General features: G+C 39.4%; 3 protein-coding genes across 6 annotated transcripts in view; 1 reads left to right on the top strand and 2 right to left on the bottom strand.

Annotated features, from left to right (window-relative positions):
• Nucleotides 1–21520, bottom strand: part of trak1a (trafficking protein, kinesin binding 1a) — a 34922-nt gene extending 13402 nt beyond the window's left edge. For 2 of the 4 annotated variants that reach the window (XM_053326741.1, XM_053326744.1), the window contains exons 1-4: nucleotides 15917–15975; nucleotides 12588–12782; nucleotides 936–1012; nucleotides 1–49 (exon numbers count right to left, since the gene is read on the bottom strand). The exon at nucleotides 1–49 is cut by the window's left edge and continues 68 nt beyond it. In XM_053326741.1, coding sequence (XP_053182716.1) covers nucleotides 1–49; nucleotides 936–1012; nucleotides 12588–12782; nucleotides 15917–15920 — 325 coding nt within the window. In that variant the 5' untranslated portion in view covers nucleotides 15921–15975. Of the gene's footprint in view, nucleotides 50–935; nucleotides 1013–12587; nucleotides 12783–15043; nucleotides 15111–15916; nucleotides 15976–21329 lie in introns of those variants that run through there. The other 2 variants (XM_053326743.1, XM_053326742.1) reach the window with 2 other exon arrangements.
• Nucleotides 21521–35338: 13818 nt separating this feature from the next.
• On the top strand, nucleotides 35339–111089 carry ulk4 (unc-51 like kinase 4). The gene is made up of 36 exons (XM_053327622.1): nucleotides 35339–35476; nucleotides 35799–35898; nucleotides 36188–36327; nucleotides 36419–36581; nucleotides 36986–37087; nucleotides 37371–37454; nucleotides 37670–37745; nucleotides 38316–38465; nucleotides 39258–39586; nucleotides 40642–40711; nucleotides 40982–41048; nucleotides 41469–41561; nucleotides 41849–41909; nucleotides 42053–42264; nucleotides 42790–42836; nucleotides 43390–43468; nucleotides 48723–48830; nucleotides 54204–54287; nucleotides 65669–65830; nucleotides 66326–66511; nucleotides 68218–68345; nucleotides 74538–74671; nucleotides 74861–74982; nucleotides 75304–75360; nucleotides 75718–75769; nucleotides 76379–76473; nucleotides 79343–79394; nucleotides 79847–80021; nucleotides 81680–81772; nucleotides 86758–86806; nucleotides 89145–89250; nucleotides 95765–95928; nucleotides 97559–97660; nucleotides 100381–100575; nucleotides 105675–105763; nucleotides 110955–111089. Exons 1-36 carry the CDS (start codon nucleotides 35339–35341, stop codon nucleotides 111013–111015), a joined length of 4125 nt encoding a protein of 1374 aa, XP_053183597.1. The 3' UTR covers nucleotides 111016–111089.
• Nucleotides 111090–113030: 1941 nt separating this feature from the next.
• ctnnb1 (catenin (cadherin-associated protein), beta 1) lies at nucleotides 113031–128269 on the bottom strand. The gene is made up of 17 exons (XM_053326594.1): nucleotides 128123–128269; nucleotides 121225–121275; nucleotides 120294–120518; nucleotides 119921–120174; nucleotides 119599–119837; nucleotides 118708–118909; nucleotides 118407–118551; nucleotides 118130–118233; nucleotides 117382–117516; nucleotides 117016–117219; nucleotides 116562–116720; nucleotides 116312–116431; nucleotides 115772–115922; nucleotides 115335–115456; nucleotides 115166–115226; nucleotides 114129–114379; nucleotides 113031–113823 (listed from the first exon to the last, which is right to left on the bottom strand). Exons 2-16 carry the CDS (start codon nucleotides 121235–121237, stop codon nucleotides 114165–114167), a joined length of 2349 nt encoding a protein of 782 aa, XP_053182569.1. The 5' UTR covers nucleotides 121238–121275; nucleotides 128123–128269; the 3' UTR covers nucleotides 113031–113823; nucleotides 114129–114164.
• Between the last annotated feature and the right edge of the window lie 15910 nt (nucleotides 128270–144179).

The raw sequence follows: 144179 nt of genomic DNA, 5'->3' as shown, positions 1-144179 counted from the left end.
TCAGCAGTGACTGTCCAATGCGGGCTGCTAATTCCAAGTCACGCTCTTTCTGCACCGAGACAAAGTTTTCATACAGCATATTAGTTGAAAACACATGGCAATTTAATTAAAAGAGTGCTAACTTGTCCTCTAGGAATGGTATGGTATGTGAAGGACATACAAGTTAAAAACCCAACTGCTAGTATATACTGTAGTAAATATCCCAACTAGGAGGGAAATGAGGAGAACACAATGTCCACACTGTACTGAGCAACAACTATTATTGTAAGTTTGAAAAGGACACTTAATCCGTGTAGTGCTGACAACAGCACAAATCTGGAGTGTGAACCCACTGGAGCAGAAAACTCCCACATCTGACCTGTAATCAAAAGCTCATTAAGAACCTGTTCAGATGACTACCAGATACTGCTGTTATTCACCAACTCAATCAACAATAGGACAATATGGCTACTAGATTCAGCTTAGTGTTTAAAAACTCTGATTAGTGAATATTAACACACTGTCAACCAAAGGAAGTAAACTGTTTACAGTAATGTGAGTCAGTATAATGATTTTTCACATATTTGGTTTGTTGGTGGTAGGACATCTCTGAATGCCATGTTTAGTCAATAGTTGGATGGCTGGCTATTGAGTTTCATTTAATAACGACACCATCCTATTGTCACAGTTTAATTTATACACAAAAATCCAGCTGAGTTCTTTACTTGCTAAGTGCTGCATGATATTCAGCTGGCCGCTGAGCAGCTGATGTGGATCATTTTGATTTGAATATCAGGACTTGGAAACAGGTTTTATGATGTGGTTCTATAAAACCTCCTTTGTGATGAGCCTCATAAAAGGATCCTGTGTTTAGACTAGCAGACTGCATAACATTTGACCAAACGTAGGCTACCTCACACTCTGTATTTACTGTATTCTGCAATTTATTATTTCACCTCTTCAAGCAGTCGGGTGACAGCGTCAATGTCGCTGTAGGTCTTTGTCATCTGGCCCACTCTGTCCGCACACAGCACTGCACAGAGAGAAAGACAAAGAACAAGTTTTAAGTATCAATATTAAATTATTCTTTACAGTATTTAACACTCCATGATTGTACAACAGATCCTCCTGTTAAAAAAGTCAATTAACTTTATCAACCAAGCCAACTTTGGTTTGAGTTTTTGACCGAGACTGATGTTTTTTTATTCAATTCTAAATCTTATAATGCATCATATTAATTACTGTATTTTATTATTCATTTTATGATTGTTTATCTTTTATTATTAGTCAGTTACCAAACAACAGTGCTACGTGTCAGATTGCATATTCTACATAACGTGATTGACGTATAAATAATGCTCAATCTTCTTTCCTCTTCACTCTTTTCTTGTTCCAAGTTCATTAATCATATTATATTCCTAAGAAGCACTGCACACACCTACATATTACACTCACACACACCTTAACACTGACCCATATAAAGTACCTCTATCTATCAACCATCCCAGTGATTCAGAAAAGATAAGTTAATGACCACAGACACAGAGGGGCCACGCCTACTAACTGCTATTGCTATTGTGTACAGTATCATCCTCCTCAAGCAGAGCTCTGACTATCAGTGTAAAGTCAAAAATAACACCTTTTATTTTGTCGGCTTCTTAAGATAAACTGGTTGTTTGGGATATTTCAAGGTATGAGGATATTTACTGTTAGAACATCTTGTGAGCCAGTTTCAACACTTTCAGCTGGAGACAGGAAGTGTGTGATATCACACTGTCTGCAGGTGTAATACCAAACATATCATAATGTGTCATGTAGCAGTAGGTGGCACAGCGGCATAATATGATACACTCACTTACAACACAGAACAATTGAACTATTTTAGGTTTCACTGAGAGGGGAGAGAGAGAGAAAAGGGGGGACAAGTATCATTTCAGGCTCAGAGGCCTCCCAGGATGCAAAACAGAGTTAGTCAATGCAAACAATATATTTCCATATCCGCATATAGACATTGACACAGGGCATCAGCTGGTTCTGTTTTAGCTGAATAGGATATGTAATGTCATGCATTTGACTAAATATGGTGCTCTTTTCTACCTGGATGAGGTTGAATGAGCCAGCATGACATGGAGGGGCTTCACATTAACCTTTTGTGATAAAACAGTGCTGTGCTATAGAGATTCTACTTGAAAGCAAACTAGTCAAAGTTCAAAAGTTAAAATCATACAGGTCTTCATTCCCACACTGCAGACGTGCAATCATGATCATGAAAACGCCAAATATTCACAAACCCACACCCACACAAATAACAGTGCAGTCTCTCCTGGGTGAGTTGTTATAGCAAAGAGTAACTAAGGGAACAATCAGCATTATGGTCAACAGGATACACTGTACTGTATGTGCATACTCACACGCAAAAACTGCATCATAGCAATGTTATCTGGCCTGTAATGAGGAGATTGTATGGCTGATAGCACAAGGAGGAGCCTGTTTACATGCCGTGCCCTGTACATGTACATGTTTTGTCTTTTGAAGAACTCAGATATGGAAATGATTTATAAGTAACACTCCACCCAAGTCAGACAATTATATTACAGAGCCTAAGCAATGACAATTAGGATCACTTCTCTCAGCACTATGATAGGTTGAGATCAGATATAGCATTAAGGTTCAGAGGGAGGCACTGTTGTTGAAACATGACAAGAAATAACATGTTTAGTGAAACTTGGCTTACTGACACTTAACAGTATTTTTTAACACAAAGGTTTTTTGGGGGAAGTTTTGCCTGGTTTGAATGGAGGGTCTAAGGATAAAAGAATGTTGTATGCACTTCAGAATGTAAAAGGTGCCTGAGTCTAATTTGTGTTGATTTGACTAAAAAAATACAGGGATTTCCTGCTTTTTTTTATGAGACCAGGAAACCAGGTAAATGTTAGACTGATTTACTTTATTAATCCACTTGGGTCATAAATGGGCTGTGAACACAAAGGCACAGACGCAGGTTAATGAAAGCCACTGTAATCTGGGTCACATAAAACTTAATATATAACCTAATATTGCAAGGTGATTCACCTGCTCTGTCTCCATTTCTTTTCTATGTCAGACAGAGGTTAAAGGAGTCAAATGATTAGGCTAAATATTGTTTAAAAAACCCTCAGAACATATTTCTGAAGTGGTGACTCCAAATTCTGAGTTGTAATGTGATTAAATCTTAATATGAAGCCATTAGCAGACTCCTCCTGTCTCCTCTGCAGCAGGGGGCCTGATGGAGCCAGAAGTCTGGAGTTACAGACGGCCTAATAACCCTGGCTGCTACTGGGCAACAGACAACATACAGGTTCAAGGACAACAAAACAAACACCAAGACGACAGATACAAAGGAGTGACTATTATTCAAATCAATGCTCCAAAGCACTGCTGAACTGTAATGGAAGTAAGTTCATATCATTGAGTAAGCCTCCAATTTCCTTGTTGGACTAAGGTCTTAATTACATCCATAAAAAAGCTTGTTTATACCACAGTAAAACCTGATAATAACACGCTGAGCCTTATGCTTCTGCCCAAGAAAATATTATTGTACATATATATCCTGACAAATTTCTCTTCATTTCACTTCTATTTTGTGGTTTGTGGCCTCACTGACACATTTTACTGTCCACTGAGGAAGAGTCCCTTGTTCAGGCATGGCACTCTACCTTTAGTCTATTTACATATCAGTCACATTATGTGTTCTTCTACCTCATCATCAACCATTATCTCTCTGTCATCCATCTGTCTAATCATATCTGTGAAGAAATTCAGGATGGTCCCTTATCCCTGAAATAAAACCCAAAGTAATAAAACAACAAGCCAACAAGAGAAATGTCAACTGAGAATATTTGTACATTTTTAAACAAATTATGAAACCGCAACATGATGGAACTGAATACACAATGACAGCCGGGGTGAGGAGCCAAGCCCATATTTGAACATGCCAACCCAGCAGGCAGATCAACCACGCTGTGTTGGGATTAGATACAAACACTAATATGAAGGAGTGCACCTGCAGGAGCGAGCCACAGGAGACAAGATGCCATTTCAAAGCACCTATAAAGCAGAAATTCACATCACCAGAGAACAAATTAAGACAGAAGAGCCACACTACAACAGAGCCTAGTAAGAACCAAGAGGAAAGGCAAAAAGTGTGCCCTTGTTTGCAAAGATGACTGCAGACTACCTTCCCACAAAACTTGTTGCTCTTCATCCATCTCCTCCTCATCCTGCTCCTCTGTAGTTCCATCACTGGCAGGACATACATATTCCTCCTCCTCTTCCTCTTCCTCTTCCTCTCCTTCTTCTTCTTCTTCCTCCTTCTGCTCTGTGCTTCCTTGATTTGGCAGACAAACATATTCCTCGTCTTCCTCCGGCTGGTTCGAGTACACCAGTCCATCCTCAGAACCAGCAGATGTAAGCAGCGCCATCCTCCACTCCTGCCCTGAGGCTAACTGCTAAACTGTAAAACCTGCAGGTACAACACCATGGCTCCCTACTGTACCTGCCTTTTGTAGGTGCGTGTAGGTGTTTTAATCTATGAATCAATACCTAATCTGTGTGTGCCTAGATGTAAAAGTACACATCGCACAAAGTGTTTGTTCCAAAGAGGAGATGAGCTGTATAGAGCAGATCTCTCTAAACACTCCATTGGGTACAACGAGCAAAGTCTGTGTGTGTAAATCTATCAAATAAAAAGTAACGTCTGCTGTCTGAGTCTCTTAAAGTGTGTGTATCATTTGTTCTGTGGCAACTGAGACACCCAGATAACCAGACTCCTCCTCCTCTCCTCTGTGACTGGGCAGTGAATGGCCTACTCTATTTTAACACAAATGAGGGGCAGACAGGCGCACACACACACACACACACGCACAAAGACACAAACCCAGACACAGACACACTTTCCATCATCAGCTTTAAGGCCATAAAAGTGGGTTAAAATAGACTTAATACAACAGATGAGAGCATTTAAAATGGTCTGCAATATTAATCTTTATCCCTTTAATTCTCAACCTTTCAACTCCTTTCAAGTGTTCAAAAGGTTGAAATAGTTCAGGCTGAGACCTACAGGAACAAAATCAAACTGACAGAGACCTGTTTCTTCAGTCAGTCCTTTACCTAACCCCCTCTCTGGTGAAAGTAACATGGTACAGTCCTGTTCAGCCTTCTATGGTGACAAAAGGGCAGAGCAAACAACAACAGACATGCACCTGTTTCCAGGGTGGGGCCAGGCACAGTGAAATCTACACAGGTGAATGTTTTTGTACGTTTAACGTGTGGACTGTGGCTTCGAGTGAGATCCCTGACATATCAGCTTACTGTGAGCCGGAGGGAGGCATTTGAGCAAATGAATAAAGGGACTTTCAAACCCCAGTTTAATAAGAGGCGTACTGTAAAGTGAAGATAATGGACAAACATCTAAAGAATGTAAACATGCTCTCGCTCCCTTAACGTAAATGTAATGAAAAGCAGACTATTACTTTTGCCTGAGTCTGAATAAGATCTAAAACACTGAGGGATGGAAAGACATGAAACAGAGCTCCAGCAGGAACTATTTCTGGACCAGAAGCAGTTACAGAGGCAGGGCTTTGAGACAACGCACGTTGTACATCTTTGAATAATTACTTGAATAATTGACTACATAAAAAAATGACTGCCTGCACTCTCCATGAAGTGGGTGGAACAGGAGCTATATGATAGCAAAGGGATTTTACTCATTAAACCTGCCTCTTTCCTAAACTGCAGACATGCTTGCTGAAACTTGCTATAAGAAGAAAGCACTTCACTAAAATCAATTAAATAGGTAACAAGTTCAGTGATTTGCAATCTGAAAAAAGTGGTCTGATTTTACAAGACTGTCAAGAGATAAATCTTTAACCATAAAAAAACACTTTGAAAACACATTTCAAAAGAACGCCCGGCACAAAAAGAAAGGTGCTGTCAACTAAATACAGAACTGGTTCAGGTTCACCAGACTGTGCAGCATGTTCAAATATGTGTTTCTGGGGGAAAGACACAAAAAGTCCAATGCCAAATTGCTAAGCCATCTCTAGCAGTTGCTTCCTTAATGGCAAATCTAAAAAGTATAGACAGTGAAAAGGAAGTTTTATAGATAGTGAGGAAAGTAGTTTGTTATTCCTAGTTAGTTAACTTATCATTTGAAAGACTTCCTTATGGCTTGATAATCTATCACTAAGGTAACCACCTGATTGTGACCTCTATTACATCACTGACAGGGTTCATTTGATGTTGTGCGGTTTGGCATCAACAGAATGTCTACTGATATTGCTTTGCCATAAAATACAGTAATTAGCCGGCCTGGGTACACGTCCATGTAAATGTTGCTACGGTGATGGATGAAGATTACCGATGACTAGCATATATAAACAGTATTTTTTTAGTATCAAGTTTCCATAATACTGTATACCTTCACACTTTCCATCTTTTTTCATTAATAAAAGACAAATAGAGTAACTGTACAGTATATACAGCATGTCAGTGGCCATGTTAGATGTTTATCTGAGCTGAGCTAGTAAAACTCGGAAGACCGGATACTTCATAAATGAATATGTGCCACATCAAAGCAGGCCAGATTTCTGCTCATTACTGACTGCTCAACTGTTATAATTACTGTAATTGGTCTAGAAAACTGATGGCAGCTCAGTACCGTCCAGCACGCTTGAGTAACTTCACTCAATAGTTCTGTGAATGCAATAGTACAGGCAACAAAAGAGTCCAGCACAAACGCCACTCAGTGCTCCTGAGCCTCTCCCATTGCTTTTCTGGTCACATTCACTCTTTACACTCCAACTGTTTGTCCTCCTCCCCACCCTCTCTAATGTTCCCACCGCCACCCCCCCCCCCATCCTCTCCACTTTCACTTCAATAGTCTATTTTCAAGAGTTAAGTTTCAAGGAAAATTACAAAATTGAACATGGAATTAGTACACAAACACCTGAGCAAATGACATGTATGAAACACACTAGAAGACTTTCGCTATTGTTTCATATTGAAGTATTGCAGTCACCTGTCATTGTCTCCTTTGACACTACATTACCAACAAAACAGCAGAACAGAACAGAACTACTTTTTGTCCTACCTGCTGATTAAGTTAAATACTTTTCTAAAACACAACAGGTTATTTCCTAATGATATTTCAACAGACTTTCAACATTCATTAGAATTGGTTTGCAGTGGTTTCTATCAGTAAAACCAGGTTAAAACTTGAACACTGACATCATGTGGCAATGTCATATTTGACAGTTCTAATGAGTGGAAAAAGAGCTCAGAAGCAGAGCTCAGAAGCACATCTTTTGTACCAGACAACTACTGTACATCTGTACTGGAATTCTCCTTCTTTCTCAGCCAAAGTCCTTTATCCTCTGTCCTCTATCTACCTAGTCATTTGATTTGAAGGCTTAAAAAAGTCCTACATAATATCTGGCAGGCTGCAATCGACAGGATTGGCTAAGAGCGACATACAAATCATTGGGCTAAATATAAGCCAACCCACTTCCACATCCCTCCCTTGTATATCTCAGAATAACACCAAACCAGCTGCTTTCTATTTCTGCTTCCATACTCTGCAGGAAGATTTATCAAAGACACCATACACCCCTTGTCATCTGTTATTTGATCATTTCAGCATCAAGCAAAATCTTCTGAAAATGCCTTCAAGGGAGTGTTTGTCTCCAAAAAGTCAAATCAACAAAGACTGAAAATCAAATCTGGGCGAGCTGCCACAGCTGAATAACATTGCAGTCGTTTAAGCTGCACAGCTCACATTGAAGGAGGGTGCTGAGCTGCCTCAAACTTATGTAACAGTTTCCACTGAGCATCCCTGACACACATGCATAGTAGTGTGTATAACCAACAGATCACTGCTTTCACAAAAATGTACTCGTGTTCAGCCAAATGGAAAGTAATTACAGCAGGTGATGGCTGTGTTGAATGAAATGAATTAAATAGCACATAAATGTCACCACCATAAGCAACTGTCTTTACAAGACAAGAGAGGAGAGACACAGACACGGGTTGAAAGATGCCCAGAGAGAGGAGGAAAGAGCCAGAGGCAGTGCCAAAAGGCTGGCAATAAACCAACCTCTGCTGTAACACATATCACATGACCATCAATCCACCACATGTCAGGGCTGTGTGTTTGGATCAATCTGTAGAATCATTACCACACAGGTTACATACTGTAGCTACTGTAAAACAATACCACAAACTGGGGTACATTACATAAATTTACATCACTGCACCAAATTCTATAATATATACACAAAAGTAAATGGGCAATTTTACAGCTCCTTGTTTCTTTTTGCTTGCCATGACCTTAGCATCTGTGTTTTTTGCCAGTTCCAAATCTTTATAAAAAGTTATTTATATGTTAAGAATATTGCAAATGGCCTGATATGGAAATTATTTCACAGCTTTTAACATTCTCTTGGCTGAAATAGCTTCCTTTAGCTCAGTTACTTTTTCATTAAGATGATCTACCTGCCTACCTAAATTGAGTTTTTGCTCCCTGTCACAACTGTAAATCTCTCCAGGTTGGCATAGGAGCTTGTCTAGCCTCCCTGTTTCCCAACTGTAATAAAAAACAATCAAAAGATTCAGACAAAAGGGGAAACACTAACAGTACACCCACAATTAGTCATATAAGCTACTCCTCGGCCTTTATTTAGAAGCCACACAGCACCTGTTACAACACCTGCTTCATCCAGCAGCCGCTGTTTGCTGTAGCTACAGCTTTAACATGGCTGTTTGTGCTGTCTTTTAATCCACTTTTATTCTATTATGTTGTTGAATATAGATCAATCCACTTTAATCCAGAAACAACTTCTCTTCACTCTAACCTCTGTCTGTCCATCTGGCATCAGAGGACATGTTACAAAACTTAGCCAGTGGTTATCCAACAGTGTTACAGCACATTGGCACCGTCCTTAAAGCAAATCATTTATTTGTCTCAGTTTCTTGCCAGAGTTACATCATACATACATCAAAATCTGATTAACTTGCAACAAACTGTTCTCTCATTGTGCTACTGTAGTTTATAGACAGTTCTTGTCTTGTTTTGGTACTATATTGTTACACTACAACCGTCCATCCTGTAAATATTTCTCTAGATTGCATAATCATATACAGTATATATGACACAACCTCAATGACAGTTTGCAATGAAATCCATGTAGTATTGATTGCATATAATAGCAGGCCAGTTGGTTTTAGTCTACTACCCAACAAAAAGTAGTGTAGTTTTTATAAAATCCATCTCTTATCACCTGCACCAGTCCAGTTAGTAGTTTGTGTGGACCATTCAACTACATACCATTGCATGAAATGGTCTTACCATCAGTACACTCTTCATAGTACCAGTCCAGTTCATAGTAGTCTGCCTTGACAAACCTCTGGCCTCGTCTCTTCATCCTCACCACTCTGACACACAGCTGTATTGTTTCCGATATTCCAGCATTCTTAGCTGTAACATCTCTGGTAAATCCAATGTCCCAACATGCTCAGAGATTACCAGCTTTCAACTAGGGTCTTGAAGCCAAGGATAGTGTCCGTTGGTCAATCAGTCGGTGCCCACTTCTGCTATCCCAGCATGCTTAGCAGTTACCAGCTGGCACACAGTTTTCATTGTTGGTGACAGTCTGTCCACTATCATCGTATGTCCTTTTTGTTCCACACTCATTAGTGGCAAACCGTCAGTGTATTATGCTCCATATTTGTTGTGGAGCAGGTGACATTTCTGCATGTCATCTCCCGGAACAGTTACTTGCGTCATCAGTTGTAATTAGTGTAAGAACATGGTCATTTTATTTCCCTTTTGTCCATCGTTTAGATCTTCACAGTTTCAGCAATATGTGCCAGCTGAGATTTGCAATTTTCCCTCAATCTGTGCCGTCTGTTTTTTGATCTTTCAGTTTTCCACTCAGTCACTCCAAACCTTCAGCAAACATGTCAGCTCCTGTCCTCTCATGCCCCCATCCGTTTATATCTTCTGATCAATTTCTCTTCCTCTGCTCCTGCCGCTCTGTCCTCTGCCCGAGTTTCGTCTTCACAGGGCCATATTACGAAAGTCGTCTTCTCTTTTGTAACATTCCTTGCTCAATGACAGCTCTGGTTCTCCACATGGACCACCGCATCTCTCACAATGACTCAATAAATAGAAAGATACAGACACTGAGAGCGAGCAGCACCAGCAGCAGCAGCAGTCACGGGTTTTGCAGCAGAAATGATGAGAACCATGACACAGTAGTGTGGGCAGAGCTTGAGAGTGTTCACAGCCAATCAGAGGGAGCAGTATCAGCTGCTCGCTCCCGCCCTCCATTTGTGTGTCAGCATCTCCCCCTCCTCTCCTCTACTTTGTCCTTCTGTGTGGTTGCTATAGTACCAGGCTCAGACTCCAAGGCCTGAGGATGAGCAGCATGTAAAAGCAGGAGAGTGTAGCGTTGGCAGAGGTGACGTGGATAACTGAATGAACACAATGGGTGTGCGGGGATTGGTTATTTTAGCTGTGGAGTGATGAAAGAAGCACAGTGCATGGGAGGCAAAAAGCTGATGTGTCATCATGGTAGAAAAAAAGAATGCAAATAAGGTTCATTTCAATGACAATAGGAACCAAATCCAATGTCAAGCAGCTTGGAAGAGCACAACGAGACTGATGCAATGCATGTTATGGAACGTAGAACTCTGTATATTCTGATATTAGCAGGATGGAGCTAAAAGACGGCCAGGACTAGCTAACAGGCTACCTTCAAACTGTCAAAACCGATTTTTACAGCAAGTTTGCTTTAACAGCACATGTTTATGATGATGTGTGAAAAACTAAATCCTGCTAATAAAGCAAATTTCACACAATAACTGTCTATAGTGAGGTTACATCAGCCTCCAGTTACAGATTCAGTTACAGTTGTAAGTGCTCGCAGTAGCTAAAAATTATAAAATACTAGCCTTGAAAACAATAGCATGTGTGTGTATACCTATCTAAATGCAAAATAAAATAACCCATGACAAGAAAGATATAATATATTCCACAAAAGATATAAAAATATATTTTAAAGAAAGACTTGTCAATCTATCTATGTCAATTGCACAAAAAACCCTTTCACATGGTTGATAATCTTTATCACCATGTACATGACAGATCAAATGTCTGTCCACCAGACACCCCGTCTCCTCTGTTATACTCTGACTGCTGAGACATGTGGGTGTGATGTCATCACAACATGCAGTTGCTCCCTATTGGTCAGTTGCCTCCATGTCATCATCTCCTTGAACATATCAGCCTCATGCAGCAGGTTACATATACTATATAATGAATGAACCACTACAGTATGTTGTGCATATTACTCTGTTCTTAAAAAAAAAAAAGAAAAGCCAAACTAATGAAGCTCATGATAAAGATGAAACATATTTTCTCTGCCAGAATGAAACCAATATGACCCATCAGCACTCATACACCATGGCCCCTTGGGTGTCGATACCCGGCCATCTGTTTGAGGCAATAATGAGGAGCAACATGACTCCAATAGGGTTGAGGAGGAGGAGTAGGAGGAGGAGGAAGGGGTGGGGGGACTGTACTGTATATGGCAAATTAATTCCATGAACGGGGGAAAAAAAAACAATGTGGACTGTTTAGGAAAACACCTCCTGCTGAACATCTCATAATATGTCTTATGTAATGTGACCTTGTCGTACCCTGTTAGCCTGAACGGCTATCACAGAAATGTCAAGGCCAATGTGACCATGTCTGCATGGGGCAACGAGGTGAAGTTACACTTCTCAGTAGAGGTTATTTATAGAGGTGCTTGAATTATTTTTAGAACAATTTTTTTTAACCCTGATTCACTATTCGTGAACCAATAACTGAATAATTGAACCAATAACTGAATAATTGATGGTAAATCTACTTTACGTTCCCTTGGTTTGCCATGTGCAGTGTATGCACGTGTGTTTATTTATTGTATGTGGGGGTGTGTGTATGTGTGTGTTATACAGCTGGCAGACACGACAAGTACAAGGCAGCACTTAGTCTGATAAGACGAGCACCGCTGACACGTGCATATAAAAACAACTGAGTGCAAGAAAGAGCACAACATCAAGCAACAGAGAGAGAGAGAGAGAGAGAGAGAGAGAGAGAGAGAGATAGACCCATGTTTGTTGTGGCAACCATGACCAGCTGCTGTGACCAGACTGTTTCCGCATATCTGAAGGTCAGTATACATTTTAAATCTCAGCCTTTAATCCTCATTGTTACTCTCTGATTAAAGCTACTGAAGGTTAAATCTAGAAACCTAATTTTCTATCCTTAGTTTTTGACATAGGGTTGATATTAACACTCTTAACATATTGATGTCTACCAGGGGGAAATAATGGCTCTTCATTTGAGACACGGTAATAATTGAGAAGGGGGGCTTGTTACAAATGATGTTGTCTCACAAAACAATTGAGCACAGAGATTTGGGGAGTGGACAGAAAAATAGCACTTAAAAAAAAAGAGAAAATCAAAAAGTCAACAATCATCACCATCATATTTAGAAGAAAATTGAATACCATACTGATCAACTTACAGAAGTATTTGAGGGTCTCCTCTATCTGCTCAGTAGTCAGGTCGAGGGCAGAGTCAGGCTCCACCAGTGGCGTGTGCAGCCAATCATCTTGGTCGTAGCCGAAGATGGTGTCGGCCCTCAGCTTGTAGACTGGCAGCTGCTCCTCCAAAAGGCTGATAATCTCAAGCTCCGGCAAATCAGTACTGTTACACACATCTACACAGACACAAAGAGATAGTGTTTTTTTTGGTAGGCAATAACATTAATAAGTAAACGTAATATAAACATCCTTCATACATAAACAGTCTTTAGCAGGGACAGAAGTCTGGTCATGACACTGTGACAAAGTGTCAGTAAGTGTTCTGGGTATTTTTTTATTTTAGAGCCTGGACAACCTCTCTTTATTTGAAAAGTAACTCAACACAATGTTTGCAGTCTGTTAGAACTGAAGGTATAGTCTGCCCTCTAGTGGTCAACTGAGGAACTAACCCACTGCTTCATGAATATGCTCTCAAAAATGAAGCCTTGGGTCATTTCAGTCAATCAGTTAATTAAATCCAATCTTATTTGGAGTGGAGCTGTACTGTGCAACTCTGCTCATGTTAGATGGACCAAGTTGACTCATACTTTAACTCACAAGTCAAAACCCAAAGGATGTTACGAAACAGCTATGCAAACCTGACAGCACGTGCCTTTGTCTCTTGTATACATGTGAGGGAACGGATGTAGCTTGTATGGTGTCTGATTGTTTTAGGGAAGATTTCACTGTATTTACTTCTCTAATATTTATGCAGACTTCTGATAGAGAGTCAGTATTTAGCATGGTGGCCAAACCGGTCAAAAAGTCTACAGCAGCCTTGTGCTAAAAACCAATGAGTCAACCATTTTTGTTCTGCTGTGGAAAAACTAAATAATCTTACCTAAGCATTCAGCTATGTGCCTCTCTGTTCACAAATCTGTTTAGTGTGCTATTAAAACAGCACCCTTTGAGAACTCTTCAGAGTATATTCTCTCTGTTCAGACAGAGAATTAAGATTTTTTTTATAATCACATTTTCTTTTACAAAAATGTGGAATAAAGAAGCTCTTGGATTGACAGAATTAGCATGTACACAGAATAAATGAGAATAAACGTACAGTCAAAAAATAAAGTCCTTTGTTTCTCTCTATTTCTGGCTGTGTCGCTCTCTGCTGTCTGTCTCCCTCTGTCCATGTGTCTCTAACAATGCTGTCTCTCACAGTTTGCTAATCCAGACTGAATGACTGACTGTGCTGAAAAAGGGACACACACATACACGGACACACACACACACACACACACAGCAGCTGGGGAATCATTCAGCAAGCATAGCCAATGAAGATTCAACACTGAATTACAAGACCAACCAATTCCACTTGTATTCGAAATGGGACTTTTTACTGTTGAGTTAGTATTTCTTAGTTTTGCCACCATACAACAGTGTGATGACGTCTCAGTCTCTCTTATACATAAACGCTCAGCTGGTATGGCAGAAAACCAACAGCTCTGGTAAGCTTTCTTTTTGTCATTATGTCTACATTGTATTATACTTCAATTGTGTAATAAGTATGGAATCAATGGTGCATTTTGTACACTACTCCAATGTCAAATCCAAAAGCAGTAACTCTCCTTTTTTCTTTTTCTTTTTTTATAAATAAGTGTCTCTATAAAGCCTGAAGCTATGTAAAATGTAATATCAACGTTCTGAAGGTGAGCTCTCCTAAATGAACACATAAGATTTGAGCAAACCTGATCCTGCTGCTCAGAATGACTAAACCCCCCCCCCCCCCCCCCCCCCCCCCGCTCCCCCAGTATTGATATTAAATATGGCTAATGTGCCCTAACCCCTAATGATGAGTTCTGATAGGATGTGGAGGAGGATAATAATAGCACAAGCATTCTGTGCTGTGTGTTCTGACAAAAGGTCAATAGAGACACCAAAACGTGTGTGTATGTGGTGTGTGTGATCTTTTTTTCAGGTTTAAAATTATCTCTTACTGTCAAATCAACTGAAGTACTTTGCATTAGAGTATTTGTGTTCACTTGAAAAAGGTTTTATTCAGGTTTCTCAAGTGGAAAATGCTGTCACTAAGTTTCAAAGATGACAAAAAACATTTCCTGTGACTGTTCAAAGTGCAGAGTAAAACAGAGCACTGTTGACTTGGGAAGATTTCTTGACACACTGCTGCGGATGGTGTTGTCTATGTTGCCGCTTTCTGGTTTTTAAAACAGAGCACCAATAACCAGCAACTATAGATCATCTTTATTAACAGCAGCATTAATCTATTAAATAGGACCACCTGAAAGCTTTTAACTTTTAATTTATGATTAGGCTCAATAGGCAAAGCTGATATATGACCAAAAAGAAGGTCCAAGTCCAAGTGTAATTATAAGCCGAATTTCAAATATAAATATAGACTGCTGGAACAAAGAACACAACCTGCAGGGTCATACAGTACCAACATTAGCAGCAGCACACCAGGGGAAGAGAGTTCAAGTTCAAATGTAAGAATAGTCCACTGTCACGCTGTCAGTCCGAGCAATAAACATGTGTGACTGACAGACACACAGCAAAAAAAAACAAAAAATCAATACCAGGTTGAAGGCTACAGACACACTGCGAATCATGGACGACAACACAGAGCCATTGAACAATCAAGACCGTGCAGAAGTGCCAGTGTTCAAACAAGTGTCTTCTACAAACGGACTCACACAAGCACAAGCACTGCATGTGTAGTATAGTGAACTGTGGGATCACTGAACTGGGATCTAAATTAGGTTACTGAAGAGAGAAGGGCATACAATCCTACAAACTGGATTCAAATCCACCACACATGGGTGTCGGTTTAAGACTATAGAATCCCACGGACATGACTTCTCTAAACACAATCAAACCACTTTTAATCCATGTTAATGTTGCCCCTCTTATGTCCAACATGGCTGCCCCTACTGTAAAGTTTAAGAGCCAAGTTGACCTTTCTAAGATTAATTCAACTAATTTCAGCCTTTAACCTTTAAAGAATGCTTCGACTGCTGCAGACAATTCCCAGTGTAATGTCAGAGCCGTTAAAAATAAATAAATAAATAAATAAATAACTAGACTTGATCTTGACAATACAAATATATTTAAACTTGTAACGGCAAATCCCTGAGGCTTTCTCAACTGTACAAGTTTTTAAAGAGAGGAAACAGCTGAGTGACTCACTGACAAGAAACAAAACAAACAAAAGGAAAGAGAAGACACGGAGATACAGACAATGAGAAAAACTCTATCCAGATGCCGGACTCATCAGAAACCTTGCTAAAAACTGGCAGAAGGACAGTATACTCACTCATGGTGCCCGAAGCCCGAAAACTATCAGCCCCTTCTGCACTCCGCCAATTACATTTTCCACTGGTCCGTGAGAGGGCAAGGTCGCAAGAAATAACATAGAGAAGAGAGAGGGAAAGAGTGTTGGGAGGGTGAGAGACAGGAAGCACGAGAGAGAGCGAGAGAACGAGAGAGAGCGAGAGAGGGAGAGGGAGAGGGAGAGGGAGAAGGAGAGGGTCTTGAAAGTTAGAGGACGGCGCTGGGCGAGAGAGACAGAAAGAGACAGAGAGGAAAAGAGAGGAGGGAGGAGTGAAGAGGAGAGACCCGAGCCAAACTGGTTCGTCATGCCTGACATGCCAATGATGGTATCCACATGGACCGCCCCACGCTCCCTCACTCCCTCCCTCCCTCCCTCCCTTCCTCCCCCCTCCCTTCCTACTAGCTGTACTAACTGCACTCCCTCTCTTTCTTCCTATCCGGCTCAAATATAAACACACTACAGCTAACAGCAGGCCTGAAGCTGTTCCTGCTGTTTTTACTGTTTGACTTTCTAGACACCCAGCAGACAGTTCCTCATGTTAAACCCATACACACAGAGAGACACATACCTGATAAAAGACATTCTGTTGTATTTACTTTTTAAACATTCCTATCCAGAAGAGGAAAGGAGAGACATTAAAAGTTTCATTTTTCTATCCTGAGGTGATGAAGACACAGACTGAGCCTTAGGAAGTGTAACTTAACACTGTAGTGATGACAGAGAGAATATGTAAGTGTGAATGAAACACTGTGCAACAGGTTAGGAAACAGATTTAGTCCTTTTACAGTGATAATCGTGGCCTGTATGACGTGAGCTGATCTGCACCCAAGAAACTGCCAAAAATATCACTGAGTGTACTTTTCCAGTGTAATCCTGCAGATCCCAGCGTGTGTGGCACAGAATGGCACTGATTTGTTCACATGTTCAGATTTGTCCTGCTACACTAGTCAGTTTTTAATTAAACCTGAGTGGTTTGGGTGTTTCACAAGTAGCAGAAAGACATACGGTAGCAGAAAGTAACAAATGATCAAACGGTTTTATTTTAGAAACTCATAGAAACTCTGATAAAAACAATCCAGATGAACAATCTGACTGAGAAACTCTGGAAAACTGGGATGTGATCATAGTAGAGCACAAAAATTAGCCATACTCTAAATTTTCCAAATTCAGTCACTTGGTTGATTTTTGGTGGGAGGACATTATCTTCCATGTGCCCCTTTCATCTACAAACACATTTCTCAATTGAAACACAGTATTATACTTTCTAATTTTTACTTTTTTGGGAAGGAGTAGTTGCATACCGCTTTCTAGACAGTCTGCCTTTTTTTTCCAGTTAAAAAGTATAATCCACTTGCACTTAGTTTCCCTATTGTAGCCTGGCCTATCAAACACTGCAATGCTTTTGTCATGCAGCTCCAGCACAGGCTTGTCCAGAATTAGCCTGGGCTGCATTTGAAAGCTGCCGCTGGTGGCAGAGGGTTCGTACATGAAATACAGGAGAGTACGACAGCGTGGTCAAATATCACTGGCAGCCTACACGATCATCAAGGTGTTCAAATGTCACTGGGTTGCTGTGTGTGTGTGTGTATACCAAGGTGTTACTGTTGTATTAAAAGTATCACTACCAGTCTACCAGTAAATTTTGATCAACACAGTCAGAAAAATGAGACCATTTTCTTTCAATATGCCTGGCATTCTGTTGCACAATATATGTCTCTTCACATCGTCTCTTCCTACGTTACAAAACTCACCAACTAAGCACATCTTTGCTTTTTGGTCAACTGACACTCCGCCTAAACTTTGGCCTGGACTCTGCATCTTGGAACTATTGGCACATACTCCAAGAGATAAGTACATGTGGCTTGAGAGGGAGTAGAGAGAGTTTGACCATTTGACCCCTGACAGAGATACCGATCTAAATATCAGCTTCGGATTACACAAATAAGTTCTGATGAGTTGGATCTGCAGATGTGTCAATGCTCCATAATGTTGTTGCATATATACTAGTAAGTAAAGAGTCTAACAATACAAAAAGAGAGTAAATGAGTGAAATATCTTTGTTGGAAGATCATATGAAATACTTCAAACCATCATAGTTTTTTCATGTTGTCAGTAAAAGACAAAGTCAAAAGAGCAACAAACAACCAAAATACTGTAGTGAGGTAGTTAGGACATGACAGAACATGCAGCCATATCAGTAGGTAAACATCCAACGTTACCGCACTGCCACCTGAAAAATGAGCCCAGATAGCAAACAGAGAAAACAAGCAGCTTCTAGATCCTAATTTAGACTAAAGAAGAATCAGGTTCAATTTGTCACAAGCACCATTATATTCAGACGCAAAAGACAGTTAACCCATGTCAAGATTATCATTCAGTCTCATACTGCAGCCATGAAAGCAGCCAGCCAGTCTCTTTACTGTTCCTCTTTTAATGATTTAAGACTGTTTATGTACAGAAACACTGTATCTATGGCAACACTGTAAGTTTATGTGCATTGGTTACATTTGAGTGGTGAACCTCAGTCAGAATCCTACAAAGTGACCACCTCCAATTAAGCTGAATACACTGACTGACTGACTGGTTGGCTGCAATAGTTCACTGCTACACTTTATAGAAGCACCAGCAGGTCAGCCCGGTTTCAACCCCATGTCACTTGGCTCTCTTCTCTATTGTGTGTATGTATGCGTGCGTGTGTGATAATGCAAACAGTGAGCACGAACCAAGCTCTCATCCAAACATTACAGCACAATGGATGTTCTTGCACGCCATGATTGAATTAGAGTCAGGCAGCAAACTCAGCAGTTTGGATTCTACTCTGTTCGTCCACTTACATAACGTTGTCTCAGTCTCACTCAAGCTCTCTGTCCGCTGTCTTTTTTGTTGTTGTTGCTCTGTCTCCTTTCTGTCTGCCTGCCTGTTCCCCGATCTGGCTCTGTACTCACCAAGTATCCCAGAATTTCGCTGTTACTCAACTCTTTGCATCACCGCTGGCTGGTAACCACGGAGAATTAACCTCACACCCAGGAACTGCTCTATTCAGCTCTTTGTGCTCATTCATCCACTGGACTTAGTGAACACACACACACACACACACACACACACACACACACACACACACACACACACACACACACACACACACACACACACACACACACACACACACACACACACACACACACACACACACTTTGCTTGTCTAGGCGGCAGAGAGATTGAGAGAGTGAAAGAGAGAAAAAACAGAGATAGGAAGTAAAATGCTTAAATGTAAGATAATATGTATTTAATTTTGAATGGCAAGTTAGTTTGTTATAGTAATTCTAAGATGCCAGTAGATGGCAGCACTTCCTCAACTGTGCTGTTCTTAAGACAAACAGATGACAGTAGGTATTACCAGCATGTCATTTCACCATATCAATTTACAAAACAAAAATGTTGCACTCCTAAGTGTTGCACTATGGGGGTTGTTGCACCAACATGTAACCAGTCAGTTTCTTGTAAGGACAAGCATGAGTCTGTGTGGCCAATAACAAAGTTTGGAATCAAGGATTCATTGTTTTATATATTATAGCCTTCAAATGAGCTGTACAAGGCTATTGTAATTGACTTCACAATGCACGGTTCCTTAGCAGCATGTGAAAGGAAATATCCATGATAAAGTCAAGGCCACGTCCTAGTCCAGGGATTTACTGCAGATAGGGCCTCAGGTAGGTGGAAACTGAACAAGTGATCCCTTAGCAATGAGGAAATTGCAAATCTAAAAGAAGATTTAGCAGACAAATATTCAGCAACTACTTCACCTGAATAAAACTCAAAGTGTCAAAGTGCTGAAAATGAAGCTGAAATCAGAAAAAGGTATCATAGAAAGCTCTGGGATGTCAAGTCAGGCTTTACCAAAATTGTTATGGAGAAAAAGGCTGCAGAAGTGTATTAAGATGAGGTTCTGCCACCCTGACTATAGTGAAGTGATCAACTATTCAAAAGTACCATCTGTGTAAATCTTCAATATGGCTGTCCTCAACTTCACTGATGTTAGTGGAGTTTAAAAAAAAAAAAAAAAAAAAAAAAAAAAATCACAGAAGAAATCTAATCTGCCAATTTAATCACACGCTCTACTGTTACATATAACTGTATTTAGAGAAATACTTGAACAGTCCATCATAGGATATATGAGTAACACACATATCACAAAAAAAATGTGTGAGCAAATTCTCTCCACAGCTGATAGATCTCCATGGTGGCTCAGTGATTCGTCTAATGCTGTCATGTGTGTTTTCTCTAATTGAGTGTTTAAGGTGAGAAACTCGATAAAAAAAACTGCCCATATCTTTACGTATTGCTTCCTGGCTGTTAATGAGTAGAGGATGAGGAGACATGGCTGTTTAAGATAATGACAGGAACTGAGGTCATGGTAAAGGATGGGAAGGTTTGTGCTTGGGAGGACCTTTTCCTTTACCATGTGTGTGTATAAGCAACTCCCATAGTCTTAATCAGTGCTGGACTGAATATTTAGTCTGGTGCTGTATAAGTGCTTGGCAACTCTTATGGCCTTGCTGAAATGGCTCTTGGCCAGGCTGTATTCAGTTCACTTTTCCTCTCTCTGGGCCAAGTCTTTCCTGTTCCTCAGGGTCCTAAGCTCCTTATAAAATAGGGGCTTAGCACTATTGCATTGCATTGAAGAGTCTTCTTTGGAGGTTTCATCACAAGAGACATAGGAAGAGACTGTCTGCGGTCCAAGCCTCTATGGCACACTCCAGTCCTGTGCTTCTGTCAATCATTTTTTTTTAGGTTTCTAGGGTTAACTTCTGTATGATTGTCACTGCAAAAGAATATTTAGAATCAATATCCATTAATATTTTATGTTATTTGACTCATATTTGACTCACATAGGCTCTTCCAGACTGTGAAAAGAAAGGAGATGGGGCACAACATAAACTAAACTCTGACCACTGGAGACAAGACATTAGTGTCCCTCTGCTCCATGGGAGAGATGCATGAAGGGGTGATAACAAAGGAAAAAAAAAGAGAAGGGGGGATGAGTGAGAGACTTGACAGAGACTGTCCACTGGGAGCTCTTCTCTCTTTCACATGCTGGCTACAGAGCTGATGTCCCCTGGAGCTGCTTTACTGACAGGATGTGACATTAGAAAAGGGTCATAGAGAGAGGGACAGTTTCTCACAGTACATCTTCTTCAAACTACAATGTTCCTCTTAGCTTATTCCCAAACCATTTCAGACTGCAGGCCTCTATTGCTATATAATACAGTAATACAGCAACATTTTGACAGTTGAATATACAGTATATATGCATCTAATGCTGATTAAACACTGCCAGATTGATCTCAGTATATTTTGTCTACCCATGGTTATTAACGTGTGTGTGTTACATTACCAGTAATAGTCTCTGCATCTCTGTAGGTGGCCGTAAACTCCTGGAGTGCAGCCGGCAGACTCGCCTCACTGACATACTCCTCCTCCTCCTTGATGACCAATTGGAGCCCTGGGTCGTGGAGCTGAGCTATATGATCAGACAGCTGTTTAGGGGGCGGGGCAGAGGAGCAGGACCAGGTGTGGTGAGGCGGAGTCTTCGGGTCCAGCTTGGCACTGGGTGGTTACTGATTTAAGGCAGGACCAGCCATGGACAAACCCTGGACCTACCGACACAGGCACGGAGTAAAGTCAAACTAGATTTGTCTGGGGTGCATTATTGGACCGTATAGCGGACTCAAGCGATCAGGACACGTCTCGACAGCAGAGGACAGCCGAACCAGAACTCCTCGCATGAATGTCTAGAGGTTATTCACAGCACACCTGGAAGAGAAAGGAGAGGAAGAACACATATAAACCACAATATATTCAAATATGCATACCTACATACAGTATGATACAAATATACAGAAAACACATTTTAAGTGAGACACCCCTCCCTCTTTTTCATCACTCCCAGTGGGTCGAGCAGTAGTATTTATAGACAAAGTGTGACACTCATCTACATGATGGCTGACTGGTTCATAAGCGTTGATAATTATAGACATGACTTCACTTTACACTGCCTCATCACTTTATTTTGTGTATAATCTACAGTTCACATAAAGACGGTCCTGTCATAAATAACCCCATTGAGAAGTGAAAGGCATTTTTGGGGGGAAATAATGGTGGATAATGGATTGGATGGTCAACGTTTAGGGTGTTTCGATGGTGTTCTCACAGCCGTTTGGTTTTGTAGACATCAGGGTGCCGCTAATAAACTCTTTACCTCAGTGTATTTTTAAATATAATGTAATAGCACAGAGAGGATGCAATAAGAAACAAGTAGATAAAGCAGCGTAAAGCATGTGAACATCATTTGGAGGCAGAAGATTGATTAAACGTGACGATTAAAGGGCAGTAAAGATTGTACTGATAGTGTAACATGTTGACTGTAAAAAAGCCATATTGGAGAATCCAGAGAGAGTAAAGAGTTTTAGGAGTAGTAGCAGGACATCCCATATTTAAGTCATCCAGTAAAAGAACAACTAATAAGTTGCAGTATTAATGACAGAAGCAGCTTGGCCTCATGAGCTAAAAAAAAGTGGACAAAAGAACAATAAAATCATATCAGTCAGGATGCTGCGAGCCCAATACTGAAAAGGTTTCTATTAATAGTCAACTCTTCAACAAACACACACACACACACACACAGATTTGCTGCTTGTTATGTACATTTCCAGTCACGCTCTATCATCATTAAAAATACAGCTGTTTTTTTTTCTTGTTTTTTTTTGCACCACACCTTCCGTTTCACAACTGCCTTTTTCTTTCATTTCCTAAACATATTCTTCCCTTTTTTTTCTCTCATCTATCTATCTATCTATCTATCTATCTATCTATCTATCTATCTATCCATCCATCTATCTAATTCTTACTGTAACATCTCTCGTTTCCCACCCAGGCCTTTCTTGGACATACTGAGTCAGATTCCTGGTGCAACTGAGGGAGGCAGAATTTAGGTCATACTGTTTCCATTATTAAAAAGGAGTACAACACATCCAAATGCCCAAACACTGTTGCTAATGACAACAAAACATACAGTCCATGCAAAACATATGGTGGTCTGAATGACATGATTCTTTTCTACTGTAGGTCAGAACTTCATATTTCCGATGATGAGCGGCAACATTTCAAGAGCTGGTACCGGACTGGAGAAGCCTTACTGTAAATGACATTTTTCTTTATAACACCCCTGAATGAAATGTAGCTTGTTGTGACTGTGTGCAGATTCAGACTTTTATCCAGAAATGGTCAGCAAGTCAGCACACAGTAGTTCTGGTCTGTATTTCTAGACCTACTTCATTGTTTCTATTAATATATATTAAACCATGTTATTGACTAAACATTCCTGCATTCCCAAGTGAACATTCAACAGTAGCAGGATCTATTATGTAATGGCCATAACATTGCTACCCTGTACCAGCGGGGCTCAGAAGAACAGGGCTGGGTTGAATTTAGAGGAAGTGGAACATTTCAATGGGCTGATGGGGCCCAAGAACAAAGTTTCTCTCTTGGGGACAAGGTGTGGTTTTCTACTTTCTTTCAGCTAAATTTTCTTGATGCTACAATTTAAATAAAAAGATTTTCCATGCAGTGACTCACATTATTTGTCCAGATGTTTTACTTTGTTTGTTTCTCAGACAAAAACTCGACACTTTCGGTCCAGGCTAATGTGGCTAATGTAATCTTTCAATTGTGATGGGATGTAGAGGTTATACTGGTGGGCAAGCGAAAGACCTGGGTACAAGACCCTGTACTGGAAAGCATCCTCTTCCTGCTGATACTGAATCAATTCTACCTCCAAGGTAAGTGTAAAGAAATTCTCTCTTTAGTTCTTGTGAAGGAAATTTGTTATTGTTATTTTTCATTTTTATAGACAAATAATTCATAATAAATCAGAAAGAATGAATGGATCAAATCATAAGGATAGTAATCACAAGGTGCAGTCACAGTTGTTCCCATAGACTGCAAAAAATACAATATGTCAGTTAGTGTCAAGACAATGTGTATGTATCCATCCTTCACCCAGAGTCTAGGAAAAGAACGTCACACATGATTTCTCAAAGTAATCTATCAATCACTACCTCATTACTGTGCTTCTATTACAACACAAACCACACATGTTTATTGTCAGCTCATCAGGAAACAGAGCTGCACCACCCAGACTTCTGTCAGTAACAACACTAACAACTCTTTCCATCCACAGCTAAGGTTAACTGAAGACTGAAGAGTCCAGCCAGTGGACTCAGAGTGTTTTGCTGCTGCAACTTGATCTCCTAAAGACCTTTAGATCATAAGTGTCATTAGGGCTGGGCGATATGGCCTTTTACTAATATCCCGATATTTTTAAGCCGTTTCACGATACACGATATATATCTCGATATTTTGCCTTAGCCTTGAATTAACACTTTGATGCATACAATCATGCCAGTATGATGATTCTACGTTTCTACATTAAAACATTGTTCATACTACATATGCTGATTTTAAACATTCATGCCAAAAGCATAAACAACTAAACAAATTCATCAAAACTGTATTTATTAAAGAGTTATTAAGCAGTGGCACAAACATGTCATTTCAAAACAAATAAAGTGTCTTTTATGCATGATGTAACTAATATGACACATCAAAATAACACTAAATTAAAGTGCACATTTTGTGCATAATGCCACAAAGATGTTTTAAAAGAAAAATATGCACTTTAGCGCAGGGTGTCACTGAGATGACATTTCAAAACAACACTAAATAAAAGTGCACTTTTTTTACATAATGCCAGTACAATATTTAAACAAATGAATACAATAAAGTGCCTTTTTCTGCATCATGTCACTATTAAACATTTCAAACAACACTAAATAAAAGTGCACATTTTGTGCATAATGCCACTAGGATATAAAGGTAGAGCTGTCTCTGCTAGGTAGATTATATCAAGTGTGTCGATGATCTTTCTGAATCCGGGCTTTTAACCACACTCACTGGGGCCATGTCTATCTCTGTGTGGTGGGTTACTGCGGACGTTAGCTCCTGCTGTTTTTGACTATTTTAGTCGTATTGCTGTTCTGGAAAAAGAAGACGCCAGACTCAGTTGCGTCAGTGCTGGTTGCTTCGGCACTTTCTTCAATATGTCACTGGCCGGAGATGTGCTCTTGCAGAGTTTCAAGCACACATGGTGATATAACTTTGTTGTACTACCAGCTTTTGTGGTGACGCTTTTATGACATACTTTACATATTACGGTTTGTTGTTCAACGTCCTCCCTCTTGTACCCAAACCACCGCCAGATGATGGATCCTGAATTGTTTTTTTTTGGGAATTAAATCTCCCTCCTCCACTTGTCCATATCACCTGCTGCTCCCGCGACCTGAGATCGCTGCTACTGCTGCTACATGCTGCCGGGCATATGACGTTGCACGCACAACAGAATGTGATGTACGTACCTAGGTGCGCTTGTTTTATCTCTCTGTGCGGAGAGATGAGAGAGTGAGAGAAACCTGTAGTTCAACGGGCCGCGACTAAAAACAAATTGAATGTATACTCGAATATTCACGATATAGTCATTTTCTACATCCCACAGAGAACAAGCCGCGATACATCGAGTATACTCGATATATCGCCCAGCCCTAAGTGTCATCATCTAAGACCGCAGACACAACACATACCTGGCATCTGAAACAGACCGAGAGCTTGAATGCTGAAATGTGTTGCACTGTCAGACCTCTGCAAAAACGACAACAACCCACACACCCAACCACAAATACAGCGTGTGTGAAATTAAGGACATCCTGATCTCACACACACACACACACACACACACACACACACACACACACACACACACACACACAAAGAGTGACAACCCTCTGTGGCAGATGTGGCTGCAACAACACTCACAATGGTACAAAGTATGTTCTCTTTTCTGATATGCAGGTCATCAGTGGAGCTACAGTGCTGATGAATCTACTGAGAAAAGTGAATCGATTTAACTATATAATGGTGTTTATTAGAGTATTATTGTAAAGAAAAGTGTAAAGGAAGAGTTGACAAGTTTGAAAATCTGACATTATAATTTTTACATTTTTAAATGTCATGTTTTGGTGCTCATAACTGTCCTTTCAGGTATTTTTCAGTAGAACTGCTCAGCTAATCTTATTGACTCTACTATCCAGGACTATGATTAACCTCGAGTTGACTGATTTTCATTGGCTGTTGTACAAAAGCCAATTCTTACAACACGGAAAAGGCCGAACTTGAATAAAGCTTCTAGTTTAGTGACCGACGTGTGTTTGTTAGTACGCACACAATCTATCAACTTTTAATTAAAAAGGCCTACACACAACTGCCAAAGAACTGCAAGAAATGAAACTTTACAGGGGCTTCACTCAGACTAAGGTTGGGCACACAGTATCTCTGCACCTAAGTGTCAGCCTGTGTTTTTAGCCAGTTTGCTTAAATGCTTTAAAGCCTCAGCTGTGAGCCATTGGGTACTACGACAGTCAATACATCCATTCACAATGCATGCATCCTCTTAGCAGCAGCTGAATACTGAGGTTTGTCCTTGCTAGAGGGGGTTTCCTTACTTTAAACAGCTGATAATGTAGAGCACTTGTGTCTGTGTGTGTCGTTGCTAATGGAAACATAGGATGACAGGCAGATGGATAACCATTTCCAGTGGTCATCTGTCTGTGGGCAGGAGAGCGCACTCACATGCCCTGACTGGCTGGCTATAGGCAGCTGCTCTAACAGAGGAAACGTTGTGTATGCCCTAAACAGTTTCCTTTGAATGTTCTTTGTCATGAAGCACTCAGGGGGGATGACGCTTGACAAAAGGTCAGGAAGTTCAAATCATCTTAAAAGACACATTACAGAAATGCTGCTTTTGTCCTTAAAAACAGGTCTAAGACTTAGTGACAGATGGATAGGTGTCTTAGTCCTGCTCATTCATTATCCATGTACTTCCTTCATATCATCACCATGGTGACAAGACCAACATGTAAAAACCTCCAGCCATAAATCCACCAGGTTATTTACACGCTGACATGAATCAGGAGAGTAGGGTTAACACTGGTTGCTGCAGAAAACTGCACTGTCAACATTATCTTGTGTACAGAGCTGGCTCAGTTACACAGTAGCCGTGTATAGTACCGGTGTGGACCACATGAATGGGGAATAACTGTTTCTGGTACAAATGTTACAATGACTTTTGACTCTCAGCCTGAACTTTATTGGTCAAAACCTGACCTCATAGGTTCAGCCTGGGATCAAATGTATCTTTAATTTCCCTTTGGCTTGATCAGATTAAATTAAATTTTGACTCACTATTCTTTATCAAGTGCCTCCAATCTTCAATTCAGTCCACCATCTTCCACTTGAAACTGTATCAAACCTTGTGCCATGTGCACCAATAAGCCCTCCACAAAGACGGCATCAGCTTGCAGGATCATTTGATCAAACTATGAAACAGTATAATGTGACACTGAATTCTTTGCACTACAACTGAATTGAAATTTTAGTCATTTGGACAATTTCAAAGATAAACTAGACTGAATGTGGATGAATTAAGTGATTCGGACTGAAATTGATTATTGGGGAAGTGCATGAGTATCTTTGCACCACATTAAATCATCCTCTTTCTTTATGTAGATCTGAAAGGTATGAACTCTGTGGAGAAAGCCGGAGTCACAGTTGTTGCACCGTGAATAAGCCAGTATACTGATAAGAGGATCAATCAGTGGATATTAAGCCAAAATATAGTATCTGATAACATATAACATAACTTACAGCACCTGTTATCATAGACAACACAACTGTTTCTGTGGATTTAATATGTTTTTAACCTTTCAATTCAATTTTGTAAAATGTTTATTGAGGCTGTAAATGAAGTTGAGTCCAGGCTGCAGCTGTTCCTGTCAGCCACTTTATGATCAATGGATGTGATCAATATTTCAATATCCTCTTTTTTAACTAGAACAACCATTAACTATTTGAATTTCTACTCAAGAGCAAAAATGAGATGTATAAGAGATGGAAGTCATTCAATTATATTGGTGAAACGGAGGTGATAAAAGTATATTTCACTATAATTCACTCTTACATTTTAACATGTTTTAATATATAATTTGAGTAAAATAAATCTATTTTGATAAGTGTTCTAGTAAGATTGAATAAAATAAGAATATATTGCCTTGTTTCAGACATTTGTTTATCAAACTAAACAAAAGATGAATTTTAATAGAATAATTATAATAGCTATTAAAGCTTCTGGTACTTTTATTTTATGATGGTTTTTTCATAACTGTTGTTTTTAGAAATGGTGCTGTACAATACTTTGAGCTCTGTTATTATTGTTTTGTCCCACTGCTCATAGAGAGTCAAAAATACAAGACAGACCAGTGAAGTAAAGACAAACAGCTTAGAGAGAAGATGCATGCTGCTTCTCCACTCAAGCGTGACCGTTCAGTTAACATTAACTGTCTCCAGAGTCCAGACTTCACTAGAAACACTATTCTGTGCAGCCTGCAGTGGGCCCCTTGACACACAACAGCACCCAAGCCCTCCCATGACATTTTATCCTAATTAAAACACAAATCAAATTGTTGGTCTTTATTTGTATTTTCTACAGTGAAGACGCAATGTTAAGAAAAAAAAAGAAAAAGAAAGAAGCTGTGTATTAAATGTCCTCCCTACCCCCAGCAGCCCTCCACAGGTGCTTTCACTTTCACTAATTAGACTTCCTCTCAAGACTGTGTGGGCGTGTACACACTGAGCTTGATTGACATCTCTCTCTCGCTCTTTCTAATCAGCTGTAATAACTCAGCTCATACACACCTGTGCTAGTGAGCGGGGTCTTTCACATTTCTGTTTTAAATTCTGAGGGACTGACTTGATCACATGTCACAGCAGTGGATGTGTTTATCGATATAAAGCTGGTGCACATGTACATAAGTAGAGACAGGCATCACTAAGACAACTAAACTGCTCCCTACAATACAAACTAGTTCAACTTGAAATATCTACTATTGGTTAAAGGGGGTATTTATATATGAATATTTCGATATGTTTGTGGGCATGCACAAACAAGCTGGTGTCAAAATAAGGAGGAAACAGAGGTAACACAGCAAATGGAGCCTGAAGTTTTGGAACTTTGACCATGTTCAAAATAGACATCAGACATCACAGCAGTATAAAAATAACAGGAGAATGGACTTGGTCTCTGCTATCAGGTTGTGATGTTAACAACCTATGAGAGGTCACGCCAACAACATATAACAGCAATGTGACACCAAATCCAAAGTTTTCAGGAACGTCCTTCTTCTTAAGTCCCAAGTCAGATATACTGGAGCTTCCAGAAATGTCAACCACTGTTTACAAGTCAGAAAATCATAAGTATGTTTATACTGCTTATTTCCACTGTAAGTGAAAAGGAACAGGAGTAAAGGAGTAAATATCTTCTGTCTCTGGATGCACATTACTCCATCCTTTTCCTTCTTCCTTATGTCTTTTTAGCCTCTACTTGACTAAACCCTTCAATCCACACAGAAAAAAAAGTCCTTTATGTTCTTACAGACTTATGATGTAGTCAAAGAAGATCTGATACCATTACTCACAGACACACTCGCTCAGTGTCAGTCTCAACTGCCTTCACAAAAAAGGAAAGACAAAGAGGAAGGGAGAAGTCGAGCAGAGATGAGAAGGAGGAAGCTGTTTTTGGATTCAAAAGACCAACAAGTCACATGATCAAGTCAGTGGAAGTTGAGACATCCTTTCTAAAAATCCCTGAATCCCCTACATGTTATGACACAGTCTTGGGTAAAGAGTCAGAAAATGAATGTGCATGATTCACTAGTACCTCCCTCCAGCTGTGCTACTTTAGCATTAGCACTTCATCACTTTTTGTTATTTTACGTGAACTATCTTACCAGTAACAACACTCACACAACCTTTACTGGCTAAAACAGATCATTTAAAAAAAAAAAGCATACCTTTGAGATTTTGTATGATTGATTTATATCTTCAGCTTGTAGTTTTAAATATGCAACAGAGGCAAAAATCTTGAGGACAAAGTCAAAGTCACTGACTATTTTTAGTGTTCATGTTCTTATTAGTGTGGAATCGATATCAATGTTCCAACATATCAGTCTAGTCATAGTGTAAAGTCAGGATCAGCCAAAACAGCTACAGACAATACCAAAGACAACCCAATGATAAAACCTATCACTGCAACACTGTGATAACACACATAAACACACTCATGCTCACTCTTTCTTCTTGCAGTTTATATTGTGTTAACTATCTTTTCAACTCATATTTTGGCGATTTTGAAAAAACGACTCTGTAACTCAGCTAGCCATGCATCCATAAAGTACCTTCTCATTGATAGCGGGCTGTAAAATGTCTTTGAAGGGACTATGAGGGCATAATTGATAAAAAGCAACCTTTGACTTTTTCTTGCCTTTCAAAGCATTTTCTTCTAGCAGACAAGGTCATCTAGCATGCCTACATTAAAAAGTGTGTGTGCTGGCAGAGTTAGGAAATACCACACACTGTTGTCACTTATTCACCATTGATGAAAATGTGAATAACAAATATCAGAAAAAAAATGAACATGTTTTGTTGAGTGGTTGACGAGGAGACTCATTTTCCTGTGTTATAAATTAGACAATAAGTATAGCCATGATTACTGATTTGCTACCTACAACTTGTTGAATGTGTGTGTGTGTGTGTATGTGTGTGTGTGTGTGTGTATAGGGAGAGAGAGAGAGAGGGAGAGAAAGAGACAGACAGGCAGAGAGGTCAGATAAGAGTTAAACCCCCCCCCCCCTTGGCCCATCTGTCGGTCACTCTGTCCCTCTGACTTTCCCACTGTGTGTTTAGGTCCAGCTCCTGGTTGTATGAACTTTCTTGTTAGACTCTGTGGTGACAGTGAGATCTGCTGTGCTTCTAGCAGCTAGACAGTGTGCAGACGTTCCAAGGATCATGTGCTATTGGCAAAACTTCCTGGGACCTTATTTAGCCTCTCAGGACTGGCAGAGAATCCCTCCTCCTCCTCCTCCTCCTCCTCAGTGCTGTAGCTGAGATAAACTAAAAGTCTAAATAACCTTTCAAGGCTTCATTGACATCGTCTCTGCACTTAATAAAAAACAGATGTAGAGGTGGGGAGAATATTAATACATCACTATGTGTACAGCTTGAGCTAATTTGATCTGATTGTTTTTTACCTTAATAATGATATATGATGGGCACAATTATGGTGGCCCAGAGGGTGCAAAACAACAATTCAGGAAACAAAACATTTGCTTATTCAACATGCTGAAGGGGGGAAGGGGGGAGAGGGGGGAAGGGGGGAAGGGGGGTGGGGGTGTTTGCTTTTACCTGACATCAGATGTTTACAAAGTGTCTGTGTTTTATGAAATGTTGTTGTGTTTCCTGATATAATGCTGTGTTTTGCACCTCAGGACCACCATACACACCCACCATGGCACTTGAAAATACTGATGACACATGATTATAGATATACGATCCAATTGGCTGAAGAGGAGGACTAAAAGGAGTAATAATCTAATCTAATCCCTTGATATGAATGGCATGGGGTTGGTTCACAATCCCAGAGAGGTGGCTGTGATAATCTGTTCGTCTGCTTATGGGGGCTGAGGGGATTGATCACAGGATATCCTCAGGCCAATTTAAAAGAGTGAGGGCACGTTTTACTGTGATTGGATTAAAGACTACTTAAAACCTGAGATAAATCTTATTAAAAAGGTGCCCACAAGCCGCTGTAACTAACTCTGAGGGCTTTCCTGTGTGAGTCAGTGATAGTAGAAAGCTGTTGGAAATAGTTGAGAAATGACATGTGAAGCAAAGTTATGTACAGTGTGTGAAAGTTTAAGCTAAACCTGCTCTTATCATTAGCAACCCTTTCCCGTTAAAGAGTAACCAACCCGTGTGGCACTCTGCACCTGCTCCTGTATCAAGCTTATCATCGTCAAACTTTAAATCTCAGAGCTTTTACAAACTCACAAAAGATTACTTACCGCTTTTGAAAACAGCGCAGACCTCCTCCAAGAGACAGATTATGCCGGTTTTTTTCTCTTTTTGGGCGACTAAAATGAGCTTGGTAGTACTCAGCAGTCCACTTCGAGCGACTCTTTTCACTGGTAACGTTAGCTATCTGCCGGTGTAGCCTTACAACTAGTTTGATGAGCAGACCGGGCTTAGGAAGAGTAGTAACGGGGAAAAAGCACGCAGAGTGTACAGGAGACTATGGAAATTAAAATGTAACCCAAAGGCAGCCCTGTGACTGCTCACAAAAACTTCAGGAACCTCTTTTGGCTTCTTTTACAGGGCGGCTCAACAAAAGCTGCGGTGTGGAGTCAATGCAGATAAAAGATGTCCGTATTTCCGCTCTGGATAATTTCACAATAAACAGCTTTCTTTTACATTTTAAGTCAAATGATCTGACGTCAGTTTATTCTGAAATTTCAGCCAAAACCTTTTTTACTTGCACACCATGGAAACATAAAGAACAGAAAACCTATTCGTCTTACATAATAACCCCAGTATCATATACACAATGTATGAAATTGGCCGGAAAACTAAAACATACTTATAAATATTATGCCGTTCCACTAGCTGCCACTAAATTCTACATACTGCATCTTTAAGTCTGTAGAGTATGATGTGCAGGTCAGGACATCAAAGCAGCACAACATTTTATTAACTTTAACAAATATTGTGCCTTCTTTGAATTGAAAATTGCAGTAGGTCATATTGTGATTTTGGTAAAATTTCAATTTTTCAGTTCTAGTAATTGACTGACCTATGTACGTTTAGCATTAAGGAAATATTGATACTTAAAAAGTATGATTTCAAACTGAAAAACATACTACACTAACATTTTTCAGTTTCCACTTGAAATCCTGACATCATCTGTGTCAGCCAGTGTCAATGTTATATTGCAAACCACCACACAAACCACAAAGCAAAAGACACTAAATGACAACAGGACGACTGTGGATATGCTTTACAGGACAACTCCTGAAGGAAATATATTAATTTTCATGTCATTTGTTAAAAAAACCCAAAAAAACACATGTACCTTGATACATAGACCTATATCAATATTATAATGATATTGTGATATGAGATTAGCTATTGCCTTAGATTTTGGATATCATAATATCATGATGTCGCAAAATGTTTTAAGGGTCATTCCAACAGACCTGTTTCCCTCGCTGATGTTGTAAGCAGTAAATGTGGAAAACATTTAAACAGAACGTAATGTTTGCTTTTATTTTGTAGAAAGAAACGCGTTAACAGGAAACTTCACTCTCAACATCGTCGAGTCTTTACATGCTGTGGAGCTCATCAATATACAGTGTAAAACGCTGAGGATTTCCTCGATTCTGTTATTCATCTCTTTATCTGTATGCACTTTTATTGTGTTCTTAAACCTGAACTTCACTTTATTTGTTTTTTGCTTTAAACTTGATTAGTTATGCATTTTTCGTAATTTTATATGACTGTGTGCCGATTTGAATTAGATTAGCCTACTTCTTGTTGAATAATGGCCACCTAGTGCTCACAGGAAAAATGATGATACACCTAAGTCTGTGCCAATTATGAACTGCTTTGGTCACAAAAAGGTCAAAAACACGTTAAAAGTGGCTGTTCGCCTGTTATTATGAAATGAAAAAAAAATCCGACGTCAACACTACAATATTTCTCACGGCTGCATAAAAGCTATTCATGGGTGACGTCACGAGTACCTTGTGTCCTGCGGGTCACATTCAATGAATGACATCATCTCTCTATCTCCCCCTATCTCTCTCTCTCTCTCTCTCTCTCTCTCTCTCTCTCTCTCTCTCTCGCGCATCAGTTTAGCAGCACTTCAGAGTACTGTAGAAAAAAGGTGCAGTAACGTGTTTGGTGATGTGCTGTTGTCAGTTGAATTGGTTGCAGTGCAAAAGGGTGGAAATAGGCTAATAGTAGACCTTAATAGTAGGCCTAACTGGTATGAATATAAAACTACATTTTGAAGGAGAAATAAAGTCCAAGAGCCTCTAAAATGTAAATAAAATGAGATTTTTTGATCAATGTGTGAAAAATGATGCATTAACCTGCCACATAAGCAACAGTCACAAGCCAAACAACATACATTCACACACTTTGATTGTGATTGTTTCAGTACGTTCAGTACACGCCGCAGAGCGCTGTCTGTTGTGTTCACTCCTGTATCCTAGCAACGAAGGAACGAACCATTTGGAGGTGGCCCGGACAAACCCCTCAAAACCCCCTCTACAATTAAAAAAAATATGTTGGGCTCGAATCATGTGTGTTATTGTAACATTTTTAAAACGGGTTAAAATACACTGGTGTGAACATATGTACTATTTTTGCCGACAAATTAGCGCGGGCTTAATTTCATCATGAAAGTTTTTGAATTCCCTCGTGCAGTTGGAATTGAGCGGCCCGTCACACTTCCGGTAACAAACAGCGGGTTGTTGAACAGATAAGTTGTCAGGTAGGTTGACAGTAATAAGTGTAAGAAATTGCAAATACGCCACCAATAGTTACTTATTTATAGTCGTGTCTATAGTCGCGTTTTCATATAATTGAGTAACTTTTGAGCTGTTGCAGTGAACTTCTGTTATGTTAAAAGCGAACTTTTGAATTGACGTTTATAGCAGCAGACCTGTGTTAAATAAACCAACCGTTACCTGTAAACAGTCACCTTTTCACTAATAATGTTTTATTCAGTACCTAGGAGTTAATTTATTATTTTAATATGTGCAACTTTTATATAATCATGTTACATTTTAGAGGTGTGTTTAGCTGACTAAAAGTTAGAGCTTTACTTTAGCTGTTTTTTCTCTCCAATCAGGTCGTCAGAGTTAAACAGTAATTCACAGATATTGAGTTTAAATCAGCTTGTAGTCTTTTTTTTAAACGTAACAGGTAACTATTGTAAATGTACGTATACGAGTATCTTAAATGTAAAACACAATGCAGAGTGTATTGTGTTGCCAAAGAAACAAAATGATGGCAACATTATTTATTGTACAGCTTTGTTATACTTTATAATGTAAACCAATCAAGATAAGGTCAAACAACAAACTCAAATAGGTTTCAGTTAATGATTGTTGTATTGTCTATAATTAGTAACTGTCCGTTTCAAAATATAGTGTGCCATCTGCCCCAAGTGAATATCATTACAATGGTCATAACATTCTGTATATTTGTTTTTATTTATGACATTTTTCTGCCCCTTATTATCATGTAATGTAATGTAAAAATGTAATCATCTTTTCTTTTAATTGTCTTACAATGCCTAAAGATTATAATATCTTGCCTTCTTGTTCTTTTCCACATTAGATGGAGAACTTCATCCTGTATGAGGAGCTGGGAGCAGGCAGCAGTTCAGTTGTCTATAAAGGAAGAAGGAAGGGCAATCTCAATTATGTAGCCATCATCTGCGCTGACAAAGCCAAAAGGCCTGAGATCACTAACCATGTACGATTATGCTTTACACTAAATTAAAAATGATTAGCAAATCAGTTAGATCTTTATTTTCATAGAGGCCTGAAAGTTCCTTTCAATATAAGAGTGGTTTAAAGTGTATGGACCTGCATAGTGACTAATATTGTCTTACCTACATGTGTTACCATCAGCAGAAAGAATTTCACAAAGATTTTCAGAAATCTCAGTGCACAATTGTTTGCCAGATGACCTCAATATCACAAGGATACTACATATTAATTGCATGTTTTAATTTTAATTTTTTAGATTTAGCTTTTGAGCCTTGCAATAAAGAGCACACTTGTTTCCCTGTTAGGTCCGTCTCTGCCATGATCTGGATCATCCAAACATTGTATCCTTCTGTGAGTGGTATGAGACCAGTAACCACCTCTGGTTGGTAGTGGAGCTCTGTACAGGTCAGTATGTGTGACTCATACTTCTGTTTAGCAGCCATGTACTATTAGATGTCATCACTTACTTCCTTTTTTCAGCCATAAGTAGATGGGAAATGACAAATACATCTCATGGTAACCTAAAACTTATTGGCACTCTTTGGTTCCACAAAATAACATCTTATTTTCATTTATGGGATTAATCACAGATAACTACTTTCTAAACCGGCATCTGTGCAATGAAATGGTCCTGTACTTTGATTCAGATCTAAAAAGTCTTGCTCTATATATATTTCATCTGTCTCTGTGTTAGGTGGTTCTCTGGAGTCTGTGATTGGTCAGGATGGATGTCTGTCAGAAGATGTGGTGAGGAGGTTTGGATGGGATTTAGTCAAAGGACTGAAACATATCCATGAATTAGGAATCATTTTCTCGGACTTGACCCCTGCTAAGGTTTGCACCTGTGTTCATGTGTATGTTGGACCAACAGTATAATATCAATATTATTTTTACCATATGAATACAGTGTGTATGTGTCCCATAGATCCTACTGGATGGTAGTGGCATTTTGAAGTTTGGTAACTTCGGTCGGTCCAAAGTAGAGGGAGAGACACTGGAGGATTTCTTTACCTTGCTCACTACATCTAAAGAGGCAGGGGAAGGAGACAACAAGGAACATTTTGACCACATGAGGAAAAGATTACAAGGTCAGATGACTGAATTTTAATCTATTGTTTTTTATGCATTGTTGCTTGAAAGGGAAGCTAACAGGTTGATTAGCCGGGAGAATGTCCAAAATTTGCAAATTGAAGAGAATTTTGTTGATTCGGGACACCTGCTATTTATGCTGGAGGAGGAGTTGAAAACATATTATACCCTGAGGAAGAAGTGTATGGGAACTTTAATAATCTAAATAAATCCACTTGCCACCAGTAATTTTACAATGCTAACAACATAGCCATGATTTGATTAGTCCTCACATTATACCAAGTAATGCCATGTTTACTAAACTAAAAAAAAATGTACAATTTGGCAGTTTCCTAATGAAACATATTTTGTTTGTGGTACTGTTTTTGTCTTTTCTGCTAACTATGTGTATGTGTATTTTCAGGCTCACCAACTTACAGTGCTCCAGAGGTTTTGCAGGGATCAGAAACCAATATGAGTTCTGATCTCTGGGCTCTGGGTTGTATACTCTACTACATGTACACTGGTACAGTACTCATGCAAACACACACAGATACATGCACTCACTGAATGAGACAAAGTATGAATTCATTTAATAGTGATTTTTTTCCCCCCTATTCCTCATTTATCTTTATTACTATGTAGGCTCCTAGTAGTTACCATTGTAGTATTAGTAGTAGTAGAAATGATAAACAAATGTTTTTTAACTAAATGTATATAACCTTAACATTGACTGAAACTTTATTTACTATATTATACTACACGGTATTGTGATATGAAACTCAACCTAAAGTGTTTTTGTTCTCCAGGTAAACCTCCATTCTACTCTGATAGCTACACTGAACTCAGTGAGATGATTTTACATCAGGAACCACCACTGCCCACACAGACCGGTACATCCACACACACGGATGCACAGTTCACAATGTTTTTGTTGTTAGTTTGGCCATAATAGATTTAACTTGTGTTTCATATTTGGCTTCATTTTGGAATTTTATTTGTACAATAGCTTATTGTTTTCTTCTTGAGGGGATGTTTATATAATTTGGTATTGTTTTTAAAGTTATTTTATGAGTTTAGTTGAGATCTACTTTGTTGTTTGTTGCAGTGTTTCAAACCTGTCCTCCCAGTGAGGATTTCCAAAATCTTCTGAAAGGCTTACTCAACAAAAAACCCAATAACAGGTCAGCCCCCCTACTGTGGCAACACAGGCACAGGTCCACAACATTTACACTCACTATTCCACTACTGCTGTTGATACTATCAACATCAAATTTAGAAGGGTGGAGAATCTTCAGATACCTTATAGTTAGATTTTTTTTTTACAGTTTAGGTGCATTGATAATAATACAAAACAGTCTCTGATACATGATTCATTTAATTTTTATTTAAGATTTTTATAATGCTTTGCCTGATTCACAAGAACATACCCACTCTGTCATATAAAGAACCAATTAATTCATTACATTTTCCATCTGATACATGTTCACCATGGAGTTGGCAGTTTTATTGTCATGATGGTATGTATCTTGGTTCCAGTGTGTGACACTGAGGGAAAAGTACAGAAGTACAGGCACAGATGTTTCAAGATGAAACTTACAACGGACCAAGTGACGTTTTACAGTTTCTGATGTATGTGGAAACTTTGAAACTTAAGGGTTCTCTGACGGGATTCTCAGGTGGTTTTCATGGAACTGTTATATTTTATTGCATGCTGAGATTAGTGCCATTACTGTTTCCTAATGTTTCTTTAGGATGGACTGGCCAGAGTTACTGGACCACCCTTTCTGGACACAAGCTCTAAAGGAGGACAAGAACTTGGAGGAAGAAGATGAAAATGATGATGAAGAAGTGAGAACAGAGGAAACAAATGGCAGAGAGGAAGTTGTTTCAGTTAGCTCAAGGTGTGTTGATATAATTTCTCATGCTTATATTCTATAGACATGTTGCAGCCACTTCACTGCATTTGGATTTGCTCTTTGAAAGAGTAGTAATACACAGATTAACAGCAGACATACAGACAAAGGCCCTGTTCACACCTGACATTAACATGCGTCTTGGGTGATCTGATCACAAGTGGACAGCCATTACCTTTCACACCTATTTCTATTATGCTTCTCAAGATGACCACTTGTGCTCAGATTTTCTTTCTACCTATATGACTTCTGCTAGAGGGTCAAATTACCCTGTGCAGAGTTATCATATCTGAGTATTGCCAGATTTGTTAGTCAAGAGTTAATAAAATGTTTCAAAATGTTACAGCTATTCCACTGTTCAGATCACACATCCGCATACATTTGTGCTGCTCTCCAACTGCCACGTCCTGCAATGATGACATGTTTTCCCATTACATCCTTGCTGGGGACACATTAGACGCGTTAGCATTTACACTACAAAAGGTCAATTTTATCTCAGGACACCTCAACAACTGTTTTGAGTTCTCGAATCACAATGCGTCTTGGTGGCCGTTTACACTCACCCGAGACTTTTGTTAATGCAGGGTGTAAACAGGGCCAAAGTGCTGTCCAAACCCAGTCTAGACTCTTTTAATCCACATTATTCAATCATTTTTTATTATGTATTCAATTCAATAGCACAATAAACAGCCTGCAGAATTACCATGGATTTGATTCAAAACGGTGCATATGCTGCATTTTTTTCTGCATTTAATTTGTGTTTTGTTTTAACATCTACAGACAAACAGGGATCATGAACCCTCTTCCTTCAGAAAGACAAGGTGACAAACTCCCCCACAACAAATTGGCCAACACCCAGCCAGCCCATAAGGTTTCGAAGAAATGTACTTCATCACAGACAACATCTGACCGACCAGACAGCAGAATCAATAACCAACAAGTAGACAGACTCACATCCCATGGAGCATTTAGGAACAGCCAAGGCTCAGATAGGGAGCTGGGAAAGGAGAGAAGAGGAGAGGGAGAGGCAAATACAGAAGATGACCTCAAGCTAACTGGGGCACAGCAGGCGTGCCACATGCTGCAGCCCAATAAGTCACTCAAACTAGGTAACACGTTTCCTGATGTCTGTGTTTGATTATGTTTATGAGTGTTTTTAAAGTTAGACATGACATGAGAGGTTCACACATAGCCATAGCAGGCTGGTTAAACTGGTTTGTGTGTGTGTGTGTGTGTGTGTGTATGTGTGTGTGTATGAGTATATGAATATGCACATACACATTTGTTTGCAGGCGTTAAAATGAAAGGTTGTTGATTGGATTTTTTTAGTTAAACCTCTGTTAATTAATACCTGCTTACAGTATGATATTGTGGAGAAGATACATGCACCACTCAGCCTCCAAAATGAGTCACAGTAAGGGTAGCTGACGCAGAGGACATATGACCCGAAAACCTCAGGTATAAGTCCTTAGATAAATGCGTCTGTCCATTGTGGTCCCTCTGCGGATGGGGTTGTGCAGGGGAGGGTTCAAGATGGTGGATCTGACATGGCAAAAATGATACAGCACATTAATCAAAACAATATACAATACACTCATTCAAGTAATGATAACATACACAGAAAACATTGCCAGTCAATGGTTTGAGTGCATTTGCTTGGCTATTGATGGTATCTAAGATTTACTGAGCTTCTTCTTGAAAACAAGGGCATTCCAGTGTTCCACTATTATTCACGAGTATATGCTGTGTTATACTGTGTTAACTGTATTTATTATACCCATGAGCAAGGCTTTTTCTCAGCAGCAGGACTGAGAATGTTTAACTTGATATTGTTTGAAGGACAGGCACACGAGGCACGATTAGCAAACTTTTCCTAAATAAAGAAAGGGGACATTTTTACCAGCTTTTTATTATTTACTTGTTTTACCATATCGGTTGAATGAACTTGGCTGTAGTAATCTGTGGTTTTCTGGATAAGCGTGGGTCTATCATATCAGTTACCCCTCAGCTGCAAACATTTGGATTTTTCATTGTTTGCCGTAGTTCCTATTGTGCAGATGTCATCCCACCTGTGTGGCTTTTATTATGTATGTGTCACAGACATTTGTGTCATAATGAACAACAGAAAATCTTATTTAGTATCATGTGTACTTCTTTCCTCCAGATAATGTATCAGAGCTCAGGCCAAAGAGTGGCGTGGATGAGGACAACACTGAAGCAATTTTTCTGCTCAGGTATTAACTTCAGGCTGTGTGTTGATACTCTGGCCAAAATAGTGTTTTCTTGGACACTCATGTATAAAAAACACTCTACACAAAGTGTTTACTACATGTACACGTGTAGTTTAAGTAAAAGTTGCCCCAGTGGGAATCAGACCTCTAACCTCAACCTCTCAACCTTTACCATTTAAACTATGTAAATATATGTATGTAGCTATATATATATCCAGTCAGTAAGCCACAAACAGCTATAAGTTTATTATTCTGTTCCTTTTGATCTTCTAGCTCCTGTGCCACTTCAAGAAGGAGCTGCAGTGCTTCAGAGTTTTCAAATCACACCCCTGCTCCTCAGGTAACTCCCCCCATACCTATCATTTGCATCACCATGTAAACAGCAGAAAGGGGATATTCATGCCATTTCAAGTATGATAAAATGGGTAACTGACAAACTGGCAGCTTGTACCTAATCAGTGGACATTGATCCAATCACTGCACTGCTGTCTTTTCCTTGGTCAAGCAGGAACAGGAAATGTTCCAGTTAACCACAGAACAGTGGATGGTGTCGTCTTTTATGAGAGTTGCTGATAGAACTGATTGTTCTGTACAACAACTACTATAAATAAATGTCAGTGTCAGCTACCTCAGTTATTCTCTCCCTCCATCTGCTGGTGTGCAAATACTTTTTCACCCCTCTGAAAGCAATGATTTGCTTGTGCTTGCCTAGTGGACTCAACTGCTCTCCTCCCTTTTCTTTTCTTTCCCCTACTCCTAGGCCAGTATTGGTACTGACATCACATCCTGTGTGAAAGCTCTGCTCCACACTGACTTTGACCTGACTGTCTCTCCAGTCATGGACAACCCCAAGGTACAGACATGCAATATTATTGGACACATGTTAAGTCAGATGTCCAGGTGTTTTCATAGCTATCCTTGGGGAGCTTTGCCTTCCTTTTCAGTATTCACTTGTTTGCGTCTATAAAATGTTTAATATATCCTCCTCATACAGTTAAAATTGTGTAATTTCCATTATTTTCAATTCAACCATACATTACTACAGTAGCAGGGAAAGATAAAACAGCGGTATGATAATTGCGATATGAAGCTCAGCTCATACAAAGGTTTACAGTGCAATCTTCTCTTTGTATTTACCAGATTCTTAAGAGTCCTCCTGTGAGATTTGATCCTAAAACCCTTTGTGTACCAGCATATTCAGGTACTGTGGTTCATTTGTTTTTCAAGTTAGCATCAAGTGTGGACTTTTTGTTGGTGTTTACACAAAGAACAGAGGACCTCAGTGTATGGCCACTGGTTTCAGTCTATCTTGAGACTGACTTCCTCTCCTCTCCTCTTCTTCAGCTGAGAAACTGCAGTCCTTGAGTGATGAAGAGTGGAGAGTCTTCCTTCAGCAGCTCTGTTCATCTCTTGAAGAACAGAACACATCTGCTCCTCTTCCTTCATCCTCCATTGCTCCCTCCACAGCTACTCGCTCCAGACTCAACCTGCTGTGCTACCTCTGCTGTGTTGTTGGACGTAAAGACATTGCTAACAGGCTAATTAACTCAGCACTGGTAGGAAAACTTATATTTATTTATCATTCCTGTTGTAATATTGTTGCAAGTTAGGATATTTTTGCTTTTCCATTTTCCAAATTGTTTGTCACTGCTAATACATCAGATGTCCTGGGGATAATTTAGATTATTTGCTGACAGGTGAAAGTGGAAGATGTAACATGCAGGAGGTTCTTGCAATTGCTCCCAGCTAGTCATTAGTCAGGTAGGAATCAATAGTGCAGTGACAAGGACATGGTCCCATAGAATTATTCGAGGGTAATAAAAAGGACTTTTCCGTCATCTGATGAAATACCTGATAATGGGTATATATATTTTTAATTTTGTTGTAATAAAACACATCAAAATGGACTCTAGATCTAAACCATGCCATTGACTGGTCTACAAACATTGAACAAGCTGATTTCAAATATGGACTCACACCCATGCTTTCATATGTCCTCATTTCTTACAGATTAGATCTCTAATGTTGTTTACCTCTCTTCTCTGTATCTATCTCTCTAATCTCTCCCTTCCTTCATTCAGCTTTCAGTGTTGACCCTGCAGTTACGGCAAGCTCCTAACTGGGATGTGTAAGTAAATTATGTATATATAATTTTCCCCATATGACTTCAAAGTGTCAAGGAAGTTGCAGAAATGTTGATGTTGAACATGAAGAAACAATAGAAACTAAATTAGTCATTGGTGGATGTCACTGTAGGTGATTGTAGCAGTCAGAATAGGATTTTGGTTGTTTTAAAGCAACACACATCAGGGGAAGACAAACATTTGGAGGAATCTACACTTATAGTATAGGAATGTGCCCTTGCTCACTGTCATCCTCTCTTTCCTTCTTGCTCTTATATTTTTATTTTATTTTTCTTCAACATCTGCATTTCAAGGTTACTGACACATAGCATGACCAGTGTAAGCTATAAGTGGGTGTTTTTATTTGGAGGTCAAGGGCTTTAGACATGCACTTGAAATTCATATTCTTCTTTTCCTACGTATACACTACGTTGTTCCTCACCATTAGGAGTATTTGCATTTGTAAATTATGGTGACTGAATACTTTTTTGATTAGTTCTGTGTTAATATGTAAACAGAAAATCAACACTTTTTATTAAATAAAAAATACATTTTCAGGCGAAGCAAGGCTGTCCGAGTGATGGGTCTACTGGCTCTGCACTGTACTGAACTCGGAGAGGACAGCTCTGTCTCTGAGGTATAAAACACACACAGACACACCCTGAAACTCTAACCGTAACCCTAACCCTAACAGTGCTGTTTTGTAATTTCAGTTCCACACTGTCTCCTCCGCAAGCTAGAGTGTTAAATTTTATTCAGACTGTAGTTATAGTATATCACTGTTCATTCAGCCTTCCATGGTTTGAGGAGCACTGGTACTATAGAGAAAGCATAATCAGAAAACATTCAAAATCTGTTGTTGTTTTTGTTCAACATGTTCAATTACAAACTATCAAACAGATGAAGACCCAAACTTTTGCAAAACATTGTAAGGACCTTAGGCCTGCAGTACCTGTTTTCACTGTTGGGTGGCAGTACATACCAGCAAGAGCCAACCATATGCATATTACAGAAGGTTTGAAGACATACTAATTTTACCTATAGAAACATACATAAAACATAAGTACAATGAGCACATCACTGCATACAGTTTATATAGTTGCCTTTACTTACAGTAAGTCATGCTTCATGTTGCTGTGCACATTTATGTTTTTTTAAATCATTTTTATAGATGTGTCATTTCTGTTTGTGTCTGTGTTTGTTTTGTTTAGTGGAACATCACCAATAGATAAAACTGAGGTCCAACAAGGGGAACATCTGTCCTAAAACAACATGTGGATGGGAATTGTTTTCAAGAACAAACTTTATAGCCCCAGTGTGTACCAGCAGGTGGCATTAAAAACCTAGAATACTACAACTCATTTCATTAGCCTCAGAAATACATTTTCTCCATCTCCCACAATCACTCACCACATGCACGCAAAGAGAGAGGTTTTACTGGCTTTCAGTTGTTTCTTGCATATACAGTCTCTTAATTGTTTATATCAAAGTTTTGTAAAATTTGTTATCGCAACATGCTGTTTGTTACCAAAAATTGCACAGTAAATGATTTAGGGGGTTCTACTTTAACTGATAATGCAAGTATGACAACTGTAAGTAATTGTAATGCTACTGGTAAGCATGTAGCTAGTTATAAATCTTTTACAGATTGTTTGCTTTTATACATGATTATACATAATTTTCTGCAATATGATAGAAATAGTATCAACATCACTTTCATTGTTGTGGTTATAATGCAAATTATAATATATGGTACTCAGCTACAGTACATCACTGTAATAGCCACAATTATAGTAAAGAATGTGCTGAATAGTGGTAGGACACACTTGTGCTATGCACAAATACACAAAGATAGATACATGCATGGACAATACAGATACTTACTGTGCCCCACTCAACACACACACACACACCACACATGTCAAAACAGAGGGGTGCTGAACTAATTCAACATAAAAGCAGTTTTGTATGGAGGTGAGATCTGGAGCCTCTTTCCCTTATTCGATCCTTTCATCCTGAACAGAACTAAACACTTTAACCTTTTTTTTCTGTTCTGTGTTTTCTACCTTGTCTCTACTCTTCTTTGTCTGTTAGTCTTACCGATCACATCCGTGTTTTCTGAATGAATTCAATTTCTGTTAAAGTAGTTCTGATCCCACATCCGCTCCTGGTCTGTCTTTTTCTTCTCTATTTTTCCACTTCTGCTGACAATTTACTGCCGCTAAGTCGTCACAGCGAATTACAAAATGGCCGACTGTGGCATAGCAGTGTTTTTTTTTTTCCGGTGCGCTTGTTGTTAAAGACAAATGGCGGAACATTTTTTTCCGCTACCCTTTTTACCTCACTGCAGCTACCATAGGATGACAAATTGTTAAGAAAAGGACAAAGCTGTACGACTGTGTGTGTGTGTGTGTGTGTGTGTGAGAGTGTGTGTGTGTGTGTGTGTGTGTGTGTGTGTGTGTGTGTGTGTGTGTGTGTGTGTGTGTGTGTCTGTGGCTATGACCATGTGTGTGTCCATCTACAGACACAGCAGGGGTTCTGTGTGTCTGTACGTGTATGTGTGTGTACGTGTGCATGGGCTATTTTTGAGACACGTTTCTGTGTGCACTCAGCAGGGTTCCTGTGTATGTAGTTTTTGTGATGTTCTGTTTCTCCATCAGTTGTGTGTGTGCATGCAATTGTTCTGTGCTTCTGTGTGTTCTTATGCTATAGTGATGTTAACAGATGACCAGTAAAACAGCACACACTTTCATATGTGTGTGTGTGTTGTCTCAGCAGGGGTTCTCCTGCTGCAGTCCTGCTGATTGGAGTGACAGGGCTGGGCTTAGTTACTATGGTAACTGCTATATGCTTAGATCACCCCTCCAAACACACACGTGCACATGCATACACACAGACATGCCTGTTTGTGCATTTCTCTCTTTCTATCTAACTCTCCTTTCTATCCGTCCTGCTGCTTTCTCTTTTCTCTCTCCAGTCTCTCCTCAAATAGAATTAAATGAGAATAAAATTGTCTGGGTTAATGTTACTAACACAAGCTTCCTGCTTTTCTTATTCGACTTAGGAAAGCTGTGCTTTCAAACCCAACAAGATATCATTTTCCCCTTCACTTATCATCACTTATAAAGTTTTCTGTGGCTTTTACAGCGGTTTAGCCGGTACAGCTTCCACTATACAGGGTGTTTCATGGGGATATGGAGTCTTAAGACATTCTAAAAGCTCACAGGAACACACATAAAGCTGCACACATAAACACATAAATATTTAGGAACACACATAAAGTGCTGGAACCCACTCAGAGGGCAATGGCTCCAAGAAGACACTAGTCTAAGGATTTATGAATTCGTCTTGCAAGGAAAATATGAGATTTTGAACCAGAGAGAGTTTGTTTAAATATCTGAAAACAAATGAGTTATATAGTAGTATTATTTCCTTTGATTTTAATTATTACAGTGATGATTAAAAATAAAAAAATCCCTTCAGATTACCTACCTACCTACCTACCTACCTACCTAACCCTGCCCTATGGATGAAGATGTTTCAGAGCCTGGACTAATCTACTGTATGTTGAACATCTCTCAAAATTAGTTGTTTGGTTCATACATGGAATTTACTTTGTCTACCTAAATCACTGCATTTGTTGTCTTGTTTTTCCATGTCACAGTATGTCAGCCATTGGATTTTGTAAAACTTTCAAGGAGTATTAAGGTCAATCTTGGGTTATCTCAGTAAAGATTTAGCATGCAAATTTAGGAAGTTTATCAAATTTGGTGAGAAGCTGGGCTTTTGAAGATAAGATGGGTACCTCAGCTGACTACAGTACTGCTTAATATACTACTTAATGAGTCTCCTCTCTCACCTCAGCAGAAACAAGCCTAGTGTTAGCTGTAAAGTCACGTGCAGTTCATTCTATATGGGACCACTAATCCACCAACCAGTTCTCTATACTCTTTCTTTACACATCTGGCCGTCCCAAGTGTGGACACAGTAACTGCTTATGTGCATTATTTGTATTTGCCCTTATTTGTGTGCGTATGTGCACATCTTCTATATGTTGTGTTATGGAGTGTTTTTTTGTCCCTACTACTATAAGTGCTGTTTATGCATGTTAAGTAAGTGCATATGTTTATGTTTTCTGTGTGTGCATTCATGTGTGTCATTTGATCTAAGGGAATGTTGATGCTGAGATAATGATGTGTTCTGGGGGAAAATTGTGTGTGTGTGTGTGTGTGTGTTGTGTTTGCTTTTCCGCTCTGGCTTGTTGCACAGCAGTGCCTTTCAGCACCCTCTGCCTGAGAGCAGCTGCGTGACCAGTTTCAAACACACCCCAGAATCTCAACTCCCCACTCAGCCATTTACAGCATGTTATTAGTGGGTATAGCTCAGAAGGGAGTTGAAAACAAGACATTTTTTTTCATTGCACATGTCCCATTAATGTACTTGGTTAATACTCACAACATGGTGTAAGCTTATACTTTATATATAATTAAATTTGATTTTGGTAAACTAAAGGGTTGCTAGGTAAGTAACCAGACATATGGGATTCTGTTCTTGTCTTAAAGTATACTGGCGATGGTGTCCAGACCTACTCAGCATTTCAATGGCAGACTGATTCCATATCATGCACAGCATGAGATTACACCATGGTACTAAAAAAATAAAAGGGTAGAATAACTCTCTTGGGAAAGGGGAAGATATGGTGTGAGAATATGACAAACAGATTTTTACTACTTTGCACCCTCCGACATGACACAAGGTGACAGAATGAAAGCAAGAGAGTGTGGAAAAAAAGGAAAAGAGTGAGAGAAATTATATGATACATGTGTTTTGGGCAACACAAAATAGAACACAAAGAGAAAAGAAGTGTAGAGAAAAACAATAGAGAGAGGAGAGACAAAACGGAGAAAAATAGAAAAAGAAAGGGGAGAAGAGAGAGACCGATAGAGGAGTGAGGCAGAACTTGCATCAGATCACAGAGGGGGGAAGCTGGCAGTAATGCTAATCCAGGAAGCAGCCAGCCAGCAAGGCTTTCTCTGCATATACTTAACTCCGTGTGTTGTTAAGTGTTGTGTGCATTTCTTACAAGTACATATGATTGCATGAATTTGTGTACCTAGTTATGTCTGTGCATATACATATATATATATACACACATATGTAAATGCTCTGAATCCATGTGTATGTGTATACATGCATGTGTGTGTACACAGTGTGTGTGTGTGTGTGTGTGTGTGTGTGTGTGTGTAGTTTGATAGTTTTCAGTTGCCACCCAGCTCATACCTTTCTTTCCTGCTCTCCTCGTCTCCCTCTTTCCCATCCTCTGTTGCCCTATTTCTCCTCTCTTATTTTTTCTTTCCTTCATCCTTCCTCTGTTACTGTATTTTGTGTTCCCTCTTCCTGTTCCTTCTCAATATTGATTAGTTCTCTTTCTCTCGCTCTATCCATTCCTCCTCATTCTTTATTCTTTCTGCTTTTACCCTTACCTCTCCATAGTTTCTCTCATTTTTGTACATATACAACCAAACTAGAATAGAGTAGATTTTCTGTAGACAGAACATCCTTCACCAGTTTCTAATCATCAGTAGTTATTCAAGATTCATTGTAATGTTTTGACTGACCAAGTCATTCACTTGGTTTCAGTCCAACTGAGTATGCAGTTCACTTGCTCAAGACCAGACTGAAGGCAAAGGGCATGAACCAAGCAAAGAGGAAGGATGACTGAAGTAACAGGGCTGGCAGAGCATCACCAAGAAATCAGAATGGGCATCTGAGAAGTTGTTTATTTGCACATTTAAATGAAACTATCCAGTAATCACATATGTTGTTTTTTTTGCACCAATCAAATACAAATGTTAATATAACTATCTCTGTCCTTTTTTCTTCTTTTTTAGGCAGTGTCCACACTAACAGACCTGTTGAGAGATAACCTGAGGAACAGCAAAGTAAAGCAGTTCCTGCTGCCACCACTTGGGGAGTTCCTCTACCTTATTGCTTCTCAGGTAGAGTCTGCATGACAGAAGCCAAATTCATGAGCAAGATAGCATGGAGATAACTTGAGTTACATGGTACACATATTAGAGCACTATCTCATGTGAACATCCACCTGACTGACAGCTGAAGCTGGGATGAGAAAGAAAGATTCAGGGGAACAGATGTTAAAACAACAATGAAATCCACTAAGCCTATTGCGATTACTACATTTAACTAACAAGAAGTAGCTCAACTCTGACAAAACTCCCAGTTATCTCAGCTTTGGCTTAGACATATTTTTAACCCTGTGATACAGAGTAGGGGTACATTGTTTTTAAAGACGTGAGTCCAACAAAAGGTGCTAATGTGTCCCATAATGGAAAGGGTTAAATTGAGTGACTTTTGGATCTTGAACCATATTAGAGACCATAAGTGGGATATCTTAGCCTATTGGTGTTAAATTGGTGTGATGATATTTCCCGCAAGTTCTCCAACACTACGGAATTGCAATGCAAAATCTCTGGAGTTCTCCTTTAACATGTTTTTGAGGTTATGGTTTAAACATTTTCTTTTTTATTTGTGTCTTTGTTTTCCTTTCATGTTATAACATTGGTTTGAATTTTTATGAGAGAGTGAAAAGTGGTTGGAAATGTGTGGCAGAGGTGTCTGTCCACATTTGTATAGCCAGACCTAAAAAATGTCCATATAATGAGTATGGAGGGCTATCAGGATGCCCCCAACAGATGGCTTTTAAAATTTGGATAGTAAATATTGTCTTTCAGAGAAAAGTTTCTTTTTCCCCCAAATCTTCTCTTAACTTTTTCTTAAGTAATTAATGTGGAATGAGTGCTGTCCTTTGAATTAACGAGTCAACATAAATTGAGCATAATACTAATGCTAGATATAAGAAAGATCAAAAGACGTTTTCTTTTTACTTAAGTAAAAAAGACCAATCTTTTAGTGAAATTAATGAAACTGGGTGCTGTCATTAGGTAATGAGTATGAGTTTAAATTTACTTGCCAACTAACTTGAATTGAAAGCAAATTGACCCCAACCCTGAAAATTACGAGAGAAAGAGTGAAGGAGGCCCCATTTGACTTCATTCGAAAAGGTGATTCCAATTTATTTCTGGATAACCTCAGTCTAGCCACGCACGTTGATTAAGTGTAAGATTTTTATTTACACAGACTGATGGATAACCTTCAAAAATCAATCAGCCCGCCTGATTACGCTTATTACACTTTTCAAGCCATAGAGAATCTCATCGCTGTCCTTTAGAAACAGTTAATAAATTGACTTTTCAGCTCCTGGATGAGTGTGTGTGTTTCCATAGGTGTCATTGTTTTCTTAATAAGTAGTAATGCAGTGATTAACTGATTGCTGCACCTCCCACAGAGGTCATTGTTAGGTGTTGAACAGCAACCCAAAGCTGCCCACTCAAGGACAAATTTAGAGAGAAAATCTTTGACAGATAGTAAAAATAAAACTTGTTGGCAGCGTTAAAGTTTTGCTGGACATGTTTTAAAATCTTGCATGCCATACATCACATTTGCCAGCACACACACACATAAATGTATATGTATGTATGTATGTATGTGTGTATATATATATGTATATATATATATGTATATATGTATATATATATGTATATATATATATATATATATATATATATATATATATATATATATATATATATATATATGTATATATATATATATATATATATATATATATATATATATGTATATGTATGTATATATATAATCTTCTTTCTGACATAGATTTAACAAGGTGCTAAAACAATTCTCAGAGATGTTGGTTCATATTGACATAATGACATCATGCAGATCTGAAAGGTGCACTATTGGATTGTGATTTTGTGAGCCCATTACAAGATGGGTACATTGTGGTCATAAAGGGATGACATGGTTAAAAAATACTCAGGCTGGCTGTGGTGTTTAAGCCATGCTCTGTTGGTACTAAGATGCCCAAATTGTGGCAAGAAAATATCCCCCACACCATTACACCACCACCAGCAGCCTGAACCATTTAACAAGGCAGGATGGGTCCATGCTTTCATGTTGTTTATGCCAAATTCTGTCCCTACCATCTGCATATTGCAGCAGAAATTGAGACTAATCAGACCAGGCAAAGTTTTTCCAGTCTTCTGTTATCCAACTTCTGAGAGCCTGTGCTAAATGTAGCCTCAGTGTGGTCTTATGCTGCTGTAGCCCATCTGCTTTAAAGTTCCATGTTTTGCGTCTTCATAGATTCTCCTTTGAATAGTTTGGTTGTAAGAAGTGTTAATTTGAGTTATTGTTGCCTTTCTGACATCTCAAACCAATCTATCCATTCTCCTCTGACCTCTGCCATCAACTAGGAGTTTCCACCGAGAGAACTCACTCTGATACTCCAGCTCACTGGATATTTTCTCTTTTTTGGACTATTCTCTGTAAACCCTAGAGATGGTTGTGTGTGAACATCCAAGTAGATCAGCAGTTTTTTAAATTCTCAAACCTCAATCTGGAACAAACGACCAACCCATGTTCAAAGTCACTTAGATCACCTGGTTTGAACTTGAGCAGATCATCTTGACCATGTCTACATGCCTAAATGCATCAAGTTGCTACCATGTGAGTGGCTGTTTATATATTTGTGTTAATGAGCAGTTGAACTGGTGTACCTGATAAAGGGACCATAGAGCGTATGTATGTCTATCTATCAATCTATTGATATATCAGTTGATCTATAGATGGATATACTCACATAATGTTTTCCTAGTCACTGCAGGGCAGTTAAGTGCTCACACAGTTGACTACATTGCCATGGTATGTTGCAAGGCAGACAAAAAAATGAAGGTTATTATTACCTCATATATAAATTAGGGACACAAGTGTTTTCTTTCATTTGAAGAACACCTGAAAGCTGGCCTTTCCTTTCTCTCCCTCATAAAGAGAAACAACTGCATGCTTTTATAACAGACTCAACAACTGTAATGTTTTGCTCCGAGGTCTGTCCAAAAGTCTTTGGTACAATAATAATTTGTACAGAAAGCTGCTTCCTTAATTTTAACTGATCTCCTTAAGAGCTCATTTTATCTGTGCCTCCTCTTAGTTTTAGCATTGATAGTAAAAGATAATTGTACTTGTTTATCAATATTTTTATGGACTTGCCCCTGACTGTTGATATGCTGCCAAAGTATGTCTATAGAAGACCCCTTAGATCTACAGACTCTCTGCTGCACAGATCTAAAGTGAGTTGAAGCTGATGTGTACTTATGGTCTGAAAGTCTCTGGAGTAGACTCCCTGTGGATCTGAGGTCAGCTACGTACATCACTACCTTTTTTCCTTTTACCGTCTCTTTATGTTCCTGTGTGTTTTTGATGTTTTACCTTTTTTCTGTTCTCATCTTTGTACTTTCCCTTAGTGTTGGTTTGAATGTACAGTACCAGTCAAACGTTGGACACACTTTCTCATTCAAGTGGGAAGGTGTGTCCAAACTTTTGAATGGTGCTGTATGTAGGAGTCGGTTGATTATACTTGTTTTACTTGAACTCAAAAACCATTACTGTTTTCACCAAACACATTGGCAGCTTTTACTTTTTAACCATTCAGTCTTCCTTTCATGCCTTCTTAATTTTCAGTTTTGTTCAGTTTCTATTTAGTCAGTTCATGTTTATCTTTGGTACTGGCTTTGTTGTTAAGATTAGAGAGAAATGGTAGTGATTAGTTAGAGGTTAGTAACTCTCCAGCTGCTTGTTTGTTTTTTCGGTCAATGACAATGATTGGCACAACTTTTAGTGCTGTGTAGGCTTCTGTGCCCAGCCTATCCTTTATTCCAGTTTTGACTTGAGAATTTCTGTTTCTCCAGCAGGGCCAGTCAAGTTATTGATGGCACTAAAAACCCAGTAGTTATTTGATTTGTGCTGAGTCTTTTAAGAGTCCCCTGGTAGACCAGCAGGTTGGCTATCTGGTGGGTTTTCTGGTCTGTGTCAATGATCAGCTGCATTTCTGCCTCTGTTCTCAAGGTTAGATTGAGATAACTTAAAACCTTAACAAACACCACACAAACTTTAACTTTTATTGGTTAAAATAAAAAAAGTCAGATTGTGAAAAAAAAGTTTTCTAAAATAGCAGATTGAAGAATCATTTACACCATTTGATGTCTACACCCTCCACTGAATACAGTAATATATACTAATAATTAATTTCTTAAATCTGCATCGGCTGTACGAGCTGATAAATTGATCACAACCAGTGCTAATGAAAATCCTAAACACAGGATGTGAACTCAGTGCACCCGCTTTTCCTGTTTAATGGCAGGTAAAACAGTTCAAGTAATGGGGAAAGGCCCTTTAAGTGTCCCCAGGTAAAAACATGTGCTTGGCTCCCCTTTTCTTCTGCAACACCAGTCAATGACAACGATTAGCTATAGCCTCCAGTGCTGTCTTTTTCCTCAAGGTTAGGTATAGCCTAGAGCCTAGCACAGTAGCAATGGAACAGTGCATTGTTGCATGAAAGATAGAAATATTGGTCAAAATAATCCTAATTTTGTTGAATGTCAAACAATGATGATAGAAGCAAAATGGTGACAATACGTTTATATAGTGTGTATAGTTTATAGTACATATACTTAATGCCAAGCTTTCTGTGGTTCCAGTTTCTACAAATGTGGTTATTGTACTGCTTTTCTCTGTTTCATATGATGATAAATTGCATGTTTTTGGGTATTAAACCATTTCATTTTTAAGTATGAAATTTTTGATGTGCAGGTTTCAGTATTTTCTGACATTTTATTAACTAAAAGATTGATTGATTGATTGTAGTCAGGAGTTATTGGTGAAAATGCTCATTAGTGGCTGTTAAACCATTACTGTACACCTTATGGGACGAAGCCATCATTAATGCTACTGTATTATTTACACCTGTGTTTTCCTGCTATGATGAGACAACAACCTGTAATGTAAAAGAGGTTGATATTAGAATATGATGTGTTTTTATTTCATATTTTATTTCATTCAAATAAGCAAAATCAAAGAAAACATACATGAGCAAGTGAACATACTATATTTCTCTGTAAAATCAATATTTCGAAGAGGTAAAAATAGCTCAGCTGGATTATAATCGTTATTGAGTTATGTTCATTTAAAGACGTGGTATCTAAATAATCAAGATGTCATGACTCCTATGCTCCCCTCTCCCCTCTCCCCTCCCTGACTTGGCCCTTTCTTGCCCTTTTCCTCACTCCTCACTACTTGCATCTCCTCCACATTATCTCTTTGCCTTTCTCTGACTCCCACTCTACTCCTCCACTGCCCCCGCCCCCATCCGTACCCCTTCCTCATCTCTCCTCTCTCCTCTCACCCTTTCTCCCTGTCTTTCTATGCCTCTCTATCAGGAGGAGAAGAGAGGCTCCCCAGAGGGACTGTGGTTCGTTCCCGCTGCCGCCTACACTGGCTTAATGAGGAGCCTGCGGGAAGGGGTGAGTGTCTCTGTGTATGTCTGCGTGTGTCTGTTTTTGTGTCTGTGCCTGTGTAGCTGTGACTAAGTCTCTCTCTCACTGTGTGTGTGTGTGTGTGTGTTTGTGTGTGTGTGTGTGTGTGTGTGTGTGTGTGTGTGTGTGAGAAAGTGTGTGAGAGAGAGCGAGCGTGTGGCAGGGGATCCCTGTGAACAGTAATGATGAGGCAGCTGTGGGGGCCTAAAGCGTTGTTTGCCAGCTGCAAGTCAAGGGCATGCATAGCAGTCACGCACACACACACACACACTCACACGCACACACTCTTACCTGCATCAAACACAACCCGTTACTTCTCAGCAGCCTGACCTCAGCAGCAATTAGGACCCTCCAGACACACGCATACAGTAGATGGCACAGGCAGTAATATAGGTAGATCTTTGCTTTTTTTTTTTTGGCTAGCATTCTTGTTTTCTTTTTTACTTAATTTTTCTCTGCTCTGTCTAATCTCCTTTTCTATTTAATTATGCTTCCCCTTATATTTTAGTCTTCCACAAGAAAAGGAGACAAGATGAGTTTGATTGATTTAATAGTGTAACAAAATCACACATGTCTCCAATGATAAAGCCATGTCCTTAAATACAGTATCTATATATACTATAAAATATACCGGTAATTTATTTAATATAGTATTTATTTACTTTTGGTTGGTCCATAACTGTGTGCTTACACATTATAAGATATTATAGGGTTGCATGTCATGGTGTTACATAGTGGGCTGCTGGAGCTGAATGACGAAACATTTGGTGGATGGTGAGATTGATGGAAGGAGAAGGAGATGGATGGATGTTGTTTTGTCTCTCGGAGGTAGAAGAGGTCTTACTGTGGTGGCCCACTATAGCAGAATGAATATAGATGAAACCCTGGTCTGCACAGTTGTCAGCTAGTACCTACTGTTGCTTCATTACCACTGGGAGTGTAGTGGGGGGTAGATGAACAGAAGAGGGGTGTGTGTGACAGGAGCAGAGAGAGGGGTTGAGGGGAGGAGAGGAGGTTGACTTATTTATCATTATTGAGCTGTGAGAGTACACACACACACACACACACACACACACACACACACACACACACACACACACACACACACACACACACACACACACACACACACAGCCTTAGGGACCAGACACTCATCCTCAGACCCAACTTACCTCCCTCTCTTTCAATCTCTCCCACTCCTCCTCTCCCTCCCTTCTCTCTCTCCATTTCCCTCACTGGTTGTTTTTCTCATAGAGGCACTAGTATACTGCATTTGCTATTATATTACAGAGCTGTCTAAATAGTCTAACTTTGTCCCATGGGAATGTCCTGAGTTAACAAGGTAGTCACACTATACCATAGCTTACTGTAGTTAGTTGTACTAGTGCACTGCCTGTTCAAAATATATCTGGTTGGAATGGGGCCTTTGACTATTTTTTCTCAAGAACTGCATATGTATCTATCAACTAACTAACGTATCAATTAAAACAATAATGAATGAATACATTCAGACAGAAACTCAGACACTCAGCCTATGCTTCTTCTCTCTCGGGCAGTTTAACTGTGCGTTTGTACCACTCAATAAGCCCCACCCTGCTTTAATGCAATGGTGTATACATTAAGCAGCCCCTGCTGCACTCAGACATGGAGGTGAGCGGCTCACTGTTCCCTTGTTGAGTTTAATAATATCGGGTTGGCTTTCATGGGAGCTCAGTAGAGTAAAGTTTGTGATATTGTGCCGTCATGCTTCGATGATGATGGCAAGAACAGCATGTATGGCGGTATATGATGAATCACCCTCATGCATGAATCATACATCATTAATAGCCTCATTTTATGCATGATCCATGATGATGAAGATATTGTCAATCTTTTAGCACCAAATTGCACCAAATTCAACTCTGTGCATCCTTGGGTCCCCAGCAATACACCCGCCAAGTGTGAAGTCGATCAGATGAATGGTTCTCCAGTTGTGTGAAGGACACATATACAGAGATTCCTTGATTTTTAGTTAGATGAACTCCGGTGCCTGTTTAAAACTTGTCATCGAGACATCCTGCACCAAGTCTTGAACGTAGCCATGCCAACTTTGGTTCACAGTACATAGTTCAATTGTAGAGCTTAAGTCTCTTAAACTTTTTAAGTCATTAACCACCCACCTCCAACCACACTATGGGTTGACATGGAAAAATGGCACTGTTCTTCTGCTCGTTGAGTCCACGAAATCAATGTTGTTTATGTACAAATGCAAATTATTTATATTTCTATGTCTGAACAATTTATAATCCTTTATGTATTATTTATGCCAAAGACTACAAGTTGTTTTCTTTTTGTTTTAGCTCGCAAAGATAGTCTGTTGTGACAGCTGTGCACCAAAAATGATTAATCAAGTTCTTAACGTGATTAGCATCAATCTAGTCTTAAATTTGATATTTGCTTGTTGTCTATCCTAACATTTCAGATTTTCAGTACAGTATAAAAAAGAAGATACATTTTTTACATTTATCACATTGTTATGTATATAAAAAATAATGGTAGGTTAGCTGCAGTTCAGTGTGATTAGTTTATGCATTTGATTTGATGATTCATTTATACACCTGAATCCTCACTACATGGCCCCTACCCTTTTAATTGAACACATTTATAGTTAAATTGGAAAAGCAGGTGATGACACGCTTTGTGAGTCGTGTTATCTAGCACAAGCATTTAGCTCTAATTATGAAAGCATTGAACTTTTGCGGCAAGATAGGTGCCTAGAGTCAATGTATTATTATCACTGTTCAATAAGGGAACAACAACCATGATGCATGTATGACAACTATGACTTTGATTTGTAAAGCAAAATGATAAGAAGTATAAATCTAAAGATTATTAAAGACTGTACCTTTTATTATGCTATTATTTACATTTAAACCGTGTATATAAAATGGTAGTTGAATTAACTCCAAATTAGGGATAGATTAGGGAAATGGTATTTCTTAGAAATCTAGAATACATTTTTATTGCCATTATTGGTTACATATGTGTTTTTTCAGCAACAATAGGTCCACTGCTGGTGTTGTCTGCCAGAGTGATCACTATAGGTAATTTCTACTTAGGTCTAGATTAAGTCCCAATAAAACATAATTCTTGTCTTATATTTATATATATTTATATTTGTATGTTCACTTGTAGTTTAACCACAGTATATCCTGCGGTGGTATCTTCTGGTGCTAATATAATCATTTTTTTCTCAGTCAAATATGATACTTTTGGACACAATTGAGTATTGTTCAGTAAATTCTTTTGTTTTGAGCTGCAGTCTATGCAATAAGAGAAATATAGTCACAGTTCCTATTTGAATGGTTACCTTACAAAAACGTTCCAGTATGTATGTTACTTGATTTTCAGCATACATGTGACCAATCATTGACAGTGTTGTCTATTGGTGGGATTTGAAATGAGATAAATCTATCCCAAACGTAAGATATTACTGTTAACAAGTTATTTATTTTATGCTGACAACAGATGCATGATATAACTCTTCTCATCACAAACTGTGCATCCTGTGTTGGGTAAAGTAATGGGTTGAAAATTCTGTCTTTCACTTTTAAAAAAATGGGTTAATCCCATCGGGGTGAGGAGGTGCCATTGGGGAGAGAAAAGTGCGTGTGCTGTAATCTGTCTGGATAATCAGCCATAGGTTATACAGAGTTGAACATTTGGTTCGAAAGATGGCAGAAATAGAGCTTCTCATCCCGGACTGCAAGAGAGGAGCGTGAGAGAAAGAGGCGACAAGACGATAACTGAATATTCTTCATAAATTGTTTCAAAAAGCCTGAAAGCCTAGCCTGAGGCCTACAGCTCCTAGTGCTGCCAATCCCATTGAGAACCAACAGCACATTCGGTGGTCGTATTCTATTTATGAACTACTTTTATCCAATTATTTAATTTGCTGGTCCAACAAAAGAAAACAATATCTGTCCATAAACTATGAGATGCCAAGCAGCCACTCCCAGCTCACAAATTCACAAAAGCTGATTTCATCTGCATGGCAGAAAAGAGTGAATGACTGATTTGGGTGGCTGATGAAGAAATGTGAACATCAAGCAAATCAGAGAGCCTGTTATTTTTATCTGCATTTGTTTTTATCACTTACAATATTTACTTTTGTGCATTGGGAGGAAGCCAGTACAGTGGTGCTGTGTATTACCAAGACATTCAGTGTATGACTGACACCTACATTACAGTGGTGAGTTGAAACACTTTTTAGTGTTTCTTAGCTTCAGCAGAGTCCAGCAAGTCAGCATTATTTTAGTTTTTTAAAGCATGACCATGGTTGTCCTCCAACCTTTAAGAATTAGTCAATTAACCCAAACTCAAATCATTCTATGATCTTTCCCCTAAACCACCTGACCACATTTTCACCATAGGGTTGTTACATCATAAAACTTTTAAACCGTGATTTGTAATGGTTTTGAAAGGTAAAGACAAATTACATATGTTTTTTAACTTGAATTTCTTTGTAGCCACTTGGCCTAAATCTGTTTATTTTGATTCTAAATTTGTATTTTATTTGAATGTCTCTAAACATGTATTCAAAATAATTGGACATTTTGAGTGCAAGGGTCATAAACAGTGTATTTATGCCTGAGGTACCTTTTTACAGGTTTAGAGTTTCTATATTTATTATTTATTATTTAAGATTTATCTGGCAGGGGCAGTACACATCAATCAACATTGTAGTTTACACCACAATGTAATATCAATTAGATTTGATGTTTAAATGAATCAAAAGTTTTATATAGTGTTTTGGATCAGAGGAATGCATTGATGAGAGTAACACTGTAGTGTAGGGGAAACTTTATCAGTAGGAACACTTGGCTAAGACACAGCCGTGAGAGAATAGTAACTATACCTTATATGTAATGAATAAAAGAAGAGATGGACGAAGGAAGAAGGGAGTTAATAAGTGGATAGGGTAAATAAGGACATCTAGCATTGAACTAAAGTTAAAAGTTGAGAAAATCAACTATCCTAATGAACAGCATTAGCTTGGGTTCAAATATGTACTGTTTTCTTATGTACTGTTTTTGCTTGAAACGTGTTTGAGATTGGAGTAGTGGACTAAAAAAAAACAATAAGTTAGAAGTAGCTACAATGCTACATAGAGATAAGGACAACTGCAGAGTTTTGTGATGTTGATATTCACAATGAGCGTCACCTTTCACATTACACGTATTTATTTGGTCCATTGTTTGAAATATAAAAAAATATAAAAAAATACAAATATTGAGTGTAGCTTCAAATAAATGATTTGAGCATGTGCTAACTGCACACTAAAGATCAGATCAAATGTTGGATAAGACTAAACATAGATTGTCTTTATTTGGGTGCAGACTGCTACCAATATGAAGTTGGTAGCAGTTTGCAGTGATCTTACTGTAGTTCTTAAGGTTCCAGCAGCAGAGTTAATATCAACACCCCACCCTCCTGGTAATTAAAAACAGTAAGAGTAGGACTGAAATATTTGATAATTTTCTCTTCAAAATCCAAAAGCCCAAATCATTTTTCTCAAGTTACACATGAGCATGAATAACAAATTGGATATTTGAAACTAAGCTTGGCTGATCAGTAAAGCCCTTTAAAAACCTAAATTGTCTGATTTGATAATGACAAGATGCAATTATCATTATTATTATTTTATAGCTTCAGTTGTGCCTACAGAATTTAGTTTTTGTGATGTATTTATTGTGTGTCTGATGTTTCATTGCCTGGATATGAGGAAATTATTTGTCTATCATTGTGCTAAATGTAAATGTAGTGCCACACACTGTTTTATTGCATGACAGCACTGAGATACAGTGCCAAGGCCTTGTCTAATGCGCTCCAGGCAATGTGGTTTTGATGCGTTTTCTGACCCCCCAGGTCACCCCAGCCCCCTCCACCGCTCTTGAGAGTTTTCCCAATATACAAGTAAAGCACTGGAGAGAGGGATAGAGATCATTGTACTAGAACAAGGGCACAAAGCCAAAGAGAGCATGGTGGTTTTACCAGTGGAAAGGGGGATAGTGGGGGATGGCAGGGAGTGACAGAGAGGAAGAGAGAGAGGAGGATCAGTGTACTGGGAGAGGGGGAGGAGATGGCAGAGAGTCAGAGAGAGAAAGAGAGTTGTACTTGGAGAGGGGGGAGTGGATGGCATGGAGTGAAAGGCAGGTTTCCAGGCCAGACTTGAGCTGCAGGAAATTATTTATGAGCCTGAACAAGATGATGCTTCTGCTGCCTATGATGAAAAATCTGTGTGTGTGTGTGTGTGTGTGTGTGTGTGTGTGTGTGTGTGTGTGTGTCTGTGCGTGTGCGCAGCAGAAATTATGTGTGAACCGTATTACAGTGATAGAAGCCAGGGGGCAGAAGGTAGAAATCCCCCATACACACACCCATGCATACACACACAGAGCAGTGTTGAGCCTATAAATGATTTATCACTATCTTCCACAAAGGAGAGGAGAACAGAGGGGGACTCTCTAAGACGGTCATGGGTCCGACCCTTGTGTCTCTAGCACGGGATGACCACTCCATGTGCATGCATGCGCACATACAAACACACACATGGTCTCAATGTAAGCTGTTGTATAACATACTAAGTCATACGCAGTTGCTGTGTTGTATTGATTTTCAAACAATTAGTATACAAGTAGTATTTTTATATTCACAGAAAAAGGAAGATGACAACTAATCAACAACAACTAGTCTTTTTTCCTTCTGTACTAGCCTTTTCCTTTTTTTTTGGTTAGTTTCTGTTTGTGCTGCCTTATGTCTCTGTTTAGGTAATCCGTCTGTCCCTCTTTACCTCTCAGTATGTCTGTTATGTCTGTCTGATTATTTACTTGTTAGTTTACACCTGCTTGTCTGTTTGTCTGTCTTCTTTCCCACCTCTCTACTTGTTGCACTTTCTGCTGTTTTCGCCATGTCTCTTCCTCTTCCCTCACGCCTTGTTGTCTGTATGTTGGCCTCTTAATCAGACAGTCTGTCTCCGTCTTTCTTTGTGGATATTAGTGGTGTTAGATGTGCTGTCTGAGGCTGATAGATGGTGTTTGTGTGGCTGCCATAGGGGCTCATTCAAAACCAGGTGCACTGGCTTCTAAAGGACTGTAATTACAGAGGGAGACCACATCAGACATGTGAACATGTGCATGTGTGCACACAGGCACACACACACAAATCCTGCATCAAGTCATGTGATGTAGTTTTGCTGTGATGTGTATCTCTTTCTACTTGAGACTCAGAGGCCAGGTGCAAACATGTTGGGATATAAAACTAATCTACTGATCGGCACTTGAAGGCAGGATTTTATTGTTCCGTATCTGCCTAGCCCTTTAACACTTTTCATCTAAAAACAGAGGTTTTTCCAACTTTTTTAGCCAGAGGTTCAAAGTGCGTAAATCTTATCTGTCAGCCCTGAGCTGTAGAGAAGGGAGATTTTTCATTTAACCCAGTTGCCAATAAGCCAGTTTGTCCTGTTTAAACCTGATGAAAAAGATGGAAATTCTGTTCAAATTAAGAAAAGATAAACGAAAACTACACATTTTGTTTTTTTGTTTTGCAATTGCCAAATTCAGGAATCCTGAAATTGAAAAATGCAAAGATTTTGAATGGTCTTTAATTAGGATGAGGATACTCAAAAATCAGGGCTAAATGTTTGAAGTGAGGATGAATGAAACTGTGTGTGTATGTCATTTAATTAGATCTGCCCGTGATACCTCTAGCAGGCTCAACTTCATGCTATAAATCTACCCGTTAGTCCTTCACTGCTTTTTTGTTTTTTACACCAATCATAGAGGAGGAGATGCAGATCAGGAGAAGATGTTACAGTATTTTTATAATCTCTCTTCCAAGATTCACTAATACAACCAAAACACTTCACCCACACTTCAGGATTAACTATTGCATAACACTCACTCAACATTTGTCTTCCAACAAGGAAACTTTTTAACTCATTACACAGTGACTTAAAAAGTACTTACCAACAATTAAATTGTAAATGGACTGCATTTATATAGAACCTTTCTAGTCTTTTGACCAATCAAAGCAATTTACACTGCATGTCAACATTCACCCATTCACACGCACAGGTGCTAATTTAATCTAGTGCTTGTTCACACACACACACATACACACACTCACACACAGACATCAGGAGCAATTTGAAGTTCAGTATTTTGCCCAAAGACACTTCAACATGTGGACTGGAGGAGCTGGGAATCTTCTGTTAAGTGGACAACTTGCTTTTCCTCCTGAGCCACAGCTGAGCCAAGTAGTAGCATTACAACATATCACTTCTGTCTTTGTATAAGCTCCTATTTTTTATTTTTACATTTTTGCATAAACTAAGACTACATTATTACAAGAACAATGGTACCTCCTCACTTCATGGATTGTGCTATCTTATAGTATGTACAGAAATGAATCAGAGATTCTGCAGTATGTGTCAGAACGCCTGATTTTCTTAAATTAAAGTCATTCCAGTATTGCAATAAAACATGAACATGCATAGTGTCTAATCAGATTAAAGGCATCGGGAAAGCCTTTCCTAAAATTTGCCTTTTAATTCTTTCAAAGTTGACTTTCTGGAGATGTGAGGTTTAAGTAGGACACAGAGTATAATATAATGAATGTGTTTCTTGGATGAACTTGTTTCTCATACTGGGGGAAATCATAATGAGATTAATTTACTTGCTCCTCTGTCTCCTGCATTTCTCTCTCTGCATCATAATGATGGAGTTTCTTGCACGAGCTACTTGTTTCTCACCACATGCAAGGATATCTCTCTCACTCAATCTATCTCTCTTTCTCTCTGTCTCCCCCTCTCTCTCTCTCTGTCTCTGTGTAGTTCTTGGCAGGGCTACAGTCTATTAAACACATAGACAGTGGGTGCTCCCCCGTGGGCTCATTAGTGAACTGGCCCACACGGCCTGGGGAATGCTGGAACAGACCATTCTACTGGTTCCCAGAGGGGTGCCAGAGGATTCATTATGTTGTCGTATTATGTAGTCCCTTGGTGTTGAATACACAATGTGATGGCCTATATTGGATTAATAGGTTGGTTATTTAAGCTTTAAGTTATGATTAGAATTCCCATGTGGTTGGATTGGATATCTCTAATTTCCACAAAATGTTAATAACCACAGATCACAGACTGACCATGAATGTCTGCTGTGACAATCAAGACTTTTTGCAATGGTAAAAGGTGCAGTTTATTTTAGATATTAGGCTTCTGTAGGACAGTAGCAGTATTTCTTGTTTGTGGGCAATGTTTTTGTGAAATTTAAACTGTGCTGTAAATTATAAAACCATTGGGCTTCAACACTATTAAAACCTGCTTGACTTCATGTCTGTTATAATAGATTCCAATGGTGACAGGTTTTCATGGTAGTAAAAGTATATAAAACATCTCGTGAAAACTTTTCAAACCATTCTTGCATTCAGCATATGATGTTCATCTATACACCCAGTGTGTCGTTAAAGTGTCGGAGTCTCTGAAGAGCAGAATAAAAAGAAACACAAACAGTATATTAAGCCATATTAAGCCAAAAACAATGATTGTCTGAAACATACTGAGCTTGCATTGGGGTCTACGGTTAGTGGCACCAATTCAAACTGACCACAGCTACAGTAGAAAAATAAACAGCCACCAAAACAAACCTATCAAGAGTGAGTTTGAATTTAAAAAGGCTGATTTTGAGTAACACTTCAATTGTTTTTGGTTTGATTTGAGTCTCTCATGTATGGAAGCCCATTTCCACCACTGTGATGAAAAAAAAAATGACTTAGTATCTCAAAATAATGAGAAACTATCTCATAATAATGACTTAGTTTCTCATTATTTTGAGATACTAAGTCATTATTTTGAGATACTAAGTCATTATAGTGACTTACAGAATCTTTTTTTTTCATCACAGCGGCAGAAATGGGCTTCCTTACTCATGTCTTAGATTTTGTACATTGCATATACAAATGTGTGGATAGTCAGTGCAGTTATAAGTGATATATGCAACATAGTGTAACTGTGACATTATCTGTGGCTCTATCACCATTTCTTAGAATTACCTTGATAAATTGCCATTGTGAAACAATTTTTGTAGCTGTTATTATGAACCAAAAATACTTAACTCTCTGTTTTGTGAATAGGCACTATTGTATTGCATATCTAGGGAGAGTCGTGTTTAAGTGATGTAACACAGTGAAACACATTAATAACCTGACAGAGACAGTCACTTCTGTTCCACTTCCTGTCTTTCTCCACAATGACTTTCCTGGAAAAACTAATTTCCTCAGCCGCAGAGATTTTATTACCCTTGTCCCATTGTCTGAACACAAACAAATCTTCTCTACTCAGGCAAAGGTGTGTGGCACATACAGTATACACATAAGCATACACACACACAAACACCTGCACGCTAACTTATACTGACACACACATGTTCACACACACACACATGCTCACAACCTTTCTTTCCCTTTTTGTGTGGAGGTGATGTTGAGAGCTAATCTAATTGTCAGTTTGTGATTGCGTTAGTTCTTTGTTGTTCTTTGTTCATTCCTGCCTTTTGCCATATGACATTTTTCCCAGTAATTGAGTTTTGAGTTTGTCACTTAACAATGAAACTGTTGTTCACAATGGCATTACATTTTACACAATGAAAAAAACATTTTTTGACATAAAGCACTATGATATGCCCTGTTATTGGGATACATGTGCACATTCACACACCAGTATGAAATCTTCATATATATTAGTACAAGTACAAATATAGACACCCTTCACCAACATCTTCTCATGTATAGTATTTATTGTGGCCCTGTGGGTACACCCTAAAAGCTTTACGTATATATACATATGTACAGCAGTACCACCTGCACTGTTTCTATGCATGTTTCTCAGTGTTTCCGGTTGGTATTATTGTGTTGATGTTTATACTTGTGATCCAAGCTACAATATTTTTGCCCAACTCATGGTATTGTATACTCTTGCAGGATGGTTCTTTAATGGTATATTACTATTTGTCAGGAAAAACTAGATGGTCCATTTTCAAATAGTTTAATTATTTTTTGAACAAAGCATCTGTGTATATGATCATTGTTCTTCTTGTGTTATATTGTTATAGCTGTAGTCAGTACAATCTTACCTGAATGGACTATACCACTACTGTATTTATGGGATAATGTGGTTACACACTACAAATGATGAATTTACTGTGGTCAGAGATGCTCTTTCCCTGTTATTGAGAAATGTTTTCTAGATCTCATTGTCAATCCCAGCTTAGTTTAGCTGGTTAGTCATCACGCCACTGTGTATATAAATGATTCAGATGTGTTTGTCTGTCTTACAGGATGATTCCACAGTTCATCATATGGCCGCAAAAGCCATAGAGAACATCTCCACCACTGTTTCTGGCCCCTCCCACCCCCTAGTTACGACAGAGATAGGCTCTGCCCTGTGGTATCTGTTTACTCACTCCACTGTGGAGGCTGTCAGAGTCGCTGCCATCTCTGTAAGTTTTCATGCATTAAACCACATGTGTGTAAAGGTGTATATGCACACATTACCATCTCTGTACATCCTACAAACACAGACATCAAACACATACACCAATTGCTAAGTGTATGGTGCCCTTAAAAATCCCACAATGCAATGCTCCTCATTTTATAGCTTGTCACCATTGAGTTAACTATTTGATGTCTATTATATAGGGAATTGTGAATGAGTGAATAAGGGAGTGATTTAGGACACAGCCATAGACAGAGAAAATAATGGCAGGTATCTCAAGTAGTTGCAGTAGGTGGTATTACAAATGCATTTGTAGGTCATTTGTCATTCCATGTTTTTTGCCATTGTACACTCAATAGGGGCTTCAGGTGCAAGATGAGAGAATGAGGGAAGGGGAACATACAGTCACTGTTGATATACTTGCACCATCTTAACTTTGCTTTTATTTTTATCAGTGTGGTCATATATATGTTTATCTGTCTGTCTCTATTATGTCCAGTCTCTTTCTAGGCTAACTCAGGTGGTCCCAGGAGTCTTCTTGGCAGTGATTGACACATGTGGCCCTGCAGCCATCTTAGAGGGTGTGGGTGTATCAGGGGCCAGGGTCCAGCAGCACCTGCTCACGGCTATGGCCACTGCCTTAGTCAGCTCACGCATACAAACACACCGCATCACACAGAACAGGGTATGTGTATTCTCTCATACATATATACAGATTACATATCAACTGACCCAAGAAACACAATATGTACAAACAACTTTATTGTTTTAATCTTGTATGTTATTGATATTTCTACAGAAAAAAATCCAGCGATTTAGGCCGTAACATCACTACTGGGTAGTGGGTTTGATTTTTAAAGAATTGTTTATGTGAATGTCACTTATAATGAGATTTTTTACACAAGGACTAAGGGATGAAAACACAAAATAACGACTCAACAAACAAAACTGGCTTCCAATTCTCAAAATCTTCACTTTGTGCATTCTCTTTGTCTCTCTGTCTGTCTCTCTCTCCTCTGTACAGTTCATGAACTGATGCTGAACTGTGCGCAAACTAATTTGTCAGAAATTACTTATTTAATTTTTTATAAGACAGCCCATCTAGTGTGTATGTGAAGTGCTAATCTTGGTATGGCAGAGGGGATAAAATTGATTTGAAGGTTTTTTAACTTGGAGTCTAGCATTGGTAATTGACTCTGAACTGAATTTATTTGCATTGAGCATTTCCAATTTAACACCAGAATACAAACTTAGTACTTCAACTCTGCTCTAATTATACACTGATATGCATTCATCCCCTTCCCCCCTTGCATCTCTCCCTCTCTCTCCCCTGGCACAAAAACAGACAGTCCAAGAGTTTGTTTAGACAGAACTCTGTCTGTTAGTATGTGTGTGTGTGTGTGTGTGTGTGTGTGTGTGTGTGTGTGTGTGTGTGTGTGTGTGTGTGTGTATTTGTGTGCATGCATGTGAGAGAGGGACTTTGTGAGAGTGTGTGTGTGTGTGTGTGTATGCGCTCATGCACATCCACTAATTTGTAGAGTGTGTCAGTATCTGGGCTAATTGGCTGAATGAACGCGCTGCAGCCTTCTACTTTAGCAAAGCATTATGGGTAGTAGGGAGGGACTTATCAGCAAGGCACACACTACTGGGCTTTGAAATTAATTAACTTGGTGCATTGCCCCATAAACACGAATGCATGCACATTCTCTCACATTAGCTCTCACATCCACACACTCATAAACACACACACACACATACACACAGTCAGGAGTGTATGGTGTTGGTGATAATGATAATGGTAATGAATGTTGGCCAGTCAAATTTTTTTCCAACCAGTTTCTGCTGCTGAGTTTCTGCTGAGTGAGTGGATGTCTACAGTAGCTGTAGGCATTAAAGTTTGTGTGTCTGCGTGTGTGTGTGTCTGTGTGTGTGTGTATGTGCATGCTTATTGTGTGATAATGTGGTGTCTGAGCTGATTAAGTTTTAGCCTGGTAGTTGGCATTTTTAGTAAATTATTTTTTGAACACCTGAAGGAAAATGTTAAATTGAATATTTTCTTATTTCTGTGCATACATTATTCGGACATGTTGCAGTGATATTTTATGATATGTGTGCTAAACATACAAACAGTCTAATTCTTTTCCCCCACTGTAACAAACTCAGTATATAGCAGTGTGTACAGTATTACTAGAACCTTAGTTGGGATGTAACAACATAACATTTCAAATGGTCATGTGTTACCTTGCCATGTTAATAGAAAAGTCTGTTCCATATAACTGACTTGTATTTAAATTGCAGTGCATATCTTGGACTGTACAACAGCAGCAACATACACAATCTGTCTCTGTGAAAGACTTTCACTTCATTCTACCATGTGTGTGTGTTTTCTAGGACTTGGTGTTGAAGGTGCTGCGCTGTCTAGAGAGTCCATCCACAGTAACCAGAGCCAAAGCATTACTGCTACTATTGCTACTCATACAGGACAACACACACACTCTGCTATTCTGCTGTCAACACAGGTAAATACACACTCACCCATACATGTGAACTCACAAGTCAGCACATCCACTCAGACATACAGACAAAGTGTTGCTTCCCAGTGATGTGTGATTAAAAACCACACTAAATAATTAGTGAAAAATAGATTATTTAATAAACATGAATTAACATTACATGTGTTAGTTTCACTTTTGATGTTAATACTGAATTATCTGTCTGGTAGATCAACACAAGACTGACTGACTGAGCAACTAATTACTATTACCATTACTACCACTACTACTATAACTACTACTACTACTACTAATAATAATACTAATAATAATGATGATAATGTTATTAATAATAATAATAATAACTTTATTTGCATAGCACCTTTCATACAATAAATGCAGCTCAAAGTGCTTTTCAATAAAAATAAATTACACGCACCAAGTACTTCACATAAAAGGAACATAAAAGGAGCAAAAAGCATTGTTAAAAAAAATAGAAGAAGAAAGTAGGATCAAAGAAGAAGATTAATGTAATAAAAAATGGAATATACGACTGCTAGTACTACTACTTACTGTGACCGAGTATGGTTAAATGAAAATTGACCCATGTCATGTTTGCGGACATTCCAAGGTCCTCATAGAGTTAGATGAAGTTAAATTAAAAACATTTTGAGAAGGCAAACATTAAGTGTTGGCTGTGACTGTGTGCTATTCAATAGAAAGTAACACTGTGTGTGACCCAAAGCAGCACAGCAGAAGTTCTGGAACAGATGATAAACCAGATGTGATAAAATAGACTAGAGATCAGTGGTTACCTATGGAAGTTGCTACTATAATATCACTTTGTTCATGAAAGAGTTATTAACAGTGCTGTAACATAATAATACAACATGGATCATGCTTGAAGGGAAACCTGTCTGTTTATAAGTGATCTTAGCACACAATGCTGCGCACCCTCCTACTGACTGACTGTACTGAGATTTGGACCAATGAAGCTAACTCATAACTGCACTCAGTCTGTCAGACCACTCGCTAATTAGTTTCTCTGGAATGTAGCTGCCCATGTTCACACATAGGCAGAACTGTCGGAGAACAAACAAGAAGCATTTGTGAATTCCATTTCAGGGTGGGATTTCCATTTAATTATTTAGCTGTAGTTTTCAGAGTGTGCTCTCATACCCAGCTACACCATAGTTCAAACTACATTCCCTCTTCACTATATAGTGTGGTGGGGCAGATCCACAACTGTGCTTAAGTTTGTTTGGAATGTAATGTTGTTGACTTGATAGACATTGACATGTACCACAACTACCACTTTACATAGTTATATTAATGAAGATTATACTATGCCTGTATTGCCAAGCTAATTCCAAATAACCCTTTTGGTCCAAGAGTTGTTCTTGATGGCTATCTGTGTTTTATTGATTGCTGGAGATGGTGGGGAGAGCACACGTTCAATCCAACAGAAAAATGTAAACACTTGTTAGTTGGTGAGCGTTTCATTCTGGGCAGGCAGTGTGGAGTACTAGACCATGACCATAGTATGTCCAAGACTTGTGAAAGCATCTTGTGTCCACACTAGAGTTTTCAAATTGTTTTCATTTTAAAATCTCTGTCCACACAACAGAAAGAAACATTCTTTATCTCTTACTTATCCTCCACTTTCAGTTGGCAAACTAGACAAGTGTGCACCAGAGCGAGCCAGCACCTGAGTGGGCCAGTTCATCCTGAACACTCAGTCAAAGCTCTATTTTGTTCCTGTTGCTCTCCATGGCAAGGCAAGTGTATTGTATATCACATATCATACACAAGAGCAATTCAAAGTGCTTTACATTATGCATTGAAAACATTAAAAAACAACATCATAAAAACAAAATGGTAATTTTAATGGGAATTAAAATTTTAAGAACAGGGATATAGATACACAATAGGTATTAAACAAGAAGTACAGATTACAGTGCTGTAATCATTTCAGAGTTACCCTAAATACAACAATCCAAATCAAATTGCAGTAGAGAAACCAATCAATCAAAGCACAGCAGAGTTTTTAAGTTAGATTGTAGCTAAAAGCCACTATACCCTGCTTGTTTCTGACTGAAACACTACCAATTGACTGCTTCCTGAAGATCTAAGAGCCCCACTGTGTTCATATTCTTCAGGGAGTTCAGAAATATATTTGTTACTTTCGCACAGCAGCACTTTCAAATCTATTCTAGTTAACTGGCAGTCTGGAGTCTGTTTTGGTTATCAAATAATTGAACAAGCATAGAATTATGATTTGATCAGGAGTCATAAATATTACCTGTGAAGAGGGCAATCAGTATTTCTTGCACTCCTGCATCGCTGAACATAAGCATAGGTTAATTACAACACTTGGACTGTATGATCAAACATTTAAAATGACTAATCACAGAGAGAGAGTCAAAAGCAATAGAAAGCTGACCTCCTAACTGTTCTGCCACATTACAGCTGTTAATGAGTTGGCTTACATTGTTTTCCAAAAGTCTGATCTCCCATGTCCATACTAAACCGCAAGATTGGCATTTTCAGACTCATTCACTCTGGAGTGCATTTTAGAATAGCTTTGGGTTGGGGTATGGCCAAAGCCAGAGAGGAAAAACTCAAGTTTCACATTTAACCAGCTTACTGTGAATATGTTATACAATACAATAAACTGAATTCAAGATTTAGTAGATCATTAAGACAGCAAAATTGGCAAGGCACACTTTCGTGGAGTGATTTATTTAGCAGAAGTTCCCTATTCTGATATAAGTACTCAAAATATTCAACACAGTTATCTGTTATTTAAAGCAGACTGCTTTGAGATTGGAGGCTTACTTCATAAAAATGCTGCCTGAGGTTGTTGGCAAGGCAGTTGTACTCTGTGTAACCTTAGCATTAACTAGCATAGCAGCCGTGGGAATTATAATATAAATGTATGTACCCTGGCCATTCAGTTTGTACTGCTGTATGTTGTACTTTACTGGAACTTCAAATGGTTCATTAGCTGGTTGTCCTGTGTTTCACCTCTCACTAACTTTCAATGCAGCTGTTAATGTGCATAGCCCATATGATGAGATGTATATGCATGATATATTTATACACAGCCAGCTCCCCTGGTAATTTATGACCAGTTGGTATTTCAGTTTGAAAAAGATGCCCTAGATTGCTGACAGATGGATCCTTATAACTGTCTCTCCTTGTTTTCTCTCTCTCTTTATCTTTATCTCTCTCTCTCGCTTTCTTTTTTCTTGTTCAATTCTATTTTATTCAACTGCCTCTCTCTTGCTCTCTCCTCTCTTTCTTTCTCTCTCTCTCAGTCTGAGACTTTTTCCATTATCTTTCTGATGTTTTATACATGTGAATTGCCAAATTTACTTTTTCGTAAAAGAGTATGGTTAAGGTTAGTTAGAGTTTGGTTTGTTGACACAATGAATGATTCCGATTTCTTTGTGATTGATTTTATTCACCAAAAATTGTGCCAGTTATATTTGACTCAGATAACCACAAAACATCTCCCTGGCAGTGTCTGAGGAACTCTCCTGGTTCAGCATCAATGTGGTTTTATATTTTGCCAAGAAATACAATTGATTAAATGTATTAATTGTTTTACATGTTTATATACAAGTTAAAATCATACGCCGTGTCCCAATTCCATACTACTCAATAATTAGAATTGTGGTGTGTTCATACTTAAAACAAAAACTGAGTATGTTCAAAGATGTCATTATTCATTATAAATTCACTTGCTTTTTGAATGTGGCGTTAATGGACACTATTGTCCCATAATGCAACACACAAAAGAAATAAGGGAGCTTAGTGTTCAGCTGAAAATAACTAAGACAAATATTCAGTGGGACAGATTCAGAAATATCTTGGAAAACAAAAATGGGGAATGAGAAAACATTTTGTTTCAGATTTTTGAATTGGCTGTAGCGCTCCGGAGTTGCAGTTGGACTACATCTGTCTGATCGTGTCTTTTGTCGTTTTATGTTACAGTAACGTACTTTCTTGTGCACCGACTTCCTAAACACTGTATCATAAATAATAGTGCACAGTGTGTACAGATCCTATTACTTTTGTGTCATAAGGAACTGCAACACAGAAATAGTCTCCAGCAGTATATTGAGATGAATCAGCATAATACCTCATGCCAGAGCGTCACGTGCTGGATCTAATATTATAACTGCTTGGCTTTGTTATATTTAGTTATGAGAATGACTAAATTCATGGAAGTCTGAACGCATCCTCCTTTTACACATGACTCCAGAACACAATTCAGATGTTTTTATTTCTCACCCTCTCCTCTTTCTTTGCCTTTTTTGCCTTACTCTGCCTGTCTTTCTCAAACACACACACACACACACACACACACACACAAACACACTTTTTCTCTCCTCTTTCTTGCTCCTCGTCCTCTGTTCACTGTGTTAGAGCTGTCAACGTTGACCTGCTTGTCTCTCTCCCACCGAGCACTCTGCATGATTCAACCACACATACGCACACACACACACATCTTTTCCTCAGTCCTGCTCTCACCCACCCAGGCACGTTGTGTTTAATTAGCTCCTCAGTGGCGTGAAAATGTGTGTATGTGTGTGTGTGTGTGTGTGTGTGTGTGTTTGTGTGTGTGTGTTTTTGTCTGTATGAGATAAACTTGCTAAGGAAGTGTCAAGATTGCCATAGGGAGTAGAGTGTGATGGCTTTCAACAGACACAGTTTCACACACACACACACACGCACACACACAGAGCAAGCCACTTGTAGGTCAGTTGTGTTTGAGAACTTTGTAAGTCTCCCACAGTGACTGACAGAGAGGTGGCAAGTGTATCTCTTTATTTAGCAATCTGGAGAAATGGCTGCAAGACTAACAGCTGAGAGCACACTAGCTGAGGTATAGCATGGAGACAAATGGGCAGACAGACAAGAAGCTGGCACGTTAGAGAGTTAGAGAGATAGACAGGTAAACAGATACCTAGACAGACATACATGTACAGTAAAAAATACTGCATTCAAATTGAGGGTAGTGAGGTTATCAGATAATACTGACTTTGGTTGTTGTTGAAAATGGATGTTTGCTTGAACCAAATATAAATTAAAGAGTCACCCTAACAACAAAATATACACATGTTCTGTTCATTCACCTACGGTCATTTTTACCTTAATTGACCGGTGCTTTAAGGCACAAGCTACAGTAACAACAACGGGTAAATGCTACTTGATAATGTCTGAATGCATTAAATTCAGTAATGATTCAGACAATTTTACAAGCTGCACATTTTAAGACATGCCAGCAGCAAGGCTTTAATTCAATGTTGATTTGTTGGTCAGTTGTATGGTCTGTTAGTTCACCACTTTTTTCCAAAAATAATATGTCAACAACTTTTGGATGGATTACCATGAAAAATACATTTAATGGTACCCAGAGGATGAGACCAAAATAAATATGGTGACCTTTCATCTTGTACCACCAGCAGGACAAAGCTACATTTATTTAACTGATTAAATGTTGATTAAATGGCATTAAAAACAATAAACTTAACTAGTAATTTGCAGGTGTGTGTTGATGTCCAAGTTCAAGATTACAACAACAACCTCCCCTGAACTGCACTGGACCCTGAAAATTGTAATAGTAGCTGTGCTGGATTTCAAATCACTGTAAACCTTGGCTGCTAATCTTTTATGCAACATTATGAGGAAAAATACTGAATTCATAATCCCCCACTCCCCCTGCACCATTGCTGCTCTAAAGCTTAAAATCAATATTTGTTAACTAATATGACCTTTCTGAATCTCTCTGCCTGTGTCTGCATTCATACTTGCTTATGTTTATGTGTGCATCTACACACATATGTGGGTGTGTTTGTGTATCAGTAATGAATATCAGTTAGCAGTGAAAACCTTTCCTCTCTGCTCTGAATTTGTAAATAGAATATTATTGATTACTGTTCAAAACATGTATAGTCTGACAAGAATAAAAATGTTTTCACTCTTAGGGCCTGTCTGTTTCTTTCTTGGCCGGTCTCCCTGCTTCTTTCTATTTTATGGATTCCTGTCTAAATTGTATAGTGTTTGCATCATATCATCATTTATAGTAGTTTATGTCACAGGAGTTGGGGGAGTATATTTATATATCAGTATTTTTATGTATAGTGTGGAAAGTATTTGTTTACTATTATGTGACATGGGTAATATGTGTGCTTGTCTTTTTCTGTCTAGACTTGTGATGTACGTGGAGAGAGACCTGCGCAAAGCCACTCCCCTCAGAGAGAACCCCAACCAATCAGGATATCTGTCTCAATGTGTGGACTTGTTGATTGTGTACCTGAGTAGCACTGCACCACTTATACTGGGTAAAGAAACACAACCACAGACACATACACTCATAAAATAAAGGATACTCTCCCTTCTTACCTCCATATTTAATCAACTGAGTAGCTCAATAATCTTCTTTTTTGTTCTTAAATGCAGATATTTTTATGGTCTAGAACTATGCTGAATCCCTGTCCTCTCCCCTGTCTCCACTACTCTCCCTTCCCTAGAGGATGTCTTACGTGCATTGAGAGGTGTGATTGGGAGGAGACACCCGTCTACAGCTCAGAGCAGACAGCTGAAACACACTTTGCCTACTATGTCTGTAGTGCTGGCACTTCTATCATCACAGGTAACTAGGACCAAAAGGGAGTTTTTGTCATTGTTACAGTTTAATATTTTAGCATTATTATCCGTAAGATTATCTACATAGTTTTTCTCATAAACTACCAATACTGATCCCTATTGTTCAGCACAGTATTGCCCATTTTGCCTCAGAAAGTCAGTTATTTAGATACATGCCAGATTGATACACCTGGCTACAGTCAGCGCTGTGACAGTGTATACCATTTGAATATTTAAGAAAACTGAGATAACAATGTTGTGTGTAGCAATGCTCTTTTTTAATTTGTCTTTTATCTGTCTATATGGTTCATGGTCTGTCTTCTCACAGGTCTTTAGATCTCAGATTGTAACAGAAGAGTTTCTCTCTCAAAATGGATTGCTGCTGGTAAGTGTTGGTAGTACAGTATCATGTTTTATGAGGACATTTTATCTGTCCTCAGCAAAGTGATTTTTATCACAAACTGAAGGCAAATAAATGTCACAGTTTAAACTATGATGCGATAGTACATTTTTAATTTTAATTTATTAGACAAGTTAAAATATACAGAGATATCCCAACAACCTTAGGCCATTAATCCAGTTAGGGTAACAACATACTCATTTTCATCGCAGCTCTTAAATATTTAGGCAGGAAGGCAGACAGAAAAGTGGAACTGAAATACTAATTACAGTACAATAAAATAATCTTAACCAAGAGGTGCTACAGTTTTTAATTGATATGTTCCCTCTTCCTTTCTCTCAGAATTACATCACCTCTATAGAGTCCAATGAAACAAATCTGGCCAGCGCTGTGGGTGAGTTACTTTCTCAGTTGCTATACAATGTTTTCACATATTAAATAGATATTTATATATGTCATTTTGTTACCATTTTCACTTGACTAGGAATCGTTTTTTATTCTTTACACTGTTCTTTCTATATGTTAATCATTAATCTGCTATTTTCCCTTAGAACTGAATTTTTACAGTGTGTTTACCCATATAAATAAAGTATCAAATAGAGCACAGTGTATCTGAAAAACTGTCAAACCCAGATTTTTAGCAAGTTTAGTCATGAAGGATACACTTGAACTCACGCACCAGCTTTCGATCATAACAAATATATACAATGTATTAATATGTGGTAGATGAGGAGAGAGACAGATACACGTAGCCTTGAAGAGACAGATGTTGGCTTGAATTTCAAATGTGTTGTGCACAAGGCAAACAGTTCAGGGTCAACCACAGTTCACTACATCGGTTACAGTGCCTTGACATCCAGCTGACATCCAGCTGTCATTGCTTGGGATCAAATATGAAACTATTGAGTTATTGGCCAGCCTGTCTACCTGTAGGCCCTGCTCTGCTTTCATGTAGGAGATAATTAAGTAGAGCTGATCTGAATGATATGTAATTCCCAATTAGGTGCAACAGTATGTGAGGAGTTGATTAGGACAACTCTGTCCATTGTGGAAGTCCTGAGTCAGCACCATGCTCTCATCACTCCACATCGTCATGCTGTAAGTATGCATTCAAGCAAATATGCAACTGACTGAAATATACCTGTCTGACTCACTGTCTGTCTGCCTGATAATATGCTGAATGTTTGTGTGTTTGAGGTGTAGAGAGCACAGGCCATGTGTAAGTATGTGTGTGTTAGTAGCTACCTGTTTTGACTGACTGACTGACTGCCTGACTGACGGACTGTCTTGTGTGACTTTCAGCAAATGTCAGTATTGTGCATTATTACCTCTGGCGGAACTGTGGAGACAGGCTGTCATCATGCTGGTATTCTGTTATCCTTCTGCAACTGTCAGATTTCCAACATACATTTTTCTAATATTTTCTCATTCACAAAAACAAATTTAGAAAAAAGTAATAATTAAGTTGCATCGTTATTATAGAAAGCTTGCAGAGAACAAGCGAGGGTTATTAAAGTTGCCAATTGCATATTTAAAAAAAAAACGTGTCTGAGAAGATCCCATTTTTGTGTCCATTTTACAAAGTAGCGCCGGTTTTGTATTCAGTGTGTGTTTTCCAGTCTACTAGACCTGTCTATTAGTGGTCAGAGGACAGAGGGTCAACTTGTGGCTATTAGGCAAGACACTAATCAACTATTGAACCAACAGAGCCTCATCAGATCTATGTGTTTTTGCCTGTGTGTGGCTGTGTGTATGTGTATGTGCATGTGATGGGACGATGAGATTGTGTTTAATGACTATTGACGTAGGGAAGTGGAGAGCAGCAGGAAGCAGACAGGATGGGGGAGAGAAAAGAGATGAAGAATAGAGGAAAGGAGCAAAGAGGAGGCATTCTGCTACTGATAGTCAATAACACAGGAAGACATTTTAATTACCACCAGCCAACTGAGATTAACTTTTATTGTCCGTTGGACAAGGACACGCACTCATGTTTGAGTTAGTTCACGTCTCTGACAAGTAAAGTTTGCAGCAAAGGCTCCACAACTTTTTTTTTTTTTTTTCATACCAGCTTCTTTCACATAGTGAGAAATTTGTTTGTTGTGGCATTTGTTCTGGAGTCATCATAAAGTCTAACTGTAAGTAATTTGCCCTTTTTGTCTGCTACAACATTCATATCTGTTCTGTAAATTACTTGTCCTTTTCTCCTTTGAGAAAAAAACAGAAACCAAAAAGGGGAAATTCATATTTGAAATGATTTGATGGTACCCCGTAGTTTTGCATTACTTTGATGAATTACCATTCCATCTCCCGCTTATGTAGCTGGAGTTCTTATTTTGATACAGTAATAACATGGCATTATATCATCTGCTGAGAAGACGGTCACACTGAGCCTGATTGCATCCTGCTACACAACACAAGAGCCACGGACTCTGAACAACAAACAACATTAGCTTTCCTGCTGAAGTCTCCTTCTTATCTATCTTACAAACATGAACACACAGCTTGTCCTGCACTTTAGCCCAGTGGTTTTCAAACATTTTCACATCAAGGACCACTGAACTGACACAAATTAGACCACGGGCCCCCATCTGATAAGCTTTTCTGCTTTTCGATGTTTTATTACGGCAAGTGAATGTGTTAATTATGGATGGAATTATGGTGAAAGTAAATGATTCCCCTTTTTGCTTGGGACCCCCTGAAGATCCTTGGACCCCACTTGAGAATCATTGCCTTTGCTTGTTGAACAAGCCATCAAACCCTATCTGCTTAGCTGCAGCACATTAAACAGCATGTAAAAAAATACCTGAAAATGTCACTATTTGTTTGCTTTGTCTCTGTTCTGTACAGATCTCTGATATGTTTCCAAAATACTTTTTTCTTCATTCTAATAATATAACCTATGAACAGTGCATTATAAAAAACCTGTGATATGACAAGTTTTGTTCATTACTTTTGGGGGTTAAGTATTTTCAAATTCAGAGATAAGTGTTATTATTTTTTATTTTATTCTCCATGAACCTATTGTATGTAGACATGAGGTTTGTCAGTTTGTTTACCAATGACAGAAGCAGAAAACCAATTATTGCCTGTGATTTGCAAATGTTAAAAAAGGTCAAATCCAAAAGTGTGTAGACCTTGCATCTTCCCTAAGCCTGTGAGAATACAAATTAAATAGCTTATGGAGGTTAGATAGAGAGCAGAGACAGAAAAACTGGGACCAAACAAGATTTCAGAAAGTGAGGGAACATGTAACCCATAGTTCACAACTTCAAGCTCTCTGCTCACACATGTGCTTTATCCAGTCTTTTGATGGTTGAGATATTAATCAACAGACCATTTAGCACAACATCCTTTATTGTTTCCTTTCTCTGGCTTTCAATGTAATGACCTCACATACACTCACTCAGCATTAGTGTTGTTTCTATGGTAATATTAGTAATCATGTAAATTCATGCAGTACAGATTCATGCCTAAATAAGTGTTTTGACAGTTGCGGAAGTACATTTGTGTGTGTGTGAGAGTGTGTGATCAAAGAAATCACTCAACAGTGTATTTCCATAGTAATTTGATACTTTGTGACAGCGGTCTGTATGGTTGATGCCCACTGAATTAATATAGTACAGTGTCTTCTGTTTGGTTTAATCTAAAAACATATCGTGTTTTCAGAGTAGCAGTATATTAAGTATTGATATATTTTATTCCTTTACTGAAAGTGGCTGACAGAAATCTAATTTATCCAGCTTGCACCACTTCCAATGTTTCATGAGGGAACCAAGGGCTAAATAAAACTATTGATAATTTATAAAATACATAGTCAACAATGAGAATCTACTGGTGTTATATAAAGTGAAGCTACATAACTCTATATTGTGATTGATTTTGTTTTACCACAGTAGGTAATCAGCTTCTTACAGGGTGTGACTTTGTGATGTGTGTAAAGCTGTTGGTCTTTTCATGTCTTTCAAAGGTTGTGGATGCCATCCTGTCTCCTCTGACAACACTGGCTTTCAGCAGAAATGGTAAGAGCCATGGTGGGTCATTTTTGAGAGAGAGAGAGAGAGAGAGAGAGAGAGAGGAGAGAATGAGGAAGAGGATGAGAAGTGGAAGTAGAAGTGAAGCAGGGTCAGAGTGAAGGAGCAGGGAGCGAGGAAGAAATGAGAGGATATGCTGGATAAAGATTGTGAGTTGAGAATGAAAGAGAATAAAATATAGATACGTACATCTACAGAAATAGATACAGTATTAGGATGATACATAAATAAAGCAGTAAATGAAGCCCAATTGCTGCGTAATGTTGTCCTCTTGGAAAAATGCTATTATGTAAGAACATCTACAATAATATGTGTCAGCACAAAGACTACTGCTGTTATACACATACAATATTAAAGTATACTTCTTTTATACTATATTAACTCACTCTCTCTGTGTGTGCGTGTGCGTGTGCGTGTGTGTGTGTGTGTGTGTTATCCAGTGGAGTGGTCTGTGTTTGTCTTAAGAGTACTGTCAGAACTCAGTCTCGTCCTGCTGGTCCAGGAGGGTGATGGTGCTGAGGAGGATGCAGAGAACAAAGAGACAGAGAAGAAAAGAGAGGAAGGAAGTTCTTGCAGTCAAATTTTAGCCCTTATCACCAACTCCCTGCTTCCAAGGTTGGTGTGGCTCTTTCTTTCTTTTAAAGACCAACAGAGTCAGTTTTTTGTTACTGTAGAGAAAGACAAAAAAGAGTCATTGGTTGGATTGGTACAATTATGCAACGCTGCCTAATTAAATGTGTGTTAGTGTTAATGAGACCATGGTCAGAAAGAATGTTGCCCTGTTTTTGGCAAAAAGTATTGTTATCAATTATGTTTCTCAATACTAAGTAATTCCTTAAATGCTCCTTTGTTTGATGTCAAAAATAAGGGTTGTTGCTTCTTTTTGCTTAGTAACTGATGTTTGAGAGTAATATTAAAGTGATTTTTCTTGATAAGCCATTGACTTGTTCCAAGGTCTAATTGTACAGCTGTGAAATATTGATTTCCATTTGCTCTGAACAGTACTGTGTTGTTGTTTTGTACTGTAAAACAACAAGACAATGTTTCATGAAATACAACCTTTTCCTTCCCTCACACAAGTACCCCACTCCTTTTGTTAACACTAGATGTACTCGGAGACTATATTCAAACTCAAACACATAGTACAGTAGCTGTCAGGTTGAATACAATTTAAACCTTTGCATTTCAGTGCCAGCGGCTGATAAGGTCAGAGATGAGGTTTAGAGGATTTCTGAGATGGAACTCTGGATATAACAACCATCATAAATTCTGTGATTAAGTTCATTCATAATCCTGATGTTTCGTATACCATACCATAGTCTTGTTTCTATGTCTCCATGGTAATCTTACATACAGTATATTGAGATATTTGTTGTGTGTTAACGATTTCTGAATATCAACTGCTTCCTTTAGCTCTTAAACTCTTCCACCCCCACAATGAATCCACAAGAGCTTTCCTGTAATCCCGAATGTATGTAATTCCAGGACTACTCAGGGACCCCAGTATGCAGATAGATCCCAAATTTAGCCTAACTTTGGAGTGTTATTTATCCCCCTACTCGACATGTTAGCATGAAGTAGTTGGTACCAACCAGGTCTAGGCCCAGCTTCATATGATACCAGAATCTTCACTCTAGCTTTAATACTAAGCCTATAGCCTCTGAAAGACAGTAATGTTAGCTGAGGACAAGTGGAGTTAAAGAGGTTAAAATAGAATATATGGAGACATTCTGTTTTGTGCCCTGCTTCTGAAGGTTCACATCACATCTTAATACTTGTCAGGGACATCTGACAAGTACCTGTCGTAATGAATGTTGGCATCCAATGATCATACAATATGTTGAGGGCAGAAACAGTCAAATGCAGTTTACAGCATTTCACATCATGACAGAGTAGCTAATATAGAATAGACATTGACATCCTTCACAACCCCTGTTGTATACTGTCTCTTCCCATACCATTCATATTTATCTCCCTTTTTAAAATGTCTTTCTCCGTATGGCTGCCTTGTGTTACCTCTTGTTGACTTTTGTTTCTAGACTCATTTTTCTTCCTCACCCTCTTCCTCCCCTTTTCCTGACAATTTCTCTCCTCTTTCCCCGTCTCCTTGTCTCTACTTCTCCTATTATAACTCTTGTTCTCCCCTCCCCCTCTTCCCCACCCCTCCCTCCAGATCTGTTCTAGTTTACAGCCTGTTACTAATGATCAGAACAGTACATTAATTATTGACTCTACGAAAGCCAAATGGTGTTCTGCTGCATGTTTGTGTGTAGGTATGAGTCTCTTCTCCGAGCAGCAGAGCCTATCCCACTCTACGCACTCAAACTGCTGGTATCGATGACTGAATACAGCACACAGATCTGCAGGTACTCTGCACACAATCAATCACACACAGTGACAATTTAACAGTTTGGTGATAGTGGGAGCCTCATTATCATCTGTACCTTATTTTACCATACCAAGTACTATCAACATAATGTAGTGCACTAAAAACCACAAAGCACTGTTTATTATTACATACTTACAAGAACACAAAAGATGATGTTCAGTCTGGTCTTTCAAATGTGGATCCAGCTCTGTACATACATTGTTCTTTTGGATCCATTATTCTGGTGTAGCATGTAAAAGTATGATATGAGAAAGCTTTGCTAGTCTTGGAGTGTTTTGCATTCCTTTGCAGGTGCTCACATAAATGCACACAGGCACATTTTAGGCACTGTGTGTAATGTTTTAATGCCAAGGCCAGTTATTTCCAGTTCAGCACCGTGGATCTAGATGATTTTTTATTCACAACCCTGCACGCATATACATGCACACATATATAAATGCAAACACAGATACACACACTCATGCCTAGCTTACATACAAATATACACAAAGGATACACAAATTATCATTATTTATTGATGTGGATGATGCGCATTCACACCTAATACCATCACCGGCTTCCCCACTGCTGATGGTTTATATTCAACAAGACCTTGTGCACCTCTCTTAAACCCAGTATTTTCTCCATTAGTAATCAGTTTAGTGGGAGGCATATGGTGCTGTATCAGCTAAGATGTGAAAAGGCTTGACATATTGTGCTGATATATCTTGGCACACTAGCTACTACTGTAGAGCTTTGTTAAAAAGTGTAATGTGCTCTATTTAAATATATATTACATAAAATTATTGCTGGGTATTGCGTTAAACTAAAATTCACTACTGCTTAATGTTGAAATAATTTACTATTCAGAAAGTTTAAAACAAGTCTTGAGCTAGCAGTGATGTGACACTAAAATAAAGAGGAAATGATATGTTTCTGTTGCAGAGAATCTGCCAATCCCTAGTCTAATCATGAGATGATTCAACTGTGTGTGTGTGTGTGTGTGTGTGTGTGTGTGTGTGTGTGTGTGTGTGTGTGTGTGTGTGTGTGTGTGTGTGTGTGTGTGTGTGTTTTATGTATGTGTTGAATAGATGTGTTCTGACAGCAGCTGTCAGTAAGTCTTGATTCTGTTGTCATCTGTCTTTTCAATTGATGACAGAGACAGAAAGAGGTGAATAAAAAAGAAAATGAGGAAAGATGGACATTGGGGAAGGCAAGGAGTGGATGGAGAGGTGGAAAGCGGGATAGGAGGAGAAAGAGAGATGGGGAGGGTAATCGAGAAAGATGGATGTGAAGAAAGGCTACACTGGGAAGGAGGGAAAATATTGACAAAGGGATGGAGGGTCAGTGGATGAGGGAGTATGAACAGAATAAAGTGAATAAAAGAAGGCAGCATGAAATGTCCCTCACAAGCACTTGTCTCATTTGCAGCCTCAAGTAGTAAACAGTAGTTGCTACCACCGTGATATAAAATATGTCTTTGAATTTTGGCTGTTATTGAAGGAAAAATACCTTTTGGTCATTTAGTCTTACTAGTACAGTCATGATCAATTTTGTGATCAAAAGCATTGAACCGTCCATTGCCCAATATTGCAGCTCATCCATAGTTCTGTTCTATCCTTCATCTCTCAATCCTTAGTGGTAATTTACAACAACCATAATTATTAACCTTCTGTTTTGTCCTTCCGTCATTTCCTTCCCTGCTTTCACCCACTTACTGTATCTACTTCAGCCATAGTGCACCTCTTATCACTAATATTCCACTTTTCTTCCATCTTCATCCATCCCTCCCACCCTCCTGGAGTTCAGAGTTCTGAATACGCCCCTACTTTTCTTATCAGTAATATTACCCCCTCTCGTCCCCGTCCTTCTCTTCCTCCATCTCCCCTCATCCCCCTCTTTCCTTGACACAAGTAGAGTGACGTGAACTTCTCAAATTGGTGTCAGCAGTCTTCTCTCTACATCTGTTTTTCCTCTCACTCCTTTTCTTCTGACATTATTAACAATATTTTACTTTTTTTTTCTGTCTCCCCCGTTCTCTTTCTCTCACCATCTCTAATTTATTAACATTAGTCCACATTTCTCTCTTTCTGTGTGCCCTCTCTCCACAACTCTCCCTCCATCACTGCGGTTATACAATCAGAAATTAAATTGCCTGGGTCTTGGTTAGATAAGTGTGGCTATGAAGCCAGCCGAGCGGTAATTAGATGGTAAATTGGGGACATTAATGTTGGGAAGGCAGCCTGCTGTCTCTCTCTGCATTATCACAGCCCAGACACACCTTCAAACAACTGCATTTACGATGACCTTTACCCAAGGAACCTCATACTGTGTGGTTATGTGTGGGTATGTGTGTGTTCATGTATGTTTTTATGTCCGTATATGTATATCTATCTGCCAACTGTGTGTGTGTGTGTGTGTATATGTTACTTCTCAGCAGGCCAGTATGTTAACCCTCTTACACATGTCATGCTTATCAACCTAGTTGGTTATATGGTGATTGTACAACAATTTTACCTTAGACATCTCAAGCCATTTTTGAGGGTTTTTTTATCGTGAGTTAACAGCTTGACATAGACTCATCCTTTCAAAATTATTACATCATAAAATTGCAACCCTTAAGTCTCTGTTCACCAGAGAAAAGTGGAATCATTAGGTGTTAACAGCACAGTGCTCGCTTCTTACATGCATAAAGATTGTAATTGGATGTAACAGCCTGTTTTACTGGGCTGCTCTCTGGTGTGAACAAATGCATGAAAAAATTATGTTAAATTTTTCGTTAGATGTCACAAAAACTCATTAAGGTGTGTCGTTTATGAATAATTGGACCATCCTGTCGGAAAGAACTTTCCAATGCCTTGTGATATAGGCTAATTTGACCAAAACTTCCAACTGCTGAAATGCATTACTTTCTTTGTGCTTATCATTTTATCATATAGGACCAATAGGGCAGAGGTTAATCTAGTTTTATAGTCATCCATAACGTGATAGATTTATCTTCTCTGTTATGAAGCTGATACTGATAATGTATGACTAATGCAGTAAGGGTTGTCTCAGCTGTGTTTGGTCTATTAACAGCATTCTGTTGTGCCCCAGTTTCTACTGTACCTGGTCCACAGTGTCTGTTGATGTATGGCTGGTAGTTTAAAGGTGGTTCAGTTTGTCATGTCGTGTTGGCCTATCCTGTCTTATCATCTCATAGCCGGTCACCTACTTAATGAGAGGCCATCTATCACAGCTGCAGATGCACACACACATAATACCTCTTCATAAAAGACCTGACATAGAGTACAGAGCTAAATATGAAGTACATCATTGATTTTTAGATTCAATCATGGCAAGAAAGGAAAAGCTGCAACAGAGATATACTGTATTATAGTCAGTGTCCACAACTCCATGTTTCTAAAAGCAGCCTGCTCTCATAGACAGTGAATGTTGTCAGTATTGAAGGTGGACATGAGGTAATTGTTCAACTGCAAAGAAATATTGTCAATAAATGTCAGAGTGATTACTTCAGTGATGATGATCATACGGCTGACCCCAACAATGTGAAAGTAAACCCAAAATATCCATTTGGCATATTCTTTGTCCAAATATAGAATTGATCAGTTGTTAGACTAGCAATACTTGTTTGAGGTAACGGACATGCAGACAGAAGATAAAGATATTAGTTATCCCCAAAACTAACTCAAGACTGGAAAAACTTCTTGTTCCAGTTAATCTCAGTTTCATTTACAGATGCCAATGCTGAACTCAGAGTTTGGTGTAATGGCTTGGGGAATATTCTCTCACCACACATTAAGATAAAATGAAATTGGTATTGATCTCTGTTTGAAAAGTAGGTTGCAGTAAAGGTAATGTGGTGCAACAAAGACAGGATAAGAACAAGGAGTATAAAGTACGCAATTGACCATTAAAAGAAAAACTGTTAAGCAGTAAAAAACATATGAGGACATGTTAACACCATTAGATGGCTTTGTTATGCTGACCAGATGCATCTCGGCCTGGATATGTAACTTTTAGTAAATGAGGACATCCTCCCAGTCAATTTACCATTGATGGTTGGTTCCACCACATATAGTAGTCTAACAGTCCCAGTACATTCTTAGTTCAGTCTCTAAAAGTCACCTTGAGATGACATGGAACCCAATGTGTGCAGCATGAAAGTGGGGCTGAAAACTCTACAGAAACTACAGAATCAGCTTGTGTTAAGTGAACTGATGCCTGCTAGACAAGCTATACATCATAGTTAGAATGAGGACAGATTTTTAAATCAGTAGACAGGCTTTTTACCTTCAGCATATTAACACCTGTCTTGACTTCAGGTGGCGTTGTTCCTAATACACCCTGAATGTTTTCTTGCTTTCTAATGCACACAGACACACACACATACTCAAGATGTGTGTGTATGTGTGTGTACAGACATACACTCCACACAGTAATTGGTTGTGAATCAAAGAACCTTAATCAGTAAGTAGACTGAGTGACATTTCTAATATAGACGTCCATCTCTCTCCTAGTTTTTCTCATCACTCTTTTCCTTTCATTCTCTACTTCCTCCCTCCATCCATTTGTTCCTCCACTCCACTGCCCTCCCTCTATTCTCTATCCAAACCTTGTCCCCTTGCCTCTAATCATCCTCTTCTTTTCTCGCCATTGCCAAATGTAATCTTCTCTCACCTCATCTTCCCCTAAACTTCCATCTCCTCTTCCCCTTGTCCTCCTCTCTCCTCTTTCATCTCTTCTCACTTCATCTGCTCTCATTGCATCTCCTCTTGTAGTCTCTCCTCTCTCCCTAATTCCACCGGTACCAGACAGGAGTCATCGTAGTGGAACTACAACCTTAATGAAGATGAAACAGCCCGGTGTGTGTGCATCTGTGCGCATGTGTGAACTGTGCAGTGAATTGCCTCCAAATTTAATTAATTTCTCACCCTCGTCTTCTATCCTTGCTTCAATATGTATTTTTTCTCTCTTTCTCAGGTTGATCAAACACAGTAGGATCCTACCAACAGTTTTTCAGCTCATTATGGTAAGAAACCAATCTTTATTTATATTCAGCCAATCTATGAATCACTTGTTCATTCAGTCAGTCATTCAGTTAATAAATCAAGCAGCCTGTTAAATAGTCTGTCAATCAGCTATCAAACCCTTTTTTTTGTCTGTATTGTTTTATTGTATTGCTGCTCTATTTTATCTCAGTTCAATTGTGCTCTGCCTCCTTCCTTCTCTTTTCCCTCTCCTTCTCTCTCACTTGCTCAATATAACCCCTATAGATGTATTTATGTAAATGAGTCTGAGTGGTGTTGACCTATTAGAGGGTCGCTGTAATTGACTGGCAGGTCAGCCATAGAGAGGAGGAAGAGTTAATAGAGTGGGAATATTAACTCCACTATTAAGATCGCATACACACACACAAACACCAAGCACTTGTCTGTTATCAGCGAAGCATAACAATGTTTCCAGTAAACAATTTATTTCACCTGACCCTTTATGCATACACGCACTCTAATGCACCCACCGAGAAACACAGTTTTCACCAAACCCAAACACTAGTGTGGCAGCAAACAATTTACGGTGTACGCACACACGAACATGCACACTAAATAATCAGCGTTCTGCATGGCTGCCCGTCCAGCCTCGACTAGCTGATGCAGAATGTTAAACGCTCTTATCCAACAGCATGATTAACACCTCTCCTCACTGTTTACTCCTGTCTGAACAGGCCATGTCGGTATCCATTAGTGCCATCTATATTGCTCACGTTTAGATTGATTTATACTGCCTGAAACACTCTGATCTAGATTGATTATACCTGTCAATGGTGATCACACTTGTCATGGAGAAACTCACCTAATTGTATTTGTCTAGATGATGAAGTAGTTCTGCTTCAGACATAAAAGGACCTCAGGAAACCAGTCAGACCAGGGTTCTTAACTGGTTGTTTGCTGTGGCAGGGGAGGCAGAAGAATGTTACAAATCTTGACTCACTTTTACATACTGTAAGTCTAGCATTAACGTATAAGATGAATTCACTCTGAGTTCGAATTTTACACAATAATTTGTTACTCCAGTCACATATGAATGGCTCAGGACTGTGAAAGTTAAAATTCATGTTGGTTTGCTGTCAGGCTCATTGTTATGTTAAGGTTTTCAGTGATACATGGTAGTCCTTTATGGCTTATTAGTCTATCAAAATAAATTAACTTTGTCATTTGTTGTTACTGAAAGGCAGGTTGTCCAAGGTGCAAATTGATGTCATTTTCTTCAGCCTCAGGCTACTGCACATGATGAGTACCAGCCCGGCTTATCAGCCCATACACAGATCACACTGATGCGCACAGACCCCGCAGGCAGAGCTGGTGTATCTCAGAGAGGATCAAATAATGAAATGAGGGCAGGAGAGAGAAGGAGAAATGAATTAGAAGGAAGGGGAGAATGGGTTATAGAAAGGAGAGAGAGAGAGAAGAGAAGGAGGGGGGTCAGAAGAGGAGAAGAGAGAAAGCAAGGAGACAGGAGTAGGAAAAAAGTGGACACTAGGGTTGTTCCTCGTTTCTCTTCAAAACCAATCCATTATCACAGGTCACAACTACACCATCCTCTAATAGGCATATTTAATTTAATCCTTTGCTCTGCATTGCGCCCTAATTTTCATAGTAAGTAGAATATAAGATTATTCTCAGATATAACATCACATTTTTCACTGTGTCTTTCATGTTAAGACATGCTACTGATGGATCAAATGTCAGGAACATCTGTCAAATATGTTACAAGGTACAAAATGCACAAAACACAGGAAAATATTGTAGATTATATCAAGTGATGATAATTTATGTTCTCAAAACACATTCAAAGCATTACTGACCTAATGTTCAGTAATGATATATTTGGGCTTTTCCAAGATGTCCGAAACTCTTTGAGCCCACCAAAGACACGCATGCACATGCTCACTTTTGGTTTTACTATATTTGTAAGCACCTGTATATTGGTCTTCATTCCTTCGAGCCTTATGCCTAAACTTAACCATAAAATACGGAAATTTAAAGGGAGACACTCCTTTTAACTACTTCCCACTCCCATCTTCTTTGATTAGTTGTTGCAGCCATGGCACTGTGGTATTCAAGAGCTGTTTATTGTGTTGTGAATTTAATGTTTGATGAAGGTGTATGACAGAAATGTTGCTACTTTTGTGTTATTACTTTTAATAAACTTTGAGCTGACAGTGTGTGGGAGTCTAGTTCCTCCCTTGACTTTCAATGCCAAGGCATCACAATGTGTTTGATGTTAGGTAGTTGATGCCTTTGACTGTGGGTTCATTTGAAATGTAAGACATTGTAACCTTACCCATAAAAATCTCTTCCTTTCTCTAGGCTAACCGTGGTAATATTACCAGCGGGATGGTGCAGAATCCAGTCGCCTTGCTGTGTAATCTTAGTGGAGACACAGTCTTGGACCTGGAGCCACAATACCAACAAGGTACTATATGTCTACCTACAGTATGGGAAAAAAATCCTTTCATATTTATCTAGTTGCCTTTTTGTGATGTCTCTTAAACTCTGTACTAGGTTTCTTACAATCATGATGAATTACTAGTGAGTGAGTAAAGTGAGTCCTAGAGGCCCGTCTGTCATCACATTATACTTGTCTACTCTGTTAGCATTAGTTACTGTCATGTCACTTGTTGACCCAGCCTGCTGTCCTGCTGTAGCATAATGCTTTTTAAGCATATGTGTGTGTGTGTGAGCATATGCTTCTAGTTCAAATATTAGTCCAGCCTTAGTCATAGAATTCATTCTTGTTGATTAGCAAATGATTACAGTGTGGAGAAAGCAGTTACTGTGTGTGCCCTCTTGTAATGAGGATTTTTTTTAGAACGTTTAGGTCCCTTACGCCCACTTTAGGCCCCTAAAGGCTAATATGGGATTTGGACTTAAATTAAAAGCGAGGGGGAGTTATCAAGCATCAAGCTTGTAGGGAAGCAGCTTAAATCTAACATTAGAAAACAAATGTATTCAATGAAAGATGTCCACAAGAATGCTACTCCAGAGGACAGAAGGTATTCCTCCTGTAATAGGGAATCTCTTTACACAATGACATGTGGACACTTGCCTCTCTTTTGGATAAGAAAAGCAAGACCTAACATAAACCAGTCATTTTTGTGTGAAGACCTGGTTTAAAGTTATGGTTGGTTTAGTGTTATGTTAAGATTAAGGTTACACATGTGTCCAGGAAGTCTCCAGGAAATGAATGCAAGATAATGTAATGTCCTCTGAAGCGATGGAAACACACAGTGTGTGTGTGTGTCCACAGTTAAACACTGTAATTACAACTCATAGCAATAATAATACTTGCTTTCTCAAATTTATATTTAGGTCTATGTTCATCTCTCTCTCTCTCTCTCTCTCTCTCTCTCTCTCTCTCTCTCTCTGTCTCTCACTTTCACTCGTCATTTTGCCCACCACCATCAACCCCTTCATTTCCATTGGGTCAGCAGTGAGGCAGTTCAGTAGTCAGCATCATTATCGTCCAATCAGCTCTTCTCTCAACAAGAAACTGTCAACCCAGCACTAATACTGGCTTGGCAATTAACGCTATCTCCCTCTCCTCTCCTCTCCTCTCCTTTCCTCTCCTTTCCTCTCCTCTCCTCTCCTCTCCTCTCCTCTCCTCTCCTCTCCTCTCCTCTCCTCTCCTCTCCGCTGCCCTTTGCTTATTAACTTGTTCTCATATTCCTCTCCTACCATCCACTTTTAACTACCTACTCTACTCAGCTCATAACTTGCCTCCAAATCTCCTTTCCTTCCTTTCCTCTGTTCCCATTTTACCCTCTCTCCTATTCTCTATTTTGGGCTCTTCTTCTCCACTTTTCGTTGTGGTTCACTCTAGATCAGTGTGGCGATGGCAAGAAAGAAGGGAGAAGGAAAGGAGGAGGAGAGGAGAAGGGAGGAAGCGTGTATAATTGGCTTTTTAAGGTGTGACAGAGAGAGGTGGGGAAGGGTGGTGTGTGAGCATGTACTGTGTGTGTGTGTGTGTGTGTGTGTGTGTGTGTGTGTGTGTGTGTGTGTGTGTGTGTTGGGAGGCAATGAAATAGACAGTGAAGAAGAGGAAAATAAGGAGGTAGGTTTTTGTGCTTATGTGTCTGTGTATGCGTGAGACAGAGAGGAGATGTGTGTGAGGAGGGGTGTGGATGCAGGAGCTCTGTGTGTTTGTGTGTGTATGTGTGTGTGCAAGAGAGAGAGGAGATGAGGTTTATAATTGGGCAGATTTGCCTCTGACTGAGATAATACCCCCTGGGGAATGAAGACAGAGGGAGCAAAGAAGAGAGAGAGAGAGAGAGAGAGAGAGAGAGAGAGAGAGAGAAGAACAACGGAAAGAAAAAGATGGGAAAAGAAAGCAAGAAAGAAAAGAGAGAGGGAAGAGATGATAGAGCCAGGAAAGCAAAATGGGAGGTAAAAAGGGTTGCAGAGAGGTGAGAGAGAGGAAGAATGGAATACACAGAGCGAGTATGTGGCATGTTTTGGTGAGTGGATTGGGAGGAGGGATGAGATGATAGGGAGAAAATTGGAGGTTGAAGTGAGTGACAGTTTGACAGAGGGAGAGATAAAGAGGCAGGAGAGGACAAATAACTTGATGGCATAGTAAGAGAATCTGCTTAAACAAAGTTCTTATTATTTCATTCTGTGAATGTCTCAGTTTTAATTCAGAGGAATGTCAAGGCTATAATCTGTGATCATATAAAGAGCAGAGCTTCTCCACTGACAGTCAATTGGAGACTAATTTTTTAGGCACACTTACAAGTTGACTACAAGAATTTATAAGGAACAGACACATGTTCTTATTCCTGAGTTTGGACTAAGGCTGGGGTGCTGACAAGGTGTCAGTTAATGAAAGCATGCCTATCCTTTAATTAATTAAAGAAGTATAAAGGGGCTCCTCGTCTCTTCAAAATCCCTAAAGGTCTTTGAGGTTCCTCTCCGGGCTTGATCCGTCACCAATCCTTGTTATTTCTCCTGACCTTCCGTGAGAGGCTCAGAGGAATTTTTTAGGTAATTGCTTCTGTGCCTGTGTTATCTCGTTTCTGTGGAACTTGCATCTTATAAATTGCCATTTGAAACTGGGTTCAGTTTATTTCCACAAACGGTGTCTAAAACATTTTATAATGGTTTTTAGGTACTGTGACCATATGTGTCCAATCAATAAGAATGCCCCCTGGCATAATTTATACTACAAGGATGTGTCTTCCATACTAATGTTGTCATATTAGTTATTACCCAAGAGGTCATTGAAGAGACAACATTTACATAATGACAATCAATAACACTATTTTGGCAGTAGGTATGATGTTTGTAATTTGTTTGATGCTGGTAGAGTTTGTATTGCCATCCATGGGATAAATATATTTTATATTACAGAATATTCAGTTAAAAAGATGATGGAAATTACATTATAAAATGCCAAAACAGTCACGGTCTGTGTCCTTCTAGGGACCCACTAGTGGAAATCTTGGATCAGTGTGGTCACATCATCACTTGATTTTCAGTGTTCAATAAGCACATAAGCACAATTATGATTTGAGCAGATCATGCATCTTGCTATTCTTGAAGTGGACTAATCCAGATGCTGCATGTTAATCTGTATTAATGGGGAAAATCACATTGATTTGCTTATATATATTCTTTACCTGAACAAATTAAACAATTTTACACATGATTAAAGTAACTGGAACATTTTCCGTTTGTGGTATGTGATCAGTTTTGTTTCTCTGTCTTCTTGAAATATCCTACTTTACTGTAATGCTCTGAGCCATCTGTCCTGTTGATTCCCAATAGAACTCACATAATGGTTTATAAATAGATTGTACTGCAAAGCATTGTACAATGTCTATTTTTAACCAAGTTTAGACTCCAAAATAGGACAGAACAAAATGTTTTTCACTTATAAATGATTCTCACAGCCTTAAAATGACACTTTTACACATGTGACATTGTTAAAATAGGCTTTTTAGCATTGACTGCTGTCCCCTGATTACACTAAGTTATGTCCTAACCACACAAGTATACACACACACACACACACACACACACAATCCAGAGATGCATACACAACCATATGCCTGTCTGTCAAAGTAATACGCTCACCAATAAATTGTGCATCGTTGCTGATACTATTTAGCTGACTGAATGTCAGCCAGGAGCCATGCTTAGGTAAGACTGGATCACATTGCACAAACATGAAGTTGCCTGTGTTTATGATGCTCTTTTTTATATTTCTATTGAGAAAAATACTGTGTCTTTATAATGAATTTGGTGTGGTAATAACTGTAGTCATAAAGAATAGTGCATGAGTGAATTGTGTCATGTGTGCAACGATAATAAGAGCGTATCCAACTGCACTTGCTATTTTCATACAGCACAGAAATCTATGAATAAAAAGGTCATTATGTTAGCTGCTCACTAAATGATTTTTCATATGAACTGTTTGTGGTCAGTGCACTCACAAGATCTCACTGTCTCCCACACTCCTGATTATTTGCACATCTTAACTGGGTAAGCTATGTAGAATATGCAGTAACTATTTAAACCTTTTATAGTTCATAACTATTTGCAGCAGTTTGGTGCTTGTTGTGCATGATTTAATGAAGGGTAACCACAGTGGTTCAAGCATGCATAAATGTGTTGTGCATTGAATATGCCAAAAATGTTAAATTGGAGACTGCAGTTGGAAAACTCATACTCCATAGTCCTGTGACTTTCAGATGACTTTGGGGATTCAGTCAGCGGAGAGGAAAGGCTTTTTATACAGCTTGCAAGTGCTTTACGAGGATGGATGGGTGGCAGTTAAAATTATCCATCAATCTACTGTTGAGTATAGACTCAAGCTCTGCTTTGTTGGCGTCATTGCAAAAAACACATTCCAACAAATAATATGCAATTTTATCCCCTAAAAAAAACATGATTTTGTTTTGTTTCGACTGAACTGTTGGTCTAATTTAAAAGCATTGACACAATGAGAAAATCAAAACATATTTAATGTTGACAGATGGTTTGACCAGCCATAGAGTGAGTGCTGTGTGTTGCTAAAAATGGGGGGGGGGATTTGGAATTAAAGTTTGATATGCTTCAAATTCCCTTTCTGAAGTCCAGTATTTTACTACTTCTTTTCAGCGTTATATTCCAGTTGAACTTTTCTCTGTATTTGCTGCCCATTTCAAACAAATGCATAGTGTGACCTTTGCAGATCATATATTTGCAAGGCTTCTATTATGCTGTAACTTTATTCAGTCATGGCAACTAAGTCATGGTATAATGTGTATTAAGTGGAAATTAAAAAAATGCTACAATATGGCCTGTTTGTTGCTGCTTTGTCTACATAAAACTGCAGCAGGTTATATAGCATTGACTCAGCTGAATAGAAAATTAATACTCCTTTCATTCAGTGTCTAATATGATCACCAGTTACAGGCACACTCTGGTATCTATATACAATAGGTTCCAGATATTAGCTGTAAATGTAGAATATCCTGTTTGTTTAGTTTGTGATTTGGTAAAGATGGCAGTGAGTGAAGGCAACTATTCTCAACAGATAACAGAGCAATATTATTCTTATACACATGAACAGCTATCCAGAACAGGTCGGTGTTGTCGGATCACATTAACAGCTGATGAGGTCCTTGTATAACTGAACAGTAGAGCAGTCCATTTATTTAATTGCGAGGCAGCTTGACAATAACAGTTCATCTCACTGACAACAGGCTAACCTAACAGCTTTTTAGTGTCTGCACACACACCCACACAAGTTCTCTCACTTTCACTCACAAAAATAAACACCCACAACATCTACATTCTAAATAAAGATCTATTGAAATTGAAAATTATAACGGGGTGTTTTCCCCAGTGCAGACAATGATTTAATTTGTCATCTATTTTTTGCACAAAAATGGAAATGAAGTACAACTATGGACTTAAACATTGCTTGAAGGAAATATATTAAGGCATGTAAACCTAGTTGGGGGCCTAATCTATCCAGTCTTACCTCATTGAGATGTGTGCAGTGTGAGAACATCTCAGGGACAGATGCCTACAATAACAGAATGAGCTTCAAAATGCAGAATGTCTTCTGTTTCATGTTAAATTCATTGAGCAAAGAAACATGGGTTTGCACTTTAGTAAGTGATATTTATTCATGGCTTAGCAGAGGTTAGCAGTTTTATAACATGTTCTACATCTGACATTTTTCGATGGATGGGTAGAGAAGTGGAGAAATAGAAGGAATGATAAGAAAAGAAGGCACTGAATTTTTAGATGAGCATCTTAACCGAGTATTTCTGCTGTTTGTGTGCCCATCTTGTGGAGTTTGGCGTATTGATCATATCAAATTTGCATAGTTGGATTCAGCCTGCAGAGCTTCATGCACAGTTCTGTTGAAATAGTTAAATGTCAAATTCAGCTATTTTTCTCTTCTGGGCAAATTGGTGACAGTGAAATGCTAATTGACTGAAGTGAGAGAGTGTCCTTCATCTTGTTCAGGAGCTATCGATCCACTGTAGAGTTGAACCAGAGCCTGCAGTCAGACATTTACTCAGACTCGGGCTCAGAATAACTCCAATATTTAGGGAGGTGGGAAGGTGTTTTGGTTGTTTTGCAGGTGGGTTGTGTTAATTGATTTCTATCAATTTATTATGTGAGCACATGTTGATTAATGAGCTTGTGAGAACCAATTATTTATACTTCATTGATGGTCATGGAGAGATAGGGTGCTCAAGTGAATGTTTTTCTAATAGCATGCAGTTTACAGTATTTTAATTTGACCATCTGGTTCGGGTCTGTTGCAGTGTTGCCTTTGCAGTATTAAATGTACTTGGCTGTGCAGACTGTGAGCAGAGTGTAAAATGGTGAGCGTTGATGTTTCTGTCTCTAGCCAGATAACTGTACGTGAGTAGTCAATGGAAGAATGTGTTATATTTCAGCCATAACCCTTTCCTCCTGCTGCACAGGCCTTATAGAGGTGGTTGTGAGCACCCTCTCAGAAGCTGCAGTGGTCTACCTGGATGCAGAAGCTGCTGGGAGAAAGGTCAGCCATCATGTTTTGCAAGCCCTTCTGGAACTGCTCCACAACATCCTAAAACAAATGTCTACCGTTGTCCGTTCTGCACTGCAGGTATGAACACACACACACTCATGCTCTATTATCTTATTGTAACTGTCAGTAAATAACACAAGTTGGCAACTGTACTTAAAAGTTACTGAGCAAACACCTTAGCAAACAAGTTACTTCAGTATTAAACATATCTACACATCACTGCATGGCAAGAATCCTTGCAAAGAACTTCCTTTTGGTTAGTCTTGTATTTCATAATATTTTTTTCAAGTCATTGTCCATATGTCAGTTGTTTTGCTGTATCATATTACATTCGTCCTTATAGCCTAGCCTGCCAGCCTATTCCCACATTGATTCACCACTATTTACCAGTTTCTTCTCTGTTGAGCACAGAACCAGCAGAATCACAAAGTCAACTCCCTGAAAATGTTGCCCTTGTATCATGTCCCTAAAGACGTGTGTGTATCTCTGTGTGTGTGTGTGTGTGTTGTGGCGGGGGGTCCGTTGATGTTTGCACTGGAAGCTAGCAGGTTTAAGCAACTGCAATATTGAAGTTGTGGACTCAGGAGAAAGCGCACGAGGTCCCATGTCCCTGGGACACACACACACACACACAAACACACACATACACTCATAGGCATACACAGAGGGGCCTGTCTGGCTATGTCCCTGCGGCCTCATTATCACTACTGGCTTTGTCCTCAGCTTGCCTCCCTACACACACACACTCACATACGCTCACATACGCATACACACACCAGCCCCCATCTCCCCACAGTGTGCACTCCAGCCCAACGCATACATATTAATGCCTGGACAGGGGGGTGGGGGGACTAAAGGGGAGGTAGGGTAAAAGACTGGGTGGAAGAGAGAAGGACAGAGGGAGGGAGAGAGGAGGATGGAGAGATAGAGGGAGAGACAGAAATGGAAAAAGGAGCAAGCAGAATGTGCAGCGGAAATCAATTCTCCAAGAAATGCAAAGCTCATTAAAAAGAAAACTTCTGCCCAAACCAAATTCATTTGGGTAATAAGGTCTGATAAGGAGAGAGGACGTGACTAGACCACTCTCCCCAAACTATTACCGCATTGGTCAAGAGAGTGAGAGTCAGAGATTATATATACTACAGAAGAAAAGAGAGAGAGAGAATTACCGAGAAGAAGTGACTTTGGGGGGGAGAGAGAGAGAGAGAGAGAGAGAGAGAGAGAAGATATGTGCCAGTATTAATCACATTATTCCACCGCTAATTGGCCTCAAGTTCCACTGTAGGCATGAACTGAACTAAAAAAAGCCAAAGTGAGGGACAGAGGTGTTAATGAGCGGGGCAAAAAGAGGAGATGGGAGTCTTAAATGAAATGCTAAAATAACTTGATGTAAGGAACAAAGACAATGGTTCAACCTGTGTTGTCACATCTGGTGTTAAAAAAGGGTTAAAAAAACAATGTATGCATAAAAAACAACTTCCTCTGTTAGTCTATCAGTCTGTCCTTTCCTGTCTGTCTCAGTCTGTCAGAATTTGTCTTGGCAGGTCTCTGGATCCATCATTATTGACTGTCAAATCTCTATAAATGATTTAACGTTTGTGTGTGTGTGTGTGTGTGTGTGTGTGTGTGTGTGTGTGTGTGTGTGTGTGTGTGTGTGTGTGTGTGTGTGTGTGTGTGTGTGTGTGTGTGTGTGTGTGTGTGTGAATAGAGCCAGAGGCTATCTTGTCCGGCAGTAGAGACGGAGGCAGCAGAGAAGCTGCTCCTAGCCAACAGACCCCTGAGCCAACTCAGCACACACCTCATTCACATGGTGAGACCAACACTCAAAGAATGTGTGTGTGTGCGTTTGTGTCTGTCATAGGCTACTTTTGGGGACAAATCTCAGACTTAAGACCAGTTAATTGAGGTTTAAGGTAAAAGTAAGTCTTCAGGAAATTGTATTCTATTCTATGACTATAGTAACATGCACAAAGTATTCCAGCTTTTCCAAAAAAGACAATATGCAAGGCGTTTACATGGATAATGAAAATGAATATTCCACTAATATTCCCATTTACATGCAGAGGGTTATCAGGGGTTTCCTCTGCTGCAGTGGGATAAGGAAGGGGTATAACGTGTGAGCTGCTGCCTGATATTTATAAGTGATATTGATATGACTGTATTTTATAAATGTATAGTTACAGTCACATCCAGTACCTAGGTCAGCCCATGATGTTCACTGTACTGCTGAGTGTCACCATCAGTCCATGGCTGCATGTCAGGATAATAACCAATCCTCTTCGTCCCCATTGTGAAGAAGGCTCACTCTGTTTTCCCAGCCTGTCCTGAACAGCTCTCCACTCTCCTCTCATTCCTCTCCTCGTCTGCCTTCCTGCTCCAGTATATGTCATTTTGAATGTGCAGGGGTGCGTCACACTACCAACCCATCATGCATCTCTATCCCAGCCTAGCAAATTGTTGGCTTGTTGGATTGTTCACAGAGCACAGAGCTGACTGTAAACAGACGAGAGACCCGGTGTCACAAACTGTGATAAAAACACAATTAAGATGCACATTCCAAATACTTGTCCAAAGAATGCTCCTAATACTCTAATAATGTTAGCATAACCCACACGTCTTAGTTGGAAATTTCTGCAATAAGAATAAGGCCCAATTTGAAATATCCAAATGGGATATGCTGTATTCATGACGGGTATCAAATTTGGAATATTGTCACACATGCGGAATAATAATGAAATATTAGTGTGCATGTAAACATAGTCTGTGATCTTCTAGTCTAAATGTGCATATTCTCAAACCCACTCTTGTGTCTGTCTACACTGTAAACAGCAACACTACCAATCAAGCTTATGTAAAAGTTCCTCCTTAATTAACTTCTTCCAAAGAAGTGTGTACAGTACCAGTCACATTCTCATTCAAGTGAGTGGAAAAGTGTGTCTAGAACTGTACTCTTTGATGAGTACAGTATATCTCTATTATGGAACTTAAGTTAAACAGACCTACAGTAAACATATTTTAAGAAACAATAAAATGCTTGAAATTCCCTTCGATGCCCAGGCACTTCTGACTTCTGTACATCTCACAGGTTACATAGTTACCTGTAAATATACTGACTATTCTAGATGTGTGTATACAGCATAGGAATGTCTTATCAAGATAGTGTGCTTCTTGCACATTGCTCATCTGTTTAAGATGTTTATTATAGCTTACTGAACTAATTATACTACAGTTATTACAAATATCCTAAGGATCTCACCCTCTGTATCTTTCTTTAACTAATAAATTAGTAAACTAATAGATTTAACATGATTTGAAGGCCTACATACTTTGAAATAGAATATTTAGATATGTATATGTATATGTATATATATTATATATATAATAGTTTATTTTATAAATAAAATACATAAAATATAATAATGACTTAAATGAACAACAAGAAGTCAGAAGTTGAAGAGAAGGAGGTAAAGAGAGATGTTCAAAAGAGTGAAACAGAGGTGAGAGGATAAAGAGGAAAGGAAAAAGGATGGAGAAGATCCATCCAAAAGAGACGGGGTGCTGGGAGGCATCTTGGGACGTCGAGGATTTAAAGGAGAGGGGAGAAAAGGAAGGAGAGTGGGAGGAGGAGAAGGAGGTCTCAGGGGACACAATAGAGATTTTTACTTATACTTGACACATTGAGTGTTGGCTGTGTGTGTGTGTTGTTTGGGTTGAGGGGCCAGCTGACACACCCCCGACCTCTGCACAGCTCCTTTGCCCCATGGGAGATTATTGAGATAGAGAGTGCACTTGTGTCAATACAATCCCTGAATCTAATATCATTAAAACCACAAAACCTGCTTGTATTAAACAAATACAGTTTGGAAGAATAGTAGTGCAGTTAAGTTTAAACAAGGGTTCAGTGATCAGCAGTAATCTTACTAAGGCACACACAGTCTGCACACACAGTGAACATTGATCTGGATTATTTCCTGATGCTACTTAACATGTCCTCCATATAAATAATATATACATTCACATATTATGTTATTAAATAATTAATTTGAATAAAAACAACACACTGAATTGTTTACACCCAATGTGAACCAACATTATCAACCCTTTTTCTGAAACAGATTAAGTTTGCAAAATGTGAAATCTATCAAATCTCTATCTATTTTTACATTACAAACACATCTAAAGCTTCAGTTTCAGGGTCGTGGTATTGTTCCTGCTATCTCATTGGCTCACTGTCATGTCTTACTGGTACACTTAAATAAAACAGAGCTGTCATTAATGTTATTTCTGTGCTTTCCTTGCTCTGACAAGGCACAAGTTCTATTCTCATTTTACAGTTCAACAAGCTATATTACATCTTCACCTTTCTCTTAAAGTTGTGCTTTATATTTTATAACCTGTGTGTGTAAAAAATCTTACTTCATATTTACTGTAAATACACCAAGAGGAAGAATTCAGTCTATATGAATTCAGCCCTTGGTAGATAGAATTATTGAATTTATTCATTTGTTTATTGATTATCTTTCCATCTAGCTTTCTATTGAAAACCAGGAGGTGTGGGAGGAGCCTATTCAGTGTCTGTCTCTACTGGTTCAGCTGTATGGTGGAGAAGGTCATGACTGCCTGGCACCTTCCTGCTTGCGTAGCTTCTCACATGTGCTGTGCACACACATGCACACTGAGAACCCTCGAATGCAACGCACAACACTTAGGATCATTAAACGGCTGGTGAGTACAGTGCACATGCCAGCATACAAACACACACAGACAGAAGACATGCTATAAAATTGTTTTCCACTCGTGTTAACACATTAACATTTTGTGACTTATCATGGGAAAGAGTCACTACTTTTACTCAGTCAGTATCGGTCTTATCACAGTTTGCAGCATTGAAACATGTTTGAATATCCTTGAATGACTCACAAGTCTTAGCCTCATGTGTTGTATTTTAATGGTTAAAATATTAACTGCCACCACTGCTGAATGAAAATATTGGAATAGTAAAAAAAAGACTCTTTCTCTCACACATGCATGCACACGCACACACGCACACACACACACACAACTATGTGTGCTGCTGTTCTGAAAATAGAGTGTAGTTTCACCAGAACGAGGCTGACAGACGGAGCAAGACAGAGAGAGAAAAGTGTTTGTATCTGCCTGTCAGTCTATGTTGGAATGTCTGTCCAATTTTGTCTGATAGTCAAAATGATTTGTAGCAAAGGCCAAAGATGGCTGTCTTGTAAAAGAGCATACTGCAGTAAAGCAGGTGATTTAGTGAGGCCTCTTCTCCCAAACCTTAATCAAAAATATGAGCTCAAAACAGGAACAGCTTAGCAGACTTTCACCAGAAGTAAGCTACTCTTATTGACAGTAGTAGTTTCACACACAATAATAAAATAATGCTGGTACAATTCAGTTGAGTTGTGCTGTTATGGATGACTTATTTGTTCATTCTAATTAAACCCCTGTGGAACATTGAAGACTCGCACTGCATTAGACAAAACTGTGAAACGTCGTACGACGTATTTAGCACATTTTGCAAACGAGGTTTTCTAGGAAATTAATTCATGTTGGATGACTCTGCAGTACAAGATTTACACCCAGTGCCAACATTCAGTGGCGATGCAGAAAGTGCTGTGCAATTTATATAGAGTGGAGGTAATGCATTTTAATTTAACACCAAAGACCAGGCTTGGCATCCTTTTTCAGACCAACAATTAATGCTGGACTTTAAACCACAATGTCAATACTTCATTAAACTTTACCAAGTAGTTTCTGGTTAAATAAAATAACATGAAACATACTTTAATTATCATAAAAAACTGTTGGACTCAGTCATTTAAAAGTGCTGAAAATGGATTAATCCAAGGCTGTGCAGAATAGTTCAGTATTGATTTAAGCTGCTAGGTATACTCGAAAGGAAAGTTTGGAGGATGAAGTCCAGTGAAAATATTTCTTAAAAAAAGTCAACATGACCAGGTTTGAAAAATTGGTAGATTTTGCTGTAGATCCCTATGAATTATGTAAAATGCATTCTTAATGTTTTGACTTGGCTGCAGGCTTAACAAAATACTTTCTGCACATTGGACACAAGATCAGCTGTCACCCTGAGATCATGTGATCTGACTGAAGGTTGTGCCTGGAAGCTACCTGATATGTGTAGTTTTGTGTTTGTGCATGTGTGCATATGTATTGCTAACCCAGGTTCGGGATGAATCCTAAATATCTAAGGCTAGCTTCCCGTGACCAGCTCACTCGGTCCAGGCAAACTCTCCGAACATGCCTCTGGAGCCATTCTGTCAGTCCAATCAGCCGACCTGCTCTTCCATGTGGATATCTTTTTTTGTCTCCATAATGTCTGCCTTTGGCTTCTTCCTTCTGGCCACAGGTGCAACTCCTGGTTGCTAGTGAATCAGAGACACCCCTCCACCCCTCTCACTAATTAGCTCCAGCTACATGAACTGCCAACACACAAACTCTTTGTCACACAAAAGCTCACAAACTTAACAAAATCTCAGTTTCTTTCTGTCTTTACAAATGTGTCCTCTTGTTCAAACTCCTTCATTACCCCCCTGTGGTTACAGCTACAGTAACATCTAGGTGTGTATTCTCTACCCTGCTCACCACCTTGAACAGCACACACAAACAGAGCAGTGTGTTTCAGTTATTTCCTCATAGCTAGTCGATGAGTCACTAAGCAACTCAGTGCTAGGGGCTGAACTCATTTGTTTGGTCATAAAAATAACCATCTACCTTTCTGCACCTTCTGTTTAGTCATTTTACTAATTGCACATCAGTTAATGTTGAAGATTTAAAACTGAAGTTTTCCTCAAGTTGCTCTACTTATTTGTTTTTCTCCATAGGAGCACAGATTTAAAATCAACAGTTACGAAGTTTTAAAGAAATAATGAAATCAACAATTGACATTTGACTTTTTTTTTTTTTTTTTTGACTAAAGGCTTATGAGTTTTCTTAAATCTCATTATCAATCAGTTGGCAGAGAATGGTGTGCACCGAGAAAATAACATTCATTATCCACAACATTCACACTTTTACACAGAATTACAGTCACACTGACTCACACATTCTCTCTCAAACACACACCTACACACTCAGACAAGTTCCTGCCCTTCAACAAAGGCTTTTTAATCATCTTTCATTGATTTCAAGGCTGTTAATCTCAATCAAAGATCCGGCTAATAGCTTAGAAACTGCAAGGGACAAGAGAGGGAGAATGAATCAAGTCTGAATTAGTCAATTAGTGAAATTTGTCTTTTTCTTTCAATCACAACATGGAAAGACTTAAAGAAGAATGCTAATTAAATGAAAGGGAATTTATATTTAAAAAAGAGTTATTAGAGAAAGAAGGACTTATTATTTCTTTTGAAGCAGTTTGTCAGTGTATATATTTAAACTCAGTAGTTTGCCTACAGCAACACAGTGATTGGTCCCTTCATGTCTTTTTCAGACCCATTTTACACATAAAACCCCACAAATGCAGAAAAATATATGTTTATTGATCTCTAGTATTTTTGTGTGAACTGTTCACAAACTGCATGACAGTCCTGGATCTGTGGGGCAACACAGGGTGATGTTGCCAGTGTTATCTGATGTTTCTGCTTACATTCAGGGTTAATCCCACACTACAAACTCTCTCAACTCTGGAAGCAAAAATATCTCAGTGCAGTCTACAAAATGTCGAAGCATACTATGTACAGTTACTGTAGCCTTTTACATGTATGAGCTAGAAACATGGAAGGGCATTTATTTATTTTATGTATCTATTTATCCAACCATCCCTCTGTCGCAATGCTTCCAGTGTGCAGTTAATACAGGCAAAAAAAATGTGCAATCAAAATACAGGTTGCATGGATTGAACTGAAACACACTCAAGTTCAAGGAGCCATATTCCTCCTTGCATCTGAGTATTACAACTAAAAAACCAGTCGACATCTGCACAAAAAGTTTAATAAGACAATAAGAAGTGTCAGGGAGAATAACCTGATTCCTCACATGTGAGTCAAAAAAGATAAAGCGCTAAGGAAATCAAAACTGTCAGTCATGAGGGCTTTTATGGGATTCATTGTTTTTAAATACAAACTGAAGCAAAATGGCTCCAAATGACATGAAGACTTGACTTCAGATTCTGCTCCAACAAGTAATGCTGCTAAATAGCTTATCACTCTTAACTTTACAGTAGCAGTAGGTACAGCATTCACCTCTTAATGAACATTATCCATTAAACAAATAATCATACTTCAATAGTCTCTCTTACTCACACACACACATATGCTGTCTGTCTTATTCATGCAAGGTCTATATTATTCAAATGTAGGCTTATTTCTCTCCCTTTCTTTGCTGTCAGGTACATTGTCACTTGTTAGAACTTAATATCTATTATGACAGCCCTGTGCCGTCTCTCTGAGAGGCAGCATGTCAGACTCGGTGCGTCTGTCTGTGTGCCTCTCATCTGACTTTGTGTTCAATATACTGAGGCAGGCTGTTGGTCAGGTAGAGATGAGGAGGGAGGAGGATAAAGGAGGAGAGAGTGAAGAAGAGGTGCAGAGTATGGATAGTGAATGGATTGTGTGTGTGTGTGTGTGTGTGTGTGTGTGTGTGTGTGTGTGTGTGTGTGTGTGTGTGTGTGTGTGTGTGTGTGTGTGTGTGTGTGTGTGTGTGTTGCACATGAATGGTTGCATGTGAGAAAAGTAAGAGAGTGAGGGGAGCATCTTTGTCTCCTCCTAACCCCGTTTCCTAGCAACAACCATGCTATGTCGCTGCAGAGACAGAGGTGATGATGTCACTGGAGATCAGAGAGAACACGTTCTCCAAACACTCAGACGCACATCCACTTAGATGGCTCTTACACACACACACACACACACACACAGAGTTCTTGGGTGGGTGTGGAGCCTAAAATTCATGGTGTGAGGAGACAAGTCAGAACCTGAGTCAATGACAAAGGGAAAACACAGAGGATGCAGGGAGGAAATTCAGTAAAGGCAAGAAGGGGGTTATTTTTTCTATAACTGCATTTTACATGACTGTACAAAGTGATGTACGAGTTCAGTAACAGAGTCTATAAAATTATGACTTATGGAGGAGCAATAAGGACAACAGTGATCAAAATGATAATCAGCAGAAAGAAGAAAAACTCAAAGCACTAATTTGAAAAAGCGCTGGTGTGAGAAGAGGGTTGTTTGTGCATTGAACTGGATTTTTGGCAAATTAGCTCTCTGATCAATTTACTTTGAAATGTCATTTACAAATGAGTTTGATGTCACTCAGCAGTTGGTCTCAGTAACTTGCAAAAATGATCATTTGGTGATAATACAGACAGACGGTTTCCGTCTTGTGGTGGACCATTAGATGACTTTGAGTGGCACTGTGAAAAGATTAAGTAGTATCTCTAATATGCAATGTATCATCAGTTTTTTGTTTAGTTTTTTTCTTCTTGGTGAAGGTGATTCAATTGTCACAAAAAGCCAAAAAAGAGCTAAAAAAATACACATATAGTTCAAGTTAAGCATTTTGCATGCTTGGGTATCATGACTGCTATTACTTTGTTGCCATGACAACAAAGACAAGTCATCACTGATAGACAGTAAATGTTAACATATATCGGCCCTCACAATAGGGCTCAGCATCATGGCGTCCTATAAAGTCACGCTACACTGATGAAGGGTGTTAGTCACAGAGTTCATCGTCACTGTAAACAACTATAGTTCAAACTTTAGCGGGATGACTCGTAAACAACTCAAAAAAGAATAGTGGAATGTGTTTCTTGTTTCAGTGTGATTCACTTTTTTCCTCTCTTTCTTCAGGTGCTGACGACAGACAGATTTGATTGGTTAGAATGTCCTGAAGGGGCGGAGCTAGAGAGTCTACTGCAGGATATAACGTCATCCAACAGGTGAGTGTTTCTATGCATTAGCGTGTCATTAAATATCTCTTTAGTAGGGAGTATTCCTTCCATCTTTGCTAATTTAGTCGTACAGAGGCTTTGTAAAGTTTTCATTCAAAATACTGTATTTTAATAACTGTGGCAAAACAAGATTTTAGAAGTTACAATGTGAAGCTGTGTTTAGTAGATACGTATATATGTGTGAGTCCAAATCAGGTGCTCATTTCTGTCTGTGCACAGAAAGGTTAGAATCGTGGTTACCAATAACAAATCATACTTAATTTAAATATATTTCCTCCAGCTCTTCCCCTCGTCTTGTTATTTTTATGCCTGTCTGAACATGTCAGTGCATTACACATCAAAATGGAACTTTTTGTGGTTGTTAATTGAAAGGATGTGTGTGTCTGACAGGGCAGAGTGTCAGCTCAAAGGCTCAAAAAGATCTCAAAGATTAAATGCAGACATTTATTAAAACCAAGACTCCATCTTTGTTTGCGGGTCTCTTAACCGTCTGATATCAACGACAGGAAACATGACCTGCACCTCTCTCATACACCTCACAAAGTAACAGCTTCCTTCAAACATTCATGAGTTTGAGAGCCGTGAGGTTTGTGTTAGGGTTTAACAGGCAATTGTTACTCTGTTATTGATGACTTACACCAAGTAGCACAAGCTGAATAAGAGGAAACAGGCAGTGCTACATTAGACTTTAACTAAACATAAATTAGTGATTAATGGAAGCTATGCATATATTTTTTTCCCTTAGAATGTCTACATATATTTAAACAAGCAGTATTTAAACAGAATAATTAAAGGTAAATAAACTCTTGCTCCCTCATTTTATGGGATTAACATCTACTCACAGTGTGTTTGACTAGTTAAATGCGATGCAACATCTCACACGTATTTATTCAGTTTCTCTTTTCTGTTAAACTGAAGCAGACTAAATTGAGAAGTAATGATAATACAAATAATGATTGAATTAGTTATTAAAACAGATATCATTTTCTTTCAGCTGATGTTTATCAAACATTAATAAACATTTATTCTGACAGACTTTGTGTGTGCGCTCCTGTATGTGTGTTTGTGTGTCCACCTGTGTCTGCATCTGGCTGCCTTTTGTGAGTATGTGAGCCGAATGTGTTCCCTCTTTGAGCCAAGGGTTTTGTCGCTGTAGCGACCATGCTTCCTTTGATCTTTTGATGTATGAGACCAGCGACCTGTCACACACAAACACACACACACACACACACACACACACACACACACACACACTTAGTGCATACACACAAACAGATGATGAATACAGACAAATAGTCGCTTTCACCCACTTCTATATACAAACTGTGTGTCTCTCAATCACACACTCAGCCTGTCAGATCAATAATAAAGGTGTATTGTTGTCCTGCTATTGAGGCCTCTCTTACTCCCCCCTCCCTCTCCCCCTCTTTTCTCCTTGGTCACCCCTTTTCTTCCCTTTTTGTTAACCTCCATACCCATTTCTTTTCCTCCCCCCCTCCTCTCTGTTGTCTGTTTTTTTTTTTATCTCATTTTATTTCTTTTCCACCTTTCTCTCTCTCACTCTTATGCTTCCCCTCTCCCACTTCTCCTCTCCTTTCCTCTCCCCTCGTCTCCTCTCTCTCTCTCCTCTCACTCTCTGGCAGATGAAAGCAGAGATCAGCTCTAGCCTTTGAAGTGGCTGTGACTGGCACACTCCCACTGGTTTAGCGGTAGGAGGAGGGGAGGAGGGGAGCAGAGGTTTTAGGAGAAAGGGCAGGAGATGAGAGGAGTTATGAGGAGAGAGGAGTGGAGAGGAAGGGAGGGGAGCAGGGGTGAGGAGAGGTTTTAATTGAGAGGATGAGAGGAGTTGGGGCAGAGAGAAGAGACGGAAGAAGGGCGGGAAGGAGAGGGGAGGTCTGGGCTGAGAGCCTAACCCAAATGATGTCATTCAGCCTTTACCATGGCAACCTGAGGAATGCCTTTTTTTTTTTGAAAACCTCAAGCCTGACCAAGTGGAGAGGGAGGGGGCGCCTTCTCCATCCTGAAGAAAAGCCTTGAGGCCCAAAACCCGATCCTTTGCTGTGTTCAGTCAAACATGAAGCCATCAGTTGTGCAGACCACTAATATGTGCTCACATGACAGAAGCAGCTCAGTTAACGTCATGACTCCTCTGCAAACTCTTCACTCTCTGAAACTCTGCTTTCAGCTTCAATTCATGAAGGGTTTTAACAAAATGCCAACAAAAATCCCATAAAAGCAATTCATAGTGAGAAGAGTTGTGGTTATTTTGCTTCTTACTGCTTTGCACCAAGCAGGATTTAGCAACATTTTAAAGTATTAGATGAATTTTGAGAACTAGGCTTATTTGCTTTATTTCTTCAAGTTAGATGAGAAGATCAGTACGACTCCCACATCTGTATTGTATAGATGAAGCTACAGTCAGCATCATAGACTGTAAAAAAGATGTCACCCATTAGTCTTTGGACTCCTGTTTTGAAGCCTCAAGTTTGCATTTTGACCATGGCCAACTTTAATTTTTGGAGACGGAAGTAACTGTATTTGGATGAATGTGTGGAGCTGACTGTAATGCTAGTGGCATTTACAGTCTATGGTTAACTGCTTGGATAGCAGTCTGTTTAGCCTAGCTTAGCATAAGAACAGGAAGCTGGATAACTCCTGACACCCGGGAGGAAAAAATGTCATAAAGTGTTAATTTGTGAGGTTGTGTTACCCTCAGACCAAGCTAGTCTTCCTATTTCCTCATGTTTGTCAGTCTGGTGTTGAAGCTGAACTAACCTGCTGCTGACTGCCATTTTATTCTGAACAGACAAACATGCTTAAACATTGCCAGTGTTGAGTGTTTAATGGCTAATAAATATTATTTTATTTTGACATATTGAATATTGAATGTTCCAGAAAAGAGTAAATGTCATAACTGCTCTGTATCTGAACACTAACACAGAGAGGAGGCTGCTTGTACACTGACTGACTTCTCATGGTGTTTGCTTTTTTTTTGGGTTGGCTGATATTTTTTTGGCTGTGTCTCAGATGGTGGAAAACACATACATTTCAAACAGCAAACACCCCGAGTGTTGGTGTAAGCCGATCGTGAGGCTAATGTGATGCTGTAATAGCCATTCACTGTAATCTAAGAGCAATTATTTCATTTTCTGCTGTCCTCCAAGCTGCAGCTGAGTGTCAATTTGGGACTGTGAGAGTGCGGGGATTTAATGAGTAACCCAACTCAAAAGTTTGTACTAAAACTTTTATGAATCCAATTTATGTTTTCCAAATCCACAAACTTTCAAGGATTTCCAAAGCCTCTGGGAACTGTGTTAATTAGGTTAATTATGTAGGTTTTAATTAAGTAAGGAGGGGTGGGTGGGCTACTGCTGGCCTGGCGGACAGGCTGCCCTCACAGACACCTGGGAGCAACAGAGGAGGAGAGGTGAGAGAGAGAGAGGGAGAGAGAGAGGGAGGGAGATAGGAGAGTGAGTGAGTGAGAGAGGGAGAGGTGGGTGAAGGGAGTGGATTTCAGACAGGCTGTAGGACTCTGAGCAGATGTTTACAGTATAATGTAAGTGTTTTGTATGAATGTATAAATATGTACTAAGAGTTTCTGCTGAGTATTGTTAAATACACCACCATAAGTGATCTGAACAGAAAGACAATGTCAGAAACTATAATAATATATCATTTATGATCCAGATATTTTCAGACTTACTGTGTGTGCTCAGTAGTTTAACAAAACAATCACACCTCAAGGTCCCATTAATTAGCTGTTCTGGAGCGCTCTATCATATCACATGGTCTTCTTCAGCAGACGTAGTACTTTGAGGCCTTCTCCAGCTGCTGTTTCCGAGGTCAAAAATAACTTTCAAACTCAAATAATACTTTGCTACTTAATGCTGGGATATTTATTAAATGCCTCATAATGATGGTATTTGTTATCACCGTTGTATTTACTGTTCCAATACAACAATGTTAATAGGATGTCATTGAAAAAACAGTGGAACAGTGGAATGGAAATATTCAGAGAGCAGAGATGGATGACTCAAAATAAATACCAGCACAGGAGCAGACTGGACTGTCTCTGCAGCAGCTGGAACTGTTCATTCACTTCACTCAGCACCAGAATCCACACGGACCTCGTCTGAGCTCTCGTCTGCCAAACTTAGATATGACCTTGTTTCCATTTACTGTAACTTGGTTTCCCTAACAACAGTATACCTTTAGCAGTTTACACTCCTCATCCTCATTTACAGGAGTCATTCATTAAACTATAACATGTATTTATTGTAGGCGGTGATTCAGGTAGAAGTATGTTTAGTATGAAGTGTTTAGTGGATTCGGGAAATGTAAAAGCCTCCTGTGGTCTTACAACGACAGATTCATATTTAATGGCATGAGATGGGGCATAAACACCAAACATACAAGTTCCTACAGACTGATAAATTCCAATAAAGAAGATTAATACTGCATTCAGTGTCGGCCTTGAGTTAACTTAGAATTGAGACATTACATCGTGTTCACCTGAAGGCAAGTACTTACAGTATAGATAGAAACTCTGGGTTGACTACCAATCAGTGAAAGAATAACTTAGAAACACTAGTGCAGTTCCCATGCTTTCTAAAACCATTTAACTGAACTATTTTGTAAAGTTTATACCTGTTTATGTTGCTCTGACAGCACGATGAGCACATTTCCCAACAAACAGTGAAACTTCAGCAGTGCTAAGAATCTATCAAACGAATAGTGAGGAGTATAGACCATATTTTAAATGTTCAGAGGAGTTCACTAAGGAGCCAGAGATCACTTTGCTGCTCAGAGTGCCGGTTTATAATCACATATATTTCAGTCAGTCCAATGCTGAACCATTTCCTGATGTACAAGTAGGTGGTATGGCCCGGACAACTCGGAAATGAATCCCATATTCAGAATATTAGTCTGTCATATTACTGGGGAAAATGAGTCAGAATGAGGTGAGAGAGATGTGAAGCCACATCAAAGCCACAGAGAGACGTATATGAATTATTCAATTATTGTAACAACACATAAAGCCTTTCTTTAGAATATATAGTATGTGCATTACATGACACTCATCATTTGCACCTTTTAGGGAAACTTTGTTGGTTTTTATGTGAGGAAAAATAACAGAACTGTGATGTGGTGAATAATGGCTGTTTTTTTTCTGTCCCAGGTGTCATGTCGATGTAGTTCCACTGGCTGCTGAAATCCTCCAAGAAATCTCTGGATCCTAAAAGCATCTCATCTTCAAACTGCAAACAATGCACAGTTTTTCACCTTTTATGAATTTTAATATTTCTAGCTTTTCAGAAATTCTCTTCATTTTCATGTTACTTATATCTGAATAGTCAACTAGAGAGGATTTTTCTGTCAAAATATTGTCTTAAGTTTTGGAATAAAATGTCTTCAGAAATAAGTTATGTATTTAAGTCTCTCAGTAGACCAGTTTAATGTTATTGGTTGGTGTATTGATTATGTTAACCTTATAATGCTATATTTGATGAGTGTTTGATGGTTCATCTGCTGGAACAAGCTTTGAGTCATGAGTGAATGTGATGCTGTAACATCAGAGCATTCATCCATCCCTCTAAAGACTCATTGGATCAATGACAGACAGTAATAAACATTGGTGTGTCACTAAAATGATTTTGACAGCTCAATCCAAACATCCATACTGTCCTTCAGACCGCACTGGATTAGAGCAACATTTAACTGAGACTGTGGTGTCACAGCTCCAGCCTCTGGGTTTGTCTGCACGCTTGTAGTGAGCAATGATTGCGGAGCATTAACTCAGTCAGTCATCATATACTGTATGTGCATCTCTCAAGTGTGACATCATCACTTACTGTATCTCTACTGTGTCTGATGGTTGATGTAGATATGATCAATGTGAATTTCTCAACTAGAAGAGTCTGATATTACAGTTTTTAAAGTACATTTTGAACTCAGTGTATTTAAGTCATTCATCTGATGTCTAGAGAGAACAGGTGTAACTAGTATGTTGGTAAGAGGCTGAGTGGAGTGTTATGTTAATGACATATCAGAACTACCATCATTTTGAGTTTCCAACTTGTAAATGGCTTTCCTGTCAACACCAGTTGTAATTATGACTGGGAAACTCCATTTTTTCTGAAAAGCACAGGTATATCTGATTTAGCACTTAATGATAGAGAAGTGCCTGAACAAATATGGTCACTTCACATTAGCTGAAGTCCTTGCTGAAGTTCAGGCACCTCTTTCAATGTAATTAAACCTTAATGTAATAGATTTGTTATATTGCACCACTTCTATTAATGCACAGTATTTGAATCCTCACACAACTCTGTAGTCATGCAGTCTTCTTGATGACATGAATGTATGCAAATCGTTACCATGGGAATATTTCCCGTTTCTACACGGGAGATGGGAAGGAATCAGGCATCTTGCTTTAACATATGAGTTTCCTTGGCAGATATGGAGAATTGCCCAAAAATGGTGTCCCCTGACAAAAACAAGACTACATCCTGTACACCTCAGGCAAGCTTTTAGTTCTTTACTTTAGGTTAAAATTGTGTATGTAAATCTGACTAATGTCACTAAAGCTGAAGAAAACTGTCACTGTTCAGTTGTCTACTGTCCACCAAGATGAACTACGGTGTGACACATTGTCATGTGAGGAAGATATTGAACAGACAAGCTTCACAGCTCTGCAGGTGGATGTGGAGACAGTTTTTCGCAGCTTGCTAACATTAGATTTATAAACTGAGGTCACATCTGTGTTGTGATCACACATTACTGGGTGCTCACATGGCCTGATGCGGTTATTGTTGGAGACGGCATGCTGTGTGCTCATTAACAACCGGCTAAAACCTGATGTCTAAAGTAGCTTTTATAAAGGCGACCATCTTTAGGACATTTGCATTTGTCTCTTTATTGGACAGCTGACAGTGAAGGGGCAGACAGGGGAAGAGGGGGCAACAGAAGTCCCCACGTAGAGTCAAATCAACATTAATGTGGTATGTGTTGTAACCACTGAGCAACCACAGTGCTCCATATCTTCAGTATTGTGTGTTGTGCATTCAGTTAACTGGTTGGTTGCTTTTAGTTTCAATTGTCACTCTTCTTTAGACACCATGACCCCAGCTGCAATCTTGATCACTAAAATAGTCAAAAGCTCCTGAACAAAGCTAGTAAGTAACTGGAGTGTGTTGCTGTGTTACAGTGTAACTGGCTGTGAGGTGTTGGTGAAATGAGACGTGGAGGCATCCAGTGAAATGACAGTCCATTTTATTGTTTCAGAACACAGCAGGCTACAGCAACCAGCTCCTCCCACTACCCCACCCCTTAGTAACAGCAGACCAATAAGAGCCCTCCTCCACCCATGTCCTTCCACAGCCACACCCATCCAGCTAGGTCAGCTACACCCCCTTTGGAACAGCAGAGACACCTCAGTGTCCACCTTTAAAGCAAGAAAATAGCTTGATATTTGGACCATGATTTCCAATTCATGTTTTTTTTTATACAAAAGCTACACAATGTTACACTTGATCATCAGAATACAATTCAACTGATTAACTTTAGTGTTTGGACACCATTTAAAATGTGATCAGATTCTTTACTTGGATGGAGCATTACCACTAAAAAAACTCAACACTACCAGAGACTTAAAATACAAGGGACTGCAAAAACAAGAGATGAGTATCATAATTCAGAATAATGAAAAAAAGCAAGCTAGAATCAATTTGTACCATTACAGACTTGAGGAAAACAGAATAAAAAAAGTAAAACTAAAAGTAAAAATGAAAAACAAAATACATAAAAAGGGTTTTTCAAAATCAACCTTTGAGATCAAAATCCGTGTGTCAAGTCAGGATTTGAACTCAGCCCACCGTCAGGCTGAGACCAGAACAGAACCGCACTTAAATCTAGTTTGTCCCAATGGAGTTCCCATAGACAGGAAACTCTGCTTGCTGTTGTTGAGTCGTCTTCAGGCACTTTCTGAAACCCCGCCTCCTCCATATGGGCGAATCACGATGCAGGTTCATCCAGATCACATGATACAGCTGCGGGGGGGAGAAAGAAAGAATTAAAGTGAGGAGGAGTGAGGGGACGGAGACAGCACACAGAGCGGTGAAGGACCACACACACAGATCAAACACCAACATCACACACACACCACATCACACAGCTTTGCAATTAGGAACAGTCTGAACATGCAGCGGCCTCAGTGAGTAAATCCTCCTCTCCCTCCTCAGTCATTTCCTCCACACAGAAAACCTCCCCACTATACTCCTACTTTTCAATCTTCCCCAAGAAATGACTTCCAGTTTTTTTGGGCTGACAAAGTGGAGAGAGAAACTCATCTTACCTAGTAGAAAGTGTAGTGTAATGTTGGTCGTGGTATTTACAAGTCGGTATCAAACCAGGCCAGTTGGTTGGAGTCACCGGGTGGCAGGCCCTCTATCAGTTCCTGGGTGTGTCCCAGGTCAGGCAGCCCCTCTACTGGGGGATAGTCCTGGCCAGGATGGTGGCCCCCACCCAGATCATGGTCCATCATGGGCTCCATACCCATCGAGTCCCCTCCGTAACCTCCCGAATGGAAGGAACGGTAGCTTGGGTCTGGGAGAGGGGGGGAATGGAGGGAGGAGAGGCAGGGGAAGCAGAGCAGTTGTTAGAAGCATGTTAACAAACCAAGCGGTCACACAGTAGTATGATCAAATGCACACAGCACAGCAACACGCCACACTGTCCATCCTCCAGCACACACACCATGGATGGACTCTTCAAAACTACTGTTGTCGAGGACTTTGAATTCAGCTGATCTTAGTTTGCGTGGCTCCACCAACATAAATCCATTACCCAAAACCAGCTCAAGTCTGGTTTTCATTCGGGCTGCCGACCACGCAGCTGGATAACAGCCAATTACAGGCGCTTGTGCTGGAGGACCGCACAGCAGTGCATATTAAAATAAACAGCTAACCCTCGTCCCAAAACCTTTTGATCAGTGCACAGTCCAAGGTCCTGGTAACATTTAGATGTGTGACAACAGGCAGCAGATTTTTACTTCTCAGAACCACCTGGGTCATCATGTTTGACAGCAGGGAACAAATTCATCTCCGTTCATTACTAGAAAACATTACTGTCAAGCTGCCTGAGTATCACAACCTTTACCGACCAGTCATGTCATCAGCTGTATGACAGAGGACAAACAGACATTGGACTGTGCAAATATTTAGGAGGTCCCTGGGTTAGGAGAAACTAACATGACATCATTCAGACCAGAGAGGGCAACTACTGCACGTTCAGTTAGTACAACATGAGCTAAAATGTTTTTGTTGCGGCCAAATTGCTTGGGGTTGTGAGCTGGAAGTGTCCCAGCCAGTCAGAGGTGAGGAGGCGACTTACCTTCCTGTCTGTAGCCTAGAGGCTCTCCCTGAGCTCCGATATCCAAACCCAGCTCTCCGGTCTGCAGGGAGACACAAACACAAGGTGAGCACAGTGGCAGCGTGACAGTGAGACCAGTTACAGTTCAGTTATCAATTGTTTAACCAAGCTGATGTTAAGAGCCTCGTACCTCGTTCCAGGCCATTGGTTCTGTCCTGAAGAGCGAGCTGGTGAGTTCTACAGAGAGGCGTTTCTTGTAGTCTTGGGGTTTGTCCTCAGACATACGGAACAAAACTGCTGCAGCGTAGGTGGCTGAGAAAGAAGATGGAGGGTTGACTTTAAATTAAAAAACAAATAGCAATAATGAAGTGATAATACAGCCATCAGAGAGACTATTAGGAGACAGATCTCACCAATTAAAAAGGCTGCACCATATTCAATGTAGGAACAGCAAGTGCAACATTTAAGTGTCCTACTTGAATGTCTCATATATAAAAAGGATCATTTCTAAGTGTCAATGTTTCATACAGCTCAGTTGGACCGGCTCCACTGCACATCTGTGCAGCTGAGAGCAGCCATTATGTGAAAGATGGCAGTATATAAATGAGTGTGTTTTTGTCAACATACCAACTCCTTCATTGCGGCTGTGCAACAGCTCTGTGAGAGGGGCGGTGGCTCCCTCAGCCTCGATGGCCTCAGCAGCCTCTTTATCCTGGGCCAGCTCACACAGGACGCCCGCTGCTACACGCTGGATGTTCTCGATGGGAGAATACAACAGCTGCACACAAACACACAGGCAGCTTAAAAATACATTCTCACTGCTACAAGAGAACAGATGATCTAAGATGCAACAAGCAGAGGCCTCAGAGTGTGAAGACACACACACACACGCAACAGGTGGTTCAATGCATTTTATCCTGAGCACATCTAGTTTTGTCAGCCTGAAACAACCATGTCTGGGATTATTTTTTAAACAAACATAATGTGACTTTCAAAATGACTGACACTGTCATATCCATCCTCCCAATTACACCAATTTAATAACATTAATACTTCAAGATACAAATGATCTATATTTTGGTTAATTGTATTTTATTGTTGTGTTTACAACATTACAACATTACAACAAGTACACAGGGGTGACTTAAACTGAAGAAATGTTTTTACCTGTACAAAGAGTGGAATGGTGTTTAGTCCTCTGATAACTATTCTGTTGTGGACGTCTCTGGCCAGGATGTGAAGTGCTCCTGTGCAGCCCTCCACAATCTCTTCCATACGAACTCCCTCCTAATGAAACACACAATCACTCAATTAGTAACGTTGAGCTGTGGAGATGCTGCATATCTATGAAATGTAAACCTCCCAACAGGCAGACACAGGTGTGTAAAACAATAATCACAGAAGCATTAAGTCTCACCACAAACTGTTGCTGTGTGCCTCCCATGCTGGTGCGTCTCTGTGTGTCTTGGTGTGCTCTGACCAGCAGCTGAACCAGTCTGGGGATGGCTCCCTGCTCCCTCAGAGGGGCATGGTTGGCAGGGCACAGAGCCAGGTTACGGATCAGACCGACTGTAGCCTGATAGACAGTTACACGTCAATTAAGCATCTTTCAAACATCAATGTTACATTGTCAGTAGTACACATGTAAATAATGACACCACATTTGAAGTATTTGAAGAAATATGGACATTTGTGAATCAGTGTTGTCTAATGTTATATAACTGCATTTAAAGCTGCACTAAAGCCAATTACTTTGGCTTCGAAGTCTGATCAAGTGTAAACCGCTTTCCCCTGAAGGCACCACTAAGAACATTATAATGGGCAGCTCACGTGTCAGGCTGCTACCGGCAGGTCTGTGTGTGTATGTGTACCTTAATAAGTGGCCAGTGTGACGGCGGATGCAGCAATTTGACGACCACCGGCAGGCCGTAGTGCAGTCTGACTGCATTCTGTGCCATCTCAGCGTCCTGATGTCGAGATGTGAGGTGACGTAGTGCACAGATAGCAGGTTCTGTGATGTCTTCTCTGTCTCCAGCCCGCAGCACTGTGCGAACCAACGCCTCAATCCCTCCAACCTACACAGGGACAGACAGCATGACACATAAATAGATACATCAGAGATTCAGTTTCACTGGGTGGAAAATATTTAAACTTAATACATTTCAGATTTGTATAATAAATCTGGCACCGAATAGTAACAATAATAAATACTGTCCATTAACTATGTGTGTACTGACCTGGCAGACCATCATCTTGTTCTTGTAGTTGTTACAGGTCAGGTTGGACAGGATGCCAGCAGCACAGGTCACCACATTAATGTCGTCACTGCCGAGCAGTTGAACCAGAGTTCCTAGCAGACCCTCCATCCCCTCCTGGAAAGGAAAAGTAGGTGTGAAGTTAGCATAAAAGGAGAATGTAAGTGCCAGGTTCTAAAATGAATTTTAACAAAGGCCAAAAAAGAAAGAAAAAATCAGTTGCATTTCTTTGTCTTTTGCATTGTACTACATGAGCGATAACCCTAACCCTAACCCTTGTACTGCTGAGTAATGCTCATTACAGTCTATTAAGCAAACTTATGTTCTTCTTACTATCCTTCATAGAAAAATTAGAAATACCACCTTGGGGTTTACATCCATGTCTGCCCAGATTCATTCATTGAAATGGAAGTTATCACTATCCTGACATTACAGTGAATCATTTCAGTGAGAAACCTGCTGTCTTCACTTACAGACTGTGAAACTTTGATATAATTAATATATGAATCCTTGAGTTTTGGCAAAAAATGTGAGGTCACAGTGACCTTTGACCACCAACAACTAATCAGTTCATTCTTCAGTCCAAGTGGACGTTTGTGCCAGATTTGAAGAAATTCCCTCAAAATGGGACAGACAGACAATTCAAAACATATCTCTGCTAGCCACAGCTGTCGCACATGTGGAGGCATAAAAATACTTTACTGTTTGTACACAGAGAAATTCTCATCACCTGTTTGGTGGCAGCATCGGATAAGTTCCTGAGAGTCCAGAGACAGTTCTGGACCAGTCTCTGGCTGGGGTCTGTCAGGTGGAGTCCCAGAGCCTGCATGCCTCCTGAGCAAAGGAACAAACAGAACAATTAGTGCCGTTTACATAAGCATAATCAGTAAGTTGACTGTTATTTGGCAAGTGCTTGTATTGCAGTAGAAGCTGCTGCATTTAAAGCAAACCAACAGTTGAAACCAGTTATGATATTCAAGCTTGTAATACAGAGTGAGGACACGTACCTGCTTCTACAATGGCGGGCTTGTTACTGGAGCACACTGACAGAACTTTGAGCACTCGGCTTGTGGTCCACAGAAGCTTCTCGTAGGTATAAGTTCTCATGATGTTGACCAATGCCTGGGGTCCACCACTGGCCAGAATGATCAACTGCACAAAAAACAAAACACAGAGGGTTCAGAGACTGGAATCATTGCCTTATAATAACAGATAGTGTTGGCTGTCCATGAGCTAACAGCTCAAAGTTTCACTTATCACAGTAAGTGTGTTTAAAGAATTTTTACTGCTCTGCCACCAACCCCTCACCTTGCTTTCCTGGTTTCCATAGGCCAGAATTTGGAGACAGTCTGTGGTGATGGCCAGGAACTTAACATTGGTCTTGTTGAGCAGAGCCACCATTTTCTGTAGACCGCCAGCCAAACGGACAGCCATCTTGGCTCCTTCCTGGTGCAGGAGGAGGTTGTGGAGGGTGGTAATGGCATAGAACAGGACAGAGTCCACTGGTGAACTGCAGAACAAAGAAATTAGATTAGATTACTGTCCCAATAACTCCATCCAGATATGTATTAAATTAGGTTTCTCTCACAGGCCTTTTCTCGCTACAAAGCCAATGTGCCATAGACTTCATTATACTTGCTTTCAATAAGAATTTAAACCATTTTGACTCCATAACATGATGTGAATATGATGTAAAAAGTACACTACAGTTGTAATTAGGTTTGGGTATTGTTGACATTTGAACTGATACACAAATGTTTCTTTTTCAGCACTTTCTCTCAGAAGGAACTGAGGTAAACATATGATATCCATAATGATACATCCACGTAGGATTAGCATGCTAGGCTAAAAGTGTGTCAGCTGTGTTACTTTATATCCACTATGTGACGTCTTTCAAAGCACACAAATACCATAAACACACCTGTCACCTGCCGAGTACGGTGCTGTTTACCTGGAAACACTGCAACTACACCTTATTTTTACACACAGCACAGAACGCCAACTAGCTGCTAGCCGCCATGCAGGCATCTCATTGTGTTTCTTTTATCCACAGGTTGGTGCTCCTGTATGTGTCAGAGCCCCCATGTGAGACACTTCGGTCAGTAAATGTGGGTTTTTAAGTATGCAGGGGCACCAAAAATTCCCCCATGCAGGAAAGACACTGACATGCTACAAGTGTCTATTCATCCTCTCACGTACCCAAGCATTTTAACTAGAGCTGGTATTCCTCCAGACTTGAAGATGGCCAGCAGTCCCTCTCTGTGATGGGACAGGTTGTGCAGTGTTCCTGCAGTACAGCGAGCTGTCTCCACATCGTTTGTGTTCTGCATGGTCCTGACGATGGCAGACACCATCTGAGGGGAGCGCATGATGGCGTGACGCGAAGCTTCTTTCTTTGACAGCTGGTGGACCATCACTGCTGCTTTGTTTACTACGACCTGGAGAAGATGGAAAAAATTGTTAGTGGAAAAAAACTAAAATTGAAAACCAAATCTGACCCACAGTATGGAAGGACAAGTACCTGGTCCTCATCGTTGAGTAGTTTGGTGAGTTCTGGTATGGCTCTGGTTGCCAGTTCAGCGTCATCTTGATAGTTGATCAGATTGACCACAGCATGTTTGAGCATTTGCGAGGGCTCTGCCAGCCTCTGGACATTGGTGGGGTTTGCTGTGTCATACTGTGTAGAGGGGATCTGCATGCCCTCCTCAAGAGTCTCTGGAAACATTGCTGCACGCACCCGCTGGGCACGTGTCATGGCATATTGGCCATCAAGGTCTACAAGAGACAGGAGCAGTTGTTTTATTATACTGAAGCTGTTATTTAGCCATTATATGTCCAAGATGTCAAAAACTTCCTCAAAAGGTCAACAAGTATCAGAAGCTATTAGGACTGACCTTGTACTTGTTCCTGGGCGAAATTCTGGTTGAAGCCCTGCTCCCACTCATACATGACCTGGTTGTCAACATCATCTTCCTCAGGGTTGCCTTTCCCACTCAGGGAGGGAGCTGTTGTGGTGGCCCCTGAATGGATGCCTGAATCCAGGTAGGACTGCTGCTGCCAGTGACTGACTGCCGCCTTACGGTCTGGCTCCATGGCCATGTCGAGCTCCATCAGATCAGCTGGAAGGACACAAAATATTAGAAAATGTGCATCAACAAAAAGAAATAAACATTCGACAAAGTCAGTCTACACTGTGGAGCAGCAGAGTCTAAAGAAGAGGTCAACATGTGTCATCTGTTGAACCACAAAAGTCTTGTTTGCAATAGTCAGCTGACAATCACGTTATAAAGCAGAGGAACAGGTATTGTCAGCTTTGCAATTACTTGGGAACAGTGTGGTGTTCGTTTCAAAAGAGCCTGACAAGAAAATATTGACTAACACAAAAATCACCTGAACCACAAGCTACTAGGCCTGTACAATTACTGCCAGGACATACTTTATAGTAATTATCTGGATCTTGAGCAGCACCTGACTCTAACCGACAGTAAAGGTATAAATCAACTGCACTGAACACATTTCTAACCTGCTTTTCATTCTGTTACTTTCCTCGGCTGCATTTCCAAACTTCAATGTGTGTGACTTAACAACAATGGTCTATTCAAGCATGAAGTTTGATTTTACAAGTGCACCAAGTTTAAAATTGAAATCAATAACTAATTCACTGAGTTCTAATGTGAACATAAATCTGCAGCCAAAGAACAGGCAGTTTAGGACTGCTGCTAACTTTAACACAATGCACACTATTCAATATAGGAGGTGTGTGTGTGTGTGAGAAGGAGAACGTAAACAACAGTTGGAGTTATGTGCCTGAAGCCATTAACTCACCCTGGGAAGCCATGTTCCTTTCTCACACCGTGGCCGGCACAGCTTCCTGATCTGAAACACAGAGAGAAAAAAAAAACAAAAACAGCAGTCAGCGTCCGTAGCTTCTCACCTCCCATCATTCCTCCCCTCTACCTGCTCATTACCAGTGCTCTTTACCTCCAGTCAAACATCGACCATTTCATTACAACACAAACAAATCAGGGCATCAAAAATCTTGGATATTAAACGAGAAAACGGCCGAGACGAGCAACTTTCCACCGCCTTTTTCCTTTCCTGTCTCCTCCTTTTCTTGGATTTCCTCTTCTCTAAAAGCCAGACGTGCAAACAGCAGCCGCTCCCACACAAAGACCCCATTAAGTGTAGCAGCTAGCAACTATTTAGGTGAGGAAGGACGGGGAAGTGGAGAAAAGAGGCAGGGAGGGAGGGAGGAGGGCATTCACATTCCTGCACTGGCTTTGAAGCTGAAACCGCTCCCTGCAAGAAAGTAAACACTGGCAGAAGAGAAGTAAAGTAAGCGAGGTGGGGGTGAGGGGTGGGGGGGTTAATTCAGAAAAAAAATAAACAAGAAAAACTGAAACGGAGGTATTTTCAATCCGTACTTAAAGATGAATGTTATGACAGTCGCACACAAACAGGAAATGTGGGAAATGCAGAAGAAAATCCAGACTGAAATGAAACACAGAAACGGGAGCTGAACATCCACAGTCTGAAACCCTTTTTCAGACCCTTTTGGAGATGAACCCAACAGGAAAATACAGACCAAATCCCCCTTTCAATCACAGCATACCAGTTTGGACATGTTCTGACACTGGAGGAGGAGCGAGGGGAAAACAAAGAGCCATGAATTCATTTATACCTTCACACAGAAAGTAGAGGTGAGTAACCAGATCCAGATTCCTGTGGTGAATTAATAATCAAGTAAGAGACATGCTGGATCCACAGGACCCACAGTCCACAACCCTGAATAACACAAGTTACCATGCCTTCATTTTGACATCAACAACACTGGGCTCACATGTATCGAACAACCATGCTTACACTGTGTGTAGCATTTCTCTGATTACACACGAGAAGATGATAAGAAATCTGTTTTTAGGGGGATCAGTTTTCATCTGTTACTAAACGTCTAAGTGGATTCAGATCCTTAGCAGCAACAGGCGAGCAGCTCTGTTACTGTTTTTGAAGTCAGATGTAGTGACGTCACAGCCTCAAACAAATAACATTTGATATTTTTGGATATTTCAGGTTTCTGTGTAACCATTCATGTAGAATCCTCAAAGTATGAACATTATTTCAGATTTTGGGTGTAATAGAATAGAAAATGTTCTGCCACTGAAAAGCCCAACTACTTTTAAAAAGACTTGTCATACAAAGACCGTGACGATTGACCAATGACAAAGTAACATGTAATAATGTTAAAGTCAATAAAAATCAGAGTAGAATCCACTAAATATGGTTCTGTTAGAATAGGTGTGATATCTCTGTCTGACTGAATATCACATGATCTCATCACTTTCACCTCCCTGGCACACAGACACACAGTCCTGTGTCCCTACACATCACTACGACACCGTCCCCTGTTTCTTTACATGTTAAACTTTTTGGCTCAAGGTAAAATAACACATACAGTGGGAAGCAGTAGGTCTAGTTAAGCGTGACAGTGCAGCCACCCTGATAAAAAAAGAAAAGGAATAAAAACTAACCACCACTGTATGATTTACAGATACACTTAGCCGGGGAGCTCACACTAACAATCCACCTTTTATTTACAGCCTATAAACAGACTCGTCCGACCTCTTAAACTATTCTCTAAGTTGTCAAACACAAACATTTAATTGACTCAAATGACAAAGCACCGACAGTGAAAATGAGAAGAGAAGCAGGAGGACTGAAACACAGTGCTCAGTGGTAAATATCAGTGTGGCCTGTGTAGGAGTTTGTGGAGTTAAATGTCTGCCAATATGCAAATCCATCCAGGGACGGCTGAACTGCAGCTCTGAACGACTTCCCTCCTCTCACACCCACACCGCCCCGGCTCAGCTGTGTCATTAAAACAATCTTGAGTCAGGCTCCGAGACTGCTGCTGCTAACCGCAAACGCACCAACTCACCAACTCCAATTCACTGTTCACACGCCATCCTCCGCAGCTTTACAGGCCTGCCCTCACATAACCTAGCCCCGGCCTAATGGGAGCCATATGTCCCAAACAACACTGAACACAAATCAAACATACAATCAAAGAGCACAGTGGAACCATTTATCATTCATACGGGTGGAAAATGTGGCTCTTTACATCTGGCTTTGGAAACTGAGCTGATGATAGTTTTTTTTGATGGGCAAACAAGCGAAGCCTGGTCTCCAATCGAGACGCACAAATGGCAGCCTTGCCCTCAAGTCAGACTCCGACTGTTAACACACAAAAAACTCATTACAGTAAGAGCTCCAAGATATCGGGCTCGCAGAGGTTTCTTTGAAGCCAGATGTGAAACCCAATATGTAAAGAGTTGTGCTCGGACCAGTTAAAAGCTGTATGAGTGAAACCAGATGACTAATGACTGACATACCAGTCACCAGAGTCACATGACCCTCTAATGCAGTACGTGGGCTTAATCAAGGTGTACAAACCAGCAGGGAGCCCAGCAAAGGATGCTAGACCACATTAGCCAGCAGCTCTTTGAACTTATTGGCACAAACATGAATGAATAAATGTGAACGCTGTGTAGATGGTGAGGTAACGCACATACGGTACCGTTAAGTGTAACCACAACACCACCAGTGTCCAAAGTACCATTTTTCCCTACTGGGCCAGTAGATCAGTTTTACTGGCCCAGCAGCCAAAAAATGAAAAATTTACAATATCTCAGCAGGTATTGATGACCTTGGTAACAATCTCTTGTGTTAATAATTGAGACAATGCTCAGAGATCTGCAGGAATGTACTTCATTAATGTCGAACAGTGAGAGAACAAACACGTTTTGAAACTCCTCCAGTGTTTCCTCGAGCCACCTGTTCACTACAGACGTGGAGCTGAGCTGACACGAAGGGGGAAAAAAAAAACACAGAAACTAAGAGCGTCTCCTCAGTAAATCATCTGTCGAGTATTTGATGGTTATTTAATGGATTTTAGAACGTAACCAGTGAAACTATCAGAAAATAATGTTTCGTTTCTCTCATTCGCTGCTTTGTTCTCTCTACAGCCGCTTCCTCTCCTAACTCGACCACTGCTCCCTCTCCCTACGACAGCAGAGCCTAACTTTACTTTTAACGTTACCGAATGCAGAGACATTTCCTCCCCATGTCCTCTACTGTATGACCCCGGTCTGTTCAGTGACTGATCACCTTTTACTGGCCTGAGTCGTTTGTTATATCAGACCCTGACCACTGTCCCATGCACACTGTTAAAATGAGGGATTTGTTGTTCCAGTGTTGAAGTGGTCCGATAAATCGTGTATTTCAGTTTCTCATGTTTACATAATGTAGAAACAACATGCTGTTTATTCAGAGGCAGAGTTCACTGATGTGTGAAGGACAAACATAAAAACATTAAGGTGAAACCATCCACTTCTGTTGGATCCAACAGACCGAGACATCAAGACGAGAACAAGCTGGTCACAGTGGGAACAAAAAGAGGAGACACAAAACCAGAAAATCATTTTTTTAAAAGTATAAAACAGATGACACTATTTCAATCTGGAAAATATGTTCTACAAAAGATAAAACTGGATCTGCTGTGCCTCTCATTAGTGGTGGGTATTTAGTTTCTTTGAACCAGGATTTTCCAACATATGGCTCCCTCTCCATCAGGATCAGGCTCTGAACCAGCTGACTGACGACCATCATGAAATAACTTAATTTCTACTCCTGCAAACAAGACGTGACCAAGTAGGTTATTACAGGTCCAACGAGACACCTGCATGGTCTAATGTGCCCGAGCTTAACCAATTATCTAAAAACACCAGCAGCTAGCTAAGTAAGCGTGAAAGAAATCTGTGTAAGCTGTGTGGGAAATCTTGCATTTCTAAACACCTTCAAGCAGGAAAAAAAAATGCAAATGCAGTAACAAGCAAAAAATTACTCCCTGATATCCCTGCCCTGTGAGTATAGTCTCTCGCCTCTCTCTTTTTTTTTTTTAATATGGAAACTTAAGCAAACCAATCACAGGAGGGTTGAAAATCATATACATTTATTCATAACTGGAATTCAAAGTGGCGAGCATGTCTAACCTGTCCAATCCAATTTCCTCTTCCTAAAAAAGGAAGAAAAAAAAAAGGTAGTCTGTCAGCAAATTTGAGCCTTTATGCCACAAAGTGGGTTCAGGTAAGTTTGGACATTTACCAGCATCATACGTTCAGTTTTAACACCAACTAAAATTTTAAATGTCACTCTTTGGCCTGCAGACGTTTGTAGCTCAATGCTACAGTCTCTTATTGAATTATTGGGCCATTTAAATATTTATATAATTTAATAAATATACAGTGCTTGGATAAAAAAAAAGGGGAAAATGCACTTATTGAGTTGAGGACTTCAAAAGAGTCAAGTCTGTCTAAACTCCTGCACAGCCCATTTCCTCTCAAGTGAAAAACACTGTGGGTTCAATACATCCATATGAGTAAATGACCCAAACAAGCTGCGTTATCGGCAGGAGCGGAGAGACAGGAGCTGCCACAGGCTTCAGTGTTAGCCATGTAATGTGCAGGGTCAGCAGCCTTCAGTGCTGGCTGCCAACAACACAATGAGCTCAGTGCCTACAGCCACTGCAGTGCTCCATCTGTGTCTACGATGTAACATGATGGGTGCTTATGGAGAAACAGGGTGTCCAGGAAACCTCCAGCTGATGAGGACTTCTTTCCTGTCGATTATTTCGTTCAACAGACAAATAAGACTGAATCAGAGCAGAACAAAAAGCACACATTAAAATCCTTTTAGTATGCATTCTCCAAAAGTAGTGAGAAGAAATTGAAATCTTCCATCAGTAATAAACTGAAGCTTTAGATTAATGCAAAGTGATTCATCACATTACATTTGCATATATTTCAGGAAACACCATTGCCATCTTCTCTCCATCATTTAACAAATCTGCCTCACACTGAAACTGCATACAAATCACATCTTTATGCGGACACAAAGGTGGGTCACGAAAAAGAAGAATTACAGTAATAGGTAATGGCATCACCGCAGGAAAGCTTCAAGGTAACAGTCTTGCAAGTTTATTACCTCAAAACATACCACTACCGGTCTCGGATTGTAGCCTACACCCACGCTTCCGTCTCAAAAAACACATTAATGCACCGTTAGAAGAAATTTTTTTTTTCTTTTCCACGGTATGATCTAATGGGGGATTTCACCATTTCCCCGACAGGAAGACGAATAAACAAAACATTTTAACCCAATCTACAACAATTCGAGAGCCGAAGACAATAGCAGTGATTTATTTGTGGAGAGTAATTATACTGTAATCCTGTAATTATTTAAATAATACAGCCTGTCTTCTGGTGCCTACTTCATTATTTTAATAAACCCCGTTTTGTTACAGAGCTTCAGAGACTATAATATGAAATCTAGAGCCGCTGGATGAGACATCAACATCCTGCCGCTGCTTATCTCTCAATCTCTTGCGAAATCTTTCTTTCCTCTGAAACCAAAAACATAATCAATGACGTGTGAGAACACCAAAACATGCCTCTGCACTGCATCTTTTTTTTCCCCAAGGCATTAAAACCACACAAAAACAATCAGTTGATTCAAACTGAAGCAGGATACCGATTGTTTTTTGCATCAGGAAGGCGAAAAGCAGCGAGGTATCCAACTTTTCCCCCGTAGTGACCCGTCTGTCCCTCCAGCAGCCAAACACACACACACACACACACACACCTGGATATGTAATGCGTCCAGGCGAGAAAGTCAACATCCAATTACACATTTAACTAAATAGACTAACCACCAATATAATGTTATTTTTTCCCCCCAAATAACCGTATGCTGCACCCCCTCTTCCTCACAGCTGCCCCTGACTTTCTTGCTCCCAACACCACTGACTCAAATTTCACATTCAGGCTCCTCCTCGTCTTCCTCCCAAAGCACAGAGGAATTTGTCGGTCTTTGTTTAAAAGGACGACTGGAAAACACATTCTCACGGGCCCTCGTCCTAAAATAAACTTAAAACACACGCCATGAATAAAAGTTGTGGTTAATTCAGTCGGCGTGGGGCTTCATTTAACGTCAACATGTCTTACATCTAATAGTTTGACCCAGTTGCAGCTTAACTTTCCACGTTTCTTCTTTAAAGCTAAGTTTCATAACTTGGTGACCATTAACGACCGTGTGCTTACTTAACGCTACTTTGCTCATTTAAGTCAACATTAAAGACACATACAATGTTCACATACACCCAGCTTCAAGTTGTGAGTTATCTTCAACCCACGTTAACTGTGTGAGGCTCAACCAGCTGCAAAAACAACCGAGCAAAAGGCGAAAATCTCCACATGAGTCAGAATAGCGGAATGTGGCTAATAGTAGTTACCGCTAAGCTAACTAACCTTTGCTATCGGTAACTATTCAAACAGCGAGGTCTCAACATCGGCGTTTACTCCCAAATCCTGTTAGAGCTTTCCCAATAAATCAGAAGCGAACGAAATCTATAGGATACACCTAGTTATCGTTAACCGTAGTCTGTAGTGCCAAATGCGCTATGATAAACCCAATGAGTGTCGTCGATAATATAGGTATGTTTCCCCCTTAGGCGGTGGCTGGCATATCCCAAATATCTGCTGTGAAAGCAGCAGCAGCATCATCATTCCCCGGTCGGCCCGCACACAACAACCGGCTCCATTCCTGCTCAGCCCGACACGAAAAGAGGGAGAAACTGTGCGGAGCCCACAGTTTGAATGTTGAAGCCTACCCTTGTCAACACAGCAACTCCGTCCACTCGGATCCCGTGGAGTAAAAAACACTTCGAAATGTGGAAAAAAAAGTGGAGGAAAATGTGAAGCCGAGCGTCAGCGGGGAGCCCTCGTCCACTCCCTCCGCAGTCAGTCAATATTGACTCGGCCGGAACAGCAGAGACTGGGAAATGTAAGATGGCGGCGCATTTATATAGACCGCAGAACGCCTCAAGTCCTCACATATCCTGCCGTGTGCTAAAAAAAATAGAAACTAAAATCGGATACATCCTTTATGTCATGTCATTGTAATATGCTTTCATATATATTTATCTACCATCATGACTTCACGTCATTTTCTGCGAATTTTAGTTGATTTAATGAAGTGACGCAAGGCTAAATCAATGTCTACAATACGAGTATGGATACACAATTGAATGAAGTTCCGGCAAAGTAGAAAAGGGAAATCCGATTCCTTTCCCTAACTTGAACCTCTTGGACTGTGAAAAAAAACGTGTTTTCCCTCACCCACACAAAGTCACACATTTATATATATATACTGCGTGACCACGTGAGATTTGTATACTAACAGCATCAGCTTTATCACCTGTCTTCCCCTGCCTCAACAGAGCAAACACATAATCTTCCCGATCTAAACACAAGTTAAATCATCCACAACATGGCAATATAGGCTACATGCTCATGGGAAGTCAGTTCTAGAACAGGCCTAAATAAAACTTACTCATTTTAAGAAACATACTTTTATTTACTGTTCATAGTGTTAGGTGATACTAAGGTCAAAATTAATAACAAACAATCAACAACAACAACTCAGTAAGGTGATAGATTTCTTTATTACACTGGCATGCCATCAACAAAAGGCTAAATTGCTTTACTTTCACAAGGGGTCTTAGGAGCTGGCCCTTTTTCTGTTTACCAGTTGTTATTGTTGTTTAAGTATGTAAATACAGCAAGCAATGAACTTCCTCAACCAAACTGTTTGATTAGGCCCACAGGCAATAAAGCAGAAGTCACTCAGCAGGTTGGAGCTCCTTGTGTACTTTAAGTGCTCAGGAAGAAAGTAATACATTTGTGAGTCAGCGAATGTCAGTGATTCCTGAAGACTTATTCATTGTTGACATTTAAACTCAGCTGTGTTTGTGTCTTTAATTAAATCCCACATGCTAAAGAAATATTTCCAAAAAATGTTTCAATTTCTACTGTTTTTGTAATTTGAGTGAGAGAAAATAGTCCATTAGTGGATCAAACAATGCATGCATATGTCTTAACAAGACCAGACTAATCATATTTCCCGACTTGATTAGAAAGCAGAATCAGTCACTGAAATTATTAGTGATCTATGGGCATAGCCGACATCCTTTAAGTGAATAGTGTGATCTTCTCTTTATTCTTAGATCACAGAGTTGTGGCTATTGATTTTCAGATGACTTTCTATTTGGCTCAATAATAAGTAAATTAGTGGATAGGCCACGTAGGACTTTGGGAAATTTTGAATTTGCATTACAAGTCCTCTACTCAGTGTTTGGTCCCTTAATCTCTGCGTTATAAAGAGCGGAGAGCAAGTCATGTGGTAACTTCCCTTCATTCTGCAGGTAACAATGTAATGTGCAAAAAAAAGGTAAAATCCTCTCTTGTCATTTGCCTGCAGGCCATTTCATTAACCTTTATTTACAGTATGTGTGTGGAATAGGTTACCAAGAGCCAAACTCTAATTCAAAACAGTCATTGCAGCAAGTTCCTGGATATGATATACAGGAGTCATATCAACACACTGAGTACACAATATATGAGCACATCAACTGGAATGAGTCCACCCTGTGTCATTAGATTGCAACATGGAAAATTACAGTAATTGAGAGTGATTGATTTTTATCCCAAATGGCTTTCAAACCACACTGAGAATTATAGCCATCACTCAGTTTAATATATAGCCGCAATTTGTGAAATCAAATGGCTTGGGTGATGTAGTCACGCAATTTCACAGGAGCATGCTGATATAAGCAAACAGGTATGAAATTATGGAGCAGTAAGTGACTTTAAACAAAGAGGGATGATATAATGTTGATAGCAGATGGTTTGATTATATTCCAAAACATATATCAGTGGAAAGGTGATGTTATGGTTAGTAGAGGAGACTTGGCAACACAAGTTTTCAGGGTTTTTCTTTTTAAATATTTCCAATATAGCAGAGAAAATCTGTGCAGAATAAGACGAAGAAGAATAGTTTCCTCTCAATACTTGTCCTTGAGAAAGGAAATTCACTTCCAAAGCTAACCTATGAGTTGTTCATAAAAAGCTTATGCTCCTTCCTGTCAGTGAAATAGAGTTTACCCAATCGAAACTGGGCATTTCCAGTAATATAATCTGTTTGTATCACTGGAAATAAAGATGACTGTGTAACATAAACATATATTGTAATGTATTTATATTTAGCATTAGCATTGGGTTAGTTGTTTGGGTTGTTGTAGAGTTGACTTAATGGGCCCTTTGGGAACTATTCTGAATCCATTATAACTCCACTGTGGGAATAAATGATGTAATGTCTCCCTTAAACAAAGACAGTAGATGACTGACAGTGGTTCAACAGAGGGTGCCACACTGGAGTTACACAGTATGGCTCTAATTATAATCAAGTTTTAATCAGAACCAGACTGTCACCTTACAGTATAACCTTCTGTGACCACCGGCTTTCGATTAAGAGCACATGGTTGACATTTCTGATTTACTTTCTGTGAAAATCTTGCTATAATCTAATCTGTGATGTCTGTGAATCTATCACTGCATCAAACAGACTGATTTTAGATTCAGTGCATTTTTATTGTATTCATAAGCATCAGCTGACAATTTCAAAACAGCTCATATCCGAGGAATTTCTTTCATACGGTATATATTATTGGAATTTTTATCCTGGAAGTGTATATATAAAACCTATTTATATCCAAATATCAAGGCATATACTGAGTGTTTATATTACTATTATTCTCTCTGCATAGGAAATGTGAAATTGCAGCATGCCTGTTAAATGAAGACCTGTCACTCACCGCTCACATCAAACTGAACTAGCTGATATTTCTGCATTCCTCCCGATATAGAGTAGCAAACAGTTTGTGAAGTGGAAAATGAAATGGGATGAGGAGGGTTGGTGGCTTCAGCTGTGAATCTGTGTTTGTGTTCAGGTAATATGAACTGAAATGTGGAGCAATAAATGAAACTGCATTTGAAAAGTCACCTTTTTTTTAACATCTATAGGATATGAAATGATGGCATGGATTAGCTCAGAGGTCTTATAATCATTTTCTTTTCTTTTTTTGTTTGCATAAGAGGAGTCAGGGGTCAGGGATAGTTAATCAAGGGGAGAAGGACAGAAACTACAGCACTGCTGCACTGCATACTCAAAATATACTTTATCAATAACAAAAATATAGCTTGTGAACCAGGCATATCTGTGAGCTCATATTGATCGGGTGATGTCAGGCTAACAAAAATAATAAAGTAAACAAGAAATAAACTGAATGGAGGGCAATCTGTTTTCTTCTTCTTTTTTGGCTCTCTTGTAATAATGTTACAGATTACATTACTTCCCCTTGCTTTGGATTATACTCACCTATACTCATATTTTCATCTTTCATATGGAGTCAGGAAATACATTTAGAAATATGTGATGTTTGACACAATGTAGGTCATATTCAATCCTCTCTATCCTGGTTTATTACCAGAAAACTCTCAGCTCTAGGACACGTGAGGTTAAACATCCAATTTTGTTTGATCCTGGAGAGATCCTGCCAAAGATTAATCCAAAATGCCTGTGAAATGGCCCTTCATCCAACAGGCTGTGCTGAAATAACACAGCTTGTTCTGTTCCCAAACACGCTGTGGCTCTCCAATGACCCAGTGCTGCACCACTTCAGGGAGCCCACACAGCACTTGTTCTTCCAGCTGGAGAGGGCGTTTCATGTTCCATCATGGCAGCACGAGGAGTTCACTGGAGAAGTACACACACCTGCAATTTATTGATAAAGAGCACATTGGTATACAAACATTAAGATGTCATTTTTTAAAAGCACATTGTAATTGAAATGACAATTTGTCTGTAAATAAATGTGGATCCCATAGGAGACATTGGTAACATTGTCTCCTTTCAAAGCATATAATTGTTAACTACAAACATATAGCATTTAGCAGTAGATTATTAGATGTATGTGTATGTGTTCCACAGTGATTGATTTATTGTATATTCTAGCTGGTAAATATTTGGCTGGTATCCAACATCTTACACTGTGGCTGGGGTCAATTCACTTTGCCAATAATCAGCTAATAGTATAAATATATTCATTAGATAAAAATGAGGACTTCAGCTTGCACAATTTCTCTATTGGAGTTCTCATATTAAGACATTGTCCGTATTTTAACGACTAACAGTGAAGTCCAGCACTGCCATTTTCTGTGCGTCTTCCAGTTTTTAAAACAGAAATGTATTAAAGCAGATTCAGAATTATAATACACATCAGCACACATAAGCTATAACCAAAGGGGATTGCATACATTATCGCCTGCTTGCACCACAAACACACACTCCTTCTCTCACACACCTTGACAGTACCAACAATTATGTGTGCTCATCCGGCTTAATCCACAATTGTGAGGGAACCATATGCATGTGTATGTACCTTGTGCTGTCACTGAACACGGAATGAGCCTGTATTAATACAGTACCCCGGGTAACACAAATAACACATGCATACACACACACACATACACACATAAAAACAGGGCGGTTTTTGTGTCCCTGGGGGTTTATATTCACAAGGGAAGCGCAGGTCACATCCAAGCTCTATTCTCATTGGCTGAAGCCAACTCGGTGTGTTTACATACACGTGTGTGTGTGACACATTCCTTAATTTATGTGGAGGCATACTGTATGTTTGCACTCACATTACTCTATGTATTGTATATATACTTTTGCGTAAATGTGTTCTATATCATTTCATGTGCTAGGATGTGTCTATGCTGTGTGTAGAAAGAGCAGGTGTGTACCCAACATATATATTTACTATGTGTGTGTGTGTGTGTGTGTGTGTGTGTGTGTGTGTGTCTGTGTACGTATATATGTAATGTATATTATAGTTTTAATAGAATTCCATGTGTTTATTTTCTGCAAATGCATATCATATACATATTGGTTGTTCTGTAGCTTTTTCTAAGGAAAGGAGGCTGCAATAGAAATCCAAAAATCCCAAGAGAGCGAAACGCCACACACGCATACACTAAGCCAAGGCCTGAGGGGTGTGGTTCCTTTCTCTAGCTGTGAAAGAAAGGGGCAGGACAGAGCTATAGATAGGGGCAGACAAAACAAACACCCCCCCTACACACACATACACACACACGCACACAGGGACACACACACAACAGTAGCGGCAGGTCAGGGCAGAGCTATAGACAGGAGCACATTGATGGAATGTTTGTTTTGGACCGACACTCGCGTGTGGAGGGTTGCGACTTATGGCCTTCTTGGAAAATGTCTCTTACACAGCAGGGCAAAGAAAACTTCTTTTTTTTTTAAAGAAACAATGGCTGATGATGTCTCAATCTATGATCGCTTTCAAACTTATATGTGTTTCTAAACTTTGTTTTTTAGTATGATATTTGATGTGGCAAATGAGTCCCAGTATAATCCATGAGTACTTTAAAATACTCAAAATCTAGAGAAATATGGCTGAATTAGCTTTTAAATCAACTATCAAGCAGCATGTTAACCTCTGTATTTCTACTGTTTTATTTCTTTCCTTCACTGCATCTTTCAGTGCACTGTGAATTTTAAGTACACGGTACATGCAAACGTTGCATCATCTAAACATCACCGCATGCACCACAGAATATACAGAAGAGGGATTGCTTCACTTTTTTTTCTTTTTTTTTTTTGGAAAGCAAAAACATATTAACATCATTACCAGTAAGTCACTTAAATCAAAACTCCAATGCTAACCTGTTAGGTGATAAGTTGCCCCATTACAATCCAGTGTATGGGAGAGAATGAGGAGGATACAGAAATCACATCTTAGAAGTGTGTGAGAGGACACTGCAGGAACCAGATATTTGACCTAGCCTACAGTGGGATTATGAGGATTGGGCATTATAAGCCGATATAGGAAACAATGTGAAGGAGACACTACTAGCTGACACAGAAGCATTATAAAAATGAAGTGGTGCTATAAAGAATAATAGGAAATGGTGCTGATGAGAAATTCTTTTGTCAGCTACAAACTGCTGAATTGAAACTGAATAGAAAGGATGCTGCAGTGCTGAACTAATACAGGAAACAATAACCTCATTTCCACAGCCAGGCCAAGTGGGATTTACTGTTGACCACACAAGACATCAAAAGCGTTACTACTACTTAAGCACAACAGCCCGGATGACATTTCACCTGCCTTCCATCAATCCTGTATTATTACAGCTGTAGCTAAGGCTTAGTCCCTGCATCTATACTGCATTAGTGGTTGCCATGGTAAAAGTCCTCCATCCCGCATCCATCCTGCGCAGACAGAGAGAGGCGACACTCACACCAGTTTCTGGTGGAGGAAATTGAGGGTCTGAGAGACAGGAGCAGCTGAAAAATAGTGACAGCTATTCACAGTTACACAGTACAGCTGTGTTATGTGCGAGCACTGAGGTCTAACAGTGAAATCACACTGAGATTTCTCGCCCTGTATCCATCACTGCAAAGCAATGTCATGCGACTAGCACAGCAAGCCTGACAACGAAGGCCATAGATTTAGTATTCACAGCTATCTGCAGTTTTGTTTCAGAGAATTGTGTTATTTTGCTTTTAAAAGATGATTTCTCAGTTTTATTTAATAGGAAAGAGAGCACAGGAGAGAGATACCATTCACTGGATTTCAATCAACACTGTAGATATGGGATTGGTGCATTAAGCTACCACACTGCTCCCTGATATTTCATTACATTTCACCATGTCATGTTCAAATTAAACTCCACATGGAAAATATGGTGGAGCTGAACGGTTTAAAGCTTCTAAAAGTCATTTATCAGCTGGATTATCGTCAACAGCTGCTCATTAGAGCCAGTCACATCTGGATTTATATGCCATTTGTGTCACATATACAGCATGGCCCAATGACTGTCATTATCATTTCTGTATCATTACCAACTGAGAAATTATTTTTAAAACACATGAGAGAGTCTAAATGTTATTTTAATGGGAAATAACAGGAGAAGTGTAATTTCAAATAGTGCTCTACGGTGATTTTTTATTTGTGGTCTAGGAGATGTGGTTTAGTTCTGGTGGATAAACTAGAAAACATAGATCATGCAGTGCTAAAATGATATCAGCCAGTACTGCATGGTACCGCAGCTGTTGAATGTACAGACGAAGGGGGGAAAAAACACTCCCTCTGTCAATACATCCTGCCAATTCTACCAAATGTAAGCAATCAACAATAATCAGTAATTCTACTGTTTATTGTGCTGAAAAGACAATTCAATATTATTTAACCACTTTAATCTGATATAACCATAAAAATGTATTGTTTTCTTGTAGCTCTTATTTGAAATAAGGACTGAAAAGGAAAAAAAACCTTTACAAAATACAATTACACACTGCTTTAGAATAAAAAAAAATTAAAGCCAAATTTCATGAAAATACTGCACAGAAACAGTAAAATAAAATGATGAGAAGGTCTACATATAAAAACTGTTTCTGATATCCCCAGTCTGTAGAAAATCCTTGGCTGAGAAGAGGAAAGCCGTTCCTGAGAAAATTATTTACACCTAAATGCATTTAGCAAATCATGATTGAGCATTTATTTCCACACATTTTGTTGCATAATAATTCAATAATTATAATTTGGTCAGCCCCAACAAATCTAAACAATGAAAACTGACATAAACAGGTGCATCCCGTTTATCTCAAATCATCTTTCTGCAGCATAAAACAACATCCTGCACGGCTGGCTCCCTGTTCACCTTCAGTTTAATCAATTTAGGAAGCCAATTTTCTTCCAAATATTCCAATACTGAAAAGGACAAGGTTGTTATATCCATCTTATTAAGAATGAATACTCTATCATTAGCAAATCAATTGCAGTTTCTATTCACATTAGGAATGGGTTGAACCGAGAACGAATTGACGCCCTCCCCCTTCCGCACAAAAGCCTAGTTCACTGACACCGAGCCGTGTGAGGGGAGAGAGCCTTTCCTTGTACATACTATTTGGAATTGTCCTTTAAATTTCTCCTCTTGCTCCAAAGCAGCTTATAGACAACAATGTCAAGTTAGCCCATAGACGACCTCTAGCATGACTGATCCTCCGTAGGTCTGACTGACTGTGTGTGTGTGTGTGTGTGTGTGTGTGTGTGTGTGTGTGTGTGTGTGTGTGTATGTTGTGTGTGTGTGTGTGTGTGTGTGTGTGTGTGTGTGTGTGTGTGTGTGGGATCATGATAGGGAGAATGCGTGACACAGACAGAAAAAGAAAGAGTGAAAAACAGACAACAGAGATGGAGAGCATTGTGGATACTAAACCTCAGTTTAAAAGGCTGCAGCGTGTGCGCACACACACACACACACTCACACACACACACACACAAACACATACACACACACACCATCGCTAAAATACTTTTCTGTTTACATAGACGGCTGGACATGAATAGCAGCCTACAGCAGCACAGGCCTCAATCACTTACAGGAATGAATGGAGCTGATAGAGTCAATGGAGAGGAGAAGACCCCTTTTAAATGTTAAAACGTAATTTGGCTTAACACACAGTCGTCTTAATGCTATCGTAGACTCTGTGTACCGTCACGCTAAGCTCAACAGTCATTGTACGAGTCATTCAGTGTGACTGCAGGACAAACAAACAGTTTTTTGATGACACAAAAAAATAGAAAAGCCACCAAATGAGAGGTTCATGATATTGTTTATCTTCTGACTTATTTCAATAAGCACCTGAAATGTAAACTGACAAAATCTAATCAGTCATAACACAAAATTGCATGTAAGCACACAATAATAGTGTGATTTCATCATAATCTCTAGTTGGATGTGCAGTAAAATAAATGATTAAATGCTGAAGCTTGATTCAGAACTATTGAAAATGGCCTTGGCTATTTCCTCATTGACAGAACACAGCACAACTACAATATTTTCCAAAAAGCTCTGTGCAGTTTCTTTCACATGAAACACACTAATATATAAAAATAGAAAACAAAACACATATAAACTACTGTTTGTGCTTTTACACACGCCATAGACATAGAAACTGGCACAGAATCTATTCAGATGATTTTTAAATGACAAAAAAGAGGAGAAATAGGAGAGCAATAACAAGAATAAAACACTTGAAGGCCTTGAAGGTAAGTCACATCATCATCAGACCTAATTCACAGTACTTGTAACTATAGATATCTTATCATTTAGGTAAATTGTAGGGAAAGGTTAAGTGTATACATACAGATGTATATATTACCTGTAGAGATAAGACATACTGAGCCTGATAGTAAATCTGAAAGATGTGAGTATTTATTATCTATAGAGATAAGAAATATGCAGCGTGATAATAAATATGAGAGAAGCTTCACTTGCGATGAATTATATCTAGCGTGTATTAATTTGGATCTCTGTGAATAGTCTGATCAGAAGCTGAAGGATATCTGCATTTTTCATCACAGTTCTCGTCAATATATGTGGCTGTGTTGCTCTTCAAACATCTATAGACAGTAGCACAGTGATGTGACCCAGCAGAAAATCACAATAGAAACATGACAGGCATCACGTCAAACCTCATCACACAACCTGCATTGGGGACTGATTCTTGTATTTGATTATAAAATGTTTTTAAAGAGGCTATATAGAATTTTTATTTATATTAATTCATAAAACTAGGAAATAATGTTATATGTGTCTGCGCTTAATTTTATTTTCTATTTCATAATATGATCATGTGAACAAGAATAAAATGGACTTTATATTAGAGTAATTTTGCACATTTTACTAATGATTATAATCTGCTATGCAGCTGGAACAACACTTATTTACAGTACAACTTTTGAATGAATGCAAAAGCAACTCATTGACCTTCAGGGTGGAGCACAAATTTAAAAAAAAGAAAAATCATACACTTTACTATCATAACATTTAACTTATACTCACAAAGTGGATCCATCAATCGAGGTGAGTTTAAGATGCTGAGACACCTGAGAGCCAGAGGGGGTGCTGTGCTGTTCAAACACGTGAACTCATTTTTTTTATTACTTTTTATTCTTTCCAAGCACTATAGGCAATTAGTAAAGAAATTAATTAATCAACTAAGGATCTGATCCAATTTAATTAAAAAAACTCCACTTCCAGTAATACTGCGACCCCTACTACTACTAATAATAATACCTTATATTTTTCTTTGTATCTTTTGATGTATTTATTATACACAACATATTTGGGTGTTGAAACAGATTTGGTCTGATATAATGGTCAGAATGGTGAGAATTTGTGTAAGATAAAATATTGAATTATGCTATGAAAATGATCAGATTGTTGTAGTGGCACATTTATTTGTTGTAATAAAAATCCCTTTACATTTAGTTTGGATTTGACTAATATTAGAATATGTTGATAAGAAAAAAACCCTCTTTATTTGCAAGAAATAAAACATGTTTGAAATGTGTCTGTGATGGATTAGTGAGGCTTTGCCCTGAAAGCCATTTAAGATGATTCATTTCTATATTTTTACATACAGCTCATTATTATATCACCAATAAAATGTTGAAATGACACAATTGACAAAACATACAATACTTGAAACTCATCTCTAAAATAGAGATAGTAAAGTTTCAGTATGTGAATTTTAAAATTATAATAAAAATGATTATGGTAAAATTACATTTTTGTGACATATGGACACAATTTGACAAAAACTATTTTATTTCAAAATAATAATAATTTATTTGCATACACTATTTATCGTCCACTTAAAGGTACAGTAGCTATAGTGTTTTTTATTTTCCATGCTGCATGAGATTTAGAGCCCAGAATCAGAAATCCTGCGGTTGGACTTTTGACATTTCATCTAATATGAACACTATGTGTAAATAATATTAGACTACAATAAAACATCCAGAGTCGTGCAGCTAAATTGAGAGAGCTTTAAACGTACAAAATATATTTAAATATACGAGATGTAACTGTGCCAACTCTCATGCTTTTATCAAAAAGATTACACAACGATTTTGCACAAACTCCACCCTGCTATTGTGAGAAAGTCTAAAAAAAACAAATCAGTGTTGTATGAAAATTTGAAGCGACAGAGGTGACAGGAGCTTGTAAACAACGGCTATGGTTGCCACTTTGGCTGTCTGTCTCACTGACCGCTCTGTTAATCCACTTAAGACACAATAGACAACAGACCCACTGATCTGGTGGCTCACCACCTTACACACCACATTCCTGACAATTTATTATTAAAAAACACTTAAGTTTGCATGTTCCAAAATGAAGACTTTTAGGGTAAAAATGACTGAAATTGTTTGATTCCGATATGCAGAGATTAAAGGAAAAAAAGCATCCCTGGGTCACCGGGACTTGGCTGTGGTCTGTGTAATTTTTCACGGTGTCTTCTCCTTCGCTCTTTCTCTCTCCTCTGCATTACCTTAACAAAAGCCTCACACACACACATACATCCACTCCACCAGTGTGACAGACAGGGAGACAAAATGGCTGAATAGTGATGGAGGGGCTGCGCGTTCCTTTATGTGTCGACTAATCAGCCAGCACTAACATGTGTCAACACTACACTCACACACTCCTTCGAATGGGGACATTGTGCCACAGACAGAAGGAAAAACTAACAGTCTTTCGATATGTGGACAACGAATGAAGCACAACAAAATAAAGGTTCCTTCATTGTCAGAATATCGGTGACAAAGTGTCAGGACGATAACTCTCATGAAGGAATGAGGTTTTAAGGAAACAGCATCGATTGATTTTCAGTTGTTAGTTTTAATATCTTTAACTAAAAGCCTTTCTTGTATGTATTTTCATCTGAGCTACTGGTAGAGGTTTTGAAAAGGCAGCTCCACTGTGACAGCGAAGGGCTGGCCGACGGCTACCTTTTGAAGCCTGCTGCAGCAGCGCTGATAGTCTCCTCCACACGTACACATACAGTGTCATCAGTATTCTGCAAAACCCGCCTGTCTCCAATGCTGCTGTATATTTATCACTATGAAACATATCATCCTCAAATGCGTAAATAATATTTTATGGATCTGGAGCCAACCAAGGCCATTGATAATATAATATAAGATAGATCAATATAGATAGACTGATTTATCCTGAACTAATATAGACAAATGTTTTAATTATTCCAACCATAAACTATCATTAAATTCCCTAATTATTACATCAAAAGCATGATTTATCGTTCCAGCTGAAATGGACTTAAAAGGAAATAGGAGGAAGATTGCAGCAATAGAAATACAATACAATGGCAGAGATAATAGAAAATTGTAATGATGAGGAGCAATATTAATATTTTAGTTTCTACCTTTCAAAAGACAGTTTAGCTTGTAACATTACAGCTAAGTGACATTTAGGTGGATCTTTTTGTGAGCCTGTAAATTTTAGTCAATACTCTTCACTCGACCGTGGTGTATAAACATACTGTGAGAGGGAAAAGAGGTGGACAGATAATGAACCTGTGTCAGCCACTGCTATAGGCAATCAGGAACTAACCTTGTGAATAATCAAGGCTTGGCAGGCGAGAAAGAGAGAGAGAGAGAGAGAGAGAGAGAGAGAGAGAGAGAGAGAGAGAGAGATGGGGTGACAGAGGAGGAGAAAGAGAGAGCGACTATAGCACCAGCCTCTAATCCTATCAGTCTAGTCCATGGTGTGTGTCTCTCTGTGTGTGTGTGTGTGTGTGAGGGTTGTTTCTTTAGGACGGCTCCCACTGCGAGCTGTGAAAAGCAACCTGGAATCAAAGCCTAAACGCATCTGTGTTTGTGTTTATCACACAATGGCAATCCCTCTCTCACCGAGGCCTTCTATACATCTGAATCATTCTCTCCGGCTCTGTGTCTTTCTCTGCCTCTCTGTGCATTTTCGGGGTTTTATTTTGTGCCCGTGTGTGTTACGTATCGGTGCTTGAAATGGCTGTCTCTTTAGGCAGTGCATCACTGTCAGCTGCACTAAAAATGATTGTAGGGTTTGCGCTGGGGGGAAAAGTACTACCCTTTACACTGCTGTAAAGCTGGTTCAAGAGTAAGGTTTCAAGGGAAAGTACTTTACTAGATGTTTGTTGAGGTGGGTTAAGCGGTTAATGCTTCTAGTGTGAAGATAGTTTTAAAATGAATATAACAGGGCACAAGTTGTCTGTGTGTGTTAAATAGCTCACTGTAAATTGTTCAAAATACAAAATCTAAGAGAAAAACAATCGTTTGAAATAAATGTGAGTATCATAAGCTTTACAAAAGGCATAGCATGTGTTGCAGGGCCAGAGTACTGGGAGGCATTATATAGTAATGTTGTCCTATTGTTTTGTCGACACCCTGTATGTGTGGCTACATGGCGACTGCCAGGCTGCTTGCAGTTCTCCTCTTCGTCAAGGAAGGGGTTGGAACAAACTACTCCTCCTTGTGTGTGTGTGTGTGTGTGTGTGTGCGTGTGCGTGTGTGCGTGTGTATGTGTGTGTGTATGGCAACACAAACAACAGCTGATTATGTGGACAGGTGGACAGAAGGTCGCCATTCCACACTAATGTGCACACAAACATTTTAACACACACCAGGTATGCGTTCATGTGGACAGATATGGATGAACACACAAACACGCGCACACATGCACACGCACACAAACGGACACACACACAAATCTAACTGTAAATGAAGTGAAAAACTAGTACCTGTAATCAACCTCTTTTTTTGGACACATACAGCACACACCTTCTTAACTCTCAAATAATAAGTCAAATAATAAGCACGTTGGCGGTCAAAAATGAAAACCACCAAACGGTCAAATAATTTAGACAGACATCAATATAGTAACAATGCAGTATAGAAACAAGAATGACAAAGCTGTGTCTTCTGTCTTACGTAGCCGTCCGCTAAAAGCATATTTCTCGCCCTCCATCTTACAGCCGGCTGGCCGACAGGCAGACAAAGAGACACTACCGCAGTGTGAAAATATACTGACGTAGCTGGCTTCTCTGTGGCTGAGATTTAGACTGTGTGTGTCTGTGTGTGTGTGTGTGTGTGTGTGTGTGTGTTTCTGTGCTTTATGGATTGAAGCATGCTATGTTTTGGAGAAAGTGTCCATGAGTACATTTACAAGTACTTCATGTGATTTTACGTTTGAGTATGATGCCAGTTTGTATACAAGAGTGTTCAAGATATTGTGTATCTGAATATGCATGTGTTTCTTCTGCATGTACTTGGTTGATGTGTTTATGCGTGTGTTTCAAAAAGTACAGTGGGGATGGGCAGGTGCTTGCTGTAATAATCTGAATTCTCAGCATCTCGGTGTTCGCTCTTCTTTCCTTCCCCCCTTCTCACTCTGTGTCTCACCCATCCCCCTCCTCTCCTCTCCTCTCCTCTCCTCTCCTCTCTTCAGACTTTTCCACAACACAGGTTGTAAATAAAATTGCAGTGCTAGAATTTTAATGAGAAATTTTAAAATCTTTTTCTTCCTTACTGTCTGGCTACTGCCTTGATAGACATGCTGAAGAAACCAAAAACTCTGCCATCTTCAAGAGGAAACAATATAGACGTGCACAGAAAACCTCTCTCCACCTCAGTAATAACGATGCTACTAATAACACATACCTATACCAAACACTACAATATAATGACTGAGCTGACTGGATTCAGCTGTTTCTATGAGACGTAATACAAGTTACTGTGATTTCATTGGTTGGCTCAGTGCTAGCTGCTTTCTACGTGAAAAAGCTAAGAAGCTATTCTAAGAAAAAAGTATGAATTCCTATCAGCATTTCATCCAGCTGCAATGTAATAGAGACACAACACTACATTTAACTACAAGACACCAGTTGTTGCATTATACATTGTGTTGTACAGAACATATGACACAGTTGTGCTTTAAATGTGTGTGGTGCAGATGCTCACCTGTTTGAGGCAGTTGCTAGCAGGTTACAGCAGTCTGTGTGACGGAGGCCTGTAGAGGGCCGGGCCTCTGTTTTACACAGAAACACCCCCCCCCCCTACTCCCACACACACACACATAAAGAATAGGTTATCAGCTAACTCTTAAAATCCTGTCTTAGTCAACTAAAGGTTAAAAAAGTAACCCAAATGTTGTGAAAAAAACCCAGTAAAAATAAATAGTCAGCCATCTGTGGTTTAAGATAGATAAAAAAGGAAAAGTAAGAAGCTGTAAGAGAGAGAAAGGAGGTGATGAGGAGAGAGGACGAATGTAAAAAGGCAGAGAGCAGAGACATGCTAGCACTTCACTGATCAACTTTCAACTTTGAGAACAGGAGCAACAGATGCAGTGGTGGTGTATTGTGGAGGGTATTAGGGTGAGGGACACCCCAAAATCTCCCCCGCTGCTTGCATGGGTTTGTTTGTGTATACGAGAGTGACAGCAGGGAGCAGCTCAGCGCAGGACGCTGCACGCAGCAAGGGGCCATTAGACATGCTGTGGTGACCCACATAAAAGACGCACACACACACTCACACACACACAAGCATGAAACTTTCCTTTTCGCAGCCAATGTGCCATGATAACCATAAAGACGGGATTCTTTAGCACCGGGTTTAGCATGGCCATTGTCACATGGTTCTCACAGTGTAGGATTTGCTGGCCCAATAAGCCTCAATATATTCAGCACAAATCCAACAAACTCCTTTTTTTGTGATGAAACACATTCTTCCTGCTCAATTTTTAGAGTGAAAAGTTTTTACATTGTATGTGTTCTGCTGTTCTGCTGTGTTACTGCTCTCTATATTACATCTCAGCACACACAAGGTATGCCTGTGTTGTGAAAGGCTAATTTCTCTAAGTCTCAGATCAGAATTGACAGAGTGGGGGAGATTT

The sequence above is a fragment of the Scomber japonicus genome, chromosome 10 (genome assembly GCF_027409825.1).
Source record: "Scomber japonicus isolate fScoJap1 chromosome 10, fScoJap1.pri, whole genome shotgun sequence".
Classification (NCBI taxonomy): Eukaryota; Metazoa; Chordata; class Actinopteri; order Scombriformes; family Scombridae; genus Scomber; species Scomber japonicus.
The sequence above is the reverse complement of the archived record's forward strand: the minus strand, read 5'-3'. Positions and strand labels throughout refer to the sequence as shown.

Coding starts and splice junctions, on each gene's coding strand:
- ulk4 (XM_053327622.1), top strand. CDS start 35,339: ATGGAGAACTTCATCCTGTATGAGGAGCTGGGAGCAGGCAGCAGTTCA. Junction 37,746..38,315: donor AACAAAAAACCCAATAACAG/GTCAGCCCCCCT, acceptor ATGTTTCTTTAG/GATGGACTGGCCAGAGTTAC. Junction 54,288..65,668: donor TGAGGAGCCTGCGGGAAGGG/GTGAGTGTCTCT, acceptor TCTGTCTTACAG/GATGATTCCACAGTTCATCA.
- ctnnb1 (XM_053326594.1), bottom strand. Junction 117,220..117,381: donor ACAAGATGATGGTCTGCCAG/GTCAGTACACAC, acceptor GTCCCTGTGTAG/GTTGGAGGGATTGAGGCGTT. Junction 115,457..115,771: donor CAGCCGCAATGAAGGAGTTG/GTATGTTGACAA, acceptor CTTCTTTCTCAG/CCACCTACGCTGCAGCAGTT.